The sequence below is a fragment of the Galendromus occidentalis genome, unplaced genomic scaffold, assembly GCF_000255335.2.
Source record: "Galendromus occidentalis unplaced genomic scaffold, Mocc_1.1 scf7180000077451, whole genome shotgun sequence".
NCBI lineage: Eukaryota > Metazoa > Arthropoda > Arachnida > Mesostigmata > Phytoseiidae > Galendromus > Galendromus occidentalis.
In genome coordinates this window covers 178,753-292,417 of record NW_003805439.1, presented here as the reverse complement: position 1 = coordinate 292,417, position 113,665 = coordinate 178,753, and the positions used below count along the sequence as shown (strand labels likewise).

Sequence of the window (113,665 nt, the reverse complement as noted above, 5' to 3'; positions counted from 1 at the left end):
ACAGAATGCTTGGCGTCGTGGCGTGCTACCCAGTGAGCAAGGAGGGCGGCGCCCCTGCGTTTCGCATGTTGCCGAAGAAGCGATCTCAACTCTTTGTGGTTCCGAAATCGAGAGGACCCTGAGGACCTCCTCCTTCCTGATTGAGTCGGTGGATAGGACTGTTCCAAACGGAACGTTTCTTAGCTTCGAGACCACGGGTGGTTTTCGACAAAGGACCGTGTTGCGAGAAATGGACGAGATCAACTTCACGTTACGTCGTACGTTCGAACCGCTCCGCGAGAACTGAGCTCATGGGTCCTCTGGGAGGAGAACGTTGAATGGAACATTTTCCTTACTCGGTATGTTCCTCGAGGAGAACGTTGTTGTCGTCTCCGTTCACGTCGAGCTGTACCGTGTAACGCTCCCGGAACAGAGAAGTCCGCAGTGGACAGGCATTCTTCTGGAGAGTTTGTTGCTTATGCCGATTCGGCTACTTCAGTTCTCGGGTGTCCGGTGATTTATCAAAGGCGCTCCCACTGTGAGGAGGCAATAGAGGCTTCGAGTCACACCGTCTCACTCGGAGAAAGATAGATTCGAGAAAAGATCACAGGAATACTGCATTCGAAGGGAGGCCGTTCGATGATGATGATGGTTATCGTCGTCGTCGTCATCATCATCGTCGTCGTCGTCGTCCTCGTCAGGTCGATGGTTCCGAAGACATTGACTGAGTGACAGAGGAATTGTTTTCTCGGATTCAGGCTTACGATGAGCCTCTCATTGGTGGGCAAACACGAACCTATTGTCGATTACCTTCGCCTCAAAAAGCCCGACGGGAATCAACGTGATAATGGATGCCGTCGGCTCAGAGAGAGAGCTCGTTCGAGAAAGACACCGGATTGCATGAATCTATAGAATTCACTGTCTGATCTTCTCGAGAACTCGACGAGGAAACGAGCAGGAATGCTCCGTCGTGCTCTTCACGGACCTGTCACAGCGCTTCGCATGGCTTGCTTTCACTCCGCGTAAGCCATGTCGAAGCGCGGCTGTCGCGACTCCGGTTCCCAATGAGACGAAAGTTATAAATCAATTTGCCTTCGAATAGCCTCGACTCAGCTCCGGTTGGATCTTCCTCCGGAATTTCAATCGCGTGGAATTGCTTCTCACACATCGGGCGGCGTGATTCGATTCTTGGGAAGTACGTCGCGTACATATTTGTTTCAACATGCTGAATATCCGTTTGTTGTTGGTTAGTTAGGCGTTTTCGACTATCGCGCGTGGCATCATGTGGGTGGCTAGCTGCTTGGCCGGGAGGATGGAAAGATGGATTGGAGGCCGACGATCCGCGACTCACCACCGCCGTCGCCGCCATAGATCATGGAGCTATGTATTTATCAGCTCCGCTAATCTCAGTTGGACTCGTCCTTGTTCCATTGCACGGAAACAATTGACACGATTTTCAAAACGACGTTTCCAATCAATGAGGTGATGATTATTCCGTGAGAAGAGCTCCTCGCCAAAAAGAAAAAACGAGCTTCAAGTGGGCGGGGAGCGATCGTTCCGTCGCGTTGGGTGCAGCTGTTCAGCAGCGTTGACAAAGCTGCTGAGCTTATCGACTCTTCCGACTCCTGCCTTGAAGCGTAGGTTTCATTCAATTCGTTCACACCGAAGTACGATTGCCGTAAGTCGTCGGAAGTGAGCTCTCCCCTTAGGTGATCGCGTCTACATGAATTTTCTGCGCGACAACGATCAGGTGAAAATATTTCTGTAATGAATTAGGCAGTTGAAATTCGACAGCAGGAGGCTTTCCAACCATTTACCGTTCTTCGTGATCGTCGATCAGCGAATTTTAATCGACCCAAACTCGGGTCATTCATTCATCGACGGGAGATCGAATCGGCCACCCGGATGAGCGAAACGCACAACTTACTCAATCCGGCGAAGGTACAATAAATATTCTGCGCTTAATACGACGCACATGTTCCGATGCGAGAATCGACTGACCGGGGTCGTTCGATGGGGATGCCGAGCAAAATAAAATCCCCTAGAACAGAGAACACTACCTAGCGGCGACTAAGCCGTCGCGTCGGTCAGGGTGTCGGGCATCGGGCGAATGAATGGAAAGTCCAGACTGTGACTCACGAGCTCGAGTGACAGTTCCAAAACAACCAAAATCAGTCATACAGAACGGACCACGTTTCTCGCAGAATCGAATTAGAATAATTGCAGTTTAAATAATTTCGGGGACGTGTCCCTCGGTCGACCTCTCCTATTCGTTTCGTTCCGTGGTAGAACATTCCACCGTCTACACCGGAATCAATCAGATTTTGAAATCCGACTGATCGTTTAGGTGAAGCGGAAAATTTAAATGAGGCGTGATTCCTCACGAACGTCTGACGGTAGTCGGAGCAGGGCACGAGACCTATGTGGGGTTTGTATGCTCTCCGGAGCTGCCGTGGGACGTTGAGCACCGGATCGCAGCCCTAATCCATCTCGAGCCTTCCAAGGGAAATGTCCTCTACGTGTGCGGTTCCCGCGGATTGATTCTGACGAAGCTCATTCCGTTGCTCGACTCGACCCGAAAGCTAATTTCGAGTCTTCGCCCTTCGTCGACCGAAGAGACAAGGAGAGGACGGCTTCAGATCAAAATTAGCTTCCGCGGTGCTCCTCAGTCCCGAGCTCTTTTCCATATCCCCGTTGCGCTGAGCACCGAGACGATTCCGAAGGATCCTCCGATAAGCAGGAAGCTGCATGATTTTTTTCTGTCGATTCATCAAACCCATGAATCGCCGTCTGAAATTTCAGTAGACGGTGCATGGATTCCTTGTCGACCACTCCCTGTCGTCACCGTTTGAGCGGTCGACGGAGTCCTCTGCGGCAAGGACGCGGAATTCCCGAAACTCAAATTTTTGGCTCCGAGTCAAACAGTCGGCGTTCCGCGGCTTAAGCGTTGAGTGAATTCCGATTATTAGATCAGGGGAAAAAAACGCCGGAAAAATGTGCTAGTCGAAGGTAGAGGCGAAAAGCGGATGCAAACGCACCGCATCCAGGCGATCGAGCGGGCGGGCGGGCGGACGCTCGGTCCGTCCGCTCGTCGGTCGGTCGAGCAAGCAGAACATACAGCAGGAAGGGCAGTCGTGACTTGGCTTGGGGATAAGTTTGTGAGAATTTCTGATTTTGTTTTTCGGCAACGCCTCCCGTCCCCGTCGGGAAGCGTTCAGATTTTCGACGGATCACTCGCGGAACCAACAGTTCATAGAATGGAGTAACACACTTTCGGGCAAACCAATCGTGAAATTTACTACACCGTCGATGTGGCTGGCTACATCGGTCGTGTCGTCGTCGCCGTTCCCCACCGTTCGGCCGCTAACCGCTTTTCCGCTCTGTTCGATTTCCCGTTTTTGAAACTCTTTCGAGTACTGGTTTTGTAGGCGGCCGAACGATGTGATTCGACAACACCGTAGACATCGGGAGAGAATCCCGGAGCGGTCGTCTTCGCTCGCGCGTCCGCACTGGATCAATGCGCGAGTGTTCGCGACCGCTTCCAGCAGCGCGAGTCTTACCAGACAGACAATAGGGGTCTGAACCCGGCAAATCATTTTGGGCCTCCGCTGATGCGGGGGATTCTTTTCCCGGAAAAGCCTCCCCTAAACCGGAAACATCCGTTCCAGCCAAAGACGAGATCTCGGTGAATATGACGTCAACAAGACACCGAGTCCATGAATCCGTCACGTCATGACGCCGTTCCGATCTTTGCCAAATCCGCGTACTCGCGCGGTGAATCCGGTTGAGTCCTGAAAACGAAAGCCCTCGCGCGAAAGGCGACACATTCCTAGCCGGTGACAAACAGCGGTGGGAAACAGGAGACATTCCAGGCGGATTGCGAGAGAAATTCCAAAATTCCTATTGAACTGCGTAGATCTCAGCGTCAGAATGAGAAGAAAACGCGATATCCAAGACACACGGCAAGCGGGAGAAGCAGCTTCGTTGCGTAGAAGTGGTTTAGGGATCGGGACAGTCGATGGAATAAGAAGAAAAACATTCAATACCAAGCTCGTTGCTGTTCTCCGCGCCGCTATCTATCTCTCGATTCATGACGGCTACGGGCTTTATCGCTCCCGGAAAGCGTGGAGGAAAAATGCGCAGCGACCACTTGAGGCTCCGGACATCTTGTGATCGTCACATCGAAGAATTAGCAGATATCGCTCGAAGCAAAGCAAACTTTCGGACGGAGCTCCGCGGCAATTTCTTACAAACCAATTACCGCCGAATTCTCGCCGAATTTCCCAAATAGAGCCGCCCAGTCCTACTTTCTGACGAGAGAAAGCCGCCACACAGGTAGATGAGCTCCTGCTGATGCCAGAAGTAACTCATCGCTCAGATCAGAATTATTCTCCAGAGAGTCACAGCTAGCTCAATTTCTCCATTCCGTCTCATTCTCCGACCTTCTCGTCAAGCTCGTGTATCTTTTTCTGTACAGTTTCCTTCTTCTATGATATACGAAAGAAAGTCGCTCCGATCGCAATAAACGGTGCAATAGCGAAAAGAGATCGAATATCGGGAGCCTTCGAGCTGCCAAAAAACTTCGATGCACGTGTTAATGGTGGAAATGCTCTTCGTACCGGCGTTGCCAAGGTCGCCGCTTTCACGACCATGAATCTCTCACATCAGTCCTGAGCAATGTATCAGTAATCTCATCTCGTTGGTTCCACTTAGGGAAGAATGTATCGATTGTTTGAAGCTTTGCGCATCTTGGAAGTCTTTACTTTTATCAACACTGCATCCAAATAGACGCTCCCTACTCTGGGATCTCCAACGGATACCGAGACCCCGGAGATAACTCCGATTGTCCGGTGCTATGCAGTAAGAGTCTTGTCATCCGAGTACGCCCGAACGCCGAGAGATCGTGTCGATCGAGAACTCGATCGGCCCCGACTCGTACGCATCTTTTCTCGGCCAATTATACGCAGCTGAAACGGATGGATATTTTCGAGGGCCTCAGAGCAGAAAATACGGAAACGATATTATTCAACAGAATATGAATTTTGAATCAATAGAGGAGAGGAAATATGTACGCCGTCGGTGGGCAAACAGTCTTTTCACAGCAGCCGAGGCAGCGGGACCATCATAGGCAATCATTCGGGTGATGATGTCGTTTACAGCTTGTTAAATGGCGAAGAGCAGGAGGGAGAAGCGGCCCGAGCGAAAAGACGAAGAAATCAAATACGAAGTCGACAGCGGCGAGTCAATATTGATATTTGTGGTTTCACTAAGGTGTGCACTTCTTGTCAAGTGCTGTTTATTGCCTCAATATTATCACCATAGTCAACAGCAGCCGAATTCCTCCGGAGCGGAACGACAGGCGTACGCACTCATACAAACACTTGCCTCGAACAATTTTATCTGTGATGCTTATTGGCAGGCATCACATCAGATGAGCCGTTACCTTTGCGAACGGTCGAGCAATCGAATGAACCCGAGAGCATTTTCCACTGATCATCGAGGCAGATTCGCTCGGCTTCAAATTGAACTGTCAGATCCCGAACTTCAGGAGGGACCATCGCGATCCGGAAGTCCAACCTTGACGTTTTGGGAACTCAACATCGTACCGAAATTCATCGAATTCTTTCGGCGTGAATGTCTGCGCAAATATTTCTCACCGATGCCTCTACCATCCATCGGTATCGAAGCTCCTCGGTCGCGTGCCTCGCAGATCCTTCCGCGAGAGGATGTCACTGTGTCTTCGTGAGGATTGAGGACTTGATTAGGGCTCAAAAAGCCCCTTCGGTGGTCAATCCCTATCGGAAGAAGAATCGATTCTTCAAGTTGGGATCCGAGTTTCACGGCTTCATTTCTCCTCGCGAGGCAGCGAAGTCCCCGACATGTCAGGGCATGAAGTTTCCGAGGTCGATTTGGAATAGGCCTCGAGGGAAAATTCGTGGAATCGTCGGTGAGGTCTCGAGGATCAGGATTTCCGTCCGAATTTCCTTGACGGCTTTTGTGATACGCTCTTGTTGATATAACTGGCGTCAACAAGTATTTACCCTAATTAGGCTATCCGGACAAAACCTTCCCGCTCGCCCGAGTCTTCTGGGGCATGAGGAAGTTCGTTGGGCAGCGAAATTTTGGTCGAAGGCCGAGGGACGAAAATTCTTGGCTGCGCAATCCACAATGGTGCATTAGGGCCGCTGGGCGACATACATGGCAGCCTCTTCGTCAGACGGCTTCATGAGAACTCATTCACAGGGGTGATGACTAACCACCGCACCGATTCCATGTCATCGGGACGTCATTCCCCGTCTGCTCTTGGTCTTCTGCGAAAATCTTGGCAAGCTATAGACGCAGCCAAAAGTGCGGAAATTTGGGAGCACAGTCAGCTGACCCACTTGAGCGTCCCGATCGAAGACGGGGCGGAACTAAGGGAACACTGAGCTCCCAACTCCATTCCATGGCGACTTTCTCTCAATCCAATCCCGGCGATAGGGACACTGTCGTGACTCTACAGAGCTCCGAAACTCCGAAACAAACATCGAATGCGATCGGTGTGCCGATACCGCTGACTACCGCGCCGAAAAGTCAGACATGCGGACAAGCATGCCGAACAGCTCGCTGTCCCGGAGTTGTGGAACAACTTGTCTGTTCTCCCATGCTAGGCCTATTGAGAAATCGGGATTCTGGGGAAAGTGATTCCCCAGCTCCGATTGCAGTCGTCCGCGGTCACCGCCGCATCGGACCCTTCACGGATCGCCGGCGATCACCTCAAGCCGCTCCGAAAATTGCGCCGAATTGAATCGAACAGCGATTCCCACGATAGACCAGATCGCAGGAACCGATTTCCCCCCGCTACAAGTCCACGTTCCAGCGCATCCTGCCCTCTTTCCGCACAGGCGAGTCAGGAACTGAGCAAATGATGAAAATTCTTCTTAACTATTAACTAATAGCGCGAAGGATTCGTGCTTAGCGTCTCCGTAAACGAAGCTGATAAAGAGAGTCACTCGCGCAGTAGTATACGGTCAGGTATCTGATTCACCGTTTCCACTGTCATCGGATGATCGTAGAGAAAAAAGATATGAACTTTTCGAGCAAGTGTCTCGCGGCGCATTGGCACTGTGAGGCCGCGCGAGTTAGAGTTTGCGATAACGACTGATAAGTTGGAAAATGAGCTGCCCTCTCGTCCTTCGATCAGGTGGGAGCCACGTGAACCCATCGATCCTTTCCGGCGGGGCTTCACCTCCGATATCCATCAAATTTCCATTTGACTGCTTTTGAAGATTCAACGACCTAATGCTTCATCCTCAATGATGTCATCGATTTCTTCTCCCGGAGATGTTGAGAAATCAATCAGGCATATTGGGATACGTAATTGAGTGAGCTTGCTGCCGGACGATCACCATGAGAGAGCGGGGAGCCAGAAAGTATCACAATTGTTGACACCGCGATATCAGTTGTCAGAAAAAACGGGTCCATGTGTCGCAATCATGCTCGAACCTACGTTCAACGGAGGAATTTCGCGAGAATAACACGAAAAACAAAGTCGGCTCCGATTGACAGACACATTCCCGGGTGGATCGTGACGAAGGAATGGGGAGAAAATAATAAATATTCCATGCAAGTCTTCATTCTGTTAGTGCTGCCAGTATATGAGCTCTGGATGTCGACTTGAAATTCTTACAGCCGGGGCTCCGCCGGGTGATATATATTCGAGTGAATGAGGCGAAAGAGTACATGAAGGGAGCGTGAAATTCCGCCCGACTTTCTTCAAGGCACTGTGAGAAGCTTGGGACTTCGCTAATTTCCTGACTTCAATTCGTCGGAACTTCCGATTCCAATCAGGAAAACAATCATCCACGCATCTTCCCCATCGAGGTTCCATCGGCGAGCTTCGAGACTATGTACGAAGGGATCTCCGGACAGATAGTTCATCATGCCGACCGCCGTCTCACAGATAGAGGGGCTCGTGATTCAAGTTGTTTCGGAACGAATCCGGAATGGCCAAACGCTATTTTTCCTCCGCGTACCATTCCGATAAGCCAGAGGGGTTTTCGGTTTTCGGGTTTTCGGTTCTCGGCCTATGCGTGTCCGCACGAGAGCATTTATCCAATAAATTCGGAAATTAGCGGCCGTACATCAGAATTTATCGAAGAGGAAAAATGCTAATCCATTTCATGACATAACGGAGCGCTCTGCCCTGACCGAAGGGTAGCGAAGGAGCATGATTGTGCAAATCAGTTGGCAATCACAGCTGAAAAGACGCGATTCATACCGATATCAAATGAATGAGTTTTTCCGACTCGTGCGGGCTCCTTGACGAATCCGTGAATTTATCGAAGAATAAGCCGTTCCCTGACAGAGATCGAGGTCGTGAAAGATATCACTCGGAGGGTCGTCTCTCCACACGCGTTCCTTCGATACTCGTGTGCTCACCAAACGTGGTGACGTGAGATAATTCATCCGCTTCCCGATGGAAGCTTTGCCTCTCACACTTTCGCTCCATAGAAGATGCAATACGGCTCTCAGTCGGATTCCAAACGGAAGGGGAACGCTAACACGCGGTGAACAACTCTTAGTCTGATTTGCAGGGCAAGTTGACGCTGGTTAGAGCGATCGCGGCTTGATCACGCGTCACCTGTTTCCATGTGTCAATCTCGTTCGTCAGTGGAAGGCCGGGAGACGCTGCGGCGGACGGCGCCATTCCACGTTTCCTGACGGCTCTGACGTGGACAGATTTTATTTTCCCTCGTTCGCCCAGGAATAATTATTGGGAGCCCTCAATAGCGACTACTGATACGGATCTACGACGGAGGCTTATGCGGAACACGACGAGAATCTGAGGCGGCCACAAATAGACTCACATTGTACGATCTCCGGACGAATCCGGCATTGGAAAGTTTCCCCCGTTTCACCGACTGGAACATTGACTTCTTGCAGTGCCTTTCGGTCTATTCATCATCGATCCGCATTCCTCCGATTCGTGTCGTCATACACCACGGCAGGATATTTTATTTGAGGGTCGTCGTTCGTCAATAGATCAATTCTATGAAGAAAAGGCAAAAAAAAAGAGATTCTCCAAACTGGTCTGTCTTTTTTAATGCGTTGTGGAAGAGTGGTCGATCATCGCCGCTGTATTCTTTGTGCGCTTCGTCCTCAATAGTCTATTAAAAATCAATCTAGATCTGTGGAACCGATGTTCCTCTTCTTTGAGAAGAATGTATTCGGCTCGAACGACATGATTGACATGGATTGGGCTCCCTCCTCCTGCGTTAGGCTAAGTGCTCGTGGTTCCGAAAGGTTTTTAAGAGTGTCAGTCTGCTCCGATTGGAGGGACGCGCGTTCTCTCGCCCTCTTTCCGCAGTCTCTTTTTCCGGATCCCTTATGGGAAGGCTCCCAGGACAAGCTTCGGAGAAGGCTCTCCTGAATAGAGGATATCAGATTGATTTTGATTCGGAGTGAGGGGTCCTCATCGCAAGCTCATGGGGAGAGAGTCTGCCGTGGCCCATTTTCTTAATCGTATGACGGAGAAATCCTCTTCGTCAACAACATCTAAACGCTCATACGCCGAAAGCACGTCACAAACGATTGATCAAGAGAATTTCGTCGTCCCTGCTCTCATCTTAGATCATTGACGGACAATCTCAACATTGACTACGACGTTAAAGACGCCGATGGTCGTCGCATCTCGCCGTCATCGGAATCAATGGACGGCGCGAGAAACGACACCGCGCGAGAACAACACGAAGTAGAAGAATGACAAGACGAACTTAGAGGGGGAGCGGATTGCTTCCGATAAATTGATGGAATCGTTGCTGAAAAGGAGGCCCTCAGCCGTCTTCAAAGCCAATGCAGTCTCTGATTAAGCGAATTAAAATGTGTTTTAGCGAAGCGAGCTCGGCGTCTAATTGGCCAGCAGACTGCTTCTTGGCCTCGGACGTGTTCGGCCGCCGCTCACTCTCGAGCCGACATGCCTTGCTTATACTTGCTTTTCGGCCGATGCCGAACAGCAGCGGCAACAGTTACAAAAAGGCCTCCTTTGATATCTGGGGTACTGGAGGCGACAAAGGTTTCGATCATCATCATCAACGACATCATGAAACATTAGCTTCTGTGCCGCCGCCTGATCTGCGTGTCCGAACGTCTGTAGGTCGGTTGCCTCGCTGACTGACTGACTGACTAACCGACTCATTGGCTCGGTGACATTTATGAGAGAAGACTGTCACGCTTCGCGCACGTTTTTGTCACGAGATCAGTGCCGGGAGAAAGAAAATATGGAGACACGCTATCGCCATCTCTGTTCGAAAACGTCGCGAATATCTCGACCTAGGACAGTTTCGCCGGCGTCTTGATTCTCGAATAGAAAAATTCACTACTTAGACTCTGAACTTATCGATAAGCGAGGCTCCACTAGCCTCGCTGGTGCTACTATACACGCCCATATCGGTTTCTCCCAACCACTGGACTTCCGCCCTCGAAAATGTTTCTCGCTGTTTGATACTGCGGCGATAGAGGAGGCGGCGGCGGTGGCTGGAGATAACGATTGTGAGTTGTTTTTGCTGTTTTCGAGGCAACAATGCGTAACGAACTTGAGAATAGAATAATTGTAATCCGGGAACGGCGTCGGAGTTCGTCATTCTTACGTCACAGTGTCATGCGGTTCACTCGAGATCCGAGAGATGGGGGCATTTCTTTAGATTGCATTTGCGACAAGGAGGAGAAACAGCGCCGTCCTTAGCTGCAGGGAAGAATCCACCTCCGACGGGCCATAACTACCTAGTCCCAACACATGGTAGAATCGACAAGAAAGATTTTCGCGATATACCCGCGATGGGATCCTATCGAACGCTCTCCCAGAGACGCTTTCGAGGTGCATTGGAGGTTCGACGCTGACAGACTTGTGACGCGAAATAAAGAAACATTTCAAAGTCCGACTGAGTGCTGAACTCGCACTTCCCGTGAACAGGATAGTTTCGGCTCGATGTGAACGACTGGTCGCCCGAGCGCATGGAAATATTTTCTTCCACGGTCGAAGGGAGCAACAACCTATATTTTTTTAAGCTCGGAGATCATTGTACACATTCCATTCATCGCTCTTTCATCTACTGGCTTAGTGGTCGCTCCCGATGACTACATGTGATTTGACACACGAAAGGTGCGCCTTTCCCTGGCTTTGCGTCGATCGTACTCGGGAGGATCCAGTTTGGAAAGCACCGATTCTCAGAAATCCCATTCCCGCGTTTAAATTTAGTACTTTTCTCTGAAAAACGTCAGAAAGCCGTTTCCGAATCCACGGTCACGGGCACTGGCGGGCGAGTGGAATTCTGTGCCCTCACCCACTGCACGAAATGTCATCTCCGGGATGAGTTTTTCTGGAGAACTATTTGCGGTGGTTGTTTGCTCGAGATTCTCCGACAGTGTTCAAATTTGTCAGTCACGCACACTGACCTACATAAATCATCGCCTATCTCTCGGACAATATTAGCTTTCCGAATCAACAAACACGGTCCAGACAACTAGAGATTCGTTACGGGCAGTCCCATCGCTTCAAACCCTCCCGTTGGTGGCACGACGATCGATCGAGCATCGATTTCGATTGAGTTTTTTTAGACTGGAAAATCGCGGATGAAGCGGAGTTGTCTTGTCCGATCTGATCACGGACAGGCTTTCAGAGTTCAGAGTGAGATACCACGATAGGGTCCAAGCTCGATCAAAATCATAGACGAGACCGTTCCCGTTCCGGAGAAGGGTACTATATTCACAGAGACATATGTATATGTATTGATATAGGAAAATGCTACCGTTTTGGAGTGTCATCAATGGCTCGAACGAAATCATTATATTTGTGCGACAAAGCGTAAGGAAGTCTTTATTGATGCTTGTATCATCGGCTAGTGGACCACGGCCCCGGAGCCTATCGTTCAGCGATTGACAGCCTAGCGAGCATCTAGTCCGCAAGCTGGAACGAATGCTGCGGAACGTCGTAACTTGAACTGGGCATTCTTCCGTTTTGGCCTCATATTCTGTTGCCCGACAGAGCTAGCCTGAAGATAGGGCTCTGACGTCGGCGACGGTAGTAGCAGCCGCAGCAGCGATGATGACTCTAGGGTTGAAGGAGCCGTGCTTCAGACCGCGAGTAAACGGTAAAGGGTTGATGACCGGGCAAGGCTACAACGCCGGCCGGCCGGCCGGCGAGCCGGCTCGGCCCAGACAACAACAAGCAGCGAAGTCAGACAACGGCAGGTCGTAGACGAGTGCCAAAAGAACGTCCAATCCTTCCAAGCTGCCGCTACCGCTTGATTGCGACCACTCTGACCTCTTGGTCGAGTTCGCCGCCGCTGCGACAACCGGCGGTACGAGCGCACGACCAGACGGGGGGAGTCCACGACGCGACGTCTGCTCCCGGCAGTATTTCACTGTTTAACGGCTGTTGGATTCTCTGAAAGGCCTCCCCGTTCTGCATTGAATTTTCTGGCAACATGAGCGGACTCATGAAGATCTTCTCGAACGCATGCGTTCCTCCGGAGGCACTAGTCGAACTATGCATGGGTTTTCTGGGGAGGGGAAGCTTTGGTTTCGGCCGGAGCACCAGCCACCGCCCACCGTATGACAAGCGTTGCCACCTCAGTGGCGTCCGGTGTTGTAAGCCGTGTGAATGAAAGAGCAGGCTAGCGAGCGAGCGAGTATTTGAAGCTTCTGCGGAAGTGAACATTTACTTTAACTGCACGCCGTAGTCGTGGCTTGCCGTAGGAAGCAATTACGAGGCTACGCGGTCGGTCGGCTGCTTGCTTGCTCAGCCAACTCGGTAGGTACACGCTCCGGGACGGTCTTCCTTTTTCATCACTACGTTTATTGCCTCGACCACGACCCTGGTCCTCAAAACTATCGGTTATTCCTGTTGTATGCGTGAGCTTATAGCTTCCTGAATTTGTTGCACGCGTGCACACGGAAGAGCACATTTTCGCATCCGAGAATTCATCGAAGGATGGCGCTCCGGTTCGAATTCGGACTGGAGTGGGAAACTCGGCCATATATTAGGGAATTTCTCTCCGGAGCAGTAAAGGGTAACCGTTCGGAAAAAATCCACTAGGCAGTGAGCGGGCGGACGTCTTCTCCGGCGCAGTGTTTCATTTCACTGCTGACCAACAGCTCGTGATCCAGAACCGTGAGTGGAATCATTAAGGCACCTCACCAGAGCCTGCCGGAGCGGAGTAAGAGCGCGGCAGCCGTACTCTTTTCTGACCAGTCCCCCTCTGTTTGACTGCTTACCTGCCGGCCGAGCTGCCTCTCATCCATGACGCCGATGAAATCAGCATCAGCACTAGCCACGCCGGAACTTCAGCCAGCTGTTTACATGGATTCGTTGGAGCTGTTCCGGGGCAGCGAGCGTGTGGCGTCGGTGAAGTTCTCGGCACATGGCTTCCTCTGCACAAGCCGTATGTAGTGCTGGAGAGGGAGGATCGCACAGAAAAAAAGAGACGACCAGCCAGCGATACCAGCGGTGGGTGGGGCCGTCGCCGGCTGGAGAAGAGGTCGAGATTTTTTCTTCAAAATGCGATGCGTCCGACTCCCTCGGTTCCGCTCATTCTTCCGGGAGCAGCACACCGGCGAAACTGCTCCGTGATATCCAAGGCCAACTTGAAATGAGCCCCGGGAGCGAACTCGCATCTAGGGTCCTATGCGGTACAGCTCGTGTGATCGTTCCCGGCACTCGAAGCGATGACGTCTCGGCCTTCGCAGCAGCTCCATCTCGTGTTGTCCCATTCGAAGGGAGCCTTCGTCGGTGGCAGCAGACCTGAGTTCGCGATGATGTTCGCGGACTCCATTCATTCTTCAAATTCAGAGCCAAAGATCACGGACTGGCGAAGAGAAGTGACTGGGAAGAAACACGGTGCGCTTTCCAGAAGAAGTTCTCAACACTCAAAACGTCGACCGGCTCTCGTCTCTCCTTCAACTTTTCAGAGGTTCGGTGTCTGCACCTCGAGCGAACATTACTTGTTCTGCTGCTGCCGCCGCCGACGTGATTTTTCATGGTCGGCACTTCACTTGTGTGAGCATAGTTCGCCATCGCCTCGCGAGTGGTCTGACCCATTGACTGAGCCGAACGTTGCATTTTGCTCATTGCCGAGAACTCTATGTGACTCTTTTCATCAAATAGAAAAAATATTCTTTTTGCTACCTGTGGCTTCGTGATGGTCACCACCCCGTGGCCCGGGCTGTTGTTACCAAGTCGAAGTCTGGATCCAGCCGGCTGGTTGACAGGCTGGCTGGCTGGCCGACGGACGGACTGAACTCACCGCGAATATATGAATCGATAGATTGAAGGCTTCGCGAATGAAGACGTTGCAACAAAGCCACCATCGAGCAGATGGATCGGTCGCTCGGACGGTCGCTCGATTCCTCTCTTTGGAAGCCTCACGGCGGGCTTTGATTGATTCGGGCAGGACAACACGGAGACAGAGAGACGAACAAGCACGTCAGACCACAGCTTTTCGAATCAATTTTAATCGGCTTTTGCCGCCAGACAGAGTCGTAAACGCATCGGCTCGCGGGATCGACGGCCAGTGCCCACTGACCGACTTTGGTCGCGTTTGTCCGAGCGATAAAATCTCATTGAGTTGGGCTCTCACGTCATTACTAATCGAACGCGTTGTAATCGTACAGAAGATCCGAGGCTCGACCACAACCGCAATTTCGGCGATAAGAAATCCAACAAGGAGATCCCGAGGAGAAGTATCGCACTCGGAAGTGTTGAATCGGGATTAAGCATCAGACTCTCCTCCCCGATTTCCGATCACTTCAAGTCTTGACGAGCGTATTTTTTCGATTACTTCGTTCATCAGGCGACAGCGCGAAATTTTCAATCTGAACCTGCCTTGTCGTCTTTTTCTTTTTTCTGACGAGACCGCTCAGCCGTCGGACATCGAGCCCGCCTAGAGCTCTTGATGCCGGGCTTGTTCGAGAAAGACATGCGAGCGACTCAAGTTCACTGACCTCGACAAACTTCACAGAAGACAACAGACAGCAAATGGTCATCACCGTCGTCGTAAACTGGACGGATGAACGTCGGATGGATTCTACACCAACCTGATTTAAACGAGTCTGTTAGTAACATGACTTCGAACGAGAAAAGAAAAATTATTTGCCTGCCACGCAGACCCGTCTTCGAGCCATCTGATCAGAGGATATTTCCTCGCGGCGCGATTCACGACATCAAAGACACACGCTTCCTGCAGGAATCCCACGGAGCGGAACATTGCTCCCTCCATGGACAATAAAATACTGTGACGATCCAAATGAGCGGATTAAGCGAGTCAACTTTGGGTGGCAGTCCACACAGGTCATACGGGTTTCCGAGAAAACAGTTTCTTTATCTGGTTCGGTTCCCAGAGCGCTTGGGATCGACAGGCGAACTTTCGTTTATGTCTCTCAACGCGGAGATCTTCTGATCGAGCGGTGCTGCCGCGCGTCCGGAATATTCGACGCTTCCGAGATGAGTTCGGGAGCGTTCTAGGCGTGGGTGGCGCGGGTTAAACGATCACTTGGGGAATCCAGTTTGTGTGTAGAAGGGAAAGGTCAGACCCTCTGTCTGACCGCCTGTCCACCCGCCGTCGGTCATACCGTGGGCTTCCACATACAAACAAGCGTTTGTTTCAGTGAAGATCGGCTGGCTCCGGAATTATCGGGCAGAGAAACAAGCAAAGCCGAAGGGGACTTCTCGCGAGATGGATGACTACCCTAACGGGAGTCTGACTGTTACCACAGCCTCCTATGGCTCCGCTCACTTTTCTGCCGATAGAGAAGAAGCAGCGCAGAATTGAATAAGAATGGGAGCATTGTCTGTTTTTCTGACGAATCGAACGAGAAATGCTGGCGAGAAGCAGAACGAAGGGACGGGAATGGTGTCTGTCAAATATCCGATGCGAACGGAGCCACCTCGTATATTTGGCTTCGTCCGGTGTAGTATCCGGCGTGAACTCGAGATGGAATGAGGATGTAAGCCCGCTCAGCAATTGGAATTGCGAGTCTGCCAGTAATGGTACCAATTGATCATAAGAAGGCAAACCGAAGCGGAATAGATCGACCCCTGAAAACGCTCATCCTCTGAGCGGAGGTGTGTCTCTTGTTCGATGACTTCTTGAGGCTCATTTTTCACGACATTTTAAATAATATGTAGACAATCATCGTTCACGAATGCTCGAGCAACACAATTTGTTCGGAAAATGCAATGACGGATGATCGTTCGTAGGTCCGCCGTATCCCCTCACGGTCCGCGGCAGAATTCAAGCATCGAAATATCTAGAGTCGGTAAACGCTTGATGCGGAAGTTAGCTCGGAATTCTCTCATCAATCGCTCTCCTTGCTCGTGTGCGTTGACTTCGGGTAGGTGCAAGCCTTCACTCTTCCTCCAGAGAAGAGCTGATCCATGCATGGTAATCCTGCAAAGGACCCTGGACTCCGGGTTTTCGCCCCGGAAAATCAGAATGAGTTTCTCACGGTGAACTTCACAGGAGGATGAGAATCTCCCTAGAATGTAGTCCTTCATCTATCTGCATCTCGTGAGGGATTAGAATATAGAGAATATCTTTCCACCGGACACGCCGATTACGTTTCGGCTTCGTGTCGAGCAGAAAACGCGGGAAAGACTTTAAAACAGCTGTATTTCTAATTTGGAACGATTCTTCACGGTTACGTCGATGATGAAGACACTGCAGTCGCCTTCTGTGTCGTTCTTCTCACCGTCGAATTTCTCTTATTAGCCTCCGGATCGGACAGAGCGCGTTCAAACGGGAGCTGGGCGAGATATGGGGCCCCCGCCTCGGTATACCAATTAAAATATGACCACAATTCTGCTCCCGAGAGAAGACCATTCTTGGGCCTATGCCGCATCTTAGGGAGCCCAAACCAGAAGATATTTTCGACTTAAACCGCATTACCACGCTAGAACGCAGGGCCCGGGATCTCAGATTGATCCATGCTCGATTTGTCGACGTTGTCGGGGTCAATCAGTCGGTGTTTCTCTCAGAGGATTTCATGATGCACGGACAACGCCCCTCTGACGAGGAGTGTCGACCTTTCCCCGATCTTCACCGGGAGCCCGAATTCAATTTTGAGCGTCGATCGCTATCGTCTCGTTCCCTGCCGCAGCTAAAAGTTCGGCTTGGCATGGTCAGTGGCTTATCGACTTGGCTGTCGATGCCCCCATTCGTGAGTCTGCGGATCATAACCAATCGTCCTTCTGGTCTTGCGGAGCGAAGGGTGATTTCCCCGGGAGGATTCTCTCCCGGAAATCGAAATCACCATGGGCGGTCTGGCGATCATTAATTCTTCCCATGTCTTTACAGGTAAGTGCGACAAATCTATGAACGGAACCACTTCTATCAACGGCACGAGGAGCCATGGCTTCAGCTCGTTCCATCAAGAGAATCATCCACCCCCTCGTGTTCCAATAACAGATCATCCATCTTGACACTCTGGCGTTGGCAGCGGTGACTGAAGGGATCTTCCCAAGTAATGATACGGACGCATTAGAACAAACGCCGGTTCTGGTCGCGTGCGCGCTCATTCGGAGTCAAGTGTCTTTTTGTGAATAGATCGACTCGAGCAATTCGCTCGCACCACTATGGTCAACGACACGGATACATTCGGATACGGCGACTGTGAAGACGCTGCAAGATCTGCTTCTAGGCGTTCAGCTTGTTCATTAGTTTGGCACTTGGTACACAGTTGGCAAACTTGCTCCGGTGCTGCTTAGTGCATAGGCGGACCACCGGCGGCGTCATCGGCGCCGAACAAGTCCTACAAACAGCTGGGCGTTCCAAGCTAAGCCTGAAACTTTGTGGAGGAAGTCAGTGTCACGTTTTCCTTCGAAATTACCGATCATTTCTCTTCCATTTGCTCTACGGAGATCCCTGGCCACCATCGGGCGGTATCGAACACAAATGGACGCCAACCCTGTCCGTGTTGAGAATCTTCGACTTTTCGACGACCAGCTCTGTTCCTCCGGTGACGAGCTCCGAGGGAAAATCGAAAAGCTCCGTGTGTTGGTTTGTTTGTTTGTTTATTCATTCGTTTATCGAATGTCACTCGGGAGCACGATTTGACTTCTCTGCATTCTTCGAGAGAATCGGGAGAGATAGCGCAGATAGAAGTAGACGAGCTTATCTCATCTGGGAGCTCGAACAATCCGAATAGATAGGGCTCTATTTGTAATTTTGTCAGAAAACGCTCTCAACGAAACAAAAGAAACGATTATCGGTCGAGTGGACAGACGTTTACGAACACGAGCCGACCCCGGCGAACGAGTCCGCTCGCTAGCTGGCTGGCCGCCCGTGGGTCGCCCGAGCGGGCGTTGCCTTCGCGTACTTTGTGCAGTTAATTTCCTCGCTATCTCGCTAATTCAAGTTGTCTTCTTCCCTTCCTCCTTTTTTCCTCTCGGTCGTCGTCTCAGACCGGTCAGGCCTTTAACGGCGGCGACAGATAACAAAATGACCACTGACCCTTCTCCCATCGACAGCCGAGCCCTGCTGGACGTTTAATAGCTTGTCGTGGTGTATGAGATTTCGCGAAAGGGGCGGCACCGCAACCCACAAACTCCCGCACAACCTGTTTCCGTCTCGCTGAGGAGCACGACTGGCGCGGAGGGGGCCGCGTGCTATTGGCTGCCGCGTGTTTTCCCCTCCATTCTCCCTTCTGAAGGAGCATAAATAGCTGTCAGAGCGGACCGAGAAAAAGCGAGAGAGTCAAATAAGAAGGAGAAGAAGCTTTGAAAAATATCATCCATCGCGACAGAATAAGTGGCTGCTGTCGCCACTACGGGGTGACGCGTGCTTCGAATTCCTTGGTATTCATGGGGTCGACTTTTTTTTTGTTTTCGTTTGTCCTTGCTGCCGCTCGAGAGCCGCGTGGCGCTCCCGGTGCCCATACTGGCATTCAGCCCCCGTAGCGCGAAGCGTGTTCGTGAGTTCACGCAAGCGCCGCTACCTGGCCCTGGTAGATGTGGGACTCGAAGACTCGAATAGAGACTTCTATGTCCAAAAATTCAATTTTGGCGCCTTGACAATAGAGGAATGCCGTCGATTAGGGGAAAAGACCGGCCCTCACTCTCTTCTTTAATTTCAAATTCTCAGACCTACCGACTCAGCTTATACTCTCGAGATCTGTTTGAGCAGAACTCAATTTCCCTCCGAATCGAAATGGATCATATTGTGTCTTCCGAAATCATGATGCTCGCCCCCTTACTGAGTTTGACGCGGTTCGGACGGGATGCGCTCGACATCGGCATTAAAGAGGGAAAACCGCTCGCTTGATTGGAGTATCAAACAGAAGTATGGTGTCTCCTTATATTTTCTTGTCTGATCGAGTCTAGTCGATACGGTGTGGAGAATCGCGCAACCCGATTCCCTCCTCCACTGACGTTGCGACCGCGAGGATGCGTCACCGATAACGAGGAAGTTTTTTCGTCGAAATAGGAGAAGAGGAAAGCTGAATGTTCGTTTTTGGCGTATAGAAAAGCGCCTCCCCGAAAGTGGTAGCACAGCGATGACTAATGATCTTGACAAACCGTTGGACTGAGTTATGCTTTCCTCGCTCCGTGGTGAAGGTGTATTTTAAAAACGTGTTCGACGTCTCCTCTGTGACCGAAGGTGTCAGTTTCCCTCCTCGAAAGCGTAAATCAACGACTATTATTACTGGTATCCTACGCCGGAAAATGACGCGGATGAGAGATCAACGAATATTTTCGCAAGCCGTATAATTGTCATGAGATCGGTCGGAGTACACATCTGAAGCGCGATGAGACCTGATGATCCGATCACGGAATGAGGAGTGATTAATCATCGACTGCTGTTGCGTATCGGAGTCTGTGTGGTCGCAATGTCACCGCGATAAGGAATCGCGGGAATTCCAGGGAGGATCTGTCTTGGCTCTAAGGTCGAGAGAAGTTTGAAATTGAAGATTTTTGATCGAATGTGTCTTCCAAGATATTTCCTCGCTATCGGCTGCAGGCTGGGGGAAGGGGGGGGGCATCTGAGAAGTCTCGACGTTGCAGCCCTCCGCTTGCGGTGCCAGCGGTCAACATTCGCCGGAACCCGCGCGGCTATCGCTCCATCATGAATGCTCTTTGACGATCTGACCGATTCAAGGCGTCGGCATGCTTAATTTACGATTCGACAATGACCGGGAAACGTGTATTCGTGGGGAAAATATCTCCAATGCAATGCTTGTCGTCCCTTCTATGCTTTGTATGTCTGTGCCAGTTAGGGAAGCGATCGCTCTCAAACAGAATCGGTCGCCCGAGTATCTGCAAGAAAAACTAACAAAGAATGTGGCCAACAGAGCTGCGACTTGAGGCACTCGTTGACGAGAGACGTCGTTATCTTCGTTTATCATCGAAAGCTGACTTTGTGGTTGCTTTACTCACTCGCTGAGTTGTAGCATTCAAGCCACTTACGAGTATTATTGGATAAGAAAAGGCGGCAATGGCTGCGATGGCGGCTATTTCTCTTGGTCTATCATCTATTATTGTGAGATGGTCGCCGCGGTCGTGTCGGAAAATCTAGTAAACATTCACCATCCTCAGTCTGCGCATTGTTTAAGCGAGGTGTAAATTCACAGCATAAGCCAGCATTTCATTACTCTTGCTGAAAGCTATTTTCCTCTCTCGCTCGTTCTCGTCTTCTCGATGTGCTGCTTCAACCCACCGGGACGGGAGCTCTTCGACGACTCCGTAAGGTCCGCGATCTCGACGACGCGACGTACTCACGCCGCACGAATCGAGTCCAGAGCGAACCGGTTTACTTTTCCCCGACTTATTTTCGGCACCCAAAGTGTTATCAACGCGGTAGATTAGAAGACGAGCAGCCGGCAAAGTCGCATGCCGACCGATTCTTGATTTGCCGTTCATTAAAGTTTGCCCAACTTTTCGCTCATAGAATACTTGAAATTCCAGTTCGAGCAACGATATCTCGATGTTGACGAACATCTTGCGTCGACTCGATACGAGAGGAGCCTCTGGCTTTTTAGCGTCAGACTTTGTGGCGACGGAATTCGCTACAAAGTCTTCTGGGAACATTCCCCGCTTCCGCTCGGTGAAAGCTTTCTCTCGAGTGTAATTGCTGCTCTAGATCCAGTAGAAAATGACCATCGTTCCTCGATAAGTGTGATAAGCGCGTTTCCTACTCGAACGGTCAAAGTTCGTCCTCGTTCGGCACGAGACGATCGCGCGCTAATATACCGCGCGCAATTCGGTTTACGCCTCTGATTTGGACTACCGCAGTTTATATACCTCTCACCTTGGGTCGTTAAATCAATCATGAAGTGGACGACAGAATTAGACATCCCGATCTCGTAGGCGGCCGACTCCCTGCTCACCTTCCTCGATACGGAGGACGAGAGTTGGTTTCGAACGTGAGCTAAAGCGGATCGGTGGACCACTGTACCGATCCGGAAATATTCCCACTCCCTATAGAGTTCGATCGAGAGTTCGAGACGAGTTCTGAGAGTTCCGAACTCAAACATCGACCCGAGCGACTTCCGTTTCCGAAATGATTTGCGAGTTCCGGTGTTTGCTTGTCTCAAATCCTCTGCGAAAGCTGTGTCGGTGTGGTGTTCGTTTCCTCCGCTCTGCTGCTGTGGAGAGCCCCACTCAGTCAGTCAGCTAAATACTGACGCTGTTACCAGTTATTCGGATTCGGAGTCTGCTTCCACCGATCGCTGACATATAGACTGCGTGCTTGACAGGCCGCTGAGAAAGTGGATCGGACAAACAGACTCACGTTCGGCCGCGAAACCAAATGACGTAACGGAGCAATGAGCAATCCTACAAGAGATTGCCTCACTGTGTGTAACTTATCTCGAGGGGTCGGGGCGCGCCGGCCGTTTCGATGGCCGGCCGGCCTGGCCGGCGTGGCCGCTGCCTGTTCGTTTGTTTAACCAAGATTTACTCCGTGCCACTCGAAGAGAGAGGCCCTATCGGTGATCTCTTGTTTCCCGGCGACCGATCGGGGAAGCCGACGTACGACGACGACAACCACCACCACCACGAGTTGTTCTACCCTTGACGGCACACGCCTTTGTTTACTCAACCAATCGGAGCCGAGTAGCTGCCGTTGCGGGAACAGTTAGCAACAGCTTCTCCTTTTCCGTACAACCTACATCGTTCGGCCCGAGGAGCGATTTCGGACACGTTGCATCTGCTTCCGAGCGTTCCGAGCCGGATTCGCACTCCCGATCGGAGTCCTCGAGATTCCTCGGAGGAGACCCGCCCTGTTCCGTTGGACTGGTCAGCGTGCCCCTGGCTACGAAAGTGGGGTAATGGTCGCGCAGAGTGCGCCCATCGAATCCCAATGAGAAAACGGAAAGAGTTTGATGACCATTGTTGTCTCTATGGATGCACAACAACGTACTCAGGCAGACGGCCGAACCGGCAAGCGGAGACGGGCGGTGGGCAAGCCCCACCCAAGAGCTCTTGCAGATGGGAATTCCGGGCTAGGGGTCAACGTCCTTCTTTCTCCTGGGACGGAACAGACTCCATAGTGCGGACCCGATAGCGCTGTCTAGCGAGCCCGCCCGACGCATACGCATACAAAGGAACGGCGGCGCACCGGCACCCGCAAGGGGGAGGGGACGCGTGACGCAATGAAACAGGGGATTATCTCCCATGATCCATTCGGTTGGTTGGTGGGCTCGCTTGCTCCAGCCGCTAAACGGCATATGCCGGGGCGCGCGCGTATCGAGCTCCACGACGCAAACACCGTCTCCATCATCTGGCTCTTCTTCGTCGTCCGGAGAGGAGATCGGAGGAGACCTCTTGGAGTTCATCCTAAGGATCTCTTGTGTTATCCTCGATACCTTGTACCCTCCCTCATCCCAGTGGCTCGCTCTTTGGCTCACAGGTTCTTATTGAGCGAAACTTGTTGCTCTGCGAAACGCTTGAGCGTCCCGGCATGCTCGAGCCCGGAATTCCGGTGACATGGGTCGGGCTAATACGGAGTTTCGTTGCGCGCTCCCAACGCCCGGCCCGAGTCAACTTTCTCGTCGAGCCCCGAGTTCATGGTCTGCTCCGGGTGGTGAATACAGCCGCCCGGTCGAATATACAATGGGTCGAGTGACAAGCGAACTGAATCAACGAACCAGCGCGCTGAGCGCCCCCTACGAATGGAGCATGCGCGAGCGGAGGTCGGCACCGCGCCCATTTGAACAAGCAGCCATTTCATCGTCAGGCGTCTGTCGAGTGTGTTCGACGTGATTCAGGAACCACCGGTGAGTTCGAGTACGCTAAGCTTACAAACTGTCGCCGACGATCGCCGCGGTCAAGGTGGACGACTGCGCGATCGGGATCGGCAGTTGTCCGTCGCACCGGTACCGCCGTGAAAACGTTCAATTCGCGACTTCGTCGAGAGTTTGCGAACAACTCTCGACAGATGCGCTCAGCCGAAGCCGAGGATACCGGCTTCGACAGTGTGACGCTATCTCCTCTGAAGCGATGCTCGAGCGATGTCAGCTCGTATCTGCGCCCACATGCCTACTTTCGCAGTCGACAACAACGCTCGCTGTCGAAACCGCGCGCTTTTCGACGCCTTTTCAGTGAAACACGGCGAGCGAGCGTTGGAGCTAGGCGCCCGAACGAGGCTTCGCTCGGGAGTCTTCGACCATCGCAGACCCGAAGCCTGAAGTTTGTGGGGACTCGCTCCATGGAGAGTTCGCGAGCGATCCCGCGAGCTCTACTCGATGGCGCCAGAAGCTCGCCGGGTCGAAGACTCACTCGGACGGGATTCGGCCGGGTGTGGTAACGGAGGTGTAAAAACCGGCGAGGGCGTAACCACCTCGGATCAAACTTCAAGTGTCGCCGGCGCCTGTCTGCCGGCTCGCCCGCTGCCAGCCCGCTTCGGATAACAGGGCAAGCTCTTTTAATTTGAACTCTCCGGTGGCGTGAGCGAAACCATTGCTATCGCTCGAAATTAAGGAACTTTGCGATTGCTTGCGAGGTGAAAAAAAAATCAACACTGTGAGTGAGAGACCATGCAAAGCGGGAGACGCCCCAAAGGGGTTGCGCAATGCGGTACGATCGCCGGAACAATGAGGCGTAGGTGGCATCTTTGACGCTTTCGCTCGATCTACGAATACGATCGGATCTAACGCGTCGTGGTCGCGTCGGACGTCTACCGGTCTGCAATTCATCGCAACAATTGCGAAACTTGCACCGCAACCCCACGGCATGAGGCAACGCCCTCTGACATTTCATCGAATTTAGGGCTAGCGCATACGGAGAATCCTAACGTTCCCCGGATTGGAGTCCACGTTTCCGTATACGTGGGCTATCGGTGATTTTTTCCGGAATTTCCCTCCCGACTCTCGGAGGTCCTTGTCACGCTGCCGCCGCGCCGTTCTGACTCGTCGAGAGACGGCTGTGTTGGTGGAAGCCGCGGTACGCCTTCGAACCGTCAATCTCCGATCTGTCTGATCTGGAAAGCCGTTGAAAGCAGCTCGATCACTCATTGGCTTTTCCTCTGGCTCTTTTCTTCGACTTCCCTCTTACTTCCAATCGAATTTCCTGCGGCAGCGCCCGATCCAACAGGCAACTCTATTCTTTGGCGCCATTCTACCCGTACACTAAAAGCGCGTGGCGATGTTGCTGGCGGTAGTCGGGCGACAACACACTCCACTCCGCTTGTTCAATTCGGAATTTCGTCTTTCCGTACGAAGTCCGAGGAGCTCCTCCATGACATGCGTGATCAGGGCACAGCAGTGCCATGCCTCGCCGACTGACGGTCGAGTGCGATGTCTGTGAAGTCCGCCTGGGCCGAGCCCGAACTTCACCGCACCCAATGCTCGGGGCTATTTCGGGCTGGTTCGTGTAATTGACGGCGGATCTCTCACGGAAGCCCCCGGTGACGGACAAGGGTTCGTTCTTTGTCTAACTACTCATCGTTGTTCGAAGTTTCGCGACGGTGGCAACCGAGCCACCAGAAGCGGTCTTTCGGCAGGGGGGGAGAGGGGGTTGAAATTTCATTCAAAGGGATTGTCGGCTCCATTTTCCTCGCGAGGGCCACGCCTTGGAGCGAAAGGGAGCTCTCTCGGCTCGAGCGTTGGTTGGCGCATTAACTCGCTCGTGGGGATCGCAGACTCTGAAGAGGAGCTTCAGGGGCGCGAGGGAGTCCCGAGAGCGAGCCGGCGAGCGGAGGGACTCGCCGGCCGGCCGGCCCGTCCGCCCCGAGCGTGCCTCCCGATCTGTCGGCTCCACGCAGCTGGTTCGTACGGAAAATGCGGACTCCGTATCCAGCGACGGAGATTCATTAGAATTAGCCTGTCGTCGTGGTCGTTGGAACGATTAGTCGTGGAGGAGCCGTCGTTGGTTCGCCCGACACGTTTTTCGCGTCGAAATCTCGAGTGTGAGCTCGACGTCTCACGAGATTCCGCGGCCGCTATCAGTGCTGCATCTCGTGACCGACGGGACCAGAGATTGAGTGAGCGCGCCGCCCCCGGGGTCGATGGCGGCTGGGCCGCTCGTTGGAGAAGAATTTATTTTCCACCGCATTGTTTCTCATGGTCTCGGAGACCGGGATTCGAGATCATTGGGATAGAGCGGACGGTAACGAAGAGTGACTCTATCGGCGTCAGTCGCGACACGCTACAACATCTTTCTCATGAACTAGATGTTCTCTCCGGCCGCCGCCGCTGCCGTCGTCGTCGTCGTCTAAGAACTGTCTGGTAGTCAGACACCGCAGACTCAAGCCTCATTGGACTGATCTCGTGTCTCATCGTCGTCGTCGTCCGGACAGTATCTGTTTCTAGCAGGCCTCTCGTGTTCTGGGCCTCCCACTCAACATGCTTGCATCGGGCATGCATCCCCCAGCTCACAACAACAACAGCGGTGGCGGCGGCGGCGGCGCTTGGTCTGGTCGACAGCGGTGACCAGGCGACTCGGTCCAGAGTCAGCGATCCAACGAGAGTTGCCGAGTACAACAGCGTCGCTTGTCGTAGCGGCGGCCAGTTGCCGAGGCAGCCGGCGTTCAACATTGGTGCTGGGACTTCATGGAGCGAGCGAGCGAGCCAGCCAGCGATCGAGTCTGCCTGCGAGGAAGAGAAATAAGCCTAGTGCTATGGGTGACTCATCGCGTGGGTAGCGTTCAATCGCTGCTTCGCTCGCTCGAACGAGGGCTGCGTCCGCGGCTGCCGGTCTCGATGGAGACCCAGGCAAGCAGCAGCAGCGGCGGCATGATGCATGCATACTACACCAACAGGCTGGGGTTTCCCGGCTGGGTAGCTTGCTGACAGACAGACGGACAGACAGGCTCGCTGGGTCGCTCGCTCGCTCGGCCGGCTCGTTGCTGGATCGACAAACGGGCGGGAAAGCGGGCGCGCGGTCAGAGTAGGCGATGACCAGAAGTGCCACGTGTTCATGTGCTTCTCCAACAACTGATGATGGTCGGAGACTCTCGTTGGGAATGGGGGCTGCGAGAGATCCGCGAGCAGAATGAGTCTAATGAATTCATGTAGCGCAACAGTTCGAGCAATGGACGGAGAAAAGAACGAACGGAGCGAAAAGTCATTTAGGCAAACTTCATCGCTCGCTCGGCTCTGCTCAGAGGTCTTCGGTACCGTTAGCTCCGAAAGGCTGTCGCTCATTGTGGAGGGAGAGGGCCCGGCTGACGCTGTCGGATACTTTTATCAGAGGGTTGTGGTTTTCGCTGCCGCTGCCTTTGGTGCCGCCGTTGGGTCGACGTTTGTTGCCGATTGTTGCCCGACAAAACTCCACATTGTGATCGAGGTTGTCGGCGGCACCATCATCAACATTATTATCGACATCATGACGATCATCATGAGCATGTCGGTACGACAGCTGGTAGGCGACCGCGGTAGCGCACAGTCGAGCGCGATTCCCTCTTCGCTTCAAGCGAATTCCGAAAGCCGAACTCACATATGGTTCATTCCGAAACACTGAAGCTCATCAGGCGAATGAGTTTTGGGAATAAACGAACTCGTCACTTGTTGGATGAAACGCTCAAAGCGCACCCATCGCCTCTGAGATTGTTCGCGACCGGGCTCGCCGTTCCCGAGCACGCCCGCGGAAGCAGGAGCGGGAGCACAATTCGCGGACATCATTGATCGGGAGCGATGTTTGTGCGGCATTCCGGCTAATCTTTCGCCGCATCTTCCAGGCTTCTCGAGCTGTGTTTTTTTTCTTGGTCAGTGTGTGCTCTTCTGGTTCTCGTTGGCGGAGTTTGTATGAGTGCGTGAGTGAGCGTATAGTGTTTATCGCGGCTTGTCTGAGTGACGATATGCAGACTCTCCGAGCATGCGTTGGTAAACATTGCCGTGGTTGACCGACCGGTCTGCGAGCTGCACGGCTCGCTGGATAGCTAACGGTCCATTATACGAGCGAAGCCTCGAACAAGACGATCGAAATACGAGCGAAATCCTTTGCGAGCGCTCCGTTTGTTTTTGTCTCCAACGATTGCTCTGGTGCGATAGGCATGTCGTAGATCCTCTCGGAAAGCGGATCCAATCGCTGGGAGGGCCAAGGGAGTCGGAGTGGAGACTTCGCTCGCCGTGAGCGCCGCTTTCGCAAGTTTCCCTGAAAATCCGTCAGCGCTCGAAACTCCGCTTCTGCCTGACTACCTTTCGGTGAATATCCGTTCCTGAAAAGTCAACGAGGAGGGGAATGGGGAAGCTCTTGGGCTTTAATGCTCGCTCAATCCTCTCGTTCCTCTCTCGGTATAAATCTCCCCGCGAAGAGCGAGAATCATCGCGATGAGTTCAGCAAGGTCTTGACGGAACTTGGAAGGAGATTGGCGACATTGGAGGCGCCTCAAGTGAAACGACTGTCGACGATCTGACTGTCTGGCTGACTGACTGACTCGCTCGCTGAGTGACAGCCCCGCAGCTATCCCGCCGAGGAATTCGCTGCAGTTTGTCTTTTTTAAGCTCTCGAAGGAGATTTTAAGCAAGAGATCCGAACGCGCGTCTAGCGTAATTCTATGGTTGACGCTGAACACAAATTAGTCGGCGAATTTCGAACTCGTGACGAAGTCGCACTTCGCTGCGTTTTCACTTGAATCTCGAGCGTTCGAACTTCCAAGTGATAACTCACTGGTTGGTCCCTTGGCGACGTCGAGCGAAACGCTCCCACACTCCGCTAAACGATGACTCTTCGTTCAGAATTGTCAAGGACAAACATCGAAGAAGATCATTCCCGGACAAGAGTTCCGTTGACTTCCATTCTCTCTTCCCTTACCGCACTAAATTCCTCGACGCTCCGCTCAGCTGACAGTCGGCGTCAACTCTCCCTGTTCCGAATTCTTCCCGCTAGATAAAGTTGTTCATATCACTGTCCGGGGATCGACTGACTCAGATGTAGGAGCTGTCAATATTTTCGCTCGAGGATGTTCGAGAGTTTTTCTTCGAGACTCGCCGTGAAGAGCAGAAAGATTATAAGTTTTCCTCGGAACGAAATTCGAACACGTGGGGAAAACAAAATACAAGACTTGAGCCTGAGAGGAAAGCTAAACAACGAAGCTTCGAGGATAATTCGACGGCCGTCGTTGCCACTACTTGGATCTCTGAATCCTCTCAATGCTAATCGAAGCTCTCTCGCTCACATCATTTTGTGTGTGTGTGGTATCTCTGTTTATTTTTCGAGGCTCCTCGGATTTCAGGATGTGTTTGAGTTGATTCATGGGCTGCACGGCTCGACTTTTATCTTCGAGAATCAGTGGGAGAGACTTCGAGCGGCGGAGGCCAGAGAGAAAGATCGAACTGGAAGCACGCATCAGCCCGATCCGAACGCTTTCGGGCGTGACAGCGTACGATATGTGGACGTTTTCAATATTCGAATTCTGCGCCGTCGTTTCTTCGAACTCAGAGGAAGAAACCCGATACGACCGATATATAATAGCCGCTCGATGATCGCTGAGTTTGATTCGTCCGAGGCGATTGTCCACAGGGAACACTCAAGAGGTCAAGTGCTCGAAGCAGCCGAGACCGAGACGAGACGGCGGGAAGCGTCCGACCACTCCTCCTTTCAGAAGCCGTTGCCAATCGAGCAGGCAAACCCAAATCAGAAGGAACAACAACTCACGATCTTTGTTCAGAAAACGTACATTCGGAGCCGGGTCATCTTTGTTCCCGATAGCATCCAATCTACGCTTCGCGATCATCGCTGGATCGGGATGACGCTCGTCCCGGGCGAACGCTTCCGCCGTAGAATTCGTCAGTGAGAATGAGAAGCTGTTCAGAGGAAAGCATCTGAAAAGAAATTAGCGAGAAGAGGAAATCACCGATAGATTGATTTCTTAACTGACTGACTGAGTGAGTGGAAGAGTGCATTGACGGGCGAACAAGCGACCGAATAGATGGTCGGTCGGAGAGTCGATCGGACAGACGGACTGAAAGATTGATAGAAAGATGTACGAACGCTCGTCTGCTGGGCTTTAAAAGGAACGGGCATGACTCCGTTCATCTAGACTACAGCGGGAGATTCCGGAGAACGAGGTGACTCACTTGGACAAGTAAACGTCACTTGCCCCCTCTCTCTCTTGCTCTATCTTTGAGTCGGTCTCTCTCTCTCTCACTTTTGGGAGCTCACTCTCCACGTCGAGAAGTGCGGCCCTATAGGAACGCGTATCGTTCGAAACCGAGTACAGTCCTGACGAATCATTTGCTTCATCAAGTGCGTGTGTGGTGGTTGTGCAGCGCTCTGAGTGTTCAGCCTCCCCGACTTCGAGTGTTTTGTGTAAGTGAATAGGTTCTGCTTCCGAGTTCCGAAGATTCATTTGTGCGCAACTAGAGAGCTCTGAGCATCGAGACTCAAGACTCGGCATTCTCAGCGACAGTGATTTCAATCGCTCTCCGATTCTCACCCGCACTCGGAACTCCAGAGCTATCGCTCTATTCCTCCGAAAGGCGTGGGATTCGAAGGCGCTCCAATTTCTAAGATCTGTAGCGCGAACTTCATCGGTTGGATATTGCGCTCATGCGTCAACCTCGAGGAAGCTCGTCTGATCCTAGCTGGCCGCACAGGATCCTTGGGATGTACATCGGCTTGAAAACTGCCGTATCAATTATTTCGGCGCTTGCCCCAACCTGGGACCACCACCAAACCTCCCATCGTCTTAGGAAATGCCGTCGATCCGACATCACGGCCCGCTCAGATTTTTTCCGGAGCGATTTCGCTCCGACGGTATCTTCCCTCTAGCAGAATATCGGCATCCAATCACCAGCAGTGGATTGTAGCAGTGCCTCGCTATTGTAGATGAGGTTGAGATGAGGAGGAATGTAGGCTCGTGCGGTCAGAGGCGTGCTCCACTATGAATATGTAAACAGGGGGATACAGAGGCATTCCGCCTTGAGAAACCCCGGAGAAGTCATAGGACTAGTACGGAATCGCGTTGACTTTGAAGGGATCCTTTTCGAGAGAGAACTTATTCTGAGTGCGACAGTGTTCTTATCTGTTCTGTCACAGGGCAGCGATCCATGACCACAGATCGATGCTGCGCGCGACGGTTGCGAATGTCGCGTCTCTTCCCTGAGGAGGGGATAAGCCAGGAACTAGAGGGCCACCATCCAGAATTTAGATAACACTTTATCATTCGTACTTGAACTGATCACAATGGCCCACAATGAAGGTCTGATTCAAGCGTCTCAAGGGTTGCTGTCGCGGGGAGAGATTGTCGAGCAGCCTCTCGGTCAAGTCGGAGCATTGTACAAGAGATTAAGCCTAATATTGGTCGTTACTCGGCTCCCTGATGAACTTTCGGAGTGGCTGATCTTAGCCGCCAGCCAGGCGAGGCTGAGGGACTCTCTGATTGGTTTGCCCGCCCAGTCGGCTAGTTCGTAAGTCTGTGACTCGACCGCTTGACTAAGTGACTGACTGACTGCCTGCCTGCTTGGCCGAGAGTATGGAGAGCGGAGGATCAAGCATGTAAAGTTGGCTCGTTCGTTCATGTTAGGCGATCACGAGTAGATTCGATGGAATTCGGGAACGTTCGCATTCCAGAGAATGTCGCTTTCCTCGATCGGCAGGCGGACTGAGTGAATGACTGGGCCGAGTCCAATGTCTCATCCGCTCCGGATTTTGCGCTCCATGAAACCGACTCAGTGACCGTTGTTCAGAGCTGTTCTATCTGCCTGAACGTCCGGCGCATAAACACTCATTTTTGAGAGTGATTCGTTGGTCTCGCGGTCGTTCGGCCGATGCCAGAGGCAGCGCTCTCTGGCTAGCCAATCGTCCCTCCTAAGTCAAAGACCCATCAGAGTAGTTAGCTCGAGCAAGGCCAACGAGAAGGCGCGGGGAGGAGGGGAAATGAAGAATGAGCAGCGACCCCATCGAGCAAGCCAATGTTCCCCTTCGACTGGTGTTGATTGAGGGATCCTTCTCGTCGCAATGCTCGGCTCATTGAACTTATTAGGTTTGAATGTGGTGTACACGAAGAAACTCCACGGCTTTGCGGTAGGGGAGTGATCGGATCCATGTTGCTCGAATCTCGTGGTTTTCGGCGATGCACATCTAAGATATCTCAAAGATCAGATCGCCGAAAAAACGAGTGTTAGGCTGGGTTGAGGGGGTCGAATGATTCATTCTTCCCGTTTCAACCAGAGGGCTCTGGTGACTGCAAGCGTTCGACGCAGAAGCGAATATTGCGGCGTGGGGATTATCACCATTATCTTATAGATTTGGCAATCTGTGGTATTCCATAGAAATGAAGCGATACAGAGTGATTCTCGGACGCACGCGCTGCGATCAGGAGACCATTCGCGATCTTGATGGCGGATGCAAGCCGCGTAGAACCGTTGACTCCGAGTTTTTCCCTTGACCAAGCGCTTAGGTGCTCCTCCCAACTTGGCGCCGTCGACGGGAGGGGGTAGTTTTCCGGAAGCGCGAACGTCCGGAACGAATTCTCCGTCTTGGGTCTTGACGATTCCGAGGCTTGCGGATAGCAGCGATGAATCCCGATGTAAATCTTGGACGACTATCTATTGAGAAAACTCTCGGACCAACAGAGCGAGTAGGGCATGACAGATATACTGGAGACATCCAAGGAATGCGGAGAAGCTCGAGAGAATCGATTCTTTGCTCCGAATGATTGCTGCGTGCATTCGAATTTTGGCGGGGCTCGAACCTCCCGCCATCTTGCCTGATGGCTTCGGCGGCATTTCCCGATTTGAATGCGGCTTCTACTAGTGGGGAGCCAACCGTTGTGAGTAATATAAACTGTTGTGAGTGAAAACTCTCCAGAGGAAACCAAGGTGATCATTGAAAATTTTGCCCTTTTCGGAATAACAGTCGGGAGTGCTGCGACGCAGAAGTTTTCGAACGGCAGCGTCATCGACTATTTCTCTCAACGGTGACTGTTGAGCGCCTCTGGTCTACAGTGGAGGAGGCTGGTGAGCGGGGGGCGGGAAGAGGAGTCCACAGTAGGTACGAGACGCGAACCGTTAGCTGAGCAGATTCCCTTGCGACGGATATCGATGCTAAAAAATCTGTCTCCTCTCTTTCCAGAAGTCAGCTGTACGAAATCACAATTTAAATCGAGATGACTCACGAGAACGTCGAGGTCGCCCAGGCTAATGGGGCTAAGCCCGAAGTGGCGGAGAGCGGAGGCAAGCCCGCCGCTACGGTCGAGGGCAAAGTTGGCGCTCTGAAGATCGAAGAAGCCAATGGCAAGGTTGGAAAGGAGGCTGCCGCGGCTGCTCCGGCGGAGAAAACGAATGGAGACATCGCTGAAAAGTCAGATGTAAAGGAAGACGGCGCCGTGAGTACTCGTGTACATTCATTTAGCGAGTCATACTCTCATCGACATAATTCTACAGCGAACTATTGGAGCTCTTGAAATCAATGCAAGACTCGGGAAACTCATATTGGCGGAGAGTCTGGGAACTTTTTCTCAAGGGTGAAACCTTGCTCCACAGGAGGCCGAGGCATCGACGTCCGAGAAGAAGGAGGATGAAGCGAGCGACGACAAGGGTGACGCGAAGGAGGAGAAGGCCGCCAAAAAGAAGAGCAAGCGTTTCTCGCTGAACAAGCTCAAGAAAATTCTCTCGTTCGCCGAAAAGAAGAAGGGCAAGAAAACCGACGGCGTCAAAGAGGAGGACGCTGCCGCAGTCAAGGAAGAGGGAGATGCTGCTAAACAAGAGGGCGAAAAGAAGGAAGACGCGCCCGCCGCCTCCGAATCCGCCGAAAAGAAGGATGATGACAAGAAGACGGAAGATGCCACACCAGCGCCCGAACAGCAAAAGACGGAAGCTGAAACCAAGGAGTAGATCTATTCAACCAGCCAAGCAAACAACCAACCAACCGAAAAGCCTACCAACAACAACAAACATCCACACCAGCAACAAACATCCACAACAACAACAACATGCAAAAAGCATCGATGCAAACAGCAACAGCCAGTCGCTGCTGTTGAGCTGGAAAACAGTAGCGTGCATGAATTTCTGGAAATTTTTTGTGTAATTCCCTCTTAATTTGTTCGCCTCCAGCAAAAATGATGATGAACATGGAAACCATGCTGATGGCGATGAAGATAATAATGATGCTACAGTGTTCATTTCAAATTCAATATATTGAACACATATTGACAAGAATATGTGTCACCCGTATGTAAATAAGCTTTGACCTCATTATTGAGACTCCGTCGGGGTCTTATTTTCTTTGCTTGCTGCTCTTGTCGCGGAGTCATCGGGCTTACCCTACGAATCATCCTACATTAGCCTTCTCTTCGATTTTTGTCGACGAAACTCGCAATTTCTCGCGAAAATCTTGTGGAAAGAACACCTTCGGAAAGAAATATAAATTTTATCCAACATTCCAAATTTCATCTTCAACTGGTAATAATTTATTGAAGAAAGTACGAAAAATAACAAAGATCACAGTCAAAACTTCACCGAGTATTCTTGCCAAGCTCAAGTATCGGGTTCCGGGAAATCATGCATGCTACTGTTGAACATGAATTCAGATTACAAGAGATCTTATAATTGATGAAGGCGGAGGAAACAACGGCGATGGATGGAGATATTAATAATAATTATGATAATTATAAGGATAATTACGATAAAATAACAATATGAAGATGAGTATGATGGAAAATGACCACACTAGAACCATTTCATTCTAAAAAAGGCGGAGCCGGCTGTCGAGCGAAGAACCGACGACATCGTGGTAGCATCGGAGATCTTTCGTGAGGAGCATCGCTTGTGAATTTTTTCGTTGCCCCAACTCCTCCAGAACAATATTTCTCTCTTGCCGCTTCGTCGACGCGCCGGACATGCGGTCACGCGAGTCGCATATTGAGCTGGTTGTTCGTGGTGATGATCTGAACAATTAAATCTCGAGTTTTTTTTTAATTGTTATGTTCGCCGACGACGACCGTCTGTCTCTCCGCAGCTCTTCAAATTCCCATACGAATGATTCAATGTATACTCAAAAGCGACTGGAACTTATTACTCCCTTCGGAAAGTGCGTGTCTCTCATCATTCACTTTGGCTGAGCGATCAGATGGACATGGATCGAGCGAGTGCATCGTTGGCAACTCCATCCACAGGACGGACACCGTTGGAAACATTTGTACTGTGTGAGAGGGAGTAAGAAGGCAAACTGTAAAGTTCACAACAGCGGAGAGCAGCGGACTTCTAAATAAAAAGGAGAGAGGAAGATTTGAAACCAGTCTATTAAGCCATTCCCAAGCCGTTTCCGGAGCCGATACTTTCTGTAGAAATTGAGGGGAGCGACAGCCGCATTTCAGCACTAGAGGAGAAGTCCATCCGATCGCGGATCCATCTTGATCGCTTCTGATGCAGGTATTTTTTCGGCATTACCTGCCTGGACTCACTCTGTTGTTCCGTCTATCCGTGTTCCTGGAGAGTTCTCCGAAAAAATTTCTGTCGCTATAGCGCTTCCAGACCGGGGGCTCCGGACCCGGACGTGGTTGGTGGTTGGAGAGAGGGAGCCGTGATTTTTGGGAGAAACCAAGGCAAGGCAGCTGGGGAATTCAATGGGGCTCTCTGGATCAATATCTTCTACTCCTTTCCACCTTGCTGGCATAGAGATCTTCAGCTTAGGAAAAGAGGGATCCATCGTATCGAGAGTCTTAGATCAGGCCCCGGAAGTGTTTCAAAAATTGCGTCACGTCTCCGAAAAACTCAAGGCGGGAGAGTGGGCTCCGGACACGACTGGCAGGGTACGGTACGCCGAAGAATTAGGCCCCGCATGCTTGCGGCATCCGTTCAGACACAGAGAGGGGTTTTTGACTCTGCGTCCGTGGACGCAGAGCCCCCGCCGCAGTTTTCCAGCGATCGCGGGATATTCGAGAGTGAAGTATAAAGTACTTTATTTTACTCTTTGTACACCATTTCTGCCATATCCTGGGCTCAACAAGTGGGTCTCCTTCGGTCCGTGAGCCGCGAAGCACAGAAGAACATCAATAAAGTAACTGAATTCGCAACAGAGAAAACATATTACGGAGCCCGTGGGATTGATCATCGGCTGTCGATTGATACGTTCTGAGGAAGCTCCAGGAACGGCGAGACCTCTGAGAGGGGGATATTCAGTGGTCTCTCACGAGGCTCGACTGGTCGGATAGAGAGATTTCGACCTCGTTCGCTGTCATAGGTCCTTGAGGCGCAGTCCAGACTTCAGAAGAGTTGCCATCGTAGATTCTAGACAGCTGGAAAGAACGTAGAGGTGAAAGTTCATCCTCAAACCGGACCCCGTAGAACAACTCGGGGCTTCGATGGAAAAGACGGGGGAAGAAGGTTTAGTCGTAGCGAATCGATCTCGAATCTCACCATCCATTGCGCACGACGTTGAACGTCCCAGGCTCGCTGAGGTCGATGATGGTCGATCCTTGCCGCTGTCGCTCCTCAGAACCCTGACAGAGAGTTCCTCCATCCAATACGAGGTCCAGCGAGGGCCACAAGTCTCTGAACTCATCTACCTTCAGCGTGGACCGCTCGGATGAAACGTTCGCAGAAGTCAAAGCAAGAGGTGCGTCGACGGACTGGCATAGAGCGCTGCGGGAGAAGATCAGATTTGGCCGGAGAGCCATCGAAGAATTGAGATCTCATTTGGGCCGGAGACTCTGACTTCAAAAGTGCGGTATCTTACCGGATATAGGCGGAATTCGGGACACGAATCGCCACAAGATCGGTGTCCGGGTTCAGTTCAGGATTGAGCTGTGCGCTTCTTTTGAATATCAATGTCACGGCACCCGGCAGAAGGCATTCGAGCAAATTCCCCGACACAGTGACCTGCAGAACGATAGGCTGTCAATGAACTCCGAGATGGCGGATAGAGCCTATTCGAAGCAAGATCCGGATTCGGATGAATGTTGATGAGACTTACCTCCGCCCATTTATGGATGTCTGCGATTCGACCCACACATATAGCCACTGGTTTCAAGGGGTCCCTTCCCTTGATAGAGTACAGTCTACGTACGGCGCGAACGCTCTGGGCTAGACCCGCGACCCCATATACTGTATCCGTTGGCACTGCCAGAACTCCGTGGCTCAGCAGCACCGACCTAGCTAGGAGCACACTGGGCGCATCTGGAGAGGATAATTGCAAGGTATAAAGTGAGGAAGCCGAGACCCCAATGGGTATATGAGCAATAAACACAACGAAGCTCGTGGATCAGGCCATGCCAGCCGCATTACTGGCGCAGTCGGAGGAATGATATAGACCGACAGGGACCGAGGTCGGCTCAAGCGGTAGATGAAGAAATATCCAAGTTTGAGGATTCCGAGGAGGTTCCGGAGCCCGAAGTTGATAGCTTCAGGGAGCATTGTTTGAGTCTTGTGGCAGAATCGTAGACCAAGGGCGGAATCATTGCGGAAACAGGAGGATGCAAGGCATTCTCGGGCTTGTGTGGACATTTTAGAGAGAGGCTTCATCCGTGATTTCTCGACGAAAGTCCGACCGTTTACGGAGTTTACTTAGAGAGGATGCGAACGTCAGAATACACTCGAGGAGCTGAAGGCTCGGATTGCCCAAGAGCCAGTCCTGGTTCTGCCGGATCTTACGAAGTCCCTCATTCTTACGACGGACGCCTCGGATCTCGGAACCGGCTCTGCGTTGACTCAGAAGTCCGATGATCCGAAGGACGACGGGATCGGGTGAAAATCCTACGCATTCCATGAGGCAGAGAAGAATAACTCTTCGTCCGAGAAATAAATTCTCACGGTGTAGAAAACAGTATATCATCTCCGATAGTACTTGGAAGGTCAACGGTTTGTTCTGCACATAGACCACAGTGCCCTCCAGGAGTTGTTGAAAGCGAGGTAGCCTAAATGGCGAATCGCACATTTGAAAGCTCTCGGAAATCGATTTTTGCGTGGAGCACAAACCGAGGAAGAGCGTTTCGCACGCAGTTTTTTCTCGAAATTCCGTACTCGGAGGGACGGTCTCTCTAGCGGGGACAGTAGGGGACCCGACACCCCGATGGGCATACAGTGGAACCTGTCCAGTGGGAAAAGCCGCGGTTCACCGTAAAGCGGTCCGAAAACCCATGGGGGGTCCCATGGGGCAGGTCGTCTAACATGGGAACGAATCAAGTCCCTTCAATGTGTGGTCTGATTACCTACTCATGTGTACCGCATATGGTCCTCTTGGACGTTGGTCTTAACAGACAGCTTCCACTGCATAAGCAATAAACACAACGAAATTCGTGAGTCAGTCCATGCCAGTCTCATTACTAGTAACGCGGACGGAAGATAGCGGTTGAAGTTTGGAGTATACAGGAGCTTACCTGCGGAGACCTTCCCCACAACGAGACGTTTCGTCATGGTTGCATTGAGAAGTTCCACCGTGGAGTAGGCTTGCGATAGTTTCCAGAGAGCACCACGGGAGCCGGAGATCATGACCGCATCAGCGGCGGGGGAATCTCGGATGGTCACCGTCGCTGCACCAGTGTCATTATTGAGCACAGATATCCGCGCGAGGACTCTCTTGCGGAGTGTAGGCTTTCGAAGGCGACTTGATCATGGAATCCCGTTCAGGGGTCGATTTTGTCACCGGAGCTCCTGGCTCGAGCAGACCGAGTACTGAGCCGCGAGGAAGCACTCCAAGCAATTGATCCAACTCTCCGGACGATTACTCGCGCCGAGTTCTCTCCGTCGTTGTCATATGGCAACTCTCAGACAGCTTGTTCTCCGGAGAGCGCACGAGTTCCGCTAAATTAGCGGCCGGACCTTGCCCGAAAGGTACCCGTCCGATTCGAGCGGAGTCGGCTCCAGGTCAGAACTTGTTTCGAATATGGAGAGCAGTCGATTTCGTGTCATGAATGTATGGAACGCACTCATTAGAGACGGTTTCAGCAGCTTCCCGATGCTCCGTGAGCTCCCATAATTTGCTTGGCGGCTAAGGAACCGCCAAAACACGAGCACGTGCGGGCAGATCTACCACAAATCGAACGGCCCGGGACCTCAGACTTCATCCGTGAATCCAGTGGCATGGCTGAGAACAAAGAGGATGTTCCTGCAAGCAAAGGACACGGCCGGAAGCATAATGACGGCCGTCGCAAGCAAACGAGGTTTCCGAAAGAGAAAGGAAAAGCCTTCGCCAAGAAGGTGCCATCCGGCGACAACGAACGACGAGAAATCGAACAGTTGAAAAAGCTCTATGATACGGTGAGTTAACTCTGAAACTCCATGATTTCGGAGATCTTCATGATTTCGCTCGGAGCAACGGTGGCCATTGGAGTCGGGAGATCATGGGAGAGGCAGTGGATCTCGTGGTCCTTTTACTATAGTCCCAATCTTTTTGGCAGTTCGATTTCGGGAAGTGGGACACGTTCAAGGAGGCGCCTCTTTCCGTGAAGACGAAGGCTGGTAAGCTCCAGAGACTTACGTAGTGTGAACCATGCGAGAATCCATTGTCGTATATCATCCCATTTCGCCGATTGCATCAAGGGGGCTCCTATAGATAATTTTGATTCTATCAGGTCTCGATAGGGGAGGTTTCGTGAAACCTACGCGCATCCAGAAGGAGACCCTAGGTCTCGCTCTCAGAGGCGGCGATATTCTCGGAGCAGCGAAGACAGGCTCCGGGAAAACTCTGGCTTTCGTTGTGCCTATACTGGAAATTTTGTTTCGGTAAGAGCTCCCCCTTTATTGTCGAATACATTCAGCCACATAGAATGCCCAATCCGAAATTCGCACATTCCATCTCCTGTGATTGGAAATACCGGAGCGTATCCTGTGGCGCTATCCATCGCAAATTCCACTCATCGATCTCGATCCCCCGCAGGGAAATGTGGACTCGACTCGACGGTCTGGGAGCGCTAGTCATCACACCCACCAGAGAGCTCGCGTATCAAATTTTCGAAGTGCTCAAGAAAGTTGGAATCAGACATGATTTCTCCGCCGGTCTCATAATCGGTGGGACGGTGAGTCGTAACGGCCCTCGACCCATGGAAATGTTTCTCATCCATCGATGCCCGGATCGAGGTTCTGCCATTGCGGTTATCTTCCTTGTAGGAAGTGGGATTCGAGCGGAAACGACTTCAAGGCTGTAACATAATCATATGCACACCAGGACGACTCCTTCAGCACATGGATCAGAATCCACTGATGGACCCTACCAATCTCAAAATTCTTGGTGAGGACAACAAAGAATCTTGAGAAAACCCGAAACAATGAGGACGTCTTGATTCCGTAATATATTCTCATCTTTGGTTATTCTCATCTCATTCATATATTCGCGTGATTTACCGTTCTTCTTGGACAGTACTCGACGAAGCGGACAGGATTCTCGACATGGGCTTCCAAAGAGACATGAACGCAATTCTGGAGAATCTGCCATCGGATCGCCAAACTTTGCTCTTTTCGGCGACCCAGACTAAATCTGTGAAGGACCTCGCTCGGCTCTCACTGAAAGATCCGTCGTATATATCGGTCCATGAGAAATCAGCGAAAGCGACTCCTGAAGACCTGCACCAGGACTACTTGGTGTGCGAGCTCCACGACAAATTGAGTTTGCTGTGGTCGTTCCTCAAAAATCACAAGAGCAAGAAGATCATCGTCTTCATGTCGTGCTGCAAGCAAGTTCAGTTCATCAATACCATCATGCGGAGGATGCGACCGGGTACGACCGTGCTGCACCTCCACGGCAACATGTCGCAGCCGAGACGGATGGCTATATATGACACATTCTGCAGCAAGCAGTCAGCGATTCTCCTAGCGACCGATTTGGCGGCCAGAGGTCTCGATTTCCCCAGAGTAGATTGGGTCGTGCAGCTCGATTGTCCCGAAGATACGGACACGTATATCCACCGGTAGGTCGATTCGGGAATCCATGTCATACCGCGGAGCCTGGAGCAATTTCCTCTTGAACCGTTATTTTACAGCGTCGGTCGCACGGCCCGTTTCGGGAACTCCGGGAAGGCGCTCTTAGTCCTGCTCCCCACGGAAGAAGAATCTATGGTTCAGCAGCTCGAGAAGAAGTCTGTCCCCATCGAGAAGATTGAGTGCGTTTCTTTTCCTGAAGCTCTGAGATGAATTTCAGATTTCCACATGATATATCTGATCTCGACAAGCTTGCTCCGATGAGATTCCAATCGTTTGGTCATATCTAAATGTACATTTCATGCGATATTTCAGCGTGAACCCCCGGCGTTTCTACGATGTCCAGAGGAAAATCGAGGCCATGTGCGCTCGAGATGTAGAATTGAAGGCTTCTGCTCAGCGTTGTTTTGTTGGATATTTGAAGTACATCTTCATGCAGAAGGATAAGCAAGTTTTCCGGATCGATAAACTCGATCTCGACCTCTACGCTCGGAGTCTCGGTCTCATTGTGACCCCCCGGGTACGCTTCCTCGACAAACACAGAGCGTCCAAAGGGAAGAAAGCATCGATCGTCAAGGTGAGCCCGCTAGTCCCCGACCGAAGAAATGACCCTCTCCTGGTTCCTTTTCTCCGAAGGGATTTCCATTTCCTCAGCTTCAGGTTTAATATCCAATTATGCCTCCCTCAGGAAAATGAAGCAAGTATCGGAGACGATGGACCAGAGCGGGAGACCGCTCAAAATCCGCCTCCGGTCCAACTTTCGAAGACGATTGAGAAGTTCTCTTTCGACGACGGCCTGGAGAGTGATGAGGAGATTTTCACCAAGGGTAAACTCCTCCTGGACGGTGACGAAATCAGTGGCGGTGAGGAATCCGACGGGGAAAGAGCCGCGACGAGTGAGTCAGCGCTGAAGACTCAGGACAACTCGAAAGCCAGCGACAAAGTCCTCACAAAAGTTCAAGCTGCCAAGAAGATCCTCAGGAAGAAACATATTGTACCGAACAAGAAGGTCGTGTTCGATGAGGAAGGAGAAGCCTTTGATGAAGGCGACGCGGGTCTTGGGAAGACTCAAGCAAATGCCGAGGAGAAAGGCGGTATCAACATCGAATTGAGTAAAAAGCTGATGAAAGAGCAGGATCGAATCGATAAACAAATCTATCGCGAGAAAGTAAAGGCCAAGCACAGGGAAGATAGGCTGAAAGCCAAAGCTCAGCGGAGAGCTGCGACGCTCGGTGGGGATGCTGTGCTGGATGTCGGCGATGGCGATTCCCGAATCGATGAGCGTGGCGAAGCTGGTCGAGGGGGAAGCGATGAAGAGCGTGGATTCGACAATGAGGGAAATAATAGCGAGTCTGATTGGGAGGACCGTACGACTCTCAAGAGAGAATTTCCGAACGAGGATGATAGTGAGGACGGTGATGGGGATACCGGAGGCGAACTTTATCACGACAGTGAGAGCGGGGGAGAGTGTGATTTGAGCGACAAGGCATCGTCGGATTCGCGGAGCGACGTCGAAGATGAGATCCCTCAGAGACACGTACCGAGGAAGCCGATGAAGGTTCGCGGTAAATTCGGTTTGAAAAAGAGGAAGATCAGCGGAGTGGAGGAACTCGATACCGGGCTAAGTCTGGCAGGCGACGAGGAACTGGCGTTGAAATTACTCCAGTCCTGATTCCAGTAGGATGTCCTTGTCTGAATTGTAAATAAAGAATGTTTGCTCCCACTTGGGATTTTTCTTGTGCGTTTGACAAAAAGGACGCCGGAATTCATGAGCGCCACTGCCTGCGTCTCACCCATGCCCTCAGGACTATGATCGTCTTCGGAAGCTGATGGGGACTAGATCGTCTTTTCAGAGCAAGTTCCGAGTGCTCCTTCCTCAATCAGATAGAGGATCTATCTGCTCGTGGCCGTTACCCATTGCAACGTGCTGATGATAAGCGCACGAACTTCGTCCCATAGAGCGCCTCTCCCGGGACGGGATCGAATAGACTCCACTAGATGCGATTGTGAGATCTTGCTTATCGTCCTTGATCTTGAGAGCCGTTGCACTACAAAATGAAGAAAGGTCGGGAGAGCGAGCTCACACCCTCTCGATTATCCACCGACTCAAGAAGCTCCTTCCCAGGCAGTCCCCCATCCCGAATGCGACTCGAGGAACTCTCCAGGCCCAAGATTCGTGCGGAGCGACGATCCGCGGCACGGCCTCACCCTGAGGAACCTCAAGAGCTCCTCAGTAGAGCTCGAGCGCGAAGTCTCGTAGCACCTTTCCATCCTGCAGTCCCACAGGGTCGGCGCGACCGCATGCGCTTTAGCTTGACCGCTCTTGACTTGCGGTTCGCGCGAGAATCACGGAAGGGATCGACGAATTCGAGAGATAGATCAGCTGTCGATCAGCGGGCTTTTCGGTGGCGTCCATTGCTAGAGCGTTGACCGAGCTAGAATTGAGATACAGTAGGCCTGAGGTCAAGGCTACGCTATCCTCTCCCGGGAGCTTTTCCTTTGAGAGATAGGGAGCCGTTCAATATGGAGATTGGAGGTCATCGTAGATTTGCGGTTGACACGTGGACATATTCACGGGCCAGTGGAAGGGGTCCGAAGAGCATCTTTTCCACTCACTTTATAACTCGCCAGTCAGATCTTTCCAATGGAGCTCCTTTCGGCGACCAGCGTGCGTATCTCTATAATCCCTTAAGTCGTATATCGATATCGACTCCTACAATGGGAGCGCAATAATTCTGCCATGAACTGAGGAGCATGAATGTCAGCGAGAATCAATCTTAGATCCATCGCGCTAAATATCATTAATCTCGATCCCGAGCCTGCGTCATGATAGCTTGACTCGCTTACGAGTGGTATTTGTGTCGTGAGTGCGGAGTACTCCAAAAATATCCGTATCTCAACGGATGGGCTCTCGAATAGACATTAGATTACGGTTCCGTCTTGTTGCCGCGCTCCGGGCGAAATGCGGAGTGCGGATATTGTTTCCCTGAACGGGAAGACTCGCGCATCCCTCCATGATCTGTGGGTCCTTGGTCGAGCTTTGACCGAAGCAATTAATCGATCGTTCCGATCCAAATAGAATCGTGACACACAATTTATTCATCGCCCTATATGATCAATTCCATTCCCAGCAAAGTCCTTACCCCTTTCCCCACCATGTTCCCTTCATTTCATCAAATATCACCGATGCCGAGCTGCTTCCGATTTCCGGATGGGTCATATATTGCCGAGGTTTTCCGGGTCGAATTGGAATGAGTCTGGCAGAATTATTTCCGACGATTTCATCGATCACGCTCTTTGACATCAAGACTTGGAGAAAGTTCGACGATTCGACTTTCCTATAGTACACATTGTCTCGCGAGAACAAAGCCGGTCGAGGAAGATATTCCGATCCTCAGCTCCAAGCTCCAGAGAACTTCATTGCGGACTCGATTTTTACATTATTGCTATCACTGCGTTGACGTCTGTTGACGTTTTGTAAGCTTCTGCGCTTCACGGCGAGCTATGATGTCGGCTTTCACCTGGTCAGCGGTCCACCCGCCGCGAGCCGGCATTGTCTTGTTCATTAGATTGACCAGTTCGTCCGTGTACCTGTAACAATTTCAGAACTTCAACAGAGAGCCCCTCTTCGCGAGGTATCGCTTTCCCCGCTGACGCATACTGCCGCGGCACGAGCTGAGCAGCGATACGATCTTGAAATAGATTGCGCGCAGCCGCCATTCGCTCAAGGCCAGGACCTCGAGAGACGATGGAATATACAATTTATCTTGCTACGTTGCTCGTACGAACCTATCCGGATGTTTTCCGAGATGCTGCACGTGCTTCGAGTCATCGAAGGTGATGAGTTTTACGTCGACGCCAAGCTCGTTCCAATGGTCGACTACTTTACGATCAGATTTCGGACAACTCACCTACAAGGTAGAAGTTCTTACGTGAAGGTTAGGTCCGTGGCCGTGTTCATCGAGAATGTCCCACCGGGAGAGACTCTAAGCCGGAATCAATGCCCAGAACTCCGCTACCACCCGCCTTCCCCCTCTCCATTGGATGGGGGCTCATGCGACAGATCTCACCTGGTCTACCATAGAATTGAAATAGAGGCCCGGAACGTTGACCGGCTTCAATCGGAAGAATTTCGACGAGTTTTGATAGTGTCTCGTGGCGAATGGGTAAGCTAAAGTGAGCCAAGTGTACATTCCCACCGTGCCAGCCATTCGGAGGGCTTTATTCCGCGTCAGGGCACCAGGGAGTCCGCTCGCGATCCCTTCAACGTCGACGCAGCTGTCAAAAACCTGGAATGAATCCATGCATGAGACAAGATCGTTCGGTAGCCAAACGCCCAAGGCGGGAATGGGATCGTTGCACATGACGAATCGCAAAAAACTTCTGTGTTGCGGAATTTCTGAATTTACGAACCTGCGCTTTCATTATTTTCCTCACGTGCTCGTATTTTTCGGGGTCCTTATGCATTTCGGACAAGCATTCCCCCCACGAGTAGCCCCCCATACTGAATGCATGGAGCATCATATTCTGATAGCAGCGATTCTTCTCAGCGAGGAGATAATCCAGAACTTCGCGCGCAAGACTTTGCGTTCCGTTCTTGGCTGCCGGGGCCAGTAATTGTTTGGCCTGAGTTTGAACCCAGAGAACGTCGAAACCATTGTCTAAGTAGAATCTGCCGCAAATAATGAGAATTCATGTCAGGGAGCCTTTTCGAATTATTATGGTCGATTCGGAAGCAGATACAAAGAGCGAGAGAAGAGCCTACCTGAAGTAATCTTCTAGATGCGCGCGTTTCGCCGCTAGCCAAACAAATAACAAAGCGACATGGGGGTTGTCACTTTTCTGAGCTCTCAAAAGTTCCAGATTCGCAGAAAGCCGCTCGCCTGGAATATGAAAAGTCCGTGAGCATCTCAATGGACGGAGCATTGCCCTATCTGTGAGCTCGGTGGCTTTTCGATTACGACACGACACCGAGTGCAGATGGAATGTTTCAATCATCTCGAGCGGAAGTCTTCCATTGGCTTCGACTCGGTGTCGGGACATGTTAGGATTTTCGAAGCTGACAGCGAATGCTCCAATCTGGGAAATGAGTTCATTTTTCTGACTGAAATCCGTTCCTCCGATGCCGGGAGATCAGAGTATCTTCCAGATGTTTTCAGCTTATCGCTTCACCACGTTGAGTTCTATTGATTGAGCTTTCACCGCAGATCGGATCGATGGCGGCCCGATTCGCGAAGCACGGTTTGGAGAGACTGACGAAGATCCTGTACGTGTTGGACGACGACAACAAGCACTTGACGGCTCTTCACTCACCTGTGATTAGAGCCCTTTCATTTGAATACGATCGTCGTTGCAATTGTTTGAGTGCTGCTACTTGAGAGCGATGATTCCCTGCATTCATCTTCAGCATAGCCACATGGCCAGAGGCGAGTTTCATGACGAGAACCATTTTTCGAGCAGTGGGAGCTTCCGCTTGGCAAAGATGATGACTTCGCGAACCAGACTATCGGCTGAATTTATTTCCCTGCCAATCGCGAATCAGGAGTGGTATACTGAATACGGTTGACAGTCTTCTGAAATACATCGGTGCAGAGCTCTTTAATCAGAGTTTTCCTCATGCTTCCTGGGCAAGGGGACTGATGGACACTGAGGACTAATTCTGTTCTCCCCGCTCCGATCAGATGGTCGAGAGTGACCGACAGACGAAACTGCGTCTAAACGTTCGTCGTTCCACGCCGAATATTCCGGGCTTGACATAAACGAGAAACTAGTTCTTCCCGAACGCAGCGGTCGCTTACCACGATTTCGCAACTCCGGCACCTCCTGCGCAGCACTGGACTCTACGTACGTCCGCTCCGCACTTCGCCAACTTACCACCAGCAGCGGCAGCCGGCCAAACGACAAACAGCCGTGCAGTCAGCGGGTGAAAGAGTGTGAAGAGGAATGAGCGAGTGCGAAAACAGGATGGTAACAGCTTCTCGTCGCGGTCATGAGTGAGTAGGGGGACGGCCAGGAAAGCAGCCAGGCGGACATCCACTCACTGAGACAGCCGCTGCAGCTGAGAGAGAAAGCAGCTGATCATCATGATCTCTGCCTTAGTCCTTGAATGACCATAACCAAGTACACCGGCGCGGGAGAGGGGGGTGAATACTCTCAGTCAGCCAGTGTCACCCACAGGAGCGCCGATTAAAGGTCTCGGTTGTTGGAGATTCGATGTCTCGGTGGAATCATATCCCGTGGAGTAATCGTCCGTGCTCTGTCGTGATTCCCACGGTCGCGAAGAGGGAAGCCGGGTGGGACTCGAGACTCTTCCCAATTAAGATCGGTCTGGGAAATCGTTCCCATCGGATTTATTCGGACTCTTCCCTCAGATATTTCCCTCGTATGGGGAACGGAAGACGATTGGATTTACCATGCTCATCGATGTCTGCACGTGTCTGAGTACGGGGTATCAGCTGCTCGCCGATAGCGGACTTAATCAGCTATGGCTCGATGGAGGCTATTTCACATCGCTCCTAGAAACGGTACCGCTGTGGGCGTTGCTGAGCCCGACGCTTGACCCCGGTTCGGAGTTCCTCCATAGCTACGGAATTGTCGCTCTCAACATGGGTGACAATGACGGCGCCGGCTTTCTTCATATTTACTCTCCTTACATTGAGGTCATCCAGAAGTTTCGGAGCCAGAGAGTTTCCTGTCCCTCGAAACAAGCGCGGAAGACCTATCAGCCTAATTAGAGCCGATTGATAAATCTGGCTGTCAGACGATTGTGAGTAATCTCAGCCGGGCCGTTCCACGCATATCGAAGAGGCGATGTCGTCCTGGGATCGCGGAGAGCTCGTCTCAGCTTCGTGAATTTATTAAACTCCATAAAGGAGTTGCAGGCACTTTCGCTACCGGCGATTCGGGAGAAGAGGCCAGCTCCGCCTAAAGGTACTCGATATAACGTTGAGTGTTTCATATAGATCAGAACCGAATGTTGAGTTCCGCTCCGGGACAAAGATGGGGGGAAACAGCCATCGCAGGAATTCCATCGAATTTTATTCATCCGTTCATTCATCTATGCTTCATCACAAACCACCCTATTGAACAGTTGTCTGACTTTGTGGCGTTTTCAGATTCATGAGCGCCAGAACCGCTTTCTTGTATGCATCCAAATTATAGATATTGTCTCCCTGATCCTTCAGCTGCTTGAGCGCTCCACCATACTCTTCGATCACCTTCTCGGAGACGTTTTTGGCTTGGCTGGCGTATTCCTTGGCGTACCTGGAAGGAGCGAATTTTTTTTCAGATCATACCTACCGGTGAGCTACACGGCGAAAACTTCCCGAGATTCCACGCTGGAAAAACCTACTTCTCGCTCCTCGAATCTTCCCAAGTGAATTCGAACATGTCGGCCTCCTGTCGATCCGTGAGCTCCCATTCTTCGGTGATCCACGATTCATGATACGCTGCTGTCAGCGCAAATAACGAATATTCCAAGTTCTGGCGGCGCAAGGGGCAGCGGTCTGTGACGATCACTAGTTCGTCTTTTTTGGCATTGTACCTGAGAGGAATCGAGGAGAATCGTATTACGATGACCGATTGAGTATCTCCCGAAATCCACCTCTGGATAGGTATATAAAAGAGCATACCTTTCGCCCAAGATTGTGATGAGCTTTTCTCGAGAATGTTTGTCCAGCTCCAAGGCTTTCAGCCTTAATTTAAGCGTGACAATGCGCGCACGCTCGTCTCTGATACTGGGACCTTTGAGAATATTCAGATCGAGACGAGTTATGAGAGCCGTTCTTATAGGCGAACACAGGATACATACGAAGGCACCGAGAGTTCCATACAAGCAATCTGACGGGGCACTTGATAATCTTAAAACATTATCGCATTCTACAGACCTGCGTTGAGGTAATCAGATGTCGTGATCGTCAACCAATTCTTGCTGCGCCGATCCGTCAGAGCCTCCGGCCATTTGGTGCAGAACTTCTTCAAGGCCTAGAATGTGGAATAATTCATGCGTACCTTCTCGAGAGATAATAAAGATGCAATCGAATGCGAGGAGAATGTTCATAATGTTTCGATCAGGATTCCAACGAGGCCCCAACAAACTCCCACGGAGACCTACCTCACAATGCGCTTCGATCGCTGGGGGTGTAAGATGTAAGAAATTGGGGATTTTCATGAGTTCCAGGTTCCCCTCTTTCGCAACTGGCGGGCTCGTCTTCCGCGCAACGCCTTGACGTACGGGCAGCGGAACTACGCTGGGCTTGAACGATGCAGCCACGGGCCATACAGACGGCCAGTGCTGATCCACCGGCATACGATCAGCTCTGAAAGACGAAGCATGGTTTCAACGCTACTGAATCACCTGAACGCGTTCAATCGCGGTGACGAGGGAACTTTTCTCCCTCGGGAATTCGGGAATGGAGACACCCTTCCGTCCAGCCCGCAGAACGCGCGTCACGATTTTGAAAGGACAATGGAACTCAACAGCCGAAGGAAGGGGTCGGGAATCACGTATCTTGTTCTAGAAACTTTCCAGGGGGAGAATACGCGCAGAGCTGGATGTCCTTCTGCACGAGCGCTCACCGTTTCTGACGGATTTGTCTTGTTCGGTTGGTTCGCGTCATTTTTCTTTCCTCTGTGTTCCTTTGGTACAAATCAATTGTGCGGAACTCTTCATCCATAGCAGGAGCATCAGTAGAGAGTACACGACATAAGGCGAATCGCTGCGGAAAAAGCGAACGTCGAAGCAAGAGAGCCATCGCGATCGCGACGGCCGGTCAGTCGTTCGGAGCTGCTTTCACGAGCGTGTTGTGGGGTAAGTCGTCGTAGCGAGTTCCGCGGTTTAGGACTATTCGACGGGAGCGTGGATATTCGCATTGGAAGGATACGCGCCACGTGCTTGTAGATGTCATGTAAGGGTCTATCTGATCCCGGACCTGAGCCAGAAGTCGCCGTCCCTTTCAGGAGAGTCGAATACTCTCGAGAAAGCCAGAGAAGAAGTCGGAGCGAAGTTACTCCAGCTCAGTACTCCACAGGAATTTCAAGGGCTGTCATTTTGAGAACGAATCCGCGATAACTTCCGCCAAAAGATTATTCATCAACAAATGCCTGCTCGCTTAATCATTGTGGTGGGGATGTCTGTCGAAGCCAGATCCTTGGCGGAGTCAACTCGAGTCTCATACGAAGAGCAATCGCCCTAGGTATACGAAGTCAGGATGGCCGAGCGGTCTAAGGCGCTGCGTTCAGGTCGCAGTCCGGTCTTCCGGGCGTGGGTTCGAATCCCACTTCTGACATATTTTTCGGGTCGATCGGGTATTTTTGATCCATTCGCTCCTCTCTCCCCACCTTGAGGATTCCAGGCTGCCACACCAGAGGTTGTGGCTTGCAGGCCCAACTCGGACTTGACCAGAAGTTCGAACTCAGACTCATTTCCTCCAGCGAGTGGAATAGCTCCACTCGGCTAAACCAGCTGATGTCTCCGCATCTCCCAATGAATATAATTTGTCTGAGTTGGGATGCATCTGATTTTATTCCCGTACCTTAAAATTCGGAGATGGTCATTCAGCCTCTCGAGCGGAAATTAACGCTCAATATGAACATGCGAAGGCAGGAAATCGAAAACGTCGTCCTTTGTCACAGCATTCCCGGTGACGATGAGAGATTTTAGGCGGGCGCAGTTTCGGAGATGCCTCAACTTCTCCAGCGTCAATTGATTATTGCTCAAATCTAGTTTCTCTGCAGTAGCCATAAGGTGACATCCATGCAGCGAAGTCAGGCCTAACGAGGAAAGATCGACCTCAAGCGTGTTAGGCTTGAGGTGATCTTCGATGAGGAGCTTGGATTTCAAATCATCGTAATAATTTTTCCTGTAGGGATCGACTTCCTTCAGTTTATCCAAGACCCGGTATTTGCGCAGGTGGCAGGGATCGGGCTTCATCGCATGCAAGAGCACAACCGAAGTCAATAAGGGCCATTTACTATCGGGCTCCATTTCAATTATCTGTTCCGTCGATTCCAACTGCCATTGGAGATTAGCTCTTCTCTCCAGCAGGCTCTCGGGAGTTTCGGCACCCAAGTCGCTTCGATACTCCGTACATGACAGGCACAGCTTTGTTGAACCGACCACTATGGATTCAGGTTCCCCGAGATCTCCGTATTGATATCTCTGCGGAAATACATAATTCTCGTATATTTATAGTCAGCAGCTCGGAGTTAACCCATGACCCTCTGTGAAATGTTTCGCAATCGATGCACCGCCTTACCCAGACCCAGGCAGCCGGCAGACCCCCAACTTTCTCCCACTTTGGCCCTTCCAGAACCTGCCCTTCCGGGGCTTCGACCGGCAGCGTATTCTCGGTCAATGCTTTGTCGAAAACAGCGAGAACAGATCTTTCCTTCGGATACCACTTTAAGAGCATCAGGGCACCTTTCGGCTCCTCTGGAAAAAAATATCTTGCTTAAGAAGTCGAAGCTTCTCAAATGGCTCACGGAAGACAGAAAGGCTCAGCGAAAAATTCCACCTTTCCCCAACAACCATCGATGGTACATCCACGCGGACTGGTCTTGTGGATCCGTGAAAGCTGCATTGAGTACGAGCTTGAACTCCGCTTCGAGTTGTTTCTTCTCGATGGAAACTCCGTCCCTCCCGGGTGTCAGCTTCGGTAGAAGCTTCGATCGATAGTGCCAAGACGAATAATTCGAGAAGTTTGAGTTGATCCGTTTCCTGGAGAACTCGAGCTCCTCCGCGTCGGAGACCGAATTCTTCGCCACGAGGAAACGCCGGTAATCCCAACAATGAACTGATAAGGAATAGAACGTCTCGATCAGGATGTGCGCTCCGTCAGAGGCTATCTGTGATTCATTACACATTCTCTCCCCACTCACAATTCCTGTCATCCTTCTCTAGAAACCGCTCAGAGAGTTCTAGCTCCTTCTTCCAGTCCGGACTATCGGGAAGATTCTCATTCGTCCAGCCCCGATGGAACCACGATCCATAAGACTTCGGGTTCTTCATTAGGGTTTGTTGCGTCAGTGAGAGTTCGTCTTTCGTTCGTCCATCGGTATCGATTCTGCATAGGAAACAAAATTCAGCATACGGCGAACAATTTCCGAGGGTAACTCGCTCTTCGGAATATTCCAGGAAGACGCTCGGAGAGGAGGGAAACTTGCCCATCTGCTTTCATTTTAAGGAAGATTTCTCTCCTTATATTCCATAGGGTAGAATCGTCTGGGTTATTCATGAGGATTCCGGCAGTGTAGTTTAGGAGCTCATCGTCGAGTTCCCCCGCTGTTCTCTGCAAAGAAAACAGGTTTTCAGCGGAGACCGGAATTGGTTGCTTGGGCTTCCCGTGCCGTTATGAATACCGGCAGGGACCGTCTGAGTGAGAGAAATGTTCCCTTATCATACTGTATCGATAATAGTTGATCATATTGGCGCCGCTATGAATTCCTTGGAGGGTTCATACTTTCTTGTATATGAGTCCAGTTGCCGCGAGATATGCGGCTTTCTTTTTCTCGCGCTCTAATCTCTTCTCCTCAGCTTGCTGAGCTGTCGTTTTCACTTTGACACGACCGTGCTGAAAATCAAGACGACATTGGTTGATTATCATAAGTCGGTGGGAGGACCTCATTCAGTCGATTCGACACACGAACCCACAGACGTCATTCCCATCTCGATACCTGATGTTCGATAAGCTATTGGGTTCCCGACATTAGTAGATGCACCGTGTGCTCTGAAGAACTTCCGAGAGTCAGAATGGAAGCCGGCTTCCCGATCACTCACGTGAGAGCACGTCGGATATGATTGCCGGTACTCAAAATCCTCACTCCTTACCGCTCGTCTCTCCTCTGAACATCACCTACCATTGTATGTAACCTGAATAGATAACCACCGAATGACTGCCTGCGAATGACTAGGAGAGTTCGGGACAGTAGGGGTGTTGTTGAACTGGCCGCAGTTGGGCGATGACAGCTGATGCGCTGACGTAAGTTCAGACGGGAAACGCATCGCATTTGGGCGATGTGTAGGCTCCGCGCGCTTCTCCACGGCTCAACGAATACGGAGCGAGTCGCGGGAAGGATGCAATTCCGGGAATCGGAGCTATTTCCTTGCTCGCACGGGAGGGAAGATACGATTGGATGCCGTCGAAACGTCAGAGCTATTCAGATAACTTTCAGCTCGCATGTTTGATTGCGGTTCCCATGTCCGCTCCGGGTTCCTTTCGACTCCGATGCTAACCGTTGCCTCGCAAGTCGCGAGGGAGAACCAAGACTATCCCCCAACAGTTTTGAACCGAACCCGAGCTCAGGTTTTCAATTTGCGAGAACAGTCGGGAATATCGCCTGCATTGATTGCTGAGGGAGAAAATAAATCGAGGTTCGAGTTTCGAGGCACACAGTAATTCTTTCCCGAGTCTATGACCGAAGTTTGATTTTCGTAGGATCGATCATTTGGAGCAGCGCTTTCGAGGATTTATGATCAGGTGATGCGGAACGTCGGTTGATCATGATTCGGATTCAGCAGGTCACGATCTTCATGTTTCGTAAGCAAGTCAGAAGGCCGGAGTCGTGCTCGGATGGCAGCAGGAGCAGAATGACGACTTGACTCCGGAATTTATTCCGCGGGATGCTCCGATCTCCGAAAATTCGCAGGACCGTCAGGATGGCCCTCCAGCTCCAAGATGATGATGAACAGAGGTTCTATCCCCGATCCATGCGGAAGATTCCCGAGCTCGACGCAGGAAGACACCAATTCATCGGGGGGATCTCCGATTATCATCTGCGTGTCCCGGCTCGGCTCTTCAAAAACGTGCCGTCAGAGTATCGTCAGCCTTCGACGAAGAAGCTGCTGAGGAACCGCCATCATCAAGCGGTTGCCGAATATGTTTTTGAAGTGCCTCCGAATGTTTCATGTTATATGAGGGATGTTTCGTGAAGTATTGGAGCCCTTTAAACAGGAACGCATTCTGCCGATTCCGTAAATCAGGAGATCCATATGGATGACTACGGCCGTCGGCTCTCGGAAGACAGAAGAACAACACGAGGAGATATCGCTCGACAGGTTTTAAAATATCCAACTTACTTCAACAAGCTCCACTCAAGCTTTAGTACATTGAATACATTCTTGCATACGTACCCGTCGGAAGCCTCGATAATCTCCGGGGAGGCTTCCGACGACTTCCCCCGATGAGCGATGCCCCGGATTCCGGACGCTGTCAGACATTCGGAGGAGTAGTCGGATATACAAATATGTGTACAGGGTCACAACAGAGGCGCTGTGCTTTGCAATCCCGTTTTTCCGCCCCGTAATGCCTAATCCTGATGAAGGTTGGCGCCCTACCTGAGGGCGAGAAAGAATTTCTTCAAGGGACTTCGATATCGGGGCTCCCACTCCGAAAGCTGGAGAAACACTCCCATGGGATAGACTCCACGGTGAAGAGGTCACGGAGCGCTACAGAGGCTGCCTATCGGAGATCGAGAGTCCTCGTTCCCGAAGGAGCTCTGGGAGTTGGTACGGGGATTGATGCACTTCGGACGATTCGGAGAAAAGCATAGAGAATTCAGTTCTGGCGGAAAACAGCTAGCAGAAGAATGCGTCAAGGCTAATTGATCAACCGGTTTATCTCTGACAAATCCATCCCTTTCGATTCCACAGGGACACATTCCGAGTAACGAATCCGGAAGCCCTTTGCTCAAGGGCATCGAAGTTCGAAAGCTCATCTCATTAACCGGGATTCTGATCGATCATTCCCCCGATGCTACGGATCCAAACTCCGAGCTCAACTAAAATTCCCCGAACTCTGAGATTGGAGAGGAGCGAACGAGGAGTCCTCGGAAGCGCGGTCGGTGAGTCTCTCAAATCTAAAAATACTCATTTTCCATCGGCGGGTTTCTAACGTTAAGCGCGAAAATACCCCGCGACCCTCTCCTCTCTTGTCGTGTGAGACCATATGACGCCCGTCGACCACGGCTCGCTCACGGAGAGACCGAATCTCGCGCGTGGGACAGTCCATCATGCCAATCGTCGGTCAGGAACAAATCTGGGGAATATATTCGAGTCCAGGCTTCAGGCGGGTCTATCGTCATCTCGTCCTGCACAGCGAGAGAGAAGGACTTAGGTCCGATCTCAGTCAGATCAAAATACTTGGAGACGTTTGTGTGGGCCTTCCACTCGTTCGTCGGACGTCACCTCTTCCGTGTACTTTGCAACGCCTTCCCAGTGCTACCTTCTGGTGCATGCTAATTATTCACGCACGTTTCCCGTTGCCCGGGTGTCTAAATGCGTGATTTTTAGTCGGTCGCGTGCTCAACGATTTCAAAGCAACACCGGGATCTCCTATCGTCTGCTGTTATTCTGATGACGCAACAGACTCGAAGGAGGAGACGATTCTACTCGGGAAGGGTGCCTCGGTTTCCAGCTCAGGAGAGCGCCCCGCTCTACGTCACGCGAAGGAGCGACTCCCCGGGGGAGGGGAAGCACGACGGAGAATTCCGCATTGGGAGAACAGCCGGTCTCGAAGCGGTCTCAAGGGTGAGACGAAGTCTACATTCGTCAGAGTTTGGACCTCGTCTCCGATTTCTCCGCATTGGTAGAGGCCTAGGGTTTTCTTACCCGCCACTCGACCAGAGAGCTACATTGATCAGCTAGCTCCGAGACTTCGCCTCAGTCAGAATCTGCCGTCGCTCACTTGGTAGGAAAACCGCTCTGGATTACTCATGTAACTCGTCATCATGCCGGCTGTCACGGCAGACAGCTTGCACGGATACAAGGGCGGGAGCAATCGTGTACTTACATGAGATCTATTTATATCGGACATGAGGTTTGCTCACAATCAGTGGATTTTTTTCTGTTGGCAGGCTTCCATCGGAGCGAGTCATTTTTTTCTCCCGCATGGAAAGTCTCCCTCCGAGACGTTCGTTCTCCTCAGGCGAATTCTAAAACATGTGGCTATATCGGAGAGCCGCGGTCACGTAAGTGATGAGTGATGTGATGGTCCGGCGTGTTATCCATCCATGAATAGAACTCATATTCGAGTATTGATTGATCGGATTACGTCAATGCGGGTTGCTCCGTTCCGTAAGCACTCGAACATCACACGTCATAGAGTCCTGCAGATTATTCACAATTCAGCCTCCACAGTCCATGATACCGGATCGCATGGTTTGGGCATGCATGAGCGCTCCGACAAGCTACGCGATTTTTACATTCGATTCTTCCCAAGGATTCCTCGAATAATTTTCGAAGTATCCTTCAATTCTCGGCTATCTTTTCGAAGGGATCATCGTTAATTGTTAGCGGAGAGCGATAGAGATCATTCGCGTGTCTCTTCCCGAACGAGGTGACCGGCTCGGAAAATGCCAAAAAAAACACTCGCGTTCGCGGCCGTCCTCGACAGCGGGAATCCACAAGCGCCGCGCTCCTCGCAAAATCAGCGCGGGATATTTTTCCGACCTGATTTCAATCGTCCACTGTCTACGTCGCTCTCGACCCCGCTGGAAAATGATTGGTCTAATTTCAAAGCAATCGTCGAATTCTCTGAAGCTCCGAATTCCTCCAATCTCACTGAAGGCAACTACGGCCCAAGTTAAGACACCGGGACAAAAGATATCCCCGTTCGGGTTCCTCGGTCTGCCGGTGTACGACGGCTCCATCGACATAATTCCTGCGTTGCGCCGGTTGTCGCCGGGAAGGACATCGTGGATGAGGACGACGAGGATGCAGCTCAGGTTTTCACCTACGTCGATGAATCAGAGCCTGTGAGCCCGGTTGCGAGTTCATGGAGCGCCAATGTCCTTGCTCGTTCTCAACGTCGACGGCCACAGCTACTGTCATTGTGTGCGACAACGAGTGCGTCTGGGCCCGCCGTCAAAGCCAACGTACGCACGCATGGCGCTCTTTTGGGCGAGGAAGGAAACAGGCAAGGAAGCACTCTCGAAGCTGTTGTCATCATCGCCAATCTCTTTTCCACAATGATCTCTGCCTGAGCTCACAGTGAGTGTTGCTGAGCTCTTCTCCTCCTCTGTTGTGACTGAGTGTCCGTCCATACGTCCGTGTGCCTGTCCGTCTCTCCGTCTGTCCATTCGTCTGTCCGTCCGTCCGTCCGTCCGTACGTTCTTTCGTCGGTCGGTCGGTGTGTGGTCTGACTGTCCGTCCGTCAGCCAGTCTGTCTCTTGTCTTCCTATGCGGGTGTGTTTTTCCTGGCTGCGGGTAGCTGCTGCTGCTGCTACCACTCGAAGCTAACGGTGTAGGTTGGTGATGGTGGCATCGGCTGCAGCCGCAGCAGCAACGACGACCGGAGCACCCTCTCTAGAAATCTCTATGGCAACCCTGACGTCATTGCTTCATTGCCTTCTACTTGTGTACATTCGACGACTATCATCATGTGAAATGTTTTCTCGACCCCGTGTCTTGTATAGCGAGTTCGAGTGAGCAGTACGCGGCGAAAAAAAGCAGCGGGCGTTCTCGTCTCCGCGACGGAGCTCACGGTGAGTCCCACGGTGGTAAACAGCGACGAAAACAACAACAACAACAACAGCAGCAGCACGAACTGTAGAAACAACCGACTCTATTGTAGCTGCTGCAGCTCCCGTTGCAAGTGTCGTGAAGCGACGGCCGCTGCAGCCAGAGATAGCGAATGAGCACCGCAATACCACTCCACAGCTGGCCCCTAGTGCTCCACCAGAGCTCCATCACCGACCGGTCCAAGTCTGCCTGGTGAAAACGGGACTTTTTCAGAGGCTCTCCCTCTCTGCCACTGTGGGAGCATACCTGCCGCCGAGACTTTCCCACAGGTGTAGGAACGTTTCTTGCTCGGAGCTCCGACCGAAAGCTTCTCGGTTGAGGCTTCAATCATTGATTGGCGGCTTTTCCCGGTCGGTCGTCCATTCATACGGCCCTCGGTTCAATCGCTCATTCGACTTTTCAACACACATCCTAACGGAACTCTCTCCGTACCTGGCAGCAGCAGCAGCAGCGGCAGCAGCAGTAGTATACCCATGCGCATTTAGAAAGCTAGTCAGCTGGCAGTCAGACGACTTGGAGCGCGGACTGATAAGTCAGGTCCGGAACACCCGGAAAAAGCGAGAAGCTCTCATGAGAATCGTTGAGATCTGCAGATAAGCTGCGGCGTTTGTGATCGTCTGTTGTGGTCTCGTCTGTAGTGGTCGCGTGGAGATCGTTCGTGATTCCTCACGGGAGAAACTCCATCGTTCCTGGAAATCTCTCTGGAATACTTCCGTCTACAACGTCTCTATGATATACTCCTCTCCCAATTCGTGGGTGGATCGAGCTCCTCGTGAGGGGTCCGAATCGGGGCTCTGTGAAGGATGTGTACCGTCTCGGCCGCAGTCGCGAAATTATTGACAAGACGGCAGGCAACAATCCCACAAAGTGACGATTCGAAGGTACTACACTTTTCTGCGCACCAGTAAGAAGTCCTCATCGCTGGACGATGCGCGCGAGAAATTACGTGCGAGTCGCCGGTCTCCCCGTTATAGTGTATACATGCGAAACCGGTGAATGATCCTGAGTTTATCGTTTCTCTAGCGAGGATGTTGGTGGCGGCCTTGAGTTTAGATAATACACACTTGCTGCAGCAACAGTCTTTACTGAATCTGAATTTTACTGGCATTTGGAGAACTTCCTCGAGCTAGCCACGACACGAATTCTGGCGATCCTCGTGGAGGGGTTCCCCACGAAGGCTCTTCCCCAGAAAGTTTCCTTGATAGACGTCAATAGACGGAGTTCGCGCGCCGCCGTCGAAGGTGCTGCTGTTCGGCCCTGCTATTCATGAATTCCCTCCCATGTCTTTCGAGAGTGTTCTTCTAATCAGAGCGCTTCGCGGCGAATTGTCCATCGCGATTAGATTCGCTTGTTGTCCTTGTTGTTAGACTGGCCGAGATTCAACTGTTGGTCAACAACAGCGATGCCCCCGCCTCGGTGGTGCTCATTGACTTCATGAATTTAGATTGGCTACATTAATTACTTGATTGGCTTTGTATTACGATGTCGAGCGAACGACACATCGTCCTTGACTCACTCAGATCTTACAGCGAAACCTTACAATACATGCAGAACAGACGACCATTGCCTAAGATCCCCGGGAACTTCATAACAACCCGCTCGTGGCAGAACGTTCGTGTTGCCTTCCTCTGAGGGCGTTTGCGTAAAAGATTGTTTTTCCCGCATCAAGATTCACTCGTTTCCATTCTTTTATCGGGAAGTCAATTCAAAACATGTTTTCCCACATTGAATGACTCAGCCACTACCAAAAACTCATCGCAAGATGAAAATTAAATCGGTGTCGGAATTTCTCTCATATTACGGAAAGTAATTTCTGGTTAGCCGTGTATCTTCTGGAAGCCTCTAAGGGCGTTCGCTGTAGTCTTCAGACGTCGAGCCGGAGTATCGGGTGTCGAATCGTCTTCGTAACGATTCCCTCAGCTCTTCCCTTGGACATCCGCGTCAATTGTCTGTGGCTAATGGGGCCTTTTATTGCATTTCAGGTGAATTCCGTGAAAATGGAATTTTAATTGGTTTTGCTCGTCCAGAGTGCACCCGTTCACCGCGAGCCCTTCTGCCCAACTTAAATCTCACAGCATGAGCTCTCCTCAACATCGGCCACCGACTTCAAGTCCAAATCACAACCGGTCGTTGGTCCGAGTCGGCTACTATGAAATCGGCAAGACAATTGGCAAAGGGAATTTCGCCGTCGTGCGTCTTGGAACGCACATCGTCACTCAAACCAAGGTACGTACCCACAAAGAGCTCTAAGCTACCGCCATGACGGGCGTCGAAACGCATTATCGCGGATATCTGTGATCACACGAGTGAGAAACAGAACACGATCTGTTCGTTCTTCTGCATTTCTCTGCCATTGGAGCATCGGTGACGTCTAGAGTCGCAGCTTTTACGTCACAACCGAAGACATACATATGACCCAGACACATGTGCGTCCATTCGGGCCAGCCAGCAAGGCAGGGAGATGACGGAAAACTACGCTTCTTCTCATTCCAACTCGATTCTCATTTCTTTCTCCCGATTGTTTCCGATAAAAAATAAGAGGGTGTGTATCCGGACAGCCCAGTCGGTTGGGAGCGGAGGCCCGTCCGATTTTCAAGGACTGGGGAGTAGTCCTCCGTTCTCTGCGTGACTCTAGAGAGAAATAATCTCTGGTCTGCATCGCGTGTCACACAATATGGAAGTCACATACTAGATGACGCTCCTGCGGGTGAATCATAGGGTTGTTGTCATGATTACATTGCGAGCTTACGCTTTTTTTTATCCTCGGCGGGCGATTCTGCCACTGTTGCAATATGGGCCGGTTACCCGTGGGCGAGCGAGGAATAACTACGCAAACAGGCCGTCGTGGACGATTGCGTGGGCCTTCATTGATCTCTCAAAGACGTCCCGCCCTGAGGAATTTCACTGTCGAGTGGTTCTGTACAGTTGCGATGCGATGCTGGAATTATTGTGTCAGGGCGGGCTTAATGATATCCTCGAACGAGCCACGGAACGATTCAATTATGGAGTTGGGGAAAGAAATTATAAAATGCCGTAAAGCATCTTCAGTCTGCGATGCAGAGCTATCTCCCAATGGAAGGGAGGCTCCGAACTTCTGACACTCACTTTTAAGAGGGAACAATTCCAGACTGAAGCGTGTCGAATACTTTGTTTTAAGCTGCCTGTCAATACAATTTTATGACTGCCTCGGGGTCTCGTCAGATTACATTCGGCACAGTTTATTTTGGAATTTACGGTTTTGACAGGAGCGATTGTCCGTGAAAGTTGTCCGTTCTCACCGCCGCCACCACACCGCGCTAGACTGAGTCTGTGACAGGGAACCTCCAGAAGTAGCTTTAAGAGAAGTCCAGAGAGTTTTGCTCTCGGTTCAAACTTCGCATGCGCAAAATAGCGTCTCGATTTCTGCTCTGGTGTTAAGACCCTGAACGATCAGGACGGTGCTGAGGTGCATGGTCTCCCCTTGGATTCTCCCGACCCATCATGTACATAATCTTCCAGGTGGCGATCAAAATCATTGACAAGGGTCAGCTGGACGAGGAAAATCTGCAGAAAATTTTCAGAGAGATCCAAATCATGAAATTGCTCCGACACCCTCATATCATCAAACTGTACCAGGTGAGTAGAAGCTGTCGAAATACTTGGTTGGATTTCCGCAGCGTGAACCGCAGTCAAAACGCTGAACAAAAATTTCACGCTCGGAAGACTTTCGGACCTTCACGTAGATGCTGGTTCACCAGAAGCGAGGTCCTTCGACCGCGGAAGCCGAGCCGAATAGAAGTAGCCGTGTTGTCCCCATGATTGATACTTGATACCACTCGATAGAAGGGGTGGGAATCTGCTTCCAGGCCTAAATCTGGCTGACTTGAATTATTCTCGATGAAGGAAACACTTCCGCGGGAGAGTTCAGGATAGTCCAAAAATCCACAAGTCCGGCGCCGGCCACCCGTGCGAAATTTTCCTATCCGTGTATCGCTTCCTTTCGATTCAATTCCGTGAAGTTCCTCTTGTGGACGGACAGATCTCGGGTTTGAGATCGACTTCTCGTGGAAGTTCCCGTTTGCGTCTCCTTCCGGGTCGCCATCAAGGATCAGTGAGGGTATCCGTTGGTTCATGCAAGAGTTCCCTCGACCCTCGACGACTCGGTTCGAGCCGCCGGTGAAGTATACCGACAAATGTACTGGACCCAGCTTTCATCCGTGCAATCGCACTCGCTTCTTGAATCTGCTCCCGGTAGCTGTCTTCCTCTGGTGTGACGTGAAGTTTTGCTCCGTGCGGGTCTGCAAAAGAGGAGATATCAGAACGACGGGCCCTTAAAAGGTCCGGGCTGCCGAAGTGGCATCCGTGACCTTTGATGCAGCGCACCCCTGGTTCGTGCCGCTGCCAAGTCCTTCGACCTGCAGGCTGAGACATTCTGATCCAGAGAACGTCTGGCTGCCGCGGGTCTCTGGGAGTTCTCTTGAAATCTACGGATGAAGCTCGGTTCGTGCTGAAATCCGATCTCTATGAAGTCATACTCCGCAACACTGTATCGCGATCAAGTCTATGAATAGTCTACGATATTTTGAGCACACTTATGTACTTGCCCCAAGATATCCTATCCGGAGCGCCTATCGATTTCAAAAAGTTATCTTCCGGGTATCCATCCAACCATCAGACCGAGGAAGAAATGATCTCTCGGGAAGCTGGGTTCATGCGTCTCGTCAAAAAGAATTGAAAACGAGTCTCCTGATTGAGCCGCATCTCGGCTCCGTACGTTCATTGAACGCGGCCTGCACTCGGTGAATGATCGTTATATTACTACGTTTTGCGTTGCCCGCGGAGTAATCTGAGGAACCCATGCTCCAGCCTCCGAGAATAGCAACAGATAATCCTGCAGAGCATCCTCGATGAATCGACTCGCGCCGGCCAGGATTCGCACCGCGTTGGACCGAATCGATGTCCTTTACGTTTCGTGTGGACATCTTCATCCGAAAGACGAGATCCCCATTGCTGGCCCGTTGCAATGGCGGAATCTTTCGGTGGAAGAGAATATCTCCCAGCCTAGACCGACTCTTTCACCATCGCCACATCTGAAATCAGGGATTCTTCCCAGACGTTCCTTATTCCTCTGTCTGTATCACAGGGATTAAGGTGCGGTGGCTCTTGTTCGCATTTGGAATAATGAACTTCAGGCTTGGCTTGCTCAGGTATCCTGGAATAATGCGGAGGAATGTGGAGCCGAGAGGAAGAAGGTGGAGAGTTTTCGTGACGAAGTCTCCGGAATGGAACACTGTAATCAGATCGAGAGCCTCCATCCAATTCCCACCCTCGAGCTCGCTCCATCGAGTCGGGACTCAATCACGGATTAACTAGTCGAGTTCTCGTGAGAACCACAAATGGAAGTCTCCTCGGCGAATATTGGTATAGATCTTTGGATGACCTTGGTGAATTAGGGACAAGGAGTAAGTAATTCCTCCTGATTCCGAGGAGGCAGCGGGGTGGAGGGTTTGTGAACTCCGTCTGGGGAGCAGTCTCTAACAGAATAATTTCTATCGGCGTGTCTCAAAATCAATCCGTTCATTCAGTGAAGCCCACGAATTCACTGACTTCCGCCAGACACGTGGCTAGACAAGCGTAAATCGGAGCTGCGTGCGGAGGAGCCTGGCTACAGCCACCGCTGGATGTAGAGATCAATAGGAATGACGCACACGCTCCGTTTGCGTCAGCATGGGGTTTTGAAAGAATCGTGCTCGTGCTCGCTTGCCCGGTTGGTTGGCTGCCTGTCTCTCCCGCTTCTGCCGCTGCTGTTTGCCACCTCACCCTCCAAATTCTCTTTCTCTCTCCGGACTCTCCTTCTCTGGACGTCTGGGTGGAGTCTCCCGTGAGATAGCGGTAATCGGTAGAGGAATTTCATCGCCGCTGCCCCCCCTCCTCATCGGATGAAAATCGATTCTCCCATCCATGCTGTATCTAGAAGACTTCATTTCCTGACATGCCCGCAGATACTCGATGATTCGATGAAACAATAGCCCTCGTACGAACTGATAATCGCGGTAAACTTTCACTCGTCAGTCAGGCAATTATTTCACTCAGTTGGCAATGGTTCGGTTCACTGCGTGACCGTACGCCAAACGATGCTCGAAATCATAACGGAACTTCTGCTGGTAACTTCCAGTCCGTCATGGGTGTTATTGAAAGAGACTTCCGTACTCTCCCTTGAGACGGACAATCGACGGGGATGAGAGGAGAAATTACGAAGTTTGCTCTATTTTCCAGGTCATGGAGAGCAAGCAAATGATCTACCTGGTCACAGAATTCGCACAGAATGGTGAAATATTCGATCATCTCGTCGATAAAGGACACATGCAAGAATCCGTTGCCAGACAAAAATTCCGACAGGTACTGAGATTCACCGTATATTGCTCGAAACATCGGAATGCTGATCCATCGGGCTGGAACTCGGCCCCCAGTGAAAGCGTTCAACGCATTCTCCCTTCCAATGCAGATCGTATCAGCCGTGAAGTACTGCCACGATAACAACATTGTGCATCGGGACCTAAAAGCCGAGAACCTCTTACTCGATCAGGACATGAATATCAAAATCGCCGATTTCGGCTTCAGTAACTTCTATACGCCTGGAGCACCATTAGGAACATGGTGTGGCAGTCCCCCGTACGCTGCTCCCGAGCTTTTTGAAGGTCGAGCCTATGACGGACCTAAAGCCGATATTTGGGTATGCGATTCCACAGTCTATCAACGCGCACAAAGCCTCTCGTGGGCTATCACAGATGATACCGATCGGATGCCCAACGTTCTGATGGTTGCGAATGCCTTCGATTATTTTTCAGAGTTTGGGAGTCGTCCTCTATGTTTTGGTGTGCGGCGCTCTTCCATTCGACGGCAGCACACTACAGATTTTGCGGTCGAGGGTACTATCAGCTAAATTCCGGATACCTTATTTCCTGTCAACGGGTGAGTTGCCTCTAAGGAATGAATGAATGGGAGGTACAAAAGACGGATTCCAGGGCTCTCTCGCCTTGTTATAGACTACTTGCTCTTCGGAGTGATGTAAACTTGAAAGTATGATTGTTGGCGGACTCTCTGCTGCGTATATTTTTGTGGAATAAATGTTAAGAAAACTCGAGGGTTGGATAGGAGTTCAGAGGTTGAATAGCTCCGTGAATCCGTTAAAGGTAAATTCAGGAGTTTTCTCGGAAGCGAGACAAGACGAAGTCGCTCGGACTCGTCAGAGGGATTAGAGTTAGCTAGCTGGGAACGTCCGATGGATGACATAAAGACATATTCAAAAGTAGAACCACTTTATTTATTATTGGACGCTATTTTCTATATACATGTACACAGAGTCGGGGTTCTCATTCTCGGGCTTTCCTACTCGAACACTGTTTGCGGACTTTGTCAATTTGAAACTCGCCGCGTCCTCCTACGAACAAGAATTTGGTCGTCTCCGATCTCACCGATTTCATGCGGCCGCTGCGAACGAGAGAAAGTCGGAGGCTATCGATCGACTTTCGGAAACTGAAACCCGAGACACGGGAAATCGGAGGCGGGTAAATGTGCAAGTGGTGGTAAAACTCAATTCTTTTCAACATGGTTTTGGTAGAAGTGGTTGTGGTAGTTTTTCTGCCGCTCTTGCCGACGCATCTCCTCCTGCGGTCGGCATCGGGAATCACGCTCGGACTCCCGCAATTCAAAAGATTCAATCGACTCCAGTCACTTATATTAAACGCCCCCGCGTAACAGAGTTGCGGGAATTGCTCGCGACCCTGGCTCGGCACGAGCTCCAAGGATATTCTCCGCGTGCAGGAAAAATCGTGTCTTCAAGTGGAAGTTTGCTCGGACGCCCCGAATCCAGATGGAAAGACAATAGTTCACCCATGCTTCGTCTGTATGCGCGTCATCAATAGCAACGCCAGCGTATGGGATTTTATGCAGCGCGATGGACGCGTGATTCTCGGAGCGTCGCCATCACATGCACGAACGGATTCCTCTCTCGCAAGGCGATATGTCGGAAACGACGACGACAATGGATCAGAGGGGGACCTCACCGATTGTCAGTTCAATCCAGTACTTGTGAGGGGAGATCCAGACGCTTCCTCCGTTTTATTCGGAATATATACTCATATATAAATATGTGTATATATTTGTGTATCACTGCCAAGTGTTTTTCGTGGAGTTTGCGGCCGCGTGCTGCTCGGGCGAAAAACATTCTGGATTTCTGTAAAGTCCCAAAAACAGCCTCATTAGACAAATGGATTGGAGCGGCCACGTGACGCGACGTGCCGGGACACGGATCGAGGGCCGGATTAAATTATTCGACACATGAAATTTTCCGCGCCCCACGAAGTACCGAGCTCCGGCGACACGCTCTCCCGCCCACCTGGGCAGAAACCCAGGAATGAGCCCTTGTCTGGCAGGAGATCCCGAGAAACTTGAGTTCTTAGAAAAATATCGAACCTTCAAAACATTTCCATCGCTAGATCCGCGTTCTCCTCAGGTTCACTCTGACTAGTCTGAGTCCGACACAAGCTGTTTGCGCTTCTTTCTAGGAGGTCTGGGCTTGCTGGTTTCCTCCTCAGTGCTCGAGTCGTATTCAGTATCTGAGCCATCTTCGGACTTCTCTTTTTTCGCTGAGCCGCCAACAGCTTTTTTCTGAGGCGATGATGAAGACGAAGACGTAGTGTTGCCTCCGCCGCCGCCGCCGCTGCCACCACTACCCCCGGCGCCGCGTTTCCCGCGATTCGAGCTGCGCGCTTTCACTTTTTCCTTAACGGGCGGAACCTCCTCGTCCGAATCGTTGGCAGCCAGCGCGAATAAGTCCATGAATTTGCTTCGTTGACTCTCTGTGGCGGCCACCTTTGCATGCTGCAGGGCACTATGGAGAGGCTCGGTGCTGAAGAAATCTGTGTTGTCTTTGCATTGCTTTCGCAATTCATCCATATGGAGGAAAGCCTGTTGCGTACACTGTTGGGCTTGGCTCTTTGTCTGACGTTTCCGTTTGTTGCCTCCTGCGGGGGAACGCACTCGGAATAAGAATCTGGAATCGACCTATCGCATACGAGAGAAAGTACGGAAATGACTCTGGATCTAAAGTATTCGAATCATGGGAATAGGGGACCCGGGGAATGAGATACACCGCGCAGTAGAGCAAGCTTGGAGGTATTTACCTTTTTGGGGAATCACCATGGTGGCAAGAACGACGGCGAGTACATCGGCGCACAGAATCGCCCAATGCTTCAGGAGCGACACGACGAACGTGTCCTGAGGTTGAAGCTCCCGCGCGAACAGGACCTGCATTAATTCCGCGGTGGGTTTCTGGGCGGCGAAGATGAGCATCACGTAGTTGCATGCCTCTTGGTGACTGACAAAATTCAGCAACGGTACCAGTGGATACAGCCACTCCACTTGAAAACGATGAGCCTGGAGAAGATTCCAGAAGGCCATTTGTTCGAAGGTCTCCCAATGTAGCGAGGCCTTGGCCAACGGGAGGAAGTTGTCCTGGTTCAGCATGGTCAGATCACCCTGGAGACATTGACAGCACAACTGTTTCAGCTGGGTCGGATCGATGATCGAAAGTACGAGGTGCAACAATTTTGAATGGCCTAAAACCGCAGACGTATACTGCGAGTACACTTCTGGCACTAGGAAGCACAGAAGGCGAGCGTTATTTGTCTGCTCACAAATAGCGAGGTCGTCGTTCAGGGCTTCTTCGAGATTGAGTTTCGAATTCCTGGCGATAACAAGTTCCCGGTACGCGTCCTGGTCCAATTCTCGATTTAAATACACTCGGATCACTCTTTGGTAAAACAATAATAACAGCGATAGCTTCGGCTGATATTGGGAGATCTCCACAAGGATTTGCAGCTGCGTCTGCCGCGATTGATTCTGACTGCTCGGTGACGTTTCGCAGAAGCTGCGCAAGAGAACGAAGAGAGGCGTGCCGATCGCGTCTTCGAGGCTGTCTTTGTTGATCTCTTCGGGGAGAACATTGCGTTGGAATTCGTCGCTCAGAATGTGCGAAAGACAACTGCCGAGTTTCTTGGCCAACGTGCGATCGAAGACCTCGCATTCGACGGTGTCCTGGACGAGAGTTTCGATCACATTGCACTGGACCTCGGTGTCTCTTTCCTTTTGCAGTTGTGTCATGTGCATCTTGAACGGCTCAGGCAGGCTGTCGAGGAATTCATCCAGAGCCGGCGGGGACGGACTCTTGTCGTTGTTGACAACGAGGCAGTTCACCGGAGCGGGGGGAGCGCCTTTCGGCTTGCCGTCGTCGTTGAGCTTCGTGACGCCCGCCGCCAAGCGTGCCTCTTGCTTAAGTTTGGCGATACTTGCGATTTCCACTTTGACGTCGGGCTTGATAGGTCTGAACACGCCGTTGCTCTCGTCTTCTTCGTCGGAGAATTTCGCGGCGTCCGTGACTTTGTCCCGATTCACAATGACAGGAGTACCGTCGACGATTATCGGGTGGATCGGGGCCGCTTGCGCCACCCCCACGACTGGACCGTCGTCGACGATGAGAGGCCGTCTCGGCTCGGGCGTGTAGAAATCGCCGAAATGTTCGCGAACCATGAGCTTGAGGTCGTTGTCAAGTCTGGGATTATCGAACATCGGCGCCAGGGAGCCTAGGACCCGCTTTTCTAGAATGGCTCTGAGCGACGCGTGAATTCCTTGACGGATCTTCTCGCCGAGCGGTCGGTGGAACTCGCGCATGATCCGGATGAGGAAATCCCACAACGTGGCCGTAATATGGGCGTGAGCCGGCCGCAGCGACGAATGGAACATGACGAGGATGGCCGGCTCGATGTACATGATGTTGTCTTTCTCGGCATCGAAAGTGAGCCAGTCGAAGAACAGAGCCAGCTTGCAGTTTGCGGCCTCGACGTTCGACGGACACGTCGACAGCAGCCATCCAATGATAGCCCAGCGAGGCAGGATTTCCGAACATAGAATCTCGTTCGACGGATGAATTATGCAGCAGATGAAGCGGATCAAGTCGCAGCGTATCGACTGCGCCTCGGGAGTCGATAAGTACTGTTTGAGGAACCAGTCCTGATACCGTCGCTGGTGTCCCAACCTCACCTGGTGCGTCATGAAACTGAGTTTTCGTTCCATGTCGGGCGTCACCCTGGACATGAGAAAACGCCGCGGGGTGCGCGTGGCTAACAGTTGTGCGATCCCGCCGGACAACGACGCGCAGAGAGCGGTCGGTTGCTCGATCAGGGTTCTCCAGATCGACTCGAACTCGGGAATCCGCGACACGCATTGCAGGGCCCGCACGAGGTCGCGTCCGATCATGGAGCATTCCTGGAACTTTTCCCGTAGCGTTTTCGCACAGAACTCCACTTCGCGCTGACGGATGTTGGCGAAGCTCGATGGGAAATGATCGACGATAAGCCGCAAATACGTGTAGACGCTGGTCGCCAGCAAAATCGGATGTCTCTCCAGCCAGAGCGAATGTTCGCACAGCGTGTCGAGAACCGCTTCACAGAGCCACAGGTTCTTCGGGCTCAGGTCTCCGCCCTGGATTTGTCGAAGGAGGTTCAGGAATACGTTGTCGGTCCCCGGGACCGAGTTCTTGATCAGCTCTCGGCACAACCAAATTAATTGTGTGCGAGCCACGTCGCTCAGTTTGGCGTAATGTTCGATCATGAAAACAAGCGGACTCGAGAGGAACGACTGCAGACCGTCCCTCGTGACCAGTGTAAGGTCTCTGTAGTAGCGCGACGCCAGCTGAGGTTCGAGTAGGATGAGGGCGAGCAGTCCGTTCGAGACCTCTTCGTGGCCGTGTGGAGTTCGGCACACGTGTTGCGTGAGTCCTTCGATGGCGTCGTTTTCCGACACGTTCTGCGTAATCGACTGAACCAGGGCCATGCCCTGATCGAACTTCTCCTCGTTTCCGGATTCATCTCGATCCAAGGCCGTGCTGATCAAAATTCGCGAACTGGCCGAAATCGTCGCCGGCTGTGATATGCTCGTAGCTGCACTCATTTGATCGCGCTTCTCTTCTGCTTGGGAACACGAGCGACCTTAGAAGGCAAGAGGACCAACGACCGACCGAACGCACGACTGTCGTCACCGGCTCTCCGTCACGGAGGTCCTTCACGAGGAACGACCGAAGCTAGAGCCAGCAAGCGTGCCGCTCTGGCGCAGCTCACCGGGTTGGTCGGCTTGTCAACGGCCTCCTCCAATTGCTGCTCTGGGTCGGTTTAGGTTCACATGGCTCTGACGAGCTTCACTCGTGGTTCCCCCGTTCTTTCCAAAACGTCGTCTCGCACAACGACGTGCTCCTCAGGCGTGATTTCGAAGCGATCCGCCTTCGTAGCGACGGCAACGGCGTCTCTTTTTAGCAACAAGCGGAAACTCAAGCCGCACTAGCAGCGGATATCGACGGCGCTCCGAGAGCAGCCGCACGTCGAACAACACTGCACGGAATGCCGCTTCGACACGAAGAATTGTTCCCTATCCTGCCGGCGACGACGAGCACTGTCGATCGCTCCCAACACTCTTACCGACTCGTCGCAGGAATTAAGCTCAGGTAGAATGGTCCGGCAGGATGGCCCGGTAGGATGGTCTGGCAGGACGATTCGCAAGGACGATAGATGAGGACGAGCTCTCCGGGCTTGCCGCTGACTCCTTCGCTGGCCGATGGCCTCGGCAAGAAACGAACGACGAGCTCGTTGACGACGGCCAAAGGCGACACTTATCGCAGCGGCCGTAGGACGTTGAGTGCAACAGCCGACGGCGACAGTAGAAAGAAAGAACTTTATGATCGTAGAACACACTCTTTGTCTTTTTCCATCGTGAGGATCATGCTCGACATGGGTCGCGAGAAGAGTAAGGCCGCAGGGCAACCGCCGGCATCGAACAGACCACTCGCCGACTATACGCGGTCGCTGCTTTGATGTGCTCTTCGTTCTTCTTGCGGCGGTGCTAGCGGTAGCAGGAGCGGCGGTCTTGTTGACACACACGAGACGACGACGACCCCGACCAATTCAGCAGACGAAAATTTAAAATTCTACTGATGGGAAAGGAGGCGAGCGGTAGATACAAGACACAGCTGGGGTAGCTGTTCGAGCTCCCACACACCCGTTGTTATTCCCTGCAGCTTGTCGTCTGCTTCTGCCGCCGTTGGTGGAGCCGCTGCTGCTCCTGCTGCTACGGCGACTACCCGCGCGCCTCCTTCTTTGCACCACTCACGCTTACTCACCCTCAAGCACGGTAGTCCCACCGCTTGGGGGGAGAGGGTAGAAAACGAGCGATCGAGTGGATGGAGAACGTGGAGGAGAAGGAGGAGAGGGGCACCACCACGAACCACCATACGCACGACGACGGCGACGACAGAGAGCCGCGGCAGAGAAATTGGTCCCCAGGGGGCGCAGCGGTCGCCCGGCGATTCAATTCAAACGGTTGGCGGGCTAGTCCAAGAGATGGTGAACAGTCGAAGGCCGCCGCACGAATGAGAGGCGGCGTTGCCGTCCGACGCCGAATGGGAGCCCTTTCCCAAAAAAGGGTAAGAGGAAAAACTCTCAGTCAGTCGCGGCGCTATCCGGCGGCAGCAGCAGCAGCGGCCACTCAGCATAACCGCGGTGTCAACGACGGTCGATGTCGCTGCCAAAGCGAGCGGATGCAGGGAGTTCAGTTCGCTTCGAGAGGCTGCTTGGGACGGTCACGGAGACTTGTTGTGCTGTTCCGATGGACTACGAGTTCCGATGGCCCGATTCCCGATTCATTGGAGTCGGAGTAATCGATTCTCGAGTCGGTTAGCGACGCCTTTCCAAGGCGAATCGAAACGGGTGACGTAAGACCTTGCGGTCGGTCTCGCGAAACGAAATCCAACGGAATGGTGCTGTTTGTCAATGTGGATCGATATCGTTGCTGGATACTCGACATGCTCGGCCTATATCGATGTCGCTTTGCGGAAATGTTGAGCTGACATCGAGGTTCAACATTTACGCATTTCCTCCATGGGAGATGCGATGTTAAATATCTGGGAGCGTGAGCGGCCTTCTCTTCATGCTTATTTTTGTGGAGGGAAAGTGAATTTTCGACTCAGGGACGCTGTTCGCTTCCGTTCGGTGACAGCGAGTCTCTGGACTTAGTCCCTCTGTGGGAAATGTCTGATACAGGTGGGAACTATCAGGGGCGACTCTATAAATTCTGCGAAGTCTGCAAAGTTCGCGACCATGGACAGCGATACAAGAGTTCAACGACCAGCCATCGTTTTAGGTTCAGAGGCATCTCGAGGGAATCTTAATCGAAGACAAGGAATCGTTCCTGCCCCTTTGATTTTCTGATCGGGTTCAATGCATCTTGTTCTTTGGGAGGGCGAGACAGCTCGATATCTTAGAGATCGGTCGGCCGCAGCCTTAAAGGTCAATCGACAATGTTCGAACGGAGGAATTATCGGAAACCAGCGACCAGGGCGGACATAATGTAGCGCCATCTGCCCGGTGGTAGTAAGTCCTCTCTCTTTCCCTCTAGAATGCTCTCAACTTGGTCCCTCAACCGTCTGTTGCCAAGCAATGCGTATTCCTCCTCCTCCCCCACCCTCAAAAATGACAGCTCCTGACAGGCTCCGAGCTCGAAGGATCTCCAACTTTGATATACGTAGGTGGTCGCGCTGGCGGAGTCTCCCTGACTCTGACTCATTCCGTCAGATTGACTGGAGACTTGCCGACCGATTCCGAGTTTCTTCCCCAATCAAAGGAGATACCTGTGTTCTCCTCGGCGTGTCACATGGAGAGATCAAGGAAAGCAAAGCAAGATATTCCTGAGCAACCGGATTGGTTTTCGTTTTCCCGGATGTATGCGGGAGACCGCGACGAAAAAACACGTATGTTCGAGCAGAGCGGGGTCTCAGACCTCCTCCGGTCAGCGGGCAGCAATGATTCTGAATAGTTGGCTCACGCTCCTACCGCTGCCCTGGGGTCCAGTCAGGTAGTTTTCTTCCGAAAGGAATCAGTACACGGTGGATAACCGGGAGGCCTTCGGCCTACTCCTGCCGGAGACTCCCGCTCTCCGCACGGAGAGCGCTACGGCGGTCCTTGATGCTCTCGTTGTTTGGGATATCTATGTGTTCTCCTTGCTCTCCTTCGATAGCGAGTTCTCTTCGAGTTCTTCAGGATTGTTCCCCAACGTCGAGTGAAACATGGGCTTGTACGAATTCACTCGTCCGAATTAGTCAGCTGTCGATCCGCAAGTGCCGCCCGGAACGGATGCGACTTGCCTCTCCCGCTGTTTCTGCGGCTGGTGCCAGCGAGTCGCGGGATCTTTGATGCTCTACTGCGCGAAATCCTTGATCGGCGGCCTTCGCCGACTCTAGACGTTCTTTCAATAGTACGCAAAATGACTCGAGCTTCGTCCTTGGGAGAGCGCAGAAGATCGAGGGTTGAACCCCGAGGAGTGCGGGGTCATTAATCGACATTCGCACGACTTCGTACGGATCGATCCATGAGAAAATCGTCCTGCGCAGAGCTCTCTTTCGGGCTCCTCGGAGAGAACAGCGCCTCGTCGCCACTAATCGTTTCCTCACCCCGCTCCATATTCCGAATGCGGAAGTTCGCCCTCGATTGTTCGCTCACCGCAGGGTCCGATCCATATTATGTATTTGGAATGTACAATAGTTGACACTCCAATTAGGAAGCGAGCAGACACCCATGGGAATCGCTGATCTTCCCCTGATCCGGCGTCGGCTATGGTCTATCCGCCTATACCTTTCGTCGGCCAGCAGCAGTCGGGCGCTCCCCGAGGAGGATCCGATTTTCACAAGAGTTATTCTTCCGAGCTTGGGAAGCACAATCAGCCCGAAAATGTCGGTCTCCCCAACCAGCGCGACCGAGCGAGAGCTGGATGAGGCTCGGGCAAACGAATCGGTCGGGATTTACTGAGAGCTAAAAGGAGTGCTGTTGTGTATTTATAGCTCGCTACGTGTATTCAGCCTCATAGATTCCGCCGCTATGAATGGTTGCGACTTCGCTGCAAGGTCTGTTCAATTGGATGAGTGGTCTTGCCCTGAAACAACAGAGGTTGGCCGCAATTTAGTTCTGGGGAGCTCTCCGAGAGCAGATTCACACGCTCTCTGTTCACTCGTATTGACTTTCGTGCCGGATTGAAATAATTATCATACACGTGCCCAGCAACTCTTGAACCTCGACGAAAGCGTTAAGGGTAGAGGGACAATGAGGCTGGCGGGAATCCGGGAAAGCCTACGGAACGTGAATGGGGAGTCGTCATCGCTACTACGGATTATGAATGATTTTCCTAAGAGCTGTCAGCCTATGATCGCTGCCTTGTGCATGGAAAGATGGAGGGACTATCTGGAGGGACTATCTGGAGGGACTGTCGTTGGAGGTTGGAGGGACCTCTGACCCGAACCAAGGTCGACACGGATCTTCGGCGCCGTTCGACTGGGGATGCGGGAAAGAGGATTTATCCGGGGAAGAAGACGCTACCTGAGCTTATGATCTCCGTCCACGATCTAACGCAGATTCGTTTCTCCCTCTCTCGCCGACAGCCTGTGAAGACCTCATAAGACACATGTTGGTTATCGATCCGGAACGTCGCTATACAACAGAAGAAATTTTCCAGCATCATTGGATGCACGAAAAAGTCAGTACGCCGTCGTCGCCGTGTTTACAAAGCCAGAATTCTGCGAGCTCCGACACGGGAAGCGCTTCCTCAGATGAAGAAAATGAGCTCATCATCGAGCACATGCTGCAAATTCCAAACTCAACCCGGGACGACATCATAACTTCCGTCAGAGTAAGTCCTCCCTTCGCTCAAACCCACTATCCAAGAACGTATTGACGACGTATCCCGCTCGGCAGTTCGATTCCAATACGAGAGGGAGTAGACGGGTCTGTATTGTGCTTGCGGGCCGATTGAGCTTTCCCACCGGAACTTCAATTCCTCCCCGGTCGATTGAGAAATCGGAAAGCAACGGGCCCTATACAGAGGAATAACCCTCATCCGATCGAGCTCGTTCTCAATCGGACGCGTACAGCTCTGTTTCATGGGCGCTGCGTTGTTCGCGTCGTTAAATATATGTACAAGTTCCACAAGTTCCAATGTCTCCGTCAACATCGAAAAATTACATCCACAGTGAGATGAGGGACAATTTTTTCGCGAGCACGCTGCGGGAATTCTCGGGGCGAAAAATTTCGCGGAGGGATCGGATGCCTATCATCGGATGCGAACTGAAAAACTTCTTCCTTCCCTCGTGTACAGGAAAATCGATTCGACAACTATGCAGCAATTTTCCATCTTCTGAAAGAGAAACTCCGGTCGGAGCCGATGCAGACGCTCCTCCCAGTTGTAGCATCGCATCAAAGGAAATCCAGCATTACCACGGGCGTCGGTGAGTTTCGCGTAGGTACGGAGTGGTACGGCAGTGCCAGCCATGGCTGGATCATTGTGAATGATTCGCCAGCTTCCCTGCAAGTGCTGCGAGCACGTTCCCTGCCAGGCTTCGATCGTTCGCGCAGACCTGAGCAGAGAACTTTTTTTCCGTTTCGCAAGCTCCGGTGTAACGGCAGCCCGATGCTTGAGAGCATCGTGGACACTGATTCTCTCGGTGCGGTCCTCGAATTATTGGGATGCTGAAAAGGAAAGACTGTCATTGAGGCCGAGAATGTTGAGTTGCGGGAGCTCGCCTAATTGATGCTGTTAGCGTCGCTGGAGCTCGCGTATCCGAACGACGTCGCCACGGGCGAATAGAGGGCTCCGCTTCTGCTCATTATACAAGCAGTTACTCGTGTATCACCGCTAATCTTCTCGTTCTGAACACCAGTGGAACGACCCCCCGTATCACCTCCTTCGCTGAGTAATGACAGCACGGGGAGCAACTCGAATTCAATGCCGTTACCGCCGACACCGGCCTTCCCAACCGGTGCGGCCTTGGACTGGACGAAGGATGCTCTCAATCAAAGCGAATCATCCCTTGAAAAGGTTCGTATCCTAACTCGAGACCCGGTGCGACGCACCCGAACCGCTGACTGACGTAAAGGGCGTAGAGGGACGCCTCGATCCGATAGAATTATGTACACCATCGGGTCACGTGGAATTTATCGATCCGAGGCTTACTTCCCGTGGGAGCCACGTGAACTCGGAGCAATTCCGAACACACCGCGATCAGGAATTTGCACAATTGACTATCCATTGATCCGAATAATTGCAGTTCGGGGAAAACTCGGAACAAGATACCGACGAGGACGCCTCGAACGGGCCGAAGGACGCGTATCAAGTCATCCGACGGCACACGGTCGGTCCTGAAGAAGATTCCGGACGTCAGGCTCCCACACCAGCAATTCTCAGGGTGAGCTCACGTTATCCTCGATGCGTCGCGCGTCGGTTCGAACATCCGTTGTCGACGTGCCTATCTTTCGGAATTCTTGTCGTCAACGTGTCTCCGTCCGTGCCTCCGGCTACCTTCCGGCCAGAGGTCGGAGCGCGCCCGGTGTTGCGGAAAAAAATAAAGTATTGCGTCATGGCCGTCACGTTTCTCGATTAACTCGAATCGCTTCTGCTTCGGTAGGTACCATTGCCGATATCAGCGCTGCCGAACACGAACCTGCCGGCGAATCTGCCTCTTGTACAAAACGAGTCCCCGCAAAACTTTTGCGTTAAGGATCAACACCTGCTCAAACCACCCGAAGAGTTTCTTTCGATCGCGGGTCAGGGCATCTCACGAAGGGCATCTGACGGCGGCGCTAATATCAGCGTACACTACCACAATCGCTTCGATCACTACTCCCACTACTGTGCTCAGCCTTACAGGACGTTCAGCCCTCACACAAGAGACATCTCGGTAAGGCATTCGACGTCAACTGATCTGATCACTGCGAAATCGCCACATTTTATGCGTTGAGCGACGAATCGTTCCCTCTGTTTGTTGTGTTTCACTCGTGACATGATCGTTACCGAGCTGTGCTCTCGTGGCAAAGTCTTTAGTCGGATCAGTTTATGAAAACAAGTGTTCAGTCCCGATAACTCTCTCGTTGCTCGCTATCTGTGTTTGTTTCGACCCGAGCAATGAGATTAACGGGAGTTCCTGCTTTGTTCCCAACAGAATTCTTTGAGTAAGTACATACATCACAAGGGTTTTCTAATCAGAGAGATTCCATTTTTCTCCCTCTCCCGCCTATTCCCCGCGGCTCATCCTTCTGCTGGTGTCGGTGATTGCACAGCCGGGTCGTCGGTTCAGCCGCGATGAGGCGAATTGCTCTTCTTCTTCCCCCAATGACTCTGAGCTGAGCCCCCGGCGGAGCGTACGAACTAGGGAGCCTCCCACGGGACTCGAAGCTCCTCCCGGCACCTCGACCGGAGCCTCGGCCTGGTTCCGTGCGCAGATGATGTCCGCTGGGCGGCAGCGTCGGAGTGGTTTGATTGCGCTGCTTGACAAGGCGCAACAGAGCCATAACTGTGAGTAGTGGACCCTTTTCCACGACAACCCCCTCCCCCTCGGAGTTTCCGCGGGGTATCAGTCCCTCACTTCGATGATATCGATCTCTTGACCCGCGCACACGCTCATCCCCCAATAGACCCTTATCTATTACATTCCTCCACTCCTCGGGCTTTTGGAAGCTGTCGATTCGAGCGCTTAAATTCTCTTCTCGATCGTATTCAGTAACTCGACGATGCAGTGAAGGCGGTGGGAGTCCTCCGCCCCTGGCCTTCATGACGCCGGGTGGAACGACGCCTCATATGTTGAAGGCGTTGCAACAGGAGCACCAGATACTGCTCCAACAGAAGCATCATGCGCCCTTGAGCGACAGCGAGCGTGCCGAGGTCCAGAGAAGACACACCATCCATGTACAACAGATGCAACAGGTCCAGCAGCAGCAAAGGTTCGTCGACGGGTCTTTGCCCGGTTCTCCGTTGTTGTCTCAATAAAATGATTTTGTAATAGAATGTTTTTGAACGGTATTGGGAAGCTGCTAAGTCTCGTGAAGGCGTGAAGGACCACAGTTGCGTATACCACGAGTGATCCCAAACGAATATACCTTTATCGACCCTCGGGAGTCCCTCGATCGTGCGTCGGGGGAAATTGTCTGTTCCTCCCCTGCCCCTCCCCTTGATCTGGTCGCTCCGGTTCTAATGCTCTTATTGTCCTCGAGCAGATTGCAGACTGGCGTAATGAACTTATCGATGAGCTCCCCGCCATCGATTGCGTCGTCGCCCATCCACACGCCGTCGGGAGGGGTTCCTCTCTCCCCACAATTGGCGAGACTAAGCTCTCCACAACAAGTTCTGAGCCAGTTGCAAAGACTCCAGCTGCAATTCAGCAATATCGACGATCCGTCTTCGCGCGCGTCAACGCCCTCGCCGCCCGTGCGTATTCCGCAGCTCGTAGTGACCGATCTGAGTCCGAGGGTTATTCCTCCGATCGCCGCTTGTGTTCCCCCTCCCTCGCAAGCGTCGCCGGCGGTTTCGTCTTCAAGTGCCACGACGACATCCGTAGCCGCGGCTACAGCGGCTGTCGTGGCGGCCGCAGCTCAATCAGGATACATTCCGCATATCAGTGTCACGGACGAAAAAGGCGAGGACTGCGCCCTTTACTCGCCCACGCGTTGGGTGGAGAACACGGTCCTCGACGACACGTCTCCCACGACGAGCACGGGCGCGGGGGCTGTTGGCCTACCGACTATCACCGAGAACCTCTTCGAGCCGCAAACGGTCTACCGGAGAGGGAGTGCAGAGAACGACTACGAAGACGTTATGGACTACACGATGCCCGAACTTCTACAGAAGACGCCTAGTGGCTCTTTGTGCATGGAACTCACTCTTAACCAGGGCAGCCTCGGCGAAATTCAACGGGCGCTGTGCGAACGAGCGACCGACCTCGTGCTACAGCGATCGGAACGTGGTCTGATCGCTCTCGAACCCCACGGTGTCGTTCAGGTCGAGCTCGAACTCGATCAACGACTCCTGAAGATGCGACGTCTCAGCGGAGACACCGTCCATTACTCTCGACTTTGCCAACGTCTCATTGAATGCATGGATTCTGTGGTCGGCTAGCAGTAGTAGCAGCAACTGCTGCCGTAGGAAACTCATGCAGAAATGCGACCTGCGTTCCTAAGCACCAAAAAACATTCATCCATTCATTCCCTCTCTAAGAGAAAATATTCGATCGAGTGAGTCAGCGAATAACCGAGTGAACACAATCAACCGGTCGGCCCGTCAGCCAGCCGGCCCATCGATGGTCAGCCTGGCGAGCTGAACGGATCAATCAGCTCTGCGAGAGAATCGCTTCATAATATCGAAATTCCTCAATCCTGACTTATTTCACACTCGTAGCGTACAGGAGCTCTCGATCCCAAGCCTCCGCCTACGTGGGTATTGCAAATGTTCCGAGGCGGGCGAGCGAACGATGGCAACGCGCCTGGCCCCTACCCCGTAGCTTGAGGAAATCCCGCGAAGCGACAAGGGTGGTAAGGGGAATTCTAAAGGAGACTCGAGAAGCGGACTACATAGTCTCCGAATACTTGGGATCTGAAGAAATCGAGACGGCGTCCGCCAATTCAACAAACAAGCATGACGACGCAGGAAGGACGCATACTCGAACATCGAATGCGAAGCTTGGCTCTACAATCCCAGCCTGAAGAAGCATGCTGTATCCATTGGCAATTATACGGTCATGTGAACTCGCGGAAGTGCTTCCGAAACTCTTCGGAATCGTAATCGGTATCGACGTCATGCAGTCTCGTTTCGGAACGAAAGGATCCATCGTCCTAAACTTGAAGAGTACCGTGGTGATGTTGTTTCTTTCTGTGATCCGATGGATATTGACACCCGAGCAAAACCCGGCGACGACCAACTGGCATTATAATTAAGACATTGTTATTACCTGATTGTTACTGAACTCCATGGCCGTGTTGACCATGATGCGACGATGAGAACGATTCAAGATGAGCATTCATTGACAACCCGATGATAATAGTAATAATGATAACAATAATAAATAATTATTGTGACGATAACCATCACGACCGTCGGAGAGGTTTGAAAACCGATGGTGTCCACGAAGATGGTAAGAACGATCGCTGGTGAAGAGCTGATATTGGGGATCCAATGTCATGAATAATGAGTTTATCGATCAGGATTGTATCGTTGTTAGCATTCTTAGTGATGGTTGATGTTAGTGACAGAGGTGATCGATGTTGAAAGCTTTCGTGAGTGAATGAATTCTGGATGTTCAATCATTCCTCTTGAGCTGCTCGGGTTATACCACGTGCGGAACGAGAGATATGGATATGAAATGTGCAAGTGGAGATTGTGAATGGCGAGATTAAAGCAGTACTTACCACGATATAGTGTTACAATAATTCCTATGATTTCCATTTCGACTTTCCCCGTCACGGGGTAGCGATTCTGACTTCGATTCTTCTCCTCATCAAATGGTCACGAGGGGAGCCCCCGCCCCTCGATCGATCACACAAATAATTTCTCCTCTTGGTTGAGACGCTTAGAGCGCTCCGTGGAGCACCGATCTGAGATACATAGTATGCTCAAACATTTCGAGAATCGGACACACACATAGACTCGCGAAACACATGACATCAATCAGACATTCTCAAATCAGATCCACGAGTCACGAACCGCTTCGAAGTTCCCCCTATTCGAAAATGAGCTCCGGGAGACGAGGCGACAACATTCATCATGTCGCAGTCCTAGCGCAGACTCAGGACTCGCGATCCGACCTACTTTCCCGCTCATTCCGGAGCGCTTAAGCGTGATCGAAGTACTCCGGCATGTTATAACAAGCGAGCCATAGGTAAGCTCACACTGGGCGCTATCTCATTTCTCGAACAAGTCCGGAGTCTAACGCAGCTGTGTCCAGCCCGTCTTGACTTCAAATGTCGGCGGACTTCATGAAACGGAATGCTGGCACATAGCAAACGACGCTGGAATGTGTCATCGTCCCCCAGGTTCCTTCGAATGGGAATCGATTGAACGATCGGAGCCTTCCTGATGGAAGAATGGATCGATGCAATCATGGATAATTTTTCTAATTTTGCAAACATCTCCATGAATCAAGTCATAGCGAATTGTGTTCTTGATGAAAAAAATCGGCAGCAAGGAAAATCATGGAATAGAGAATCAATCCGCCATCAGAAGCTTAAACAATAACTACAATGATGTTGGAATGCGGAAAGAATAATAATATCAGATGCTACTGTAATACGCTTACGACACCGAGATCCGTTCGGTAGGTTTTGCTGGAAATAGTGTAAATAAAATGTTTATAAGACGACTCAATCTATGTGTCGATTCTTCCTTGGACGTTCCTCCGAAACAAGGATTCATCAACCTCGAAAGCTAATAACGCTATAGCTACATGGAATTTGTTTGCGCAGCGGTGCATAATGACGGCTAGAACAGAGAATGGGGTGGTACGGACTTATCGGACAAGGGTTCGGTGCGGCGTGGTTTCTCCGTTCGTTCAGCGTGGGCTATATCTGCCTCCTATATTTCTCTGTCTGCTCGGTGCAACCTTGGATTCCTGGGGAGCTTACGCCAAGAATAGATTAATTTCGTTTCTCGTTGAGCTCCTTCTCCCCGGGGTGGCCCATGTGTCCCCGTAATTCGTCGTCATCTCCCTGCCCTATTGCATGCGGGATTGTGACGCATTCTGCGGTGATGATATTGTGTAGATCAACCCTCATTCAATGGCGACACATACCATCCGCCCTCTCACCGTCGGAAGGATCGTCTCGACGGGGGAAGTATCAAGAGCCGGACGATCCCATTTTTCGGTCCGAGGGTTTGCTTAGCATCATCCACTGGGCTTGCGACAGCCGCGATCGATGAGCTCGTTCTCGAGAGAACGGAGTTCGACTCGTGAGCCAGAAGCGATGTTCCAACCAGACTCTTTGTCCGAACGGATAGCTGCTGTCAATGACTCTCATTCCCGAGGGCATCTGTCAAATGAAGTCGATCATTATTCCGTAGATTGAGGACACCGTCGAACTCTTCTGTCAAGCGCACATGACAGTTCGCTCCTCGGACGCTCGTACGAGACCTGCTGGGCACCGTCATGGGAAGCTATCATACGGGCAGAAGCCCTGGGCTCTTGGATTTTTTTCCCGGTCGATTCTCCCGGTCGAACTTGCCTCTGGTCCAAGTTTTCGGGTCGAGGGAGGGTCCCGGCGGACAAGTCCGCCCAGATATACAAGCGCCTGAAGGAAGGCATTGACCCGCCGTCAATCCTCCGGAAGTGGAAGGCTCAGCACCGCAGGCGCAACGGCAACGCAAAGCCCTCGCCTAGAGCAGCATTTTGCCCAGCGCCCAGCGTCGTATGCAAGGGCTCGTTGCCTGCTCGAGATATCTGACCGCCCCGTGGAGCTCCGCGTGAAGTCTCATCATTATCGGCGGTCCGTTCATTCCCTCGTTATTAGGGGGAATGCCGTATCGATGGCAAGTCGGACGCTTACCCCTATACGTATTTCTTCCTCCATTGTGACATTCTGGGGGCATGGTGATCACAGAGATTGGAATCTTCTGAGGACCGTGACATCGAGAGGCTCTTCGATTCCGGCAGGTTGTTCAGAGCGATCGATACTTTTAAAGCAATATGCTAGCTGTCATACCTGCGGGGAGGTTTGAGATTTCCACTGGATAGTCGAACTCGAAATCCCACACAGCCGTGTCTCTCTCGAACTCAGGAGCCCCAGAACTCTGGTCAGGTCCGCGATGGAATGGCTAAGTGGTCGAGGCGGCCTGCTCTTTGCAGGAAGCTTCGCATGGCCACGTCGGAGTGGGAGGCCGCTTCAGTCCTGGGGTCGCAGAATTTCAGTCATGAGGCCGCTGGATTGAGTTCGATGGCCGGATGACCCTTGCGGATACCGGGATGGAACTATACCTTTTGAAACCTCAAGGCTCCCTGCAGCCCCATCTCGCTCCGCATGGAGCTGGGGTCCTTTCTCCGAGCCCGCGAATCAATCGTGTTGCTCGAGCCGGATGGAGGTGGCAGCGTGACACCACATATCCTTATCTGAGGTGCTCAAGGACTGAGGAGGCGAATCAAAAGGTACACATGCGAGCGCAGAGAGGTATATGACACGACTCCTCTTCGAGCGATTGGACCGTCCGGGAGTATTGCGTCTGGGGTCCGAGGCGAAACCGACATTCCAATAGTCGAAGGAGCAAAATCACATCGTGAGAAGTATTCCATGCAGAGCTTCCCTCCGTGAGCATGAATGTTTTGAATATCCCTCCTGCCGCATGAGACTGCTGAGAAGTATGAGATGATGGAGTGAGATGCTCTGACAGGATGGCCATGGTCTGGCTAGAGAAGCAACAGTTCTAGTGGGATCTTCGACAAGCTCTGATTCTAAGTACTCTGCACAATTGAGGTGAGAGTCATAGATCGCCGCGAGAGGTTTTCCCCGTAACGTGATACGGAGTTCAGAAGCGGCCGGGTCAACTCGCGGAAAACAGGAGAGGGCTTGGAGTCAGTGGAAGAACTTTGAATTGAGATGCGGACGATTCCAGTATGGAGGGCTACTTCTCTTGAGGGGGAAATTCCCCGTCGCAAGCTTCAATGTTCGAGAAGTTTCATTCGGGATGCGAGCGCTTGGACGAACATTCGATCCAAAGTTGAGCTCGCTTAGGACAGTCATTGACCGGGGGGACCGTGGATTGAAGTCCAAGTACTCATATTCTCTGGGAATGAGAGCCTCGGCAGTTACAAGAAGCCTCGCAACTACTACAGAATTTTTATCGGATTCCAAACCGTACGACTGGCTGATATGCGAAATGAACGATACACCTTAAGACAAAAGCGACGGCGATTTACATAACTTCCAGATTTCCATTGGGGACCTAAAGATCTTCGAATCGATCCTGGAGGATAGATTATAAAGTATTCAAGACGCGTCTTCAGTCGTAGACGAAACATGGAGGAGGCACGAGGCCCCCACTCCACTTGGGTGGTCACGTAAAATATTTCACGTAGACCCTAAGCACATACAGGCGTAGTACGTTTGTCGTCTTCGTGAAATCGCTTATCGTCATCGGGAGTGAGCCGCTCCCGTTTATGCTCCCGAATCTCAGAACCGGCGCGGCGTACGGGACCGTTTCTCGAATAGTTTCAGAAACTGTCGCGGGAAACTTCATCATACATCGGACTAGAGCCTCGTTCCGAGCTCTGTGCGTCGATCTGGGGGACCGCCATGTTTCGCCGCGGATTCGGAGAATTGAGTTCGAATCCCAGTTTGAGTAGCTGTTCGAAACATCTGGAGTTCCACCGAAGATTGGCCCAGACAGATTTCGGCATCAGAGCCCGGACGCCGTCCGAAAGACTGGGAGCTTGTCTAGGGGACCGGCTCAGAACTTGGAACGGGGGACCGCCGCTGGCCTCGCCGCCGTCGGTTCTAACGGCAGGCTGGATTCGCCTCTCCTATCCGCCTGCCGGAACGGCGCAACCTTGGACTCCTGGGGGCTTGCGCTAAAAATAGAGTATTTTTGTTTTTCGGTCGTATCTTTCGCTCCTGTGACCCTCCCCCTCCTCCCGGTTGTTGTCGTCGTCCTTCTCCGGTATTTGTATGGACCTCGCGCACCGGCGAGCAGGAGACAGCGGAATGGTGGCGCAAACGTTTCGCCGGCAACCCCGCGACGTCACGCAGTCTTTGGAAATACGTTCCGCCCTTTGCTCTCGGCTGGCTGATTGGTGCTTCCCTCGACGCGTAGATCTCGCCGGCCACTCGAATCACTGCCGGCTGTTCACTCTCCTACGAAATCACCAGCGTAACATAACTGAGCGGAGCAGCATCACCTATGCATCGAGAAATTCACAGGAACAAACCGAGAAACAATCGACGAGTGTGTGGAAACATAGTCAGTGGGAGAGAGAAAGACAGACTAGGAGTCTAGCAGATTGCTTGTCGTGGAGACTTGCCAAATGACCCGCACGAGAAACTGTTACCACTGGGCCCGCCATTCTGGAAGCCTAGAGGAGGCACGTCATTGCCGCGGGCATCAGGAACTCCGATGGTAGACCGAGCGGCGAACATAGATTTCCTATGAATGAGACACCGTACGACGGCTATCTCCGCAACTCCCGTCCGAGCGGAGAATTTCTCAGGAAATTCATCCTCCCGGGAATCTCGGAACCCGCGGAATCAGTGCAATCGGGCTCCGATACGCCGTCGAATCCTCTCATTCCTCTTCCGGGTCGACGTCTTCCTCTCGGAACGGCGACACGATCCCGATGCATTTGCGGAAGGAAAGTTACACGTCGATCCCGCCCAAAGTCTCATGTAGCCTCACTTCGATGCGGAGCTCCCCCCGGATTGTCGATTCGCGCCGAGGAAAGCGCTGACGGCTGGCAGTTGCCCCGTGAATTGTTTCGGGTCTCCGAGCGTAGCTGGAAGATCGGTGAGAAATAAGTCCCTCTACTCGATCTCGCCCGCCCGAGCCCACCGGCGCCCGAGGAGTTGGTGGTGGCTAAGCGAAACAAATGAAGTGAAGAATATCCTAATACAAGATGTCAACGAGGTAGCGGGCGGCATCGACTGAAATGACGTCAGATTCGGTAGGCGCCTCCACCTCTAGACTCTCTTGTCGACTCTGTGCGGGAGAGGGTGGGCATAGGATGTTCTATTTTTAGTTCGGAGAGCGCGACGATAGCTGCCGTTCGCTGCGTGCTGCCACGGCGGTCCTAGAATGGTGGACCCTTCAGTCAGCTGCGGACATCCACACTCAACGGTGTCTTCAACCAAGCAAGCAATCAGCCACTCGACCAGTCGGTCAGTCTGCCGTTCGCCCTCGCTCCAGCGACGTCACCGTCGATTAGCAACACGAGAGATTTAGAAATTATTTTGTGAGCTGTGTACTCCTCTGAATGTTGTTGTCGCTTCCCGTCAACGCCACTACTGCCGCCGCTGCTGCTGCAAGTAAGCATCTGAGAAGGTAGAGCTTTTGGCAAGAAGAGCGTGCAGGACATCGTTTCGAGGAGGTGCTAGTGTGTTCGAGTGCTGAACTGACTCGCGTTGTCAGCTTGTGGAACGAACTCTATCGGAATTCGACGTTCGGCGGTATCGGTCCCGGGACGAAGTGACATCGACGATACGAAGTCCGCAGTAACGATACAACAACGACGACGTCAGAGAACGTTCGAGATTCGTTCCGCGACGGCAGCGACCGGAACTTTTGCTCATTTGTACACAAGCGCTCGAACGAGTTGTTGACGGGCGGCCGAACGAGCCTTCGGTCGTTTTCTCTCGGAGACGCCGACCGACTTGACAGGTCGCAGAAGAGTCACTCGCTTGACAAGTCGATTGTCGAACTCAGTTCCTTCACCTTCCGGGAAACGGTAAGTTCCCACCGAATGGCCAAAACGAAGTAGCTGGCTAGTCGTCATATTATTCGATGATGAATACGAAAGCGATCGAGAACTGTCGAACTCGGACAGCAACATGCCAGACTAGGAGTGTTTGTGCTCGTTGATTGATGTCAGCCGGCAGCTTGACTCAACAACGCGCAGCGACGGATCCAACTTCGAGCAGCGTTCCCGCTCTCGTCGCTGTTGCCACCGCAACTGTTGTTGTTGATCTCGCTGCTTATCATTGTTGTCCTGTCTCCCCGTCGGGAGTCGGGACCATTTCGCGGCCTAGTTTTATTTTCCGGCCCGCAATATACGTCGGTACGTCCACGAGTTCCTTGCAAATCGAGTTCAAATCCCCTTATCGCGGAGCTAGCTGCCTCGAAACCGGCGACGTTGCGATGACGGCGCGGCGCTACGAGGCCATCTGACATTGTGCGTGGCCAGCTGTACGACTCGATTTCTGATTATCTTCGGCAACGACAGAGATCGCCCGATTTTTTCGCCCTGTTCCTCGATCTCGGCCGTAACAAGCTGATGACGGTCCCCGTCAATCATCGGAGAGAATATCCTTAAATGTAATTCTGTGCTTGTATTGCCTGTTGATGAGTCAGCGTGAGGTCCAGGCGGTCGCGCGGGCGACCCGGTGAACCCCCAACAATGAACGCTCGGTCCTCGATCCTTGAAATCGATGACATCACCGGCTGTGATTCAAAACACTCAACTGAGGGCCCTCGCTGAGAATGATTCAAGTGCGGACGCCACGTACGGAGCACGGCTCTCCCGGGTTGGCCTCACCGGCCGCTCGGCTGGGGTTGAGGTCCATTCGCTGTCTGGGCCGCCGATCGGACGAGGGCCGATGCGCGGGCGGCCATGTCGCGAATTTCGCGAATCCGCTAGGGAGCGCATGAGGACCTTGTCAATGCGATTCGTTCCGAGCGACGGCAGCAACACTGATGAGACGGCCTTCTCCTGACTTTTTTTGGCCGGGCAGTTTACGCCTCCCTGCCGTCAATACCATGTGCTGATTCCGTAGCATGAACTCCGCGATTTTCTTTGTGATTCCCGACGGAAGCCATCGGTCGGGCCTAACGGTGGGCAGAGCTTCCCTGATCCGTCGGCTGATCGCTTGTCTGGTTAAATGGTGACGACGACAGCCTCCGTCGCTCACCCAAGGCATGTATGTTTATTCTGTTATGGATTGAGTGATGAGAGAGCTAGTCGGGCAGAAGCGCTCGCTATCGAGCGCGCTCTGGCAACCTGCGTGCCCGATTGTTTCGCACTGCCAACCCGGCAGGAGCTTGCTTGTGTTGTAGCTGAGATGGCCGCTTCGATGGCTAAGGGCCATCCATCCACCAACCAACAAGTAAAAGCCGAGCGCGGGTCGGTTGCGTAGTAGAAGTAGCTGACCGACCGACCAGCCAGACGGCCGGTCGGTCGGGCTGGCAGGCCGTCGGCTGTCATATAAACTAAACGAACAAGCTAAACTTAGACCCGGTGATGCGGCTCTTCGGTCCTTGCCGGCGAGGCGATCGAACGTACGATTGACCATGAAACACGGCGGCCATTTTATTAGTTGTCTCGAATCGACAAGCGTTTTTCGAGACCGTTCGGCCCGGGGGATCGCCTGCTGGTGACGCTGCTGAGGCGGGATTTTTTTTTCACATCACGCTCTGCCCGGGAAACTTCGCCGGTTGGATTGGGAGGGGTTCCCCTGCCGTGACCTCGGAAATCTCTCGTGATGGGAATTCGCGGAACTCAGGAACTGCTCCTGACTTGTCCTCGATCATCCATCCGGAATTCCGGCTTGGTATGGCGGCCGAGCGAGTGGCTGCCGAGCGAGTGGCTGCCGAGCGTTCGAGCATTCGAACATCGCAACATTGGACGTGAAGCGGACACAGCGGCGACAAGATTTCGAGCCCCCACCAAACCTCGACCCCCGGAGCTCCCCCGAGCGCCAGGGGGAGCTTCGGTCTCCGAACAGCCTTCGTGAAATATCGGATTTCGTACGACTCCCCCAAGGCCGTTGGCAACTCCACAGAGAAACCTCGCCGGCTTCTCCACGAATCCCTGGCAAGTCCCTCATGTCCCTTCGCGTGTGGAGGGACATGACGTCCCACAGGAAGCCCTCCCTCTGTCTCCGTCCAGGCCGCTGCAAACACATTCGCCCCCGCAAACTATTTCTGGCATCGTTACCCTTCCCCGCGACTCGACGTCTCCTTTGGACGCCCGGGAGACAACGTTCCTGACATACTTTCGTCGATTCGAGCCCCACTTATTTCCGTCAGAATTTATTGACAACCGGATTTCTAGAGGCGAGGAATTCAATAGTCACAGACGCGAAGGTGGATCGAATTATTTGACGGAGTATTCGGTCTCAAAAACTCGACCCTCACGCAGTCGAGGCGCTAATTCTGTGCATTTCGAGCACGGCTGAACTTCGGGAATCGGAAACGACGGCTCTCGTGACGCATGTCAATGAGATTCATTGGAAATGCGAAACGGACTCTTACTCGCGACCACGTGGATGTGACGCAGCTCTGGGTTCGAGGGCACGCTCCAGCGCATTATTGGGTCTGAAATTTCGAGCCTCCATGGGAGTGAGTGTCCCTTCTGGGTCGTGAGCCTGGGACCCGAGTCGTGACGCGGATCCGAGTCGTAATCGCGATTTGCGAATCATACTTGAGATCTTGGCCAGCTCCTCGGAGATTGAACTACCGTAGGATATAAAATTGTCCAGCTCAGAGCCAGGCAAAACAAAAAAACGCTCAATCGTGTGCGTTGAGACGGAACCCCCCGAATCTTGGTTGGAACGAGTAGACTCTTACCGGGAGAGCGAGTTTAGGGGAAGTTTTCGGGGTAATGGAATTGTCGAACGCACAGCCGACCGGGAAAATTGTTTATAGTCGTGCAGATTGGTCCCGGTGAATACACACCTCTGTTGATTCCTCTCCCAAGCATCGAACACCGGAATTTTCAGGGCAAACCTCAGTGAGCGTTGGCAACACACCGCCCTGAAACTAATCTCAGTGAGCAGGTGGAAATGGAGAGACTCTTCCCGAACCTCTCTGGAGCGAGCGGTGTGACCCCGCAGGTTTCCTTCCGTGTCTGAAAGGAATTTGTCTCGCTCCGTGATAAATTCCATGTTTATATTCTCGCCGCACAGCCGGTCGGAGTGCCTCTCCCAGGAAGATCAATAACTCATGCGCGCGAATAGCACGACGGTGAAAATCGGAACGTATTGCAAAGGGGAATCTCGACTCGAATCTGCTATACTTATGGGAAGTTCTCGCGGATTGACTAACTCTGCAGACTACAAAACGTGATCGATGGCAAGCACGAGTCGCTTGATCGGAGAGCCATGAGTAGTTGCAGTTATTGCTGAGATTCCGCATCAGGGCTAATGAGGTTGGCCGGCGGGCCTGGCGACGGAGAGGAGGTTGCCTAAAGTTGCTCTCGGAACTCTACGGTTGAGTATGTCGACAGAGGTTTCTATCACCATAAGTAGCATTACCATGAGAAACAGGATGTCAAGCGAGGAGCGTATCAAGTCCGTGTCTCCCTGCACGCACAGGTTTTGGGGAAATCCCGGAGCATCAGGAGCCATTGCGCGTCTTGCGTGCACGGGGCGTGTCGGGCGGTGCTGAGAGATTTTACCTGGAATTCACTAAATGCGATTTTTCTGCCCTCCGCGTTTCCTCTCTCTCGCTCCGGTGCACGCCCGCTCGTCCCGAATCAGGGTCTAACGACGGAGGATTCTCGAATGCTCAGCATCGATTTTTCCGCCCGTCCATCCTTCACCATTGCTAAAATTCCTTCGAAATCGTGGGCCAGACTGACCCGGGAGTATTTTGATTGGGTACCTTCAAAGCAACCAGCGGAAATTCCACCGCGTCAGCCAGTGTTTGAATCAGAAGTGCTACTCATGAAGCTCGCCGCGTGATGACCACAACTACGCGAGAACCACTGAGAGCGATGATCTGTGGGCGACAAAGTATCGGCGAGCCGCTCTGCGGTGCTCCATGTCTCTAGGTGCAACAAAAGCGAAAATGATGACGAGAAGAATTCGCCAAGAATTCGACTAAGACGACCACCCGTGAGCTTGCGAAATCACGAGAACTCTCCTATGACGTCGAGGTGCTACGCACTCGAGGCGATTGGTCTGTTTGCGATAGACGCCACGGAGCAGCACTACCGTAAAACGAGATTCATGCGACCGACTGTAGACGACGCGTCGTCGGCTCGATCACTCTTTCGTCCAACAGGTCAAGTTTCCGGCCGGCTGTTGCGGCAAGCAAGCATATTGAAGCTAAGGAATCCAAAAAGCTCAGCGGCGAATCCGTTATTTAAAGCTACCAGCATTAATGCCCGCGGTGTTATCAAAGCGTCTTCGGGAATAGGTCATTCTTTCCGCCCGCTCGCCTGCCCGTACGCTCTTCATGGAGGACACCGAATGGCGTCTCGCGACCACGGCATCGCTGCCAACACAATGCGAGAGCCAGGATATACGCCTGTTTACGTGAACGGTGATACAAAGTCCACCCGATTTCTTGGAGCCGAATAACATTTTAGTCATCCTACGAGAAGCGGTCCCTTCCAGACCTTTCCTAAAGTGAAGGTGGAATTGCGCATGAGGAGGCATCTATCCAGTTATGCCAGTTCAGCTTGCGAAAGCATCAGCAGAGCCCCAGTGCAGGAAATACGTGCCCGGATCTTCGGAACGACGCTGTAGAGTAGCAGGAACCGCCATTGTGAGGGTGTCTCTGCACCCTTCGGTCACAGCGAATTGAGTTCATTGTCTGCCGTGTTGCCAACGGATTCATTTCACGGTACAATTCCTGTACCCGGTTCTATCCAAGGGTACCCATTTACAGGATCTCGATGTTGTCGGATCGGGCTCCTTCCGAAGCATATGGAGTCACTGCGAATACTTCAACCTAAAGAACATCCATCCATAACTGTAGGGTACGAATAACTCCTAGAATGACGGGCAGCCGAAAATTCGGGCATTCGACACGTGAGCCCACGAGTTAGGATCCGACAGGAAAGGAATGCTACTAGTCTTTTCCTCGCATCCATTAGCCCGACTGGCTGCAAGCTGTCCATTCATGATGGTCACGATAGCTCCCGGTGTTGTAGACGTCTCTATACGGCATAGGTCTAGACGCTTCCGCCATGAGCTTTTGTCACACCACCTGAATATCGAGAGGAATGCCCTCGCTCGACTTATAATCCGGTCTATCCGCGAAATACGCCGTCCCAGGTGAGGGTGAACGGGACAGGGGATTCCGGACAGGTGGAACAATTGTGTATCCGTCGAGGTTTTGCATTTGACATACAACTCGTTCGTAGCTCTCAGAAACCTGCAGCCCAGAGACTCCAACGAGCGCAGCGGGAGGATTCCCTCCGAAAAATTAGACCGAACGTTAGGTTGATAGCGTATCGAAAAGTAGGCTCGTCGGAAACCCAATCATAACTGGTTGGTTCGCCAGATCAATGACTCTGGCTCCCTCTCCAAGGAGTTCCCTGAATTCTTTGTTGGAGCAACAAAAATAAACGAATCAGCTTGCGGGGCGGGACTCAACGAGTCACAGCAGTCTATGAATTTCCTGGAGCTCATTCTTGAGGGATCAATCGATCAAAGAGATCGAAAAGCAGCGGAAATGCTCGAGTGTAAACTCAACAGATCGTTCGGAGCTTCCGGACAGTTATTCGGCATTCGTGAGTTCAGCTCCAAGGTGTTATTCTATCCCGATCACGCTTACGTCTAAGGCGGACATTTCGTGAGGAATTGAATTGAAAGTTTACACCTGTCGGTAAAAATAACTTTCAGCGCATGACTCGTGTCATGGTGGTAGTCAGAGAACATTCAAATGTTTCTTCTCGCGAGCCGGCTCAGGCATGTGGTCCGTCCAATGATTAGGAGAATCGGGAGAGATCTATGATATGTAGGTCCGACATACTTGCTGCCGAGTCACGGTGCTTGCTTATTCAGATTATCTCAATCATCAGGGTGGTGCGGAGTCGTGATTCGTTGACGAATGACGTGCCCATCATCGAATCAACGCCGCGTCGATTAGGCTCTGAGCCGAATCCCGGTCTCCTTCCAGGGCTCTTTCCTGGACTTCCGAAGGTGTCGGCTTGGCAAGTTCCTGGGGTCGTGTCAAGCTTTCATCGATCCCTCGCGGAAGCCGTCGGTCCCGGCCGCTGTTCGATCATCTAAGGCTTCTGCCGGCATACAGCTTTCGATCTCTTAGAGCTCTGTTGCGAGGAATGATCTAGATTCTAGATAGATAGAACAGCTCGATCATCTGAAAGCGGATGCGGCCGGTGCGAGACACATTTATTCATCGAATATGATACTGGAAAACCGCGCTCCTGATTGACATCCGCGAAGTTTTTTCCCGATGAGCGAGTCGTTGAGGGCGAAGCGGCGATGACTCAAAAGTTGCTCTGAGGGGAGCGTGGTTGACATTTTCGTATAATGCCTAACACTGGTGACGTTCCATGGGTCGATACCGCTAATTTTGGGAGTTCAGTGCTACGGCGCTGATAAGTCGATATGGACTGCGCTGAATACTCCGCTGAATAGTTCGGTTTCGAAAACCGAGGGTGAATGAAACGCATGAATGACGGTCATCTCTAGATTCATCCACGTGGGAGAGAAAATTCCATCGATGTTCCTAATTATTCCGGGAATTGGTCCTGGAAATCCACTCGAAGTTGGCAGACTCTGAGCCAGGGCCGATGAAAAACAAGCAAAAAGCATCGCTAAAAGCGATGTTCGAAAATGCGTAGTGGGCGACAGGGTTCTCCGAACTCCGAGAACCAGAGCAAGGCACCACCGCCCGCACCTCGCTGGGCTTCGGCCTTCAAGAATCTAAATCGGACCTCCGGCGAGTGAGCTTTGCTCGAAGAGCATCATTCCCAAGAGCTAGGCTTTTTTTCTCAAAATTATTGGTGCGGTTTGTTTTCAATACAATCGCGTATCCCACTCATTCCGACCGCTCGCTCCCTCGAACAATGATTATCCGGGCTCGAGCCGAGCACAATTCTTCAGCCGGGATTCCACTCCGCAGAAATCACATCGAGAGTCTTCGATCACTTATGATGAACCGTCGATGCATGGATTCTCAGGAGGCTCTGGTGAACTGGATGTTTCGACTCACTCCGCCTCATATCGCGGAGATGCATCATCACGGCGGCGCGGCACTCATGCCGATTTTAGGGAGCTGTTGCCTCGCTAATGCCAGAATGGATGATTGGAACCCTGAGGAGGCCATAATGACGATGAATCGATGACCTGGTTGCCGGGCTGTATCATCTCGACTCCCTTCAGACCCGAAACTCGAGGACTCGGAGATGACCGCTTACCTTCTTGGGATTTTCCCAATGAGACTCGGTGGGAGGAGCCGGTGTTTGATCTTTTTTTCGGATACTCTCCCGGTATCGTGACAGAGAGACAGAGAAAACTTTCATGCCCAGAGCCCGTCTGGTACCCGACTGGGAGGTCCGCCATATTGCCGTGCCCAGTGGTGCAGCGTGGCTCTCCGGGACCCCGAATTTGATCGAGAGCTGAACCCATCAGCGAGGAGAAAATTCGGTCCGGAAATCCGATCGGGTTGATCCTCCACAGTGAATTTGTGAGCTACCAGGGTGGGTTGCCGATCGAATTTGGCTCTCGGTCCAGGCAAACGGGCAGCTGACCAGGCTTTGGCAGAATTTCTTGGAAGAGACCACGCTGTAGAGCTCTCTTCCCCTGTTTGACCTGAGCGAGCCTCGGTGTTTTTTCCCCGAAAACTCGCCGTAGCTAAGGGCGACTTTCCCTCGATCCCGCGACGCGATGCTCGTTGCCAGCATCGAACAAATGTAGACAGTAGGAGATCATTCGGGCAATGGATTGCCTGATCAAGAGTCGACTCGGCAGCGCGAAGTCCGTTCGCTTGCCTGGATTCGACCTTCATGGTAACGACCTTGGCCGTGGCCTCGCTTAGAGCATCGTTAGCGATCCACACACACAAGTTCGTCACCGAATTATGATCGTTACATGTTCCGTATCGATTTGTCGGGTACTAGCAGTCTGCGTGTGTGTATACCGGGGACGGTCGTGAGCTAGCGACTGGATAGCGATGGATAGTCGATTGCGGCTCCCGCTTCAACTTCCTCCAGTCAGGAATACAACCAGGCATTGAGATCGTGGAAAGAATCCTTGGAGTTATTTTGAGTTTTTGCGCAGATCCGGATCGACAGAGTAGCAGATGTCCCGAATTCTTTTGTTGACAGCTCGGCCTGGCATACAGTACCCTGGAGAAATTCACAAGTTTCCTGCCGTCGTTGGCAACAAGGGATGGAGCTTACTTCGCGTGTGCGAATTCCGGAGATGGCCGACCGACCGTAGTGACACGTGGATTGAAGATTGGACGGGATCGTATGGGACTGGGAAAGAGGGAGAGGGCGCAAGATGAAGAGACAAGTGCCATCGGGGAAGGACATCGAGCGACCCCAATATCATTCGGCGAAGCTGGGGTCGTTTCCGCCGAGTCGCAAATCGATCCAGATTGGCCTATGCAACCAAGGTCAGGGCTAACTTGCGGATGTTCGCGGAGTGTTCCCTCTGGGTCTGATCCGTGCTGAGCGGCATCAACAAGGTTTGCGAGAGGTTTTCGCGGAATCCAGTCACTCGGCTCTGGTTCCGTTCTCGCAGAAGGTCGAACATTTCGGCAATGACACGTTTTCCCAGGAGCAGGTTTTCCGGCGCGAAATTCGAGGGGCCGCGATACTCACATAGGCTCATAGCACGCAGCTCGGCATTATCGTCTTGAGAATGCGCGCCGGCTGCGTCTTACGAATCGAAAGTCAGAGATCTAGCGTCGGAGCTCTGCTCCCGGAGTCAGGGACTTGGGCGGACTAGACGGATCCCGGGCGCGGAAGATTCCGTCCCTCATGCGGATCGAGTGGATAGAACAGACTTGAGTTTCGTTGCGATTCTCCGACAAGAATTCTCGCTATTACTGCAACAGACACATCGAGACCGATCGATTCAAGCGACAAGAGCTCCTGGAATTAATTAGCGTGTGACAACATCAGAGAATTCATCGGTGCGCTTCTTGAAAATTGAATATTTCATTCTCTGATCATTTCAGATGAGATTCGCGTGATCTCCGCATGATGATAGCATGACGACCTGTCAGCTCCGAAATGATGATCGGTAAGTGCTCTAGATCGGTGATTGTCTATCTCCTACCTGAGTAAGTTTCGCTCGAGAGCTCGCCTAGATCTGATCTTTCTTGAAACCCAGCACCCCGGTCTGGGTAACGGGAGAGATTCCTGCAGAACATTGCAGCAAGGGCATCGTTCCGCCCAGCGCCGCTCCGTGGGTGATGACGGAATTCGTTATGGAAGATGAAACTTTGTATTTTGAAAACGCCTTCACGAGAATTCCTCTCGATTTGTCAATAGAAATGGGCTCGAGCGATTCTCAGCTGGAATGTTTCTTAGCGCCCTCGAGTCGATCACCTGATCGATCTCGTTGAAATTGAGCCGTGATTCCCGCTCGCGATGGGATTCCGTTTGTCGAGTTTACGGCGAATGTACGTACGTATTCATGAATTCATGAGCGAGGAGCTCAATCGCGTCCTTGAATTTATTTGCGGATCATCCTGATTCGCCAGATAAGGTCAGGAACTCGTTCCCTCGCGACCTGTTGTGTGTCGATCCATGGATTTCGGAGCAAGCATTCCTCAGGGCGAGATCGCGGAAGTCACTAATTCCTCGAGTGTCCTACCCTCAGCTCCGATACGGGCATCTTATTTGGCAGAAAACCCGAAATCTCGGTGACGGCTTGGAGCAGAAAGGCATAGGCAACGTTCCCGGAATTCATTCTGGCAACTCCGGCTGGCTCACGTCGGGCGGTCGACTAGTACCTTCTCCTTCGAAATCAGCAAAACTTTGACGGCTTTGTCCTCAGTCGAGATTTTGCCCGGCTCCTGAGTGCCGGTTGTTAGCAAGTGAAGCCACGCGGGAGTTCCGAGCTGACTAGCTGGCCTACTAGTCTCAAGTTGACTGACTGGCAGAATGGCGAGATCGTTGGCAGGCAGACCAACCGGCTGGTCGGTCGGGCAGGCGGGCGGGCGTGCGTTCTGCTGCCTGGCTGCGACCAGCAGTCCACCCAATTGGTCTGCTCGCTCTAGACCAAAATAGCCACTCAAGGCTGAAGGATGACGGAGAGCCGTAAACAAACCGCTGAGGCTGCCGCCAACAAAACAACGAACCAATACATCCTAGAGCAGATGCAGCGTAACCACTCCGTATTTCTCCGACAAAAGTACCGAATCGACGTCGCCGACGTCGACGAGCAATCCGATTACCAGCCACGAATCGACCCCGCGTAAGACTGTGACGTTTATGGCTGCTGCCAGTCCTGCTTTTCGAAGAGAAGATTATACATTGACTTTGTACGAGAATCTTCGACTTTCTCGTGTCATATTTCTGTATACCTCCCTTCCGTATCTGACTACTGCTTCTCGATCCGAGTCGCAAGTCGTGATTCCGGCTTCGGGATCTCGAGATGTCGAAGAGCGAGGGGAAGAGAGTCGAGCTTAGTTCGAGGAAGGGCCGATCGACAAGTTTGTTCGCTCGACAAGTGCTCAATCGTGTTCTGGACTGATGGATTTATTAGCTCATCGGTAAATCGTGGCAGCGGCCGCTCGGCAACTCGCACACGTCCATTCACGGGGACGTTCATTGATCATGAGAGAGCTTCGATTCCGTTTTGAGGGATATTCAGCTTTCAGGCCTCACGTTTCGTCTTATTTATGTTGAGGCGTTCTGTTGCCATCGTCGCTTGAATGCGAGCATCGGTTGGCCTCGTGCCCAGAGCATTGGTCCAGCCACGGTGGCAGCGGGGAAACCGACGAGAGCGCGAGCGCTCGTCGTCAGCCGAACAGACTTAATTGAGAAAATCTCGCGGCTCTCAAGAATAAACCCAATGGGTAGTATGCCAAACGTGAGTGAGTTTGTATCACGAGCGGTGTCATCACGTACGTCCAGTCTCTCTGTGTACATTGGCTTCATGGCTTGTTGATGCCGCCGAGTGAGTCACAGGTGGTTGGAAAGGAAGCAAGAGTCGGACCCTTGAGACCTCGATCTGTTCTCTGAGAATCCCCTGCTGCAATGGCTGCTGGCGCGTAGTTCTCCGTTGCTCATTCAAGCCTCTTCACCCTTACCTTGTCGTCGGCTCCGATGCGGCGATGACCAACGGTGAGATACCGTCACGATGATGCTGGCTCGCCCACAGATGTTAACCAATTATTATCATCGTTGTGTAAAGGTGATGATACCGCGAGATCGGCGATCCACTCGTCTTCGAGGAGACCTGACTGCCCAGCCCGATTGAGGTCGTTCGTTCCCGTATTTCTCCTCTTCTAGGAAGTTTTCGTTGGAATACGACGAAATTTTATCTGTCAGGCTCTCTGAAGAAGGAAATGAGCGTATCGACGAAATCTCCCGTCAGATTCTGCAAGTGGAAATCTCACTCAGCTCTGGGCGAAACAGCCCATAAACGGCGGACCATCCATCCGCTCAGTCAGCCAGTCAGTCAGCGGGTCCGTCCGTCAGTCAGCCGGCCGGCCAGAGCAGGCAAATGAGAGAGTGTAATAGAGTTTAGATATTCTTAGATGTCGAACAGGCCCAAAATAACCAGAGCCACCCTTTGGAGACAGACCCGACGCGCCAGGAATACTCGACTGCCCCTGTAGCGACTTCCTATTTTCGTCCCACGAGAGAAAGCCGCTCAAATAAGCTTCGACGAATCTATATTATGAACTAGTTCCCACTAAATTTAGATCCGCGCCGCGCCGCACCCCAACTCGGTTCCGGTTACAGCACCAGCGGAGGTTTCCCGGGGAGCCATTACGTGCCTCGTGCGCCGGCATACGGCCTCAAGTTCCCTCCCCGAAGGGTTACGAACTCGATTTAGATATGAAAGCGTCTTGCATCCCAAATACATTTCCCTAGCCACCCGTCAGGCCGCCGATTCGGCTCCCGCGTTGCACTCGACTAGCTTGAAAGGACGTCGCTCTCCGTCTGGTGGCGCTCATTGGTACCTGGCTCGCTAGATTCGAGCACAGAAATCGGGACCTAGAAAGACCGCTGCGATGAGGTTACTCGTTGTGAGTTTGCTTTACTCCGGTCTCCAGGCGAGCCGCTAGGAGACTGGAAATAGAAACATAAGACACCATTCAACAATAGAGCGCTGAGGCACTCTCGTCGACAAACGCCTTCGAAAGTTCCGTCCTCCGCCAACCCAGATGCCACGTGATTACACGCCATTAAGAAGAGTTTAGTGTCGATCTGTATCCGCTGTGGTCGAGGCGGACGCTTTCAATAGACCGCATTTGTCGCAGGGCAACGCGGTACGCATCGACGTATCATCCCTATCGCGGCCGTACTCCTGCCACGCCCGAGGTTTTCGAGATTCACGAGGATGCGAAGAGTTGGCCTGACTGGCCCGACGGACCGCAAAATTTCTGATGCCCGGGCTCGTTCTCAACATACCCAAATGGAAGGGGTGCTAGTTTGTTGCGTCTGACGTTGCTCCGGAGCGGGAAATGTGTTTTTTCCGGCCGCTTCTATGTTTAGAAACTCTTGTGCCCTTTGCTGCTTGCTCCCGCATACGGTCTAGACAGCGGATCTACCTAAGCATGGCATTCTCACCTAGGATAACGTTGCGGTGGGAGCACACAAGCGGATCACATGTCTTTTATGGGTTTGAAATTCTTCCCGTGAGTCTTGGAGCAGTTCCTCCAGACAATGGTCGATAAGGATAATTGCAAGCGTAGGGAAGCCCGAAATCACCGGGCAGCCAGCATCAACGAAGGGCGGGAAATCTCCTGACGATCAACCCTCTGGACGGCAACGAGTCATGAAGATCCAGATCATTCGAGTTCTCCAATTGCTCTACCAGGGTCGCGGTGCGCTTTCCATAATTTTGTTGTGGTGCTCGGGCGGTGAGAGAGCTCATTCCGGCCGATTTCCGTTAAACGCGCCTTCCCCTGCTCGATGGCACTAATTGGCGCTTTCAAGCCGCTCCGACAGAGGCAATGTCTGACCACGGTGTCGCTGCCTGGAAACAAGCATAATCAAAAGCTCTTCCATGGCCGAGACCGACAGGCTGGCTGTCGATTCCATCCTCATCGAGGTCCGAATTCAATCATTTCCGTGAGACGACGCCTTGACATCGTACCGTTGTCTAATCCAAGTAGCGGAGGGTCATCGAGTCGGAAAAAGCCAAGATCCCCATCGAAGTGGCTCTCTTGAAACGAATGAATAACGCTCTGTATGACTCGACCGCATTGATGATAGGACGATCGACTGAGCTCTCTCGCGTCCGCGGAGGCTTTTCCGAAATGTATTCGATGGATTCAAGGATCGAGTCACGGCAAGTGTGGCCGATGACTCCGCGCAACGATCGAGGAGGCACACGTGCCATCTCGACAAGGTTTCGATGTTGCTGGAAGTAGAGCGGTCGCAAACACGGCGGAGCCAATCCTTATTGATGTTGGGTCGCTTTGTTTGACCGAGTTATGGTGACGGAATTTCGAACGACACCGCCGCTAATGGGACTTACTCCGCCATGAGCTTCGCCAATGTCAAGGGTATTCCGGCGGTCCATGCCCGAGCGATGGGACCCACGAAAATCTCGCAGATCCCAAGTATCGCACGAGCGAATCAACTTTTTCTCGGCCCTTTGCGAGCCTCAATCAATCCGGATGGCGAGAGAGTACTCTAGCTGGGACACGCTCCGAGAGGAAAACCGATCGAAAACTGTCAGCGTCCTGTGCGGATCCAATGGTCCATCGAAATAAAGGTGGCCTTGAACCCGAGCCTTGCTCCGCTCTAATCATGCATAGGAACTGGCCGTGTCGAGCGCAGAGGATTCATCGCCCGGAATCGCATAGAATCTCATGCTCGTTTTTTTTCAGGTAAACCAAACGGCGCCGTGGGAGTGCCGACCCGTATTGGAGGTGGAGTGGACATTCTCAAACGATCAGCCGCTTGGAATAACGGAAGTGTCGTAACCATGAGCGGATTCCGAGGAATGTCGGGTGGACCGCTGGGCAGCAGCAATTCTGCGACGCGAAGTCTTCCCATGGACCATCATGCCTCGTCATCGAATTCGAATTCGCCGCCGACTTTGCCGCCGGTTATGCCCCTGATTCATGTAAGATGTCGGAAGGGAAGCGAAATCCCGAGTGAGGAATCAGCCAGCGGAAGCCGCAGAATGCCGATCCAGAACATCCAACGAGGGCTTAGGCTCACATTGTAGCAAAATGCATTCCGTTTGTCCTATATCGAGCGAGCATAAATCATGGATCTAATAGCAAGTAATTGTGGCGAGTGTTCTGCCACGTCGATACGTGTCCTGTCCGAGATGTCTGATTTCGCGTGGCAACGGAGTCGTTGACTGTGCATGTACGGAGGCCGCGTCCTGATATGCATTCATCGGCTGACGGTCTTCGGACAGCGATGAATTTTTACGGGAGCGAGCCACGAAGCTCATCGGAAATTAGCCACGAGCTAGAAAACGGACCTCCGGAGAATTTGGAGAGAGAAATAAATCATTCCATCGGTGTCTCCTGTCGTGGGAGGGCGTACTCACGGCCGTGCCGATTGGACTCATTTGGGAATTATCTTCGCTATGGAATGCCTGCGAATGAAAGCTTATTATCTCCGAACGAGCGATAATGGAAAACATGGGGATATTTTTCCGTCCTGTGCTCCCTGTCGGTCGGTTGTGTTACTATTTCAGAGACTCTCGGTGTTCTTCTCGTAGTTATTTCCGGAGCTATTGTGATCTGCGTGGTCGCTGTAGACCTGTGAGAGCTTAACGAAAACGTGGGCTTTTTCAGGAAAACGAAGCCGTGGTCGCTCTGGACCCTCAGCAGATGCCTCTCTTGGAATTCCAGCAACAGTTAATGGCCATGAGGCAAGAACAGCAGATGGAGCAGCAGATGCTCCTACAAAGCTACCAGCAGAGACAGAGACAGCTGGCCGAAGCTCATGAGCGTCAATTGCGGGAACGGGTCAGAGTAAGTGTTTCTGCCCTCCATCATGTCCCAGAAGTTATTTCTGTCGTCTTGCCGAAGACAAGATAGCCCCCTCCCAGATTGAGAGTTCGCAAAACTAAGGTATAGGAGCGGGTCGCCATGTTGGAGGTCAGCCCTATGCGAGGACCCGATCTCCCCCCCCCAAGAAGAAGCCTATGGACTCCACTGTCAGAAAAGCAGGCAACGTGAGGAAAACGGTTCGAGAGCGGTAGTGCGGAGTTAGGAAACAAGGGAATACTCAAATTGGACTTCGACAAGAGGATAAATAATTGCAAAGTTTCATCCGAGTCGTGCTTGAGATAGATACAGGATCTTGCTTACTTAGTATGCGTTGATTGATGGGTAGCGGGGGGCTGAGGGAAGTACCCCGAACAACAGATAGAGCTCAGCTGATCTTCCCAGACCTTGCTGTTAGAAGGTCGGCGCGTGGGCGGCTAGAATGAGAGAGAGGGTGGCGTGTGATTCGCTGATTGTTCGGCGGTGGCAAGCTACGGGCATGGGACACTTCAAGGGGACGCCAGACCGATTTTCCGTGGATACGTCTCCCGTCGCAAGCAATCGAACACGGCTTCTGTCGTAGCGGACGCTCACGCGGGAGAGACTAGAGCTCGGTATAGAACATGACTCTAACAAGCTCTATCAGTCAGAACAACCCTGGCCGACAGAGCAGACTGACTGAGTGTGATTCCCCAGCATGGCAAGCGAGGCTTCTTTTGTCAGATGTGCAATTCGACGATTGTGGCTCTGGTGCTCTTTCGTTCTGGGTCGTCGTTCTCCTAGTCGAATAGCTAGCCGCTGAGCGCGGAAGGCCTGCTGTCAGCGATTTGTCCTCAAGAAAAAGGAAAGCGGGGAGCAGCTCGAGAAATCGACTCACTTTGGCCAGAGATTTCGGCCGTAAAAGCTACCACCGCTACGGACGGGACGAAGCGAGCCAGTCGCAAGTGAAAGAAGAACCTTCTGAAAGCGTATCACCCGTCATCAGATAGCGAGGTGCAGGTTGTCGACGACGATTGCTCCAGCGTTGGAAAGCACTATCCGAGCGGGTGGGAACGTCGTTTTTGAGTTCATCATCATCGTCTTTGTGCGGAATTTACAACAACGGAACAAGCTTTCTCTGTTCTACCGCCTGGCTGTCATTCTGGTCGCTCTTTCCCTTGCTCGATCAACTGTCGACAGACGATAACTCGATCTCCGGGCATGAAGCGAGAGCGCGACGTTTCAATTCGAATCGAGACGAATTCCCTCATGTCGATTCGAGAGGACTTCCGCGTTCTGCCGTTAGTGGCCTGATCTGAATACGCGAAACGGATCATGAGGAATCGAGGCTGTTCTTCGGAGGGCCCGTTGTGTAAATGCCTCGGGAGATGCAACACTTCTGAATTTTCCCGGGAGGCTAATTTTGGCGGCGGTGATGTCTTCACGGGGCCTTCGGACAAAACAGCTGAATACGGTGAGCTGATCGAGATCACGATTGGGGCGCAGGCAGGCACGCAAGCGGGCGAGCGTCCGAAGCGACCCTTTATATCATCCACGAGTCGCGAATATCTCGATCGCTGCGTGCCATCGCCACGCGGGCTTCCCCGACCGTGAAGGCGTAAGAGCCGTCAAAATCTCACTCAACGCAACTGTTTTGTTCCAAACGCAGCGGAACTGTGAACCGTCTCCATGGGGTCTTTTCCGTGTTGTGGATCTCATATCAGAGAAACCCGCTGCAGGCATTTCTATTCGATGTTGGCGCGACGCCCGCAGGATCGAAAAAGTGGAACCCCTAGTCCACCTATCTATCTCGGCGAGCAGATTAAGTGGCTATTTCGAGAGGGAACTCCATTCCACGTCACGAAGCAAAGGTCGCTGTCAACGGCTTCCACGGCTTTCCCGGCGCCGCCGTCGCCTCAGCGCAGCGATATCTCATTCGGTTGGAGGAAGAGATCCCCGCACATACGACGACACGCCGCGTCTCCAGATGAGTCGATCCTATACAAGATTGTCGTCCTGGATGGTTTCTGTTGCTTGTAGACCGAGGAGTCACGTTGATTCTTGGTTTTCAAGTAGATAAGGCATGGAAGCGGTGCGACAAGACGCATCCTTGTTTCCGATCGCTCAGTATGGCGTACTATTCCGACAGGGAAATGACGAGAGGAGCAGCATCATATTTTCAAGTCCCCCGTGAGAACTAAAAGTTCCAGGGAGGTCGTTGGGGATTTAAGGATGAGGTTGACGCCTTCGCAGACTGCAAAGTCCAAAGGTGCGCCGAAAATTTTTAGAAGGTCGATGGAGTGGTTGACGAGCGTTATTCAGCCTCAGTTTTCATGGAAGCTTCCGAGACGACATCGTCAACAACGTGTGGTTGAGTTCGAGCCGTCGCGCTGAGTAGACGACCGACATGACGGTTTGCAAGCTCGTCATCGACGTAAGAAGGAAAGCTCGTATGTCGCCGTGTAGGAATGATTGGAGGCAAGAGCAACCGCGGTCACAGTCGAGTGACCTCCTTCCCGCTTTGCTTTAAAGGCCAGGCAGCACGAGCGTGACCAAAAAATATTACATCGTCGCGTCTCCATTCTTACCATGGGGCGGACGAAGTATAGAACGAGGCGGAAGCAACGTCGTGGTCTCGGGTCTCCGTGGTATATCCTCTAGCGTCGGCGTCACCCCGCTGTACGAGTCTTCATCAAGAGATTCATCGAACGATTGTTCCTCGATTCCTTCGCTCGGTCGCGGACGTTTCTCGCCGTCGCTCTCAGAGAGGTTGTTTCCGGGAGGGTCCGATCGATGTTGGGACCGCGGAGTGGAGGTTGAATTTTCAGGGAAACCCCCTATGAGGCGCATCCGATGAAAGAGGAGTTTAAATCCCTCATACTGACAGCAGACTGAAGCCGCGAAGGTCATCGAGGCCGCGTCGGTTGGTCCCTTTCTGATCCCCCATCGGTATGCCAGCACGTCCGATTATGTGTTTCAACGCGTAACGATGTTTGGAAAGCTCGGAGTCACACGCGCACTCACTCAGTGTTCGCTGCTCAATCCCTCTCTCGCTTCTCGCTCATAAATATATTTAGAAAGTGATATCTTTAGCCATGCCAGCTATTCCTATGCCTAGCGAGCTTGAGGGCCCGCCCGCCTACCCACCCGAGAGATATCAGTTCTTATGCATGAGTGGTTGCGGCAAATAGCACCACCAGCAAGAGCCCAGAATGTAGGCTGATTTTTTTTCTCGAGTTCACTTGATTGGAGAGGACCATTTTCTCTGTTTCTGCCTCTCTTGGCTTGTTGAGCATATCCGACGGAAAAGAATCGTTTTTGTAGACGTGCGTGTGTGTGCGCGGAGAGATGCAACGAACCATCTCTCAAAGTCTCACTAGGAAAACATTGCTGGTCCCCATCAGAGTTATCACTGAATTCGTGAGCAGATGCGCCCGCGAGATAAGGCCGAGAGAGTTTCCGGGTATATTCCTCCGCTGGTTTCCCGTGGATGACGACTTGGAATGCTAGGGACTCCCGCGTATTTTGTTGACGATTCCTTCGAACTCGTGTCGTTGTTGTTGAGCTTATCTCGCTTCCGTTCGCATCGCGTATCAACGAGGTTTCGGCGAGCTTGCGCTTGTAAGAGGAAAACTCGGGAGATTGCCCTCAACGAGACCCCGAGGAGTCCCGGATCAAAGATTCGGATCAAAGTCTCCGACGGCGAAGAAAACGGGGAATTCTCACTAGCTCCATGGTAATGCGGAACGCGCTTAAATTAGAAGCGCTATTCTGGTTGCCGTGCTTCGAGATCTCCGCTAGCAAATTTATTTTCCTTCATGAATATTTGATTGCGTGGTATCCGTCAGAACGGAAATTAGCCACGAGCCCGAACGAGTGGTTAGGTGACCGAGTGGTTAAGTGACCGATTGGTCAGTCAGCCGAGTCCTCGACTATTCGAACGGACAATAGCTCAGCAAGTCGGATACAGTGAGATTATTTTTAGATCCGCCAGCTGCTCGCCTTCGATTGCACTCCACTCCAGGATGCCTTGGAGCTTGAAGACAATGATAAAGGCGATATAGCCTGACCTTCTGACGAGACAATTAATGTAACACTGGCGAATTATTACCGAAGCTCGGTCTTGCTGAAGACAGCTGAATACTAATCTCCGACCAGCAATCCATCACCTTGGAGTTTGTGGATTAGGGCTCATCAAAATGAAGCAAACTCGACTCTACGTGATCCCCCGCAGCGCAACTCACTTCGTAGAGAGGAGCTCTGAAGGATGGCAACAAGCGCTGGCGATTATTATATGATGATTATCATCATTGGCACAGAGATCGATCATGTTGAGAGCGTGGTTTCGTGAGGTTCACCAGCTGCGCGGGATGTCGTTGTTGTTACAAGGGGTAATCTCTGCCGACGGCGCGGAGAAATGTATCACTGTCCGGTCATTTCCGAATCGAGAATCGATTCCAACATGAAAGCAAATCATCATGAAATTCACCGGTCCACCCGGATCGCAAGACGAGATAAGAAGCCTGTTCCAAGTCTGAAGTGAGCTCTTCGGGTGAGAGACTCACGAGGTGGTCGACTTCAGCCTATCACGGATCTCTTTGGGTTGCGATATTCTCCCCCCCTTGCCGACGTAGATCTCGAGATGATTTCCAGCTTCGAGTGAGCAAGCAATCCTCCGTCCCGGGCAAGGAATCTAAATGAGTTGCTGACCAGACGCACGATGATGACGATGACAATCATCCATAATTTGAGGAGTCATCTCTGAGATCACGTCGATGCAAAGAGAACCCATGGGGCACGGGCTCGATTGTCTTCGGCGAAAACAGAGGACTACGATTTGCATCCCCCAAATTACCATGATAATGATCGAGCCGAGAGCAGCGAACACATTTCGACCAGTATAAATTCGATAGAATCATTGAGACGCGTGTGACGCCGCCATTCGGGCAGCTCTGGACACAGCTGGAAAAATTCCGGGTCTGCTCTAGTTCCGGAAGTTCGAATGCTAATGCGGATCCTCGAAATTCCGCAGATAAGTAAGGCCTATTCGTGGGACAAAGTTGAATTTTTCTCGCGTGGGTAAGAGGTCTCGTCTTACAGCGAGCCGTAAAAAAAGGTTAGGAGATGGCTACGTCGTCGTCAGCGTTCAAGAGGAAAGCTCGCTGTCGACGTCAGAGGATAGAAATAGCCACCCAGAAGAGACTTGACGACGGGAATGATAGCGTAGATCTTCTGATACCACGGCAGAGTAGACGCTCTATCGCTGGCCTGCGGTTGGCAGGATTTTCCCTGTGCGTTTGACGATCCAAAGTGCCCGGCGATATCTATATATTGGTGTCGAAAATCGCGCGTGACAACAGCTTTAAATCACACTGAATCAGTCGAGCTGTCGATAGAATTCGTCATTGGAATCTCACGCTTTCGAGCTCGACAACAGATTTCCCAGTCATTCTGACTGTCATGATATCGAGAATGTCCGCTACTCGAATTCTCTGCCCGAGTTCGGACACGAAATTTCCGATCCCCGGCACGATTTCATTGGTGATCAATGAGCTGGATCCGTATTCCGTAGTGGAGCTTGTGTAGTGGAGTTTCGTCGCCGCCCGGATGACGTCCAACGTTCGCCTGACGGTCCGTGTGTGCGAGCGTGTGAATGAAAAAAAAAGTGGAGGGAAGGCGCATTATTCAGAAATCCGACATGGTGAATAATCGTCGATTTTTGCAGGTCTATATGGAGAGTCAGCAGCAGCTCGAACAGGAACAGAAAGAGGCCCAACAGAAATGTCGAGCAGAACTCGAACGCCAAACCGAAAAAGATAAGAAGGATTCAAACACTCCTATGGCTTCAGGGATGAAGAAGGATTCGTCTCAGATTCCGAGTCAGAAAACGAATCATGCCCCGCCGCTGCAAAGGTCTGTTGCAGAACAAATAGCTGTTTAATTAAGTCGCGAAATGCGAACCCCACACGACTCACTCCATGACCTTTTGCTCTCCGTAACACATAGGTAGTCGGACGGTCGTTGTCGACAACGCTGAATCTAACCCGGCTGCCGTACCAATGCAAACAGAGAAACTCGGCTCTTGGCCGAGAGGAGCAAGTAGGATTCAGAGGTGGTGAGCCGCTCGATTCGACTCATGATTCCGAGTCGAGAGAGGAAGAAGCGCGGGGTGCAAACTCTTTCGTTCGGCTGCTCCGAAACGAGCTCCGTCAGGAACGAGTTTTCAGACCTGAAACTTCGAATGACAATATCCTGTGACATCCCCGTCAGTTTCCAAATCGCGTGACCGGCTATTCTCCCCGATAGTTCGGGGGTCGCACAGGATGAGAACTAGAGTATTTCGAAATTCCACCTGATCCATCTCGCCCGAAGCACCGGTGGCATAATTCTTCCGAACTCTCTTTAAATCGGGTCAAATTTGAGCGCGTCACCACCTCACAGGTCATCTATTCAGAGCCACCTCGGGTTCAATAATGAAATTTTCGATGGTTTCTCTATTCGATCCGACCGCACAGCAGAGTACAGAGCTGATGAAGAAGCGACATTGTGGGATTCGCATGAATGATCAGGACTTTCGTAATTAAGGGTGGAGAGAGACTTATTGAGGAGAATGTTTCCACATGAGCTCAACTCTCGGGATCCTTCCCGATCTTCCTTACCGAGCTGCCGAATTCAATAGAGGTCCGAATGCGCCCGAGATCCGGGAGAGGGTGTCCTAAAGATACGTCTGTCTCTTCAGAACGAGCAGCGGGAGCATTTCGCAAGAAGTCAAGCAGAAACTTCAGGAATTCGTTTTGAAAAAACAGCGTGACGCCGCTCAAAACGGCGGTGTCAGGCAGGCCTGGGCGCAGAGGCAGCAAATGTCCTTGGATCAATCCTCGCCTCCGCCTCTGAATGGTCGACTCGGCATTGGGACCGTGCCCGGGAAGAGTGATTTCCCTCTGCGAAAAACAGGTAGCTTCTTACACCATTGCTGCGTGGAGCATATTTGCTCGATGTTGAGGCGAGATCCGGATTTCGTGCTCCTCGAGACTGTACTAATCGATCGTAACCACCATCATCAATGTATCCTCTCCAACCTCCAATAACATTATCCGGGATATGCCAAAATAAAACTCTGACAGAGCCTCACTAAGCATTCGAGTGCATAGTCGGGCTTCTTCCAACGGTCGACGCATTCGATTCGCCCTCCCCTCTCGGGACGAGGCAGTTGCACATCGATCTCTAGGAGGCCTTATTTTCTGGGGGGAAAGGAAGTCGTCGATCGTAATCGAACGAATCTTCCCGAGACTCGAGTTCTCCGAATCCGAGGGATACATTGGTCTTGATCGGTGTGGGTCTTTCCTACTAACGAAGCTACCGCTTGCCATTGACAGCGTCCGAGCCCAACCTCAAAGTGCGTTCCGTTCTCAAGCAAAAAGTTATGAATCGAAGCTCGCCGCTGCTCCCCAGGAGACGAGGCGAAAAACTTATCCGCCGGAGGACACCTTTGTCTCGTGAGTTTGCATGGAGTGTTCCTGGGCTTTCATGACCGGCACTAACGGAGCTTGATTCGCCCGGAAAAAGAAACGCACATTTGCCTGTTAACACGGAACCGCAGAATGTGACAGGAATCTCGGCATTTTCGACCTAACACGTTATCCGTCTTATTTGTCCTATCGAATCCTTGCAGTGGATAGCCAGAGCCACGTTTCCAGCGATGGCTCACCACCGAGCGCAGCGTCTACTTCTCTGCAGTCCTCGCTCGGCTCTTCGAACGGTACTCCGATCTCGGAAGATGTCGCGATGGCATCTGCGCTCTACCAAGCGGCGTGTCCTCCTCCTGCCGGAAGTCAGATTCTCGAACACGGTCTCTATTCTTCTCCTTCGATGCCGAACATTTCACTAGGCCGGCCGAACGCCGCTCAGCCGCCTACAATTATTGACGGAAAAATGTTCAGCTCGATGTCCGAGGCTCAACTCCGCGCCATGGCTGCCGCCAGATTCGGGCTGCCTCTCGTCTCCCACCACCATGTCCTCCAACCGATTTCAGGATTTTGTTCACAACTGCCTGGTGAGTCGACAGAACACGAGTCGATAAATGCACTAACGAACGATCGATCGATGGTGTACCGTATCGTGGCTATCGTATTTTCGGGAATGCGGATTTCTAAGCGAGTACGTACGTATTCATTCGTTAGTGATAGACGGAGACGTGACCCCGCCGACGAGTCCGGTGTTTGTCCAGGGCCAGATGCGGAGTCTGGAGCAACAGGGCGGAGCTGCGAGAGTTCCGTCAACTTCGTTCGATGCTAGTCAGGCCAGATTGCAAAGATCGATACTCCGTCCGCTTGGGCGCACTCAGTCCGCTCCTCTGCCGCTTGGACATCCGTTGCTCCAAACGGCTGCAGGCATGACCCTGCAACAGCAACAGCAACATCATCAGCTAATCAAGCAACACATCCGACAAACGGTCCTCACTCGCGCAGGAAGCAAGACCAATGTGTTGGGTCTTGTCCCCGAACAAAGTTCCGTCGTGGAAGAAGCCGAAGAGATGAACCAGGACGACGACGAACCTGTCGAAGCCCCGAGAGCTTCGATGCCGAACAATGAAGGCGAAGAAATGCGAACCGGAGACATCGCCAGTGAGCAGAAGCAACAGCCTTCGGTGATTCAGCGGCAAAGGTTCGGACCGATCTTCAAATATGACAATTCATTTCGCGGAGCACTCGAGCTCCGATTCTTCATGAGGTCGTCCCTCTGTTGCGCACTCGGAAAACTCGGAGCTATCATCGATTGACGCAATTCCGTTTGAATCCTCGCAGATTGTGTAGCGAGTCCAGTAGTAGACAGCAGCTTCGTCGACTCTCGAGGACGCTGAGTTCGCCTCTAGTCTCGTTGGAAAGAAGTTCCACCAACCAGAGTTCAACACAAGACAACCAACAATGTTTGCCTGTAATGAGCAACCCTCAAGTAAGTTCATTCTACGAAACCTTTGTTATAGAGCAGCGATCCCCGACGGAAACGCATACGTCGAGTGCGGCGCGATATCCGGCGCATGATTGCCGTTCTCCGAGCGGGCAGCTACACAGAAGGTGCAAAAGAGCCATACAGAAATAGAACGCTCCGATCGATTCGTTTTGATCGGACTCGCCTACGAATCAAGCCGACTGGTTTATTTTGACGCCCTGGCCCTGAGTACAGCAGATTAGAGGGGAGAAATCGGATCGTTATGTGGTATTCTGGGCTTTCTAGAGGCACCTTTCCGCAGAGAGATGTGGTCGGCGGCATCTCGTCCGGCACGAGTTGATATCATCAAGGTCAACGGAAGAACTGTGGGCTGCACATCTTGCGCTGGCGGAGATACTTCCTCTAATTTCCTCCGAAATCCGAGCCGAATATGCCGTTGGAATGATCACGTTCCTCCCCGAATCCTTCCAAATCCTCTAGACAAGTTCCTTCGCTCCGGCGCTCGTCTGCGAGGAGAGCTCGATGTGGCGCCCAAATGCCTCGTCGATCATAGATTTCCGCATGTGCGAAATTTCGCCATTCGTCGACTTCGCGCCACAATCATATAATTCCGAAGCTTTCGTTATATGCTCGACTTTAGTGGAGAAGATCAGCGATATCTTACAGTGAGCCGGGGCGTACATGGGCCCAATGTACACGGGCAGCTGCGGGAAAGAGGGGGGCGGGGTTGAGGAATAGAGTTGAGGGACAAAGCTGAGGCATTCATCCGCGATCGACTGACCACTAATCGTTCCTGTTCTTGTTCTTAGGCCACAGCGCTGGTGTACGACAGTGTGATGCTCAAACACCAGTGTTTGTGCGGGAATTTCGCACAGCACCCCGAGCACGCGGGCCGATTGCAAAGCGTCTGGGCGCGACTCCAGGAAACGGGACTCGTTCAGCGTTGCCTACGCCCACGCTCCCGTAAAGCATCGTTAGACGAGCTGCAATTGGCACATTCTGAGGCTTACACTCTGCTCCTCGGTAAGTTAATCTGATATTTGCTCCCCATATCTTCCGCTCTGCCGCCTCTAGCTATGGAATCGGACCCGCCAATGGTTCGCGCCATGCCAAAATCCCTCAGAACTACACCGGTCAGGATCCCCGACTCAAAATTCAAATTACTTGCCCCGAGTTACGCAAAACGACCGAATAGCTGTACTTGATGAGCTCAATAGTTACGACATTCGAGTGGACAGAATCGATTTACGTATTTATTTTTTGTATATTCCAAGCGTTTCCGAGTCCCTCCAGGAGATTCCGACTAGAGATCCTTACCCAATTCATCTACCTGGTGACAATGAAAGTGAACTTCCCGAGCAGGACCTCCAAGCTCAGGCCCAATGTCCCGCATCGCTTCCGGTGACGGACCCAAAGAGCGAATTCACCCAGGTCGATCAAGGCCTGGTGCCAGCAATTTTGCCGGCAGGAGCGATCCAACCCATTCAGTCAGTCGGTCGAGAGGGGGGGGGCGCCGCTCCATGAAGCAATCGCTTTGAATAGGAGATAGAGCAGGGTTTCCTCCTGGATTTTCACGCGATGATCGCGGGCACTAGCCGTGGAGGAAGTTTTGATGCCTCGGGAGAGATCCGCTAGAGAATACTCGCCCCTGGACTAGGGTCGCCCGTCGATGTGGCTCTTGGCTACACGAGGGCGAGGATCACTACCATACCATACCATACCATACCAGATACGGATGAGCTAATCGGCGAGATGGTCGACCTCAATAATTGCCGTCTTCAGGGGTCTGTTTTTCGTCGTGATCCCGCCTCGTTAGCGACGTACATGCGGCGGGATCGATCCGATTCTAAACTTAGCCGAGTAATTTCTAGATTCGATTTTGTCCTCCTGCAGTCGTGTTGGCACACAAAAGTGTTGGTCTGCAAAACATTGTCCCGCTAAATATAACTTTTAATGTCATATCCTCTTCTGTTGCTAAAAATATCTTCGGCACGCTTGCACAGCGATATTTGAACAATATCCTCGCAGCCGCGTGGGATGTATTCTGAACTCTGGACGGGATAAGATATCGGGTCCGCGACGTACGGGTCAAAGCTCATTTCTATTTCTGGAGCGACACGCATTGCATGAAGCCTCACTGATTAGCTTTAGGATCCAGGATATACATGTAGCTTCGCCTCGCTCTCGATTGTTTCGCAAGCTGACGGGATCTCCAATCATTCAATTTCTCGGAACATTCGAGAGAGTTCCGTGGAGGACCTTCGTCGGATATACCATAATATCCCGGGATCGTTAGGACAACATCAGCTTGATTGAATTCTCAAATCAGGCGATGCTTCGCAGGTGCGAACCCGCTGAATCGTCACAAGCTGGAGTTCCAGAAGCTAGACCTTCCATTCAAGAGCTTCCTGATGCTTTCATGCGGGGGAATCGGTGTAGATTCAGACACCACGTGGAACGAACTTCACACGGCAAGCGCTGCGAGAATGGCAGCCGGCTGTGTCATCGAACTTGCCTGCAAAGTTGCCGCAGGGGACGTCAAGGTAACATCTCCTACATTGCCGGATATCCCCTTCGCACAGTCAGATTTTTTCCTCTCCCTTTGTCAATTACAGAGTTCCTTTTCCCGAGCTAAGAGTGTTCCTTTGCCGTTGACAGAATGGATTCGCTGTAGTCCGTCCTCCGGGGCATCACGCAGAACATCAGCAGGCCATGGGTTTTTGCTTCTTCAACTCACTGGCGGTGGCCGCCAAGAAAGTTCAACAACGATTCAATTTCGAGAGGATTCTCATCGTCGATTGGGTGAGTGCGATCCGTCGATTTTCTTCAAGGGATGCCAGCCGACACTGATTCAGATCGGATGGAAGCAATCAGACATGCAACGAGCGCGGGAGAAAGCAGCACAGCTGGAACCGAACTGAATCTATCTGTCCGCCGGAATTGCAGGATGTCCATCACGGCAATGGAATCCAACAAATATTTTACCGCGATCCGCACGTGCTCTACATTTCGCTCCATCGACACGATGACGGAAATTTCTTCCCCGGGACGGGGGATCCCCACGAGGTGGGAGAGGACGATGGACGAGGCTTCAATGTGAACATTGCCTGGAGCGGGGGTTTGAACCCTCCGATGGGGGACGCCGAGTACCTGGCCGCGTTCCGTACCATAGTTATGCCTATTGCCAAAGAATACCAACCCCAACTGGTCATGGTCGCATGTGGTTTCGACGCAGCCAAAGGACACGCAGCTCCTCTGGGTGGATACGACGTCAGTCCAGCCTGTGAGTTGACAGTTCCGCGCTCCCGCATCTCAGTTCAGATGCGAGAAATTCGTCGCCGACACTTTATCGAGCTCCTTTGATGAAAGCTTCTCGACAGGTTTCGGTCTGATGACTCGTCAACTGATGACGATCTGCCAAGGCAAACTCGTGCTCGCTCTCGAAGGAGGTTACGACTTGCCATCCGTGTGCGACTGTTCAGAAGCCGTGACGAGAGCTCTCTTAGGAGAAGAAGCGTGCTCGAAGGTGGCCGAGTCAGAGCTGGCGAGGAAACCGACGGCAACGGCGATCGAAAACTTGAAGCGAGTCGCCGTCATCCAAGGTGGGAACACTTACTGTTCGGGTTATTGTGCGATGGTGGTACAATCGCTCGTGCATCAGGGTCAGAGATCGGCGTAGCCAGAAGATCGACTTTCAAAATGAATCCAGAGGTTCCTCCGTTCTCTCGGGCCCGACCGTTGATTCCGAGGCTTTTGCACTCTCAGCTAATGAAATCAATTTACTCCCCAGCACCGTATTGGCCGTGCACGAAACAATGGGCTGCAACTATCGGCTGTTCTTCGCTCGAGGCCATGCAATTAACGAAGGATAGTGAAGACACTGTTAATGCTATGGCGTTGCTCTCCGTTGCCAGGTACGGAGCTCCGATCATCCTGTCGATTGATCGATCGATTGGAGGCCAATTCATTGGTGTGGATATTCTCCTCGGTGGCGAACATGTTGAGATCGTGTGCCGATGTGCATTCACTTAGACGGAGACGATTAATGATCCCCGGTCTTGCGTCCCTCTGACGCTTCTCTAAGTAATTCTTTCTATGTCATTTTCTCGGGATTTCTTTTTCGTGTTTGGCAACGACTTCGATCGCTCCTTGGCAGGAGTCCAACGACGTCCTCAGCTACCTTATGAAATTGCATTCGGGAATCAAATCGTTAGGGAGAGTAGACGAGAGCGATGAACGCCCCGGTTGACTTGAGATTCACTCACGTTCCAGGCAAAGCAGTCCGGACAACAAAATTGAAGAGCCAATGGAGCAGGACAAATGAGTCCGCCGTCAAAGCGGGCTCTGAAGACGCTGCAGCAGATACGAGCAACATGAGCGAGGCTGTCAAAGTATCCATACCTGTACATAACTTTCGAGAACCGACAAGCTAAGCCTCGTCTTTCGAAACTCGCGCGCGCGCAGGCTCCGAGTTCCGTCCTGATTGGGAGGGGGCCGCAACGAATTTCGGCATCTGATTGAGGGAGCAGTCGCTCCGCGAACGGGACATTGTAG

General features: G+C 52.1%; 6 protein-coding genes and 1 non-coding gene across 7 annotated transcripts; 4 read left to right on the top strand and 3 right to left on the bottom strand.

Moving 5' to 3' along the window:
• Nucleotides 1–23,169: 23,169 nt before the first annotated feature.
• On the top strand, nucleotides 23,170–41,914 carry LOC100907666 (probable ATP-dependent RNA helicase DDX10). The gene is made up of 12 exons (XM_003743789.2): nucleotides 23,170–23,226; nucleotides 32,465–32,717; nucleotides 32,875–33,221; nucleotides 38,406–38,586; nucleotides 38,727–38,787; nucleotides 38,901–39,051; nucleotides 39,206–39,344; nucleotides 39,436–39,556; nucleotides 39,686–40,232; nucleotides 40,305–40,424; nucleotides 40,558–40,819; nucleotides 40,931–41,914. The coding sequence occupies exons 2-12, from the start codon at nucleotides 32,499–32,501 to the stop codon at nucleotides 41,912–41,914; spliced, it is 3,132 nt and encodes a 1,043-aa protein (XP_003743837.2). The 5' UTR covers nucleotides 23,170–23,226; nucleotides 32,465–32,498.
• A 1,396-nt stretch (nucleotides 41,915–43,310) lies between these two features.
• l(2)k09913 (transmembrane protein 53-like lethal (2) k09913) lies at nucleotides 43,311–46,239 on the bottom strand. Its single transcript, XM_003743727.2, has 7 exons — nucleotides 46,041–46,239; nucleotides 45,556–45,815; nucleotides 45,008–45,125; nucleotides 44,656–44,914; nucleotides 44,313–44,531; nucleotides 44,032–44,153; nucleotides 43,311–43,833 (listed from the first exon to the last, which is right to left on the bottom strand). Exons 2-7 carry the CDS (start codon nucleotides 45,689–45,691, stop codon nucleotides 43,692–43,694), a joined length of 996 nt encoding a protein of 331 aa, XP_003743775.1. The 5' UTR covers nucleotides 45,692–45,815; nucleotides 46,041–46,239; the 3' UTR covers nucleotides 43,311–43,691.
• Nucleotides 46,240–47,261: 1,022 nt separating this feature from the next.
• Nucleotides 47,262–49,068, bottom strand: mRpS35 (mitochondrial ribosomal protein S35). The gene is made up of 6 exons (XM_003743726.1): nucleotides 48,820–49,068; nucleotides 48,356–48,560; nucleotides 48,129–48,225; nucleotides 47,874–47,985; nucleotides 47,594–47,785; nucleotides 47,262–47,505 (listed from the first exon to the last, which is right to left on the bottom strand). Exons 1-6 carry the CDS (start codon nucleotides 48,993–48,995, stop codon nucleotides 47,322–47,324), a joined length of 966 nt encoding a protein of 321 aa, XP_003743774.1. The 5' UTR covers nucleotides 48,996–49,068; the 3' UTR covers nucleotides 47,262–47,321.
• A 377-nt stretch (nucleotides 49,069–49,445) lies between these two features.
• On the top strand, nucleotides 49,446–49,529 carry TRNAL-CAG (transfer RNA leucine (anticodon CAG)). Its single transcript has one exon. It is a non-coding gene; the product is annotated as a tRNA-Leu (tRNA).
• Nucleotides 49,530–49,816: 287 nt separating this feature from the next.
• Nucleotides 49,817–54,965, bottom strand: RabGGTa (Rab geranylgeranyltransferase subunit alpha). The gene is made up of 7 exons (XM_018639679.1): nucleotides 54,924–54,965; nucleotides 51,702–51,812; nucleotides 51,406–51,530; nucleotides 51,121–51,305; nucleotides 50,757–51,035; nucleotides 50,499–50,674; nucleotides 49,817–50,401 (listed from the first exon to the last, which is right to left on the bottom strand). The coding sequence occupies exons 1-7, from the start codon at nucleotides 54,963–54,965 to the stop codon at nucleotides 49,817–49,819; spliced, it is 1,503 nt and encodes a 500-aa protein (XP_018495195.1).
• A 1,584-nt stretch (nucleotides 54,966–56,549) lies between these two features.
• On the top strand, nucleotides 56,550–77,846 carry LOC100897746 (serine/threonine-protein kinase SIK3). The gene is made up of 14 exons (XM_029111586.1): nucleotides 56,550–56,721; nucleotides 58,741–58,984; nucleotides 60,257–60,373; nucleotides 63,014–63,136; nucleotides 63,243–63,470; nucleotides 63,586–63,709; nucleotides 73,272–73,519; nucleotides 73,985–74,114; nucleotides 74,547–74,704; nucleotides 74,934–75,095; nucleotides 75,291–75,563; nucleotides 76,006–76,177; nucleotides 76,383–76,602; nucleotides 76,873–77,846. The coding sequence occupies exons 2-14, from the start codon at nucleotides 58,835–58,837 to the stop codon at nucleotides 77,771–77,773; spliced, it is 3,006 nt and encodes a 1,001-aa protein (XP_028967419.1). The 5' UTR covers nucleotides 56,550–56,721; nucleotides 58,741–58,834; the 3' UTR covers nucleotides 77,774–77,846.
• Nucleotides 77,847–98,712: 20,866 nt separating this feature from the next.
• Nucleotides 98,713–113,435, top strand: LOC100907231 (histone deacetylase 4). The gene is made up of 17 exons (XM_029111585.1): nucleotides 98,713–98,791; nucleotides 99,062–99,300; nucleotides 99,989–100,172; nucleotides 102,332–102,345; nucleotides 105,888–106,075; nucleotides 106,902–107,116; nucleotides 107,539–107,658; nucleotides 107,835–108,215; nucleotides 108,343–108,826; nucleotides 108,967–109,114; nucleotides 109,921–110,134; nucleotides 111,455–111,654; nucleotides 111,770–111,913; nucleotides 112,058–112,394; nucleotides 112,492–112,713; nucleotides 112,902–113,025; nucleotides 113,384–113,435. Exons 1-17 carry the CDS (start codon nucleotides 98,713–98,715, stop codon nucleotides 113,433–113,435), a joined length of 3,345 nt encoding a protein of 1,114 aa, XP_028967418.1.
• Nucleotides 113,436–113,665: the final 230 nt, after the last annotated feature.

What these genes read in the sequence shown, in the direction of transcription:
- LOC100907666 (XM_003743789.2), top strand. Translation starts at nt 32,499, where the DNA reads ATGACTCACGAGAACGTCGAGGTCGCCCAGGCTAATGGGGCTAAGCCC. An exon ending in ACGGAAGCTGAAACCAAGGA is followed by an intron (nt 33,222 to 38,405) that starts GTAGATCTATTC and finishes CCGTGAATCCAG; the next exon opens with TGGCATGGCTGAGAACAAAG. An exon ending in ATACTGGAAATTTTGTTTCG is followed by an intron (nt 39,052 to 39,205) that starts GTAAGAGCTCCC and finishes GATCCCCCGCAG; the next exon opens with GGAAATGTGGACTCGACTCG.
- mRpS35 (XM_003743726.1), bottom strand. Translation starts at nt 48,995, where the DNA reads ATGGCTCTCTTGCTTCGACGTTCGCTTTTTCCGCAGCGATTCGCCTTA. An exon ending in ATCTGATTACCTCAACGCAG is followed by an intron (nt 47,986 to 48,128) that starts GTCTGTAGAATG and finishes ATATTCTCAAAG; the next exon opens with GTCCCAGTATCAGAGACGAG. An exon ending in GAAGATTCGAGGAGCGAGAA is followed by an intron (nt 47,506 to 47,593) that starts GTAGGTTTTTCC and finishes CGCTCCTTCCAG; the next exon opens with GTACGCCAAGGAATACGCCA.
- RabGGTa (XM_018639679.1), bottom strand. Translation starts at nt 54,965, where the DNA reads ATGACGAGTTACATGAGTAATCCAGAGCGGTTTTCCTACCAA. An exon ending in CTTAAAATGAAAGCAGATGG is followed by an intron (nt 51,306 to 51,405) that starts GCAAGTTTCCCT and finishes TTTCCTATGCAG; the next exon opens with AATCGATACCGATGGACGAA. An exon ending in TCGATGGTTGTTGGGGAAAG is followed by an intron (nt 50,675 to 50,756) that starts GTGGAATTTTTC and finishes ATTTTTTTCCAG; the next exon opens with AGGAGCCGAAAGGTGCCCTG.
- LOC100897746 (XM_029111586.1), top strand. Translation starts at nt 58,835, where the DNA reads ATGAGCTCTCCTCAACATCGGCCACCGACTTCAAGTCCAAATCACAAC. An exon ending in CCAGACAAAAATTCCGACAG is followed by an intron (nt 63,137 to 63,242) that starts GTACTGAGATTC and finishes CTTCCAATGCAG; the next exon opens with ATCGTATCAGCCGTGAAGTA. An exon ending in CTCACACAAGAGACATCTCG is followed by an intron (nt 75,564 to 76,005) that starts GTAAGGCATTCG and finishes AATGACTCTGAG; the next exon opens with CTGAGCCCCCGGCGGAGCGT.
- LOC100907231 (XM_029111585.1), top strand. Translation starts at nt 98,713, where the DNA reads ATGAGCTTCGCCAATGTCAAGGGTATTCCGGCGGTCCATGCCCGAGCG. An exon ending in CGGTTATGCCCCTGATTCAT is followed by an intron (nt 99,301 to 99,988) that starts GTAAGATGTCGG and finishes GGGCTTTTTCAG; the next exon opens with GAAAACGAAGCCGTGGTCGC. An exon ending in GCGAGTCGCCGTCATCCAAG is followed by an intron (nt 112,714 to 112,901) that starts GTGGGAACACTT and finishes TTTACTCCCCAG; the next exon opens with CACCGTATTGGCCGTGCACG.